The 144,179-nt window shown below is 41.6% G+C and overlaps 1 protein-coding gene across 1 annotated transcript; it reads right to left on the reverse strand.

Moving 5' to 3' along the window:
- Window positions 1-4,086: 4,086 nt before the first annotated feature.
- Window positions 4,087-62,482, reverse strand: LOC127568382 (potassium channel subfamily K member 12-like). The gene is made up of 3 exons (XM_052012055.1): window positions 62,351-62,482; window positions 60,119-61,042; window positions 4,087-5,395 (listed from the first exon to the last, which is right to left on the reverse strand). The coding sequence occupies exons 2-3, from the start codon at window positions 60,456-60,458 to the stop codon at window positions 4,497-4,499; spliced, it is 1,239 nt and encodes a 412-aa protein (XP_051868015.1). The 5' UTR covers window positions 60,459-61,042; window positions 62,351-62,482; the 3' UTR covers window positions 4,087-4,496.
- Window positions 62,483-144,179: the final 81,697 nt, after the last annotated feature.

A 144,179-nucleotide genomic window follows, 5' to 3' on the forward strand; every position in this document is an offset into this window, starting at 1 on the left:
TAATTGATCACTGCACATTATGCCCTAGAGGTAATTGAGTGATAGGATCTGGTGGGGGGGGGACGGAGTTGATGAGAATGAACAGAGTATAGGGAAAATTATTGGGATGTTGGGGTTGCCCCATGAATTGGCATGGACTCAATGGGCTGAAATGGCCTCCTTCTACATCTAATGGAAAATATGGAAAAATTATCCATCTTTCTCAGTTTCTTTCAATCCAGGTCAATCAAATTAAAAACTAGGAAGGTGATGACTCATTAGCACCTGTTTTATACTTCACTTAAAGTGAAAACAAAATTTTTCTTTTTGGCACAGTGAAAGAATCATAGACCACAAGGCATATTCATAGTGCAAGATTTTATTAATAAGCAAATTCACATTTAGGTTGAGTACATTAGGTGCTGAAGGCATGAGGTGAAATGCTCAAAATGTTTCTCTGAGGTGTTTTGAATGGCCCCTTGATTCAAGCTTATCTGCATATTTTTACTACTTATTCCAAATTGCTCACTGGCTGAGGTAAAATAATAGTGTTACACTACTGACTTGCTGCCTATAATTAGGAAAACTTGTTAATTGCTTCCGAAACTGATATATAGGCAGGTAACTAACGGGTTCCGTTTTTATAGACATCCATAAGTTGATTTTGTCCATCAGTTGGACAGTACACAAAAATCACTCGATATGGTAACCATACCTTCATAGTATTGTAATGAATGGCATCAAAAGCACACAAGATGTATAAGAAAGAACAATTACTATAAGTGGGGAGAGATGAAACCATTCTGCCATTCGTAGAATTACGTATGTCATAAGATTGAATTTGCTAATATTATGGGAGCTTGATCATATGTAGAGGTGTCCATAGGTCGGGCATTCTTAACCTGGGGATGATCTGTATGTGCAACAGTGCCATATATTCTGTTCTTCAGCTGCTGGAGATCCAATGCTTTCTTAAGTAACTGCTAAACTAAATTGTACAGGACCATGTGCTGGCCTAGAAATGCCAGCCTTGTCAGGTGAATGCTAAATTGCTTCTCCAGATCACTGGGGAGCATTTCCTTATGAGCCCACATGTCTGAGGACAGACAATGCTATATGAAGAAGAACCTCACAATGCCATATCCTCATTGACAAGTAACGGATGCAAAATGCCTGCATTTTAGTTGCTGATTCAGGCGATGATGGTTCACATACATTGTAACCCGATGACCAAAATGTTTTCTCTTCTCTGTGAAGATAATAGATGGGATATTATTAGCACCAGAGTCTCCTCCATTTGGATACTTCACTTTCACTGGTTCAACTATGAATTACTTTTACCAAATGAGTGTATCACACAGTACACAGTGAAGAATACGTGAATACATACCAGCCTAACGCCATCCATGGGCTTCCCATGCTATGCACTGAACCATGTGCTAATTATCTTTTACGCCATCTTCTTCCTAAGAGTTCTGATGCATTCATTGCCCCGTTACTCAGGACATGTTAGCCTTCAATCATAAGAATAATAAAAAATTAACTATGGCACTAAAAACAGAAATACTTAAAATACTCAGTATGTCAGACAGAACCCATGGAAAGAAAAACAGATTTAACATTTTAGATTGATAATCTTTCATTGTAATCTGAGTTTGGATCCAAGGTTATTGACCTGAATGATTAACTTTGTTTCTCTCTGTTCTGATATTGCATGATCTGCTGAATTCAAGCATTTCAATTCATCACTCAGATTTCCAACAACTGCATTATTTTGCTTCTGTATTAATAAATTAATTAATTTGACTGTCTGGGGTGTGCTTTTCTTTCATTCAGCTCTTTGAAAGGTCTTCAATTCCATATTAGAACTTGTGATTTACAGCATTACATTCATTTGTTTCATTTGAGGTATTCAATTCATTTCTTAATGAAATACACAGTAAATAATCCTTAATATGTGTCCTTCAAATGAGCATTATCAAATGGTAATTCTCTTGCTTTACCACTTTTACATTGTAGGGCCTCATCCAACTTCCATCAGGACCCTGGTGTGCCCTTTGGGCTGTGTAACCTATTAGGCTATTCCACATTTCCTACGGATACCTTCAGCTTCGGCCCAAAAGCTTTAGATTTTTTTCCAGCACATTACCACTCATCACCTTGAGGTCCTGCAATGGTTTGTCAATTTTTATTTTGCTCTTGTTTTACGGAGCTCAAGCTAAATTGACTAAATGCTCACCATTTGCACCAGTTCACTGACGGTGTGGATGCTGGAAATGGTCATGACTGGTTGTGTTTACTTTTGTCCCATTGCTGCATTCAGGTATCATGGAAATATTCGGCCAAGAAGTAGCAAAGTGCCTCAGATTCAACACTAATTGGTACTACATTGGAAATCTCAGTGTTGGAGAGTGCAGCACAGATGGTGTGGGAAATGGAAATTGGCACACTACTGAAGCAAGTGAGTCTTTCTAAGGTTATAGCTGAAACACATTGAAAGCAATGGTTTCTTCTACATAAAACATCTTAAAGGCAAGTGGAACAAAATTACATAATATTCATCCCACTTCCCTTTCTCCTCTCTACATTACTGTTTTTTTTTGCTCATGGCCTCAGTAACCTCCATGTTCTGTATTGTGTTGCATCAGCACTCAGTGTTCTATTAATTCCTCATTTCTGTCCAATCGAGAAAGTCTCTACTCAATGTTAAAACTGCTAATTGACGTTTTGGGGGTTTATTTCAAGTAGGCACAACTGGAAAAAGTCCTATTAACCAAAAGTGGTGAAACAAGGAATGAAAAACTTAACTTTAGTCCCTTGTTTAAATATCTGTGTAGGGCTAACCCACTGAACATTTCTATCTAACAATCTATATTTAATGTGAACAAAATGAATGTGAAATGGTTGTGTAGCCTGTCCAGAGATACAACAGGACAACCAGCTCTAGCAGCTTCATGGTGGTGGGAGGGCAGGAGATCAGGGGAAGAGAGATGTGGGTGGATGCAGTACTTTGGTGGACTTGAGGTACAGGATGAGCCATGATCCTATTGAATGGCAGAGCAGACTCAAAGACATATATGGCCAATTCTTGCTCATGCTTTTTATGCCCTTTGGAACAGTCTCTTCTCTACAATGCTTTGTTTGTATGAAGGGTCTACCCTAACTGGTCAGATAACTCACCGCTGGATGATGTTCCACACATTTGCATTTCAAAGTTGCAGTTTGGAGCCTAAAATGGTGTAGGATTTCAATTAACATGTTTATAAAACCTCTTGTTCAAAACAGGTGGAAGTAATGCCTGCACATTTACAAGAAATTTTCATCAGATCTGTCTTGGATATCTGAGTGGGACCAAAGTTTCTTCCCTCCTAAATTTTCCTCAGACAAGTTGCAAGTGAGCAACAATTTAAAATCACCCCAGTTATGTGTGCTCAGACATTAACAAGGTTGTCATTTGTTTTTCAAGTATTATCTGATAATACGAATTAGTGCCTTAAACATTTCTTTTTACAGAATTAAAATCCCTTTTTATTCATTAAGAGTGTGGGCATCATTGGTTATGGCAGCATTTATTACCTAACCCTGACTGACCCTGCTCTGAGAGGGTTGCTTGGCCGCCTGGTTCATGTTCCAAATGTGGTCTGCCCAATTATTCATAGATCCCTGGTGAGCTTTGTATCTGGATTGTATTTGATTTCAAGTGGTTTTTCCAAAGACAGAAAAGGACAATAGTCAATAATTTGAGATGGATGGAGAGGTGCATGAGTTTTGTTCCAGTGGAAGGGACATGATTGGATAATTATACAACTGTGGCACAGTGGAAAATCTGGTCAAAATCCAAAGTGATTGTCTAATCTATTCCATTTATCTTCCTATGAGCCCTGATTGTGTTCTTGTCCTGTTTATTGGGAATAATTTTTACTCTGCTTACTGCATACAACAAGATTTTCTACCACTTGATTTCCTAATCACTGACATAGTTAAAATTTGAACAATATATCATTTCCAATACTACCAGGGTGTTGCATACCCGCCCAATGTCAGGTTTCAAATAAAACAAGTCCAGCCCTTTTTGTGGCGTGTATTCGAAGACCAGAGACCAGAATCTACAGGCATTCAATATGTGTTGCATCTTACTTTAAATACGAAGTAGAGTTTCCTCGTCAGGCACATTTCTTTAATAATGAAAAAGTCAGATGTTGAAGATTTGGAGAACCTTGAACAAGTTGGTCCAATCTTAATCGAACTGAGAATTCTCACCTATTGGAGGGAAACATTTAATCCTTCCAGGAAATACTGCGAGCAACAAAAAGGCAATTAGTTACAGGATATACCCCATAGGTTGGGAGAGAAACTCTAAGGTAGCCTCAGACGATGGAGTGTATGTGGACTGAGATGTAATGACTCTCTCAGGGTATCATGGAGCTGCGCTGTGGTAGACACAAGGATGAGTGGCCGCTGATATACTTGTTGAATGAAGTCCGACCACCCTGATTGCTGGTGATGCCTTTCACTTATTACCTGCTTTCACTGGTTTCTGCTAACCTGTTATTCATGATGGCTAAAGCTCCCACCCCTCCTGAGAAGCCATTCTGCCTGGTGTTGACACAAACTGTCCGGGGATAACCATTGGCAGTTTCTGACAGCTGTTTCTGCAGGATGGCAAGTGACACCTTGTTGGAGGCAGTCAGGTCCTTCATGGAGATCATTTCTCCAGAAAGCCTCCTTCCCTCCGTATCACTGTCAAATGGCCCGTCTGTTTCTGCCAAGGTGTGGCTCCTGCGGATTCGAGATTGTCCTGGCGTGATCGCATTGCGGCGTCCAGTGCGCATCTTTCCCCTCCGACACCTGGGGCAGCAACTACATTCTAGTTTCTTCAGTAACCAGTTGAGGAACTGCTTGATCACAATGGAGATGACATTGAAGAGTGAATAGATGCAGCACACCCCCAGTAGTATGAATACAAAATTACCAAATCTGTACAATCCCTGATTTGTATAGGCTGCATTCTGACTGCTGACAAGATCCCCAAAACCAATAGTACTGAATGTGACAAAGCAGAAGTACAGTGAGTCGGTGTAGTTCCATCCTTCCACCGGCGTGTACATGGCAGAAGCACAGCAGGAGATTATAACGGCAGCAATCCCAAGGATCAGCATGACGTAGTAAACAGATGGCTTCCACCCAGTCAAGCTGGCCACATCCATGAGGGAAGATTGCCGGCCAATGATGGGGGGCAGCAGGCCTTTATTCTGCAGCTGCCTCTGGTAACACGCCTTCATGATGAAAGCCAGCAGGGTAATGATGCGCTCGAGAAAGAGGTTGAAAAACAGAATGGTTCCCGCGCATCCGAGGAGGCCATAAAATATCAGAAACACTTTTCCTGCCACAGTTGCTGGAGTTGTCATGCCAAAACCTAAAACAACAAAGAAACAGGGTGGAATTTATGGTTTTCTCATTCACATCTACAATCCCTTAAATAAGTAGTGCGAATCATCTCCCAGATATTCTAGCTAAGCACTTCCACAAACCAAAAAGACCGACTGGCATGCCCTGGATTTCTAATTATTTGTTTACTTACTAATGGCCTCAGTGCTAAATTAGTACAATTCAAGGAAGTACAATGCTTATATTAATTTAAGTAAATACAAACAGGCTGTTTCCCCAAACTTCTTGAAAAAAATTGTACTCCATTAGGTGTTTCCTACACTAAATGCCAAATCTGAAGCATCCACATCACAACCCTGGGAATCTCTCTGACTGCAGTCCTGCCATCACATTCACCACATGAACCAATACCATGGCACTCTCCAGTGCTTGCCACAACGTTCAAGGGTGGACACAAGAAGAGGAGGAAAAAGGAGAACAGGTTTATTAAGAAGGTTATTTAAAAGTTAATATTAAATAATAGTAATCCAACCTTCACTCTGTAGAAATTGTTATGGTCATTTGGCTCTTCATTGTAGAAAATAATTAATAATTCACAACTTCTGTGTTAAGTTAAAACTGAATTAAATTCTATGCATTCTTCTTTAGTATTTCTCACTGTTTACAAGTGTTACTGGTCCAATCAATGGCCTTTAAAAATTTCTGACAAACTTGCATAAAGATTACATTCAACCCCTTGTCTCTTTGAAAGTCTCCGGAGACTTAAAATATGTTTAAAAAGACAGTAAAGTAGTTACAGCCATAGTTTCCATTTAAATCCAATAAGCTAAATGTTGCATGCATTTGGACAATTATTTGAAATGGGATAACTTGTCTCCTCCCCAGTCTGCCTTTCAACAACAAAATTATCATCATATGATGTCTTGAATGAAGCTGATACTTGATTTTTGTGAATGAAGCTGGACATGAACATTTTTGTGTGCTGTGATGAAATTAAAGCCAATACAAACCAAATCATAAACAGTATGTGCTTTATTTTCCTAACAATGACTTCACATGGAATCTACAACAGAGAAGTAGGCCATTTGGTCCAACACTTCTCCTTAACTCCAATTATCTCTTCCCACCTCACCACCATATCCTATTCTACCTCCTGTATGAAAGCCTCCCTTTGACGAACAAATGTAAATTACTTCATACTTCTGCCACTCTTTTTGCAAGGAAATTCCTCCTAAAATACAAATTTAATTTAATTAATTTTTATCTTTGGTTAAAATGCATTTCTAACATCAATTTAAGTAATTAAATGTTAAAATTAGAGAAAATAGATATTTCAAATCTCTTTTCCCTTCCCCAGATTCTCTCTTCAGATTATCCACTCCTCATGAAGAAGGGCTTCCTGACATTGGTTTTGCCGTCTCATCCTATTTATTAATGTGAAATTATGATGAGAAATAATGCTCTACAATAAATTTATGGTTAGAATATGATAGTTTGCTTCAAGCTGCACCAATTTAAAACTTCCAACACTAATTAATCCAGGGAGACACAAACTTCCTATGACCTGCCAACAGTATAAGAAATGATTGTATAATTTACATAATAAAAATGCTCTGTACAATTTGAAGTTACAACAATTTGCATTAAACTTCAAGAATCCATAGAGTTGAGGACTGGGGAATTTTAAATTACAATAACCAGTCTGTAGAAATTTGGAATTATTGTGTATTGTGACCATGTTACTTCCTGCAGTAGCTTTGTATGCAATATTGCAGGTCAGCCTGCTTGGTAATGGTGCAACAACTCCTTGCTGGGGCCCTGGCAGAGATATTTGCATCATTATAAGCCACGGGTGAGGTACCCGGTGAATGGAGGGTGACTAATGTTGTGCCTCTATTTGAAAAGGCCTGCAAGGGCAAACAGGGAACTTCAGACCAACATGGTGGGAAAGTTGCTGCAAGGGATTCCGAGAGACAGGATCAATCTGCATTTGGAAAGGCAAGATACAAAACGCTGGAGGAAGTAAGCAGGTAAGGCAAGGACTAATTAGGGATTGTCAACATGGCTTTGTGCTTGTGAAGTCGTGTCTCATAAATTTGACTGAGCTTTTTGAAGAGGTAACCATGAGGATTGATGAAGGCTGGGCAGTAGACATTGTCTACATGGACTTTAACAAGGCTGTTGGCAAGGGCCGCATGGTGGCTGCTCCAGAAGATTAGATCACATGGGATCCAGGAAGAGAAGATCAATTGGATACAAAGTTGGCTTGGTGGTATGAGTTAGAGAGTGGTAGTGGAGAGTTGCTTTACAGATTGGAGGCCTGTGACCAGTGGTGTGTCACAGGGATCGATGCTGGGTCCCCTGTTGTTTGTCATACTTATTAATGATTTGGATGAGAATGTAAGGGGTGTGATTAGTAAGGCTGAACTTGACACCAAAATTGGTGGCATAGTGAACAGTGAAGAAGTTTGTCTAAGATGACCACAGGATCTTGGTCAACTGGGAAAACGGGCAAAGGAATGGCAGATGGAATTTAACACAGACAAGTGTGAAGTGAAGTTGGGAAGTTAAAACAAGACATACACAGTGAATGGCAGGGCCCTGGGGAGTGTTGGAGAACAAGAGATACCTAGGGGTACAAGTTCATAGTTCCCTGAAAGTAGTGACATAGGTAGACAGGGTGGTGAAGAAGTCATATGGGACTTTGCCTTCATCAGATGGGGCACTGAGTACAAGAGTTAGGACGCCATGTTACAGCGGTACAGGATGTTGGTGAGGGACTGGCATAGAAGAGGAGCTGAGGCCTGGGGCAGATCAGCCATGATCATATTGAATAGTGGGTCAAGCTTGAGGGTCCACATGGTCTATTCCTGCTCCTATTTTCTTATTTTTGTATAAATAAATCCAGCTTTGGATTTGGGAGAAATGACATGACTTGAGTGTTGTATTTCTGTGATGGGTATTAACTCCTCAATTGGATTACAGGCATCCCCGGGTTATGAACTAACGGACACCTGAACAGCAGAACTAGTTTCCTCTCTCTCTCCACTTTAAGTAATTGTTCTTTCTTGTCAGTCTGATGTGCTTTTGATGCCATTCATCACGATACTGTCGAGGTGTGGTTACCATATCAAGTGATTTTTGTGTATTTTCCTCTTTATGGACATCTATAAAACAGAACTCATTTGATACCCGGAGACAGCCTATAACATCTTGCAGTTCACAGAGCCAAAACCATAACCCATTCAACAACTACATTAGGAACCAGCTCTACAAACAGCAGACAGTAAGATGCAATGTCTCACAGTTCAAATCAATTTTCCTAGACTTCAAGGCAGACAGAAGGAAATCAGAAGAAAGCTCTTTCAAATACTTATACTTGCATGACGTTGCCCCTTTACATGGTGATATATGGTTGAGAAACAAAGGACTGCAGATGTTGGAATTGAGATGAATAAGCAACAAGATGGTGGAGGAACTCAGCAGGCCAGGCAGCATCCGTGGAGAGAAACAGACGGTCAATATTCCTGACCCAAAACGTTGGCTGTTTGTTTTTCTCCACGGGTGCTGCCTGGCCTGCTGAGTTCCTCCAGCATCTTGTTGTGATATATGGTTCATGCTTCCTGAAATGGTCCCATTTATTGAAAGTGTACAGCGTTGCTCTGGGATTAAGATGACCCTGGGTTTCTTCAGTGTTAATTATCGACATTGTCATTGATCTTGTTTTCTTTGAAGAAATCAGTGGCAGGCTTTGAATAGAGGTCAGAAAAGGTCATGAAATCATGTAACACAATCAACGAATTATGGATAGTTACAAACAGGAGTAGGTTTACCCTTTCATCACTAGGTTCTATCAGTGGAATTGCTGAACAATTTTCAGTAAACCCTTTAACTGGTTCAATGCAAGAGCTTAGTGAATCTATTGTAACAGCAGGGCCTCTTGAATTTGGAAACAACAGGATATATCTTAGATTACTGGCTCATTAAAAAGAAAAAGGTACCCCTTTCAGGACACCCAAAGGCACTTTTAAGAATAGTCACTGTTAATGTGCAGGAAACAGCACCAATTTGTGCACAGCAAGCTCCCAGAGGCAGCAGTGTTTTAATGACAAGAAAATCTGATTTTGTGCTGATCATTGAGGAGTAAGTATTCACCAAGTCACCGGGATAACCCAGAAACTCCCCTGATGTATCCCTTTGACAATGGGGAGAGTGGAAGACATTTAAAAGATGCTCAGGAACTCCCTGACACATCTCTTTGATATTAGGAAGAGAGGAAGCAAATATCCCCATGTTCTTGTGGACTAGAATTTCTGGAACTCACAGTCCTATTGCTTTCCTCATAGCTACTTATTTCTAGGATTCACTTACAAGATGACACCAATACTAGCATTTACAGCCTATTCCTAATAGTCCTTGAGAAGACCTGCTTTCAAGAACCACTGGTGATGGTGCTCATACAGTAGTGTTCGGTCAGAGGACCTTGTAGCTGGTATTCCCATGCATTTGCTCTTCTTGTACCTTTTAGACTATGGAACTTGTGGGTTTGTACAGACGGTCTCCACGTTGTGATAGGGTTCCGTTCCTGAGAACTGTTCATAACCCAAACAATTTGTATCAGAAATGAGCAAAAACAATGTGTGGGAGAGGGTCACAGAAGCAGCTGCGATGGGAGAGCGAGCAGGCACAGGAACAGCCGCCACCAGCTGGTGTCACTACCCCAGTGAGTGAGCAAATGTCTGCTCAGCGCTTCCAGCTCTGCTCGGCTCGGCCCAGCCCCTGATTGTTGCAGCTCATGGGTGGGGCTTGGGGATGTTGGTGGGTGGGTGTGAAGAGGAGGCACTTGGAAATGCCCCTTTCCCACCTGGCAGAAGATGCCTGAAACCTGACGGCAACCGGCAAATCCGTCCCCATCCATCCCGCTGGTCTCCCAAACACACATTCGTATGTACGGGCTGTCCATAAGTCAGGCATTCGTAACCTGGGGAGGACCTGTACAACACTCATGAAGTCTTTACAAATTGCTTCAGTCAAGGAGCACTGGTGGTGAATGTTTAAGCTAGTAGGTGCAATGGGTTGCCTCTTAAAGTGCCGGGCTTTATCCTGGATAGTGCCAAGGTTTCCGAGTGTTCTCACCAAGTAAGTTTCAATGAAAAATACGACCCTTGTACTGAACTGAATTTTACAGCTAGTTTTTTATCATGCATTGTGCAAACTAACTGCAGAACTAGATCACTGTCTCTCCTGCCTCTGATGTTTCTATGTGGCTGATTCTATGCTTCATCTCTTCTGACTCTCAATTTCTTTGCTTTCCTCTGCATTCTATTACTCTCCACTTTGTTCCTTCTTTCTGGGGGAGATGAATTTGGTGACCTTTTTTCAAAAGGCAGCTGTTAAAGGTTGGCTTGAATTGCTGGTAAGTATGGCCTTCAAGCAAGTCACTTCTCATCCCTTCCCCATCACTTAAATTTTTCTCCCCTCCTTTGGTCCCTAAATCTTCATGTTCCACTGGCCTTTCTCCTTCCTGCCAATCCCTCACTCCTATTTGATTTCTCCCCCTTCCTCCCACTCTCCTTGTTCCCCTATTTTATCTTGTCACTCCATCTGTCTGCCTGGCTCAGCTCTCTCTTTCTCTTCTCCCAAGGGGAGCTACCTAAAGGCCAAAGGCTTCATCAGCTTTAATGAGTTTTTTTCACATCTTTCCCTCAGAGCTTTAGTTGGCCAATATTTACCCCCTTTTAATAAAAAGGATACTATCAGGTGAAGATGAGCAAAGTATGCCTGTCATTTATCAGTCTCTCTTCACCTTTGTCTTATGGGTATTAAAAAATTAGAAACTGCTTGGAAACCCAAATAAAATTTCCTTTTAAGTTTCTTAAGTAAGATTCTTTCTTTCTTTCTTTGTGTATTAGCGCCTAGCTAAAGTGGTGACAATGGATCCAATGTGTTCTTCCTGCCAGATGTGGGAGATCTGGGAGACCTCAAGTCTCCCTGATAGCTACATCTGCAGGAGGTGCATCCGGCTGCAGCTCCTTACAGACCGTGTTACGGAACTGGAGCTGCAGCTGGATGACCTTCGGCTCCTACGGGAAAATGAGGAGGTGATAGATAAAAGCTACAGGGAGGTAGCCACACCTAAGTTGCAGGAGACAGGTAGCTGGGTGACTGTCAGGAGAGGAGAAGGGAATAGGCAGATAGTGCAGAGTACCCCTGTGGCCATTCCCCTCAATAACAGGTATACCACTTTGGATACTGTTGGGGGGGACATCCTACCAGGGGAAAGCTGCAGCAGTCAGGTTGCTGGCACTGAGTCTGGCTCTGTGGCTCGGAAGGGAAGGGGGGAGAAGAGGAGAGAAATAGTGATAGGGGACTCTATAGTCAGGGGAGCAGACAGGAGATTCTGTGGATGTGAAAGAGACTCTTGGATGGTATGTTGCCTCCTAGGTGCCAGGGTCAGGGATGTCTCAGATTGGGTCCACGGCATTCTAAAAGGGGAGGGTAGGCAGCCAGAAGTCATGGTACACATTGGTATCATCAATGTAGGTAGGAAAAGGGATGAGGTCCTGAAAAGTGAATATGGGGATCTAGGTAGGAAGCTGAAAAGTAGGACCTCAAGGGTAGTAATCTCTGGATTGCTGCCTGTGCTATGCACCAGTGAGGGTAAGAATAGGTTGATTTGGCAGATAAATGTGCGGCTGAGAAATTGGTGCAGGGGGCAGGGTTTCAGATTTGTGGATCATTGGGATCTCTTTTGGGGAAGGTATAACCTGTACAAAAGGGACGGGTTACACCTGAACTGGAGGGGGACAAATATCCTTGCGGGCAGTTTGCTAGAACTGTTGCAGAAGTTTTAAACTAGCTTGGCAGGGGGATGGGAACTTGAGGTCAGAGGATGGGGCAGTTGGTGTACAGTTTGATGCAGCGTGTGGAGAGACTGTGAGGAAGGATAGGCATTTGATTGGGCAAAATTTCAGTCAGTTGGATGGGTTGAAGGGTGTCTATTTTACTGCAAGAAGTATCAGGAACAAGGGTGTTGAACAGAGCATGGGTCAGTACATGGAACTACGATGTTGTGGCCATCACAGAGACTTGGCTGTCACAAGGGCAGGAATAGCTGCTGGATGTTCCGGGGTTTAGATGTTTCAAAAGGGACAGGGAGGGAGGAAGAAGAGGTGGGGGAGTGGCTTTGCTAATCAGGGATTGTATCACAGCTGCAGAAAGGGAAGATGTCCTGGGGGGATCGTCTACTGAGTCAGTGTAGGTGGAAGTTAGAAACAGGAAGGGAGAAATCACTTTATTGGGAGTATTCTATAGACCCCCCAAATAGCACTGAGGAACAGATCGGGAGGCAGATTTTGGAGAGGTGCAAAAATAACAGAGTTAATGTCATGGATGATTTCAACTTCCCTAATATCGATTGGCACCTCCTCAGTGCAAAAGGTTTGGATGGGGCAGAATTTGTTAAGTGTGTCCAGGCCGACTACAGGAGAGGCCATTCTGGATCTGGTACTAGGCAATGAACCTGGTCAGGTGTCAGACTCACTCGGTGGGTGAGCATTTTGGAGACAGTGACCACAACTCCCTGATCTTTACCCTTGCCTTGGAGAGGGTTAGGAACAGACAATATGGGAAAGTATTTAATTGGGGGAGGGGGAATTATGATGCCATTAGGCAGGAACTTGGGAGTGTAAATTGGGAGCAGATGTACTCAGGGAAATGCACAATGGAAAAGTGGAGGTTGTCTACAGATCACTTGCATGGGGTTCTGGATAGGCTTGTCCCACTGAGGCAGGAAGAGGATGGTAGGGTGACGGAACCATGGTTGACAAGAGATGTGGAATATCTAGTGAAGAGGAAGAAAGAAGCTTGCTTAAAGTTTAGGAAGCATGGATCAGACAGGGCTCTAGAGAGTTACAAGGTTGCCAGGAAGGAGCTTAATAATGGACTTAGGAGAGTGAGAAGGGGGCATGAGAAGGCCTTGGTGAGTCGGATTAAGGAAAACCACAAGGCGTTCTACTCGTACATGAAGAACAGGAGGATGACTTGAGTGAAGGTAGCACTAATTAGGGATGGAGGAGGAAACATGTGCCTAGAGTCGGAGAAGGTAGGGGAGATACTTAACGAATACTTTGCTTCAGTATTCACCTGTGAGAGAGACCTTGATGTTTGTGAGGACAGTGTAAAACAGGCTGATAAGCTAGAACATGTCAATGTTAAGAGGGAGGATGTGCTGGAACTTTTGAAAAACATCAGGAATGATAAGTCCTTGGGGCCGGACAGGATATATTTCAGGATACTATGGGAAGTGAGGGAAGAGATTTCTGAGCCCTTGGCAATGATCCTTGCATCCTCACTGGCCATAGGAGTAGTGCCAGATGATAGGAGGTGGCAAATGTTGTTCCTTTGTTCAAGAAAAGGAGTAGAGATAACCCTGGGAACTATAGACCAGTGAGTCTTACTTCAGTGGTGGGCAAATTATTGGAAAAGATTCTTACGGACAGGATTTATGAGCATTTGGAGAAGCATAGTCTGATTAGGGATAATCAGCATGGCTTTGTGAGGGGCAGGTCATGCCTCACAAGCCTGAGTGAATTCTTTGAGGATGTGACAAAACTCATGAGTGTAGAGCAGTGGATGTGGTGTATATGGACTTTAGTATGGCACTTGATTAGGTTCTCCATGATAAGCTCATTCAGAAGGTTGGAAGGCATGGGATCCAGGGAAACTTGGCTGTGCGGATTCGGAATTGGCTTGACCATAGAAGGCAGAGGGTGGTTGTAGACGGAGCGTATTCTGCCTGGGGGTCAGTGACCAGTGGTGTTCCGCATGGATCTATTCTCTGACCCCTGCTCTTTGTGATTATTATAAATGACTTGGATGAGGAAGTGGAAGGGTGGGTTAGTAAGTTTGCACATGACATGAAGGTTGGTGGTGTTGTGGAAGGTTGTCGAGGGTTACAATGCGACATTGATAGGATGCAAAGCTGGGCTAAGAAGTGGCTGATGGAGTTCAACCTGGAAAACTGTGAAGTGATTCATTTTGGAAGGTCAAATTTGAAGGCAGAATACAGGGTTAATGGCAGAGCAGTGTGGAGGAACAGAGGGATCTTGAGGTCCAAGTCCATAGATCCCTCAAAGTTGCTGCGCAAGTTGATAGGGTTGTTAAGAAGGCGTATGGCGTGTTGGCCTTCATTAGTTGGGGGACTGAGTTCAAGAGCTGCGAGGTAATGTTGCAGCTCTATAAAACCCTGGTTAGACCACACTTAGAATATTGTGTTAAGTTCTGGTCACCTCACTATAGGAAGGATGCGGAAGCTTTAGAAAAGGTGCAGAGGAGATTTACCAGGATGCTGCCTGGATTGGAGAGCATGTCTTATGAGGATAGGTGAAGTGAGCTAGGGCTTTTCTCTTTGGAGCGAAGGAGGATGAGAGATGACCTGATAGAGGTGTACAAGATGATAAAAGGCATAGATCGAGTGGACAGCCAGAGACTTTTTCCCAGGGTGGTAATGGCTAACACAAGGGGGTATAATTTTAAGGTGACTGGAGGAAAGTACAGGGGGGATATCAGAGGTAAGTTTTTTACACAGAGCATGCTGGGTGCATGGAATGCACTGCCAGGGGTGCTGGTAGAGGCAGATACATTAGAGACACTTAAGAGACTCTTAGGTAGGCACATGGATGATAGAAAAATGGAGGGGTATGTGGGAGAGAATGGATAGATTGATCTTAGAGTAGGTTAAAAGGTTGACGCAACATTGTGGGCCAAAGGACCTGTACTGTGCTATCATGTTCTATGTTCTATGTTCTAAAACAAAATGAAGAAAGCGGACTTTACTCAACCCATCATTCCCCCATCTTTTATATTAAAACAATTTTTAAAAGTTATTGAACATAAAATATGCAATAGGTTTGTATTCAGAACAGTGATTTCTTTTTCAATCAAATGGAGAAGCAAATTGGTTCTTATTTTTAAAAGGAAATATGATGTAAATGTTACTTCTATAAAGCTTTTGAGATTTTCCCTCTTGTTTTTTAAAACTACTTGAACATAAAATACTTTGCAGAAAGTGCTAGGAGGTAAAGAGGAATATTCCATCAGTGTAGTAAATTAGGCAAACTGTAACTACTCGGATTACATGACCAAATTTAGATTAGGTCCTTGGCCCTAGGCAGAAGGGAGTAAATCAACCAATCTTCTTGCATATACCTAGTCTTGGTTTTCTTGAAAATTGATTTAACTGCAGTGTAACAGGTTTAATGATGAATCAGGGAACTTGCCTGTGGTGCAGTCGATGGCTTAAACAGGTGGTAAGAATGCCATTTGTTAACCTAGTCAAATATCAATTTCAAGAAGTTGCATTCTGTTAAAAAATGCTGTGACGCGCTGCGAAAGTGATGAGCTGTATAGCCTCCTGTGCTTCTGCCAGCTGTCCTGAAAAGAAATGATCCCTCTCTGCCCATCCTTTTCCACAGTGCTGCTTCCAGCATCAGCACGTCTTCTTTCCACAGATCTGTTCGGTTTCAGAAAGGGCAACAAATTGCAGGACTGACATCCTATGGGGCCACTTCGATGAAGTAAAGCAGAGAAGAGATGGTGCTTTAATAAGATTGGATGCCTGCATCAGCAGTTGAAGCGGCACTTCCTGGCTCCTGGGATATGTAACAGAGGTATTCAGTATGCAGCAGGAAGGAATGACAACTATCAAAATTCCAGGCCATCACCTCCTTCATTCCACTGACTCTGTTCAATAGGAGATGGATTCTGGTTTGAGGTTTGCCTATAGCACTGTGCAGAGTGGGCAATTGCCTCCATGGTGGGCTCTAGAAATGGCTCCATTGGTCTTTGGTCCCTATAGAGCAGGGGAGTAACCAGTGATTAGGTCACTCCAATCATTTGATATCTAGAGGGAGGCCAGAGGGGGTTTCAGACACCGACTATGAATCAGAAAAACGGAAAACAACTTCTAGGTTGTAAGCCTGAGGCTGTATCACATCATTGTTTTTTTTGTTGTCTGCACAGGGCTCTTGGGAGGACCACAAATCATGCCAGAATCAGGTCACTGGAATAATTCTTTCTTCAGCCCAAGTAGATGCTGTGAGAAAGTATAAATTCAGGAGTCACAGAAGTACACTGATAATCTTTGTGCAGTCTCATCCAGCATATTAGTAAACTGGTGCAAACATGTAGGAGAATTGGGCCAAGTGCAAATATTGGCATAGCACAGGACGTAGAAGAGTACAGTACAGGTGCAGGCCCTTTGGCCTACAATGTTATGCTGTATTGAATAAGCTAATTACACTTAATTAAACTAATCCTTTCTGCCTGCACATGGTCCATATCCCTCCATTCTTTGCATATTTATGTGCCTATCTAAGAGCCTCTTAAACACCTCTATCATATCTGCCTCCACCACCACCCCTGGCAGTGCATTCCAGGCACCCACCACTCTCTGTGTAAAATACTTGTCCTTTGAACTTTCCCCGTCTCACCCTAAATGCATGTCCTCTGGTATTAGACATTTTGACCCTGGGAAAAAGATACCGGCTGTCTGCTCTATCTATGCCTCTCATAATTTTATAAACGTCTATCAGATCTCCTCTCAGTCTCTGCCGCTCCAGAGAAAACAATTCCAGTTTGCCCAAATTCTGCTTATAGCACATGCCCTCTAATCCACACTTCATCCTGGTAAACATCCTTTGCACCCTCTCCAAAGCCTCCACATCCTTCCTATAATGGAGTGACCAGAACTGAATGCAATACTCCAGATGCGCACTAACCAGAGTTTTATAAAGCTGCAACATAACCTCCTGACTCTTGAACTTAATGCCTCGACTAACAGACACAAGCATGCCAATATGCTTATTTACCACCCTATCACTGTGAGTAGCCACTTTCAGGGAACTATGGACTTGAACCCCAAGATTCCTCTGTATACCAACACTGTTAAGGGTACTGCCATTAACTGTGTACTTTCCTCATACTTGCTGGGATTAAATTCCATCTGCTATTTCTCCGCCCATATCTGTAACTGATCTATATCCCACTGAATCCTTTGGCAGTCTTCTACACTATCCACAATGCCACCGATCTTTGTGTCATCTGCAAATACTAACCCACCTATCCACATTTTCATCCAAGTCATTTATATATATCACAAACAGCAGAGGTCCAGTACGGATCCCTGCAAAACACCACTAGTCATGGACCTCCAGCCAGAATAAGACCCATTGACCACTACCCTCTATCTTCTATGGGCAAGCCAACTCTGAATCCAAACAGCCAAGTCACCGTGGATCCCATGCATCTTAATCTTCCGGACGAGCCCCCCATCAGGGACCTTGTCAAATGCCTTACTAAAATCCATGTAAATAACATCTACTGCTCCACCCTCATCTATCACCTTCATCACCTCCTCGAAAAATTCAATCAAGTTAGTAAGACATGACCTGCCCCACACAAAGCCATGCTGACTGTCCCTAATTAGGCCAGGCTTTTGCAAATGCTCATAAATCCTATCCCTAAGATTCCTCTCCAGCAACTTCCCTACCACTGACATGAGACGCACTGGTCTGTAATTCCCAGGATTATCCCTATTTTCCTTCTTGAACAAAGGAACAACATCAGCTACTTGCTAATCCTCCAGGACCTCACCTGAGGCTAGAGAGGACACAAAGATCTTGGTCAAGGCCCCAGCAATCTCAGCTCTTGCCTCTCTCATTAACTAGGGGTATATCCCATCAGGCCCTGGGGACTTATACACCTTAAAATTCTTCAGGAGACCCAACCCCACCTTTCGTTATCTCAAAATGCCCTAGCATATTAACATGCTCCACACTGACTCGCTATCCTGCATGTTATTCTCCTTGGTGAATACCGATGAGGAGTACTTATTTTGGACCTCGCCCACACCATATGCCTCCAAGCACATGTTTCCTCCTTTATCAACAAACAATCTTCTGGAAGAACTCAGCAGGTTGAGCAGCATCTATGGGAGGAAAGGAGTTGGTGTTTTAGGTCGAAACCCTGCATCAGGACCTGATCATGGACCCCGATGCAGGGTTTTGACCCGAAACGTTCCTCCAGCAGACTGTTTTTTGCTCTATATTCCAGCATCTGCAGTCTATTGTGTTCCCTCCTTTATCTTTGAGTGGTCCTACCCTATCCCAAGTTATCCTCTTGGTCTTGATGTATGTACAGAATGCCCTTGGGTCACATAAGTCACATTGTTTGCTGGAACTTGCTGGACTCCAGGTTAATGGATTATTAACTCCAAACACATGAAACTTCCCAGGGAAAGGTAACCAAAGCATCCAAGTCTGGAAGCAACACTCTTTGGCTGAAGTGGCAATACACAATCCATCTTTTTGCTTCTGTGAACTTCACCAATTGTAATGAGGTCTTGTTACACTAAACAGTGACTAATTCCAACCAAGGCTTTGTAAGTCAATCAGTTAGAAGCCTGGTTGTAATTGGTGATACCCTTAAATTGACATCATTCCTGCTGCGACACACTGATCATGCAGTGTGAGTTGAACACATGGTGTTATCTCCATCATCAAGGTACCAAGGTTTAATCCCAAATTATTAACCTCGACTACTGTGGCAGCAGAAACCTTCATGGCATCACTGGTCTTGGAGGAGTTCCTGCTTCTGATCACTATCTGGTAACACCATTAGAAAAGTACATATGTGAGAACCCAGTGTGTGAATATGATTGATTTTAGCGGTCCTACTCCTACGGTAAAGTAGCATTCTTACCTTTATATTATAGTTTATGCAGGAAGATTATCACTAAAAACAGGAGAAGAAACACTGGGTGGGAGTGGGAGGGTAAAAGAATTATAATGTGGATAAAAGTTCAGACCAGTCCATTTGAAATATTATGCAAATCCTGTTTCGGGATACAACTTGATTATTTAAAAAAATCCTTTTCCCTCCTCACTCTCTCATCCCACACCCAACTAAACCAGAAAATAAAATTAGACCTTCCAATTCACTTGTGAATGGCTTGGCTTCATCAGTATTTTCTGTATTCAGTGTCAACCTGTGCTATAAATCAGTGAGACTAATCAAGTTTCAGTTATTCCTTCAGGCCATCTCAAAGTTTTTTTGATGCTTATCAATAAAAAATATTCTCTGCGTAATTTTATAATGGAAAGCTACCATCATCATAACAATGCATTAAAGTCACTTTATTAAAGTTATATATTATCATCCAATGGCAGGCACTTATAATTGTCACTTTACAATAACTGATTTATGTCTGTGAAACAACGCTTCAAGCATTTTGCACAGATGTGAATCTTTAGTATCCTTGTTAATGTATGTGTTTCATTATACTCTTTAATATTGTGATCTTTTTCAAATATATTTGGAAACTAAAAGCCTGACAATAGATAAGCAATGTTAAGAAAACAGTTCATTAAGTGTGGGACCCAAAATAGCTAGCAAATATGGAGGTCAGTGGCAGGTCAAAGAAGCAAGTCCCTTCTCCCAGTGGTGTCTCAGGAGCACTTGGCTGAGGCAATGTCAATGAGTGATCCCAGAAAAACCTCAAAGGCAAGCCACATTGCAGTCAGTTGTGGTGTAGGCAGCTATACCCCAGCTTAGAGGGGGAGCAATTGAGGGTGGGAAATCAGCTTCAGTGTTAAGGTTAAAGCGCAGTGGGGACCTGCCCTACCCTAACCTGCAGGTATATCAACATTCCACCTGTTGCACACAAGCAGGGGCTTTCTTCGTTTCTCCAACGGCTTTGCAGAGGTGTAATGTTGCTCTATTTTCCCAGTTTGAGATTTTAGATTACTTTGCATATAAGATGGTAACAATGAAGCTCACTTCACACTTCCTTTCACCTTACAACAATCCACCCTCCACTCTGGTGCTATTCATCACTCAACACCCTTGTTAATGCTGTTATATTTCAACAGTGTGCTCCCACAATCCACGGCAGTGTTCTTCACCCTCTTTCCCCATTAGTTCATCCAGCACCTTCTGCTTTATATTACGTCTGCACTTTTCTGCCACTCCTGTCAGTTCATGCTCTTCTCCTCCCTTTGCATCAGATGGAGCTGGGAGATGAGGTGGGCAGAGATAGGGTAGGCTGGGATCAAGGGCAAGCGTGTACTAGGCAGGGTCCAAGTGAGAGACAGGATCGAGGTGAGTGGAGGTACTGGGATCAGTAATGAGGGATGGATTGTGATCAGTAACGAGGGATGGATTGGGATCAGTAATGAGGGATGAATTGGGTTCAGTAATGAGGGATGAATTGTGATCAGTAATGAGGGATGCACTGGGATCAGTAACGAGGGATGGATTGGGATCAGTAACGAGGGATGGATTGGGATCAGTAACGAGGGATGGATTGGGATCAGTAATGAGGGATGAATTGGGATCAGTAATGAGGGATGGATTGTGATCAGTAATGAGGGATGGATTGGGATCAGTAATGAGGAATGAATTGGGATCAGTAACGAGGGATGGATTGTGATCAGTAATGAGGGATGAATTGGGTTCAGTAATGAGGGATGAATTGTGATCAGTAATGAGGGATGGATTGGGATCAGTAATGAGGAATGAATTGGGATCAGTAACGAGGGATGGATTGTGATCAGTAATGAGGAATGAATTGGGATCAGTAACGAGGGATGGATTGGGATCAGTAATGGGGGATGGATTGGGATCAGTATCGAGGGACGGATTGGGATCAGTAGCGAGGAATATACATGGCAACAGTGGTGGGGGATATAGTACAGATTCTCATCCTGTGAGTCCAAAATGTTAATATTGAAAACAAAACATGGAGCTTTTGTGTGTACAATTTGGACAGGGATGGATGACAATGTGGATTCTGGATTGCGTTCAATTTCCTTTGGCAAGGACTGGTTAAGGGAGCAAATTTACTTTCTGGCATTGCCTGCTCAGTCTCCCGCTGGAGGTTTCATTGTTTAGTCAGTGTCATCAGCACTTTGAGAGGAAGCCAAGAGTGGCATTAACAAATTGATTCACAGCAACCAACAGCTCAGCAATGTCGTGCCTCATATGCACCAGTTCAGTCCACTTCCTGCACTCACATAAATCTATTAACAGGTACAATTGGGACTTCTCACAGCCAGTTACCTCACTGTTTATTTAATGCAAAAAAACTGCAACTATATATCATTATGTGCTTAGACTTTCTAAAAAGGGATTCAGAAGAGAAAGGACGAAGCTGTGATAAATAAATAAATCAACCGACAAACACTAATTAGAAAAGTGTGAATTAGAATTGGCCGTTCAAGTGTTGGCTGAGCATGCAAGGTGGCCATTTGCTAATATACTGAGTGCCAATATAAATCAGGTGAAGATTTATATATAATAGCTAAAACAAGTTATATCTGAGAATGGTAATGCCAAAATTAAAAAAATATAAGCAAAATGTTGTATTTTTTAGTATGTTTTTTGCTTTTGTGGTAGTGTGTTATAACATTTTTCAGGATCAGTTAAGAGAAACATTCCCAAAACTGGCTAGTCTAAAATTCCCTCGCAACAATTGTTAAGTGTTAAGTTTAAAGAAGTAATTGTTTACACTATATGATTGTTGTGTAATCATAAACTTGCATTTATAAGGTACCTTTAGTGCTTCACCAACAGAACCAGGGAAAGAAATAGTTAAAGGAGGAGAGATTAAGAGTTACTGAAAGTCTAGCTAAAGCAAGGTTTGTCTGAGAAGGCTTTTAAAGAGATGGGAGAAGAAGGAAAAAGATGGAGCTGATTTAATTTGAAAATTCTATTCAAGGTGCTTGTGAACACTTCGAACAGGAAATGCAACGATTGCCATCTTGGAAAGCAATTTGCATGCATGCATTTTATGCCTGCCAGCAGCGTCAGGAGCAAGGAGACTGTAATGCCAATCAATGAACAGTGCTGATTCAATACCAGCAGTTTTGAACGTTATGCTTCAGCTCAACTACTCCTAACCTCGTACAGACGAACACTCAACTCATGAAAGGCCCTGTCCCCATTCCACCTGTGTTAATGAAATTATCACAGTCTGATTGGGGGATATTTGCTGCATTATTTCTTCTAGTTGCTGGCGCAACTCTCCATGATTCTGGAACTTTCCTACGATTTTCTAAATTTTGAATATACTACACGGAACTGCCCGGTTGATGCTGAAGTAGGTTCACTGACTACCAATCCTCTTCACTAGAGAGGTTGTGACTGAAATCTGTCAATTGCTGCAACCTTCAAGCAAGGCAAAGGCTGCACCGCCTATGGATTACAAAGGGAGTACGAACATACGTGCCTCTGGCTACATCCAGACTGTTGCTGAAGACATAAGCTTTGCCTTGCAGTTTGCTGCAGGTACCCTGCTGCATTAGGGAGGTCACTGAGGCTCTCCATGCTTCACCTCTTTCTGTCTTACCAGGGGAAGCGAGCACAAGGATTTGCTCAGATTGTGGCTTTGCAAGATGTGTGTCTCATTCATGTGAACTCTGCCATTTTCCAAGACCAAAATGGATTCTGCTCTCTCAATGTCCAGCAACCACCGGCAGCATGTTATATAAATGAATGCCTGTTATCTCGGTAGTAGTCATGATTCCTTCATTCAGCGTCAGTCTGCTGCACTTGACACAGCACAGGATCAAAAAATAGGCTAATGGATGATAACATGGGGCAGGCACGGGAGTGTAGCTGTTAGCGTAACACTATTACAGTGCCAGCGACCTGGGTTCAATTCCGGCCACTGTCTGTAAGGAGTTTGTATGTTCTCCCCATGCCTGCGTGGGTTTCCTCTGGGTGCTCCGGTTTCTCACACATTCCAAAGACGTACAGGTGTACAGGTTAGGAAGTTGTGGGCATGCTATGTTGACACCACAAGCGTGGCGACACTTGCGGGCTGCCCCCAGAACACCCTACACAAAAGATGTATTTCACTGTGTGTTTCGATGTACATGTGTCTAATAAAGATATCTTATCTTATCTTATAAAGGTTATGAACTTGCAACATAACTCATGAGCCCCATCTGGAACATGCGCAAACATGTACAGTGGTGTCACTGGTGGCACAACGGAAGGCAGAACTCCAGACAAATAAAAAACAAAGGATAGGGATGGGGGCCTGGGGAACGTAAAGTTAGAGGGAGTCACAAAGTCATAGAGACATACAATATGTAAGCAGGATCTTTGGCCCATCGAGTCTGTGCTGACCATCAACCACCCATTTACACTTGTCCTACATTAATCCCATTTTTTATCCTTCTCACATTCCCCCCAGATTCTGCCACTTACCTACACACGAGGAGCAATTCACAGTGGCCAATTACCCGTCAAACCCGCACATCTTTGGGATATAGGAGGAAACCAGAGCACCTAGTGAAAATGCACACAGTCACAGTAAGCAGGTGCAAACTCCACACAGGCAGCACCCAAAGTCAGGACTGAACCCGGGTCTCTGATGGTGTGAGATAGTAGCTCTACTAGCTGTGCCACTGTGCCATCCAGGTAACAGAGGTATGTTGGTTAAAAGGCCTAAGGCAGTGTAAATAGTATGGAAAATTATTAATGTGAGGTGACAGCCCAGCTAACATCTCTTCTAAATGATATTCCTATTGCCGGGTATTTGACTTCTCAGGAAGGAACTGCACCCTTTCAGAAGCATTTAGAACTGTTTTTGATCCTTGGGTGCAGCCTCTGTGGAGTTTGCAATTCACTTGTGGCTGTTTGGGTTTCCTCCAGTGGCTCCAATTTCCTCCCACACCATTAAGACTTGCTCATAGGTTGCTTGGCCACTATAAATTAAACATTAGGAATATAGCAGGAAGAATCAAATAGGAATTGACGGGCATTTGTGAGAGAGAATAAGTTTCAGGGTTTACAGGCAAATAAGGTATGGGGAATGGGACTGATGGGATTGCTCAGCTGGGAACCTGCCAGAACCTGACAGCTGAATTACCTCCTGAGCTGTTATATTAATGATCTGGAAGAGAATGCAGGTGGCATGATTAGTAAGTTTGCAGATAGCACCAAAATTGTTGGTATAGTTGACAGTGGAAAAGGTTGTCTAAGATCACAACAGGATCTGGATCAACTGGGAAAGTTGGCAAAGGAATGGCAGATGGAATTTAATTTAGACGTGTGAAGTGATGCATTTTGGGAAGTTAAACAAGGCCAGGACTTGCACAGTGAATGACAGGGCCCTGGGGAGTGTTATTGAACAGAAGGACATAGTACGTAGTTCCGTGAAAGTGGCAACACAGGTAGACGGGGTGGTGAAGCTGTATGGAATGCTTGCCTTCATCAGCCGAGACATTGAATATGGGAGATGAGATGTCACGTTACCATTGTACAAGTCATTGGTTCGGCCACACTTGGAATAATGTGTGCAGTTCTGGTTGCCATACTATGGGAAGGATGTGATTAAGCTGGAAAGGGTGCAGAAAAGATTCACAAGGATGTTGCCAGGACTGGAGGGCTTGAGTTATAAGGAGAAATAGGATAGGCTGGGACTGATGGCTGGGACTGATTTCCCTGGAGTAAAGGAGGCAATAGGGTGACCTTATAGAAGTTTATAAAATCATGAGGGACGTAGATAAGGTGGATGGTCTTTTTCCCAGGATTGGGGAGTCTAAATCTAGACAGCATTGGTTTAAGGTGATAGGGGAAGGATTTGAAGGGGATCTGAGGGGCAAGTTTTTCACACAGAGGGTGGTGGATAAATGAAACAAGCTGCCAAAGGAGGTGATATTGGCATATACAATTAAACACTTAAAAGACACTTGGACAGGTACATGGATAGGAAAGGTTTAGAGGGATATAGGCCATATGAAGGCATACGTGATTTGGCAACTTGGTTGGCATGGACTAGTTGGGCCAAAGGGCTTGGTCCTGTGCTGTATAACACTATGAATCTATATCCTCATGAGAAGAAATTGTTCCTAATCTTTGCAATGGAAATATATTGTTTCCCAATGTAATGGCACTGACTCTGTAGCAGTTTGCTTCATGGAGTACAACATATCTTGAAAGTCACTTTGTTGGACAGATCCTTTATATGCTCATATCAAATTAACTTCCATTATATTTTAGCAAATCTATCAATATGTGGAATTTATATGTGATAAGACCTCAGTTAAAATTGCAGAGAGAGACATTAGGATGGTTTAGATGTTCATAATTATAGCATATGAACATATGAGCACTGGGCAAAAATCTCTTGAATCATCCAACTATGAAAATACATCACAATGCATATATTCTCTGCCCCACCCAAAAGCAGATAATCTCTCGGGACAGGTGAGAAAGCCCAGATTAAAAACAGTGGTCAATTTGGGGTAAAAGTATAAGGGAAATTCCTCTCAATCAAGGCAATCTAAACTAATTCATATGATCCTTCCATTTACCTTGGCCTGAAATACGGCCAGCTCTCAAATGAAAAAAGAAATCAGCATTTCAGCATTGACTTCATGGTCTGGCAGTTATTTCCAGGGGGAAATTATTCTCCGGGAAAAGAACCATTTACCATCTACTTTCATTGAACTCAGCCATGACCTCATACAAATTAATATTCTGGTCCTCCTTAATTAATTTCACTGGAACGCATTATCAACTGGAACACAATTTTTGAGAATATCCACTCATAATTGAATAAATGTCAGTCAGATTATCCCCAAATCTATGCTGCTCTAAACTGAAGAGCCAAAACCTATAGGCTGTCTTGAAAATTAGGATGCCTTATAATTGGTCTGGTAACTATCACCTTTGCACTTTTCACAGTTTTAATATTACGCACTACGTGAGGACACTAAAGCAGGATGTAGTATTCCAAACAGAGCTTTTATCAAAGACCTGTGAAAGGATATAATAGTATTCCCTGCCTTATAATCACTGTGAATACACCGCAATGTCCTCTTCACTTTACTCTTGGCTCCATAGGTTACTCATCTGCCCTTAGAGAATCACAACAGAATGTTCAGATTTCTCTTTTCCCACCTGCTCACTGAACTGGGCATTAATCCGTGCAATATGAATTGCACTACACTTTTCCAAATTAAACATCATTTATCAGTCATAAGCCTAATTTCTGCATGTCAGCTTCTCTCTGAAATCATTGGACATCATCTACAACCTTAACACCTGCTGACCTCAGCATTATTTGCAGAGATGTCCCCAAAGTATACCTAGAATCATACAGCAATACAGCACGGAAACCGGCCTTTCAGCCTAACTCGTCCATGCCAACAAGGGGCCCACATAAACTGCATTTGGCCTGTATACTTCTAAACCTTTCCTATCCATATACTTACCCAAATGTCTTTAAAATAGGAAAGGGGCAGGACTTTTAGTTCAGATAATGGTGCACATGTGTATATGTTTGGATGGCAGGAACTAAAGAGAAGGAATCAATTACAGACCAAGTTAATGATATGCTATTAATACTCTCTGAATCGAACAACAGCAGGGAGCTCTCTGTTGCTGTCAACTATTGTTGAATCAATTTGCACTAAAAGAGATAATTAACTTAGACTTGATCACATATCTGAGAATGTTGTCAGGATATCCTTTGATCAACCTGGAATAAACTATTCTTGGAAAAAACATGAATTTTGCAGTAAAATTCCAATTTCCTTCTACAACTAATCTATTGAGGAGGTGCCAAAGGCATATTCCATTCAGTGTATGTACATTGTTCTCAGACTCTAAGGAATTGAGAATGCTTTGATTCTGATGCTCTAGTGTAGCTACCTTCTGGAATAAGAAATAATTATTTTGACAAACTGTATGGAGATGATAACCGGCTAAAAACTCAAAACAAATCTAACTGACAGCCAGCTGAGCTAGTTTCATGTTGAATGTGCCATGCTTACTCTCTGGGGTTGTGAGTGGATAGGCACACCCCAGCCCTGCTTGTGGTGATTTTCATCATTAAAAGATACAAATGGCATAGAGCTACTGAAAAGGCATGAAACTTCATCTTTCAATTTTCTGGAGGCATTTCTTTATTTTTGCATGTTTCCTCTTTCTAAAATGTTGCTCCAAATTTCTCTGCCTATCTTGAAAGTAAATGGAAGGCTTTTGAACATACTTTTCCTTCTTGCTATAATCTGCTCATTTGAACAAAAAAAATCATGAGGTTCAGGACCATAACCACAGCAGGGCAGGATTGGGTCTCTGCCCCAATCCCTGCCTGATACTTGCATCTCCCTGCATGCAGATATAGCTGAACTAATTCAGTTTTCTTTCCCTATGAAGCAATTGCTGTGTTGCAGCAGCTGTTTCACAATGGTGAGCATGTCTCATGACGAAGACTTCCTCTGACTAATATCCGTAGCAATGGCAAAATTAATCTGCAATCACAACACCAGTTGTTTGTTGACATCAAAATCTCCTGCACAACTTCCACTGACAGGTAATTTTTCAACCCTCTCAGACCCAACATTACTCCATTCTCTACCTGCCCCATCATGACAAAAACATCTTCTTGACAGCAAACTTTCATATACTTCAAGTCATGGGCAATGCTGGTTGGGACAGCATTAATTGAACATCCCTAATTATCCCAAACAAAGTGGCTTGTTGGGTCATTTCAGTGGGAAACAAAGCCTCAACCAATTTCCTGTGGGGCTGGAGTCATTTATAGACCAGATTATGCAAGGATGGCAAATTTCTTAAGGACATTGGTAAACCAGATGTGTTTTAATAACAATCTGATTGTTTCATGGTCACAGTTACTGAAACTAGCTTTTTATTCAGATTCATTTAATTACCTAAATTTAAATTACATAGCTACCCTGGAGGATGGGAGCACATGTTCCTGGATTAATAGTCCAGCCCTCTGGATACTTTGGTTATTTGGTCACTATGTTGTCGTCACCTTTGCTGGTTCCTGTGTGTCACTTTATCTTAGATCTTCCTGTCACTTCCTGCTGAAATGACCGACTGGTTCTATGGGATAAGAGATTTGTGCATGGAGCAGTGGGGCTGGAGTTAATAATTGAACACATACATTAATAAAACCCTGTATATAATCTACGTAAGCAGCTGAATCCCCGTACAGCCTTTATTGCTTGATTGTTTCCATTCTGTAGAAGGATGCTGCCTGGATTGGAGAGCATGTCTTATGAGGATAGGTCGAGTGAGCTAGAGCTTTTCTCTTTGGAGAGAAGGTGGATGAGAGGTAACTTGATAGAGGTGTACGAAATGATACGAGGCACAGATCGAGTGGACAGTCAGAGACTTTTTCCCAGGGCAAAAATGGCTAACGCGAGGGGGCATAATTATAAGGTGATTGGAGGAAGGTATAAGTGGGATGTCAGAGGTAAGTATTTTACATAGAGAGTGGTGGGTGCGTGGAACGCACTGCCAGCAGAGGTGGTGTAGGCAGATACATGAGGGACATTTAAGAGACTCTTAGATAGCCACACGAATGATAGAAAAATGGAGGGCTATGTGGGAGGAAAGGGTTGGATAGATCTTAGAGCAGGATAAAATGTCGGCACAACATCGTGGGCCGAAGGGCCTGTACTGTGCTGTAATGTTCTATGTTCTATGTAATAGGAGAATAGTGCATGGCTCTTTCATCTCATCAGAGGGGCAACACTCAAATGGTTGGAGTCATACCTTGAATAAAGGAAGATGGTTGTGGTTGGCTGTTGGAGGACAATCACCTCAGTCCCAGGACACCACGGCAGGAGTTCCTCGGGTTGATGTCCTGGACCCAACCATCTTCAGCTGCTTCATCAATGAAAAGGTCAGAAGAGTGGACGTTCACCGATGATTCCATTTCATTCAAGTTCATTCACAACTCCTCAGCGAAAGAAGTAGCCCATACCTGCAGCTAGGTAATATTCAGATATTGGCTGATAAGTGGCAAGTGCCATTAATGCCACTAAAATGCTGGGCAATAACTACCTTCAGTAAGACAAAGATTAACCACCTATCCTTGAATTTGATAGTATTATCATCTCCAAGTCCCTCACCATCAATATCCCGAGAGTCACCACTCACCAGAAGCTCAACTCAACCAGCCACACAGATACTGTGGCCACAACAGCAGGTCAGAGGCTGGGTATCCTGCAGTGAATAACTGAGCCCCCAATACCCCAAAGCCTTTCCACCATCCACAAGGCGCAAATCAGGAGCATGATGGAACACTCTCTACTTGCTCAGATGAAGGTAGCTTCAAAAACTCTCAAGAAGCTCAACACCATCCAGGACAAAGCAGTTCACTTTACCGGCACCCCATAACCACTCAAACTGTTCATTCCCTCCAGTACTGTTGCACAGAGGCTGCAGTGTGTGCCAACTACAAAATGCATCATGGTTACTTGCCCAGGCTACTACAATGGTACCTTCTTAATCTGTGACCTCAACCACTGAGAAGGACATGGGCAGGAGGTACATGGGAATATCACCACCTGCAGGTTTCTGTCCAAGACACACGTCTTCCAGATTTGGAATTATATTGCTGTTTCTTCATTGTGGCTGGATCTAAATCCTGGAAATCCCTCCCCAACAGCGATGTGAGAGCATCTTCACCAGAAAGACCTCAGCAGTCATGGTGGCACTTCACCACCCTTTTGAGGGCAGTAAGGGATGGGTAATAAGTGCTAGTCTTATCAGCGATTCTCAGATCCCAGAAACTGAAAAAAATAAAGGAATTAAATTCTCAGATGAGTTTGCTGCATGACTAAACAAAATGATTATTATACTTGTAGAGCACATGAGTCCTGAGCAGCAGCTCAGTCCAAAAGGCAGCAAGGCAGGGCTGTATCCTAGAACGACAAAGTTAAAGAGATACCCTTGGTGGTTGAAAACTGAAAACTTGCAAAGGCTTGTGTTGAACTTAAGCAACAGCTGTGCCTTGTGTACCTTGGCCTAGTTTGCAAACCCAGGAGACTCAAAACTGCTGTAGCCCTGGCTCTCACTTATGTATAAGCAAATAGTTCCAGTGGAGAACTGACAGACATTTTATGGGAAGGCTCCACAAGCATGACTGGACTTGATGGAAGCCATCAGAAGGCACCCAGTCAAAACATTTCCTTCTCTGCTTATGTAAATTCAACAAAAGTGGTGAAGTAATTTGCTCACTTGGACAGGTGTGGAATATAATTACTACTATAAACATTCTTGAAGTATTTGACTCTTAAAATCCTTCAAGAGCAACAAAATGCCCTAAACTTCATTACCAACCCTTAAGTCAGTGAAGAAACATCAGTGAGGACAAACATTTGTAAATGCCACGGCCTCCAAGATTGAATTTCAGTTTGTGACTCACCTCCAACTGTCTTGTACTGAAGTAATGTGTTGAATCAATGCAAGGCCATCCTGCCTTTACTTGCACAGGAACATGGTTTGTGGGTGCAGTGATTAAAGTCTAGTAACCCAGAGGTCTGGACTAACCATCCAGGTAGATGAAATCAGATGTCTGCATGGGAGCTGTGAAATTTATATTCTATTAACAATATTCAATTTTTAAAAATTAGCCCTGGTAATAACAACGGTCTGGCTCACCATGTCCTTTAAAATACCTAATGGTAAGGTCGTTCTTATCTGGTCTGGCCTAAGTATGACTCCAAGTCAGCAGTAATAAGATTGATTCTGAAATGGCCGAGCAAGCCATCAGTTTTACCTTAACCGCTATCTTAAAGCAGAAAAAGAATAAACAAAATGGAACACTCAGCATCAACCTTCCCACCAAATTTAGAAGCATCAAAGTTGCTCCAAGTCTGATCAACTTTGCAAAGTCATCCTCATGATCATTTGGAGCCTAATGTCTAACTAGGAGAGCTGTCCCACATACGAGTCAAGCAACAGCCTGACTTAATGACATGTCAGACTTGCAGGTAATGTGCCAGATTCCACCATCATGATCCTTGGATACGTCCTGAACCACTGACAGGACGGACCCACCAGACGAGGTGGCACAATGGTGTACAGGAAGAAGAACCTAGTCCTGAGAACACTCAATGTTCTCTCATTTTCAACACGTCAAACACAGGCAAGGAAACTATATCCTGATGACCACTTAATGTCCTCCATCAAATGATGAATCAGTGCTCCTCCTTTGTGAACAGCAGTGAAAGTAGCAAAGCACAGAATGTACTCAGGATGGGGGGACTTCAATGTCCATTACTGTTAATGGCTTGATTGCACCATCACTGGATTGAGGTGGTTTGCTGTAGGTGGGGAATGAACCAAAACAAGGGATAGACTTTGAACTCGTCCTTACTAACCTTCCTGTGGTAAATGCATCTGTCCATGACAGAACTACTAGAGGTCACTACTGCACAGTACTTGTGAAGACAAAGTATCACCTTCACATCGAGAACACCATCCATTGTACTGTGTGATACTACGATAGTTTAAAATGGAATAGATTCAGAACAGATCTGGGAGCTCGAAACTGATATCTATGAGGTGCGATGGAAGATTAGCAGCAACAGAAGTGTAAGCCTTCTCAATCTGTAACCTCATGGCCTGGTGTATCCCTCACTCTACCATTACTATCAAACCAGGGGTCAAACCTGGTTCTGTGAGCACTGCAGAAGGGCACGCTGGGAGCAATTCTACTATGCTTCCCAGAATGCCATTCGCCTTGGTGTTGAATTATGAAGAAGAATATCATGGCCTGGATTGCACTGAGGGTGCAGGTAGTTCAGTCAGTGCCAGCATGTTGCCTGTCTGCACACTGTCTTATAAACTCACGAAACAGGTTGGAGTTCGGCATAGCCAACTTTCTGCCCAGTCCCTGGACTCAGCATGGAGTCCTGGGCACACTATAAGCTGCTGCATCAAGGAACAGATACACCAGCCACAGCTGGCATATCTAGCTCAGCCCATTCATTTAAATGTATTAATTCTGTAAATGCTTTGTTTAATTTTACCATTATTAATACTGATGTTTTTAATTAATTTATATAGCTTACATTTGGTTTCAAATTAATTTATTATTTTTTAAATGTTTAAATGTTTTTTGATGGTTTCTAATCATCTCTGACATCTGATCAGTAGAGACATTTGGAAGTAAAGGGAAAGGCCTGTCGACAGCTGTCAGGGTGGACCAGGGGCGAAGCACTAGCTTCCACTACCTGTCACTAAGTTGCCACTTGTGGCCCGCTCTGCCTCACGGAGTGAACGCGGCAACAAGAGCAGGAGAACGTGGGGAGAACTGCAAAAGGTTAGTGCCACTGCGGGTGTCCCTTGAGTGGTGATTGTGAGGTATGGACTGCCGGCTGGTGTGATCTGGCCTTGTGTCGAAGCACTCTGTACAAATAAAGATAGATGGCAGTCAAATAGTGACTGCATTATATTACCCTGCAACCCATCCTTTAGTTCTTCTACTTGTGAAGATTATACTTGGCCTGTAATGCCATGGGAAATTGACTGGTAGACATTTAATGCAATAAATATTTAGGGAGGGGTACAGTGAAATTCTAAAATACATCATCATTAAAAAGGAGGTACTGGATGTCTTAATGGGCTTAAATCTCAAGGGCCTGAGAAGATGCATTTCAGACTGCCCTGGTAGGCAAGGGAGGAGTTTGCTGGGGCCCTGAAAGAGATCTTTAAAACTTCACTGGCCACAGGTGAGATGCCGAATGACTGGAGAACAGCAAATAATTATTCAAGAAGGGCAGCAGGGACAAACCAGTTAACTATAAGCCTGTAAGTCTAATGTTAATGGTAAGAAAGTTATTAGAAAAATTGTGTGGGACTTAATTAATTTACACTTAGAAAGACAGGGTTGTGTCAGGGGAAGATCATGTCTGACCAATTTGATACAATTTTTCAAAGATATAATAAAATGCATTGTTGAGGGCAGTGCAGTTGATGTGGACTTCAATAAGACTTTTGACAAGATATCACATGGAAAATTTTTCCAAGAGGCTAGAGCCCTAGGTGGCAAACTGAATCAATGAAATGCTTGGTAAGAGGAGGCAGAAGGTGATGTGGGAAGGTTGTTTTTGCATTTAGAAGCCTGTGATTGGTGGTGTAGCATCGAGATCGGTGTTGGGACCTTACTGTTTATATTTAACAATTTGAGTTTGAATGTAGGACAAATGACTAGAAAGTTTGCAAATGACATGAAAATTGTTGGTGTTGTTGATAGTGAGGAGGGTAGTCTCAGGCTACAGGTTTAGATTGATGAGATGGTATGATGGGCAAAGTAATGACAGATGGAATTTAATCCTAAGAAGTTTGAGTTGATGCACTTTGGGAGGACTGATAAGGCTGGTACAAATACAATGAACATTAGGGCCCTAGGGGGTATTGAGGAACAGAGGGAGCTTGGTGTACAAGTACAAGGATGATGGCAGTGCAGGTAGGCAGGGTGGTGAAAAAGGCATACAGGATACCTGCCTTCATTAGCTAGGGCATGGAATATAAGAGCAGGGATATTGTGGTACAACATTATAAAACAATGGTTCAGCCATAACTGGAATACCATGTGTAGTTCTGGTCAACACCCTATGGGAGGGAAATGATTGCACTGGAGAGGATGCAGAGGAGATTCACCAGGATGTTGCCTGGGATGGAGCTTTTCAGTTAAGAGGAGAGACTGGATAGGCTGGGTTTGTTTTCACTGGAGCAGAAAGGGGACCTGATAACAAAATTATGAGGGGCATAGACAGGGTAAACAGTAAGAAACTTTACCCAGTAGCAAGATGTGTCTAAAGCTAACGTTTAGGATAAGGGATAAGAGGTTTAGAGGGGATCTGAGGAGGGATTTTTTTTTCACCCATAGGGTGGTTGGAATCTGGAATGCTCTGCCTGAGAAGGTGACGGGAGGCAGGTATTCTCACCATGTTTAAGTATCTAAACCAGCACCTCTGTCACCAAGACACAGAAGGCTATAGTTCATGTACCAGTCAATGGGATTGGTATAGATGGGTAGTTGATGGTCAGCATGGACATGATGGGCTGAAGGGTCTGTTTTTGTTCTGAATGACTCTATGATTTTTGACTAAATAGATCGGCTAATTTACTACCTGAAGAATTTACAAGTCTCACCACTCATGACTTTACTGAAATGTGGAATGGAAGGTGTAGTGCTTGAATCTGATGGCATCTGCAATGTGATGAGGATTTCTTTGGGGCCTTCTTTATAACTTAGTACAAAATAGTCACAAATTCATATGGAATTATTTTGCTCTATGGAGGAAAACTGCTGGGTGATCTTAGTCAGACTGACTTATTATTGCATTTTAAAACAAATGAAAATGTCATTGGAGGTCTACTTGTCTCTCCTCAACGATCAGACCAAAGTCCATGAGAACAGGCCACAGGCTGATTCTTTGAAGATAAACACAATTACCTCCAGACACAGATAAAGGATCATTAAAAGGAGAAAAATGTTGAAACCTTTCACCTACTCTATTATTACCTGTTATTTTAAAAGCAAAGCAGATTCTGGTCTATCAATGGTAATATAACAATTTCTTGGTTTTCTAAATAACATAAATAATGTCAGCCCAGATTATGATGACGCTATTTCCACATTATAGCAATCTGCTCTAATCTTGATATACTGCTCTTCTTAGGCTTATGTTAGGCTGACTGGCCTGGAATTACTTGATCAATCCTTTTCTCACTTATTAAATAGCAGTACCACGTCAGCAGTCTTTCAGTCCTCTGGCACCATATCTATGGCCAAAAGTGATTTGAAAATTGTCAGGTTTATAGGCAGGGATGCAGGGATACATCCTCATCTGGATGTGGTGACTTATTCACTTTTAAAGAAATTAGTTCCTTTAAAATCCCCCCCCCCTCTCTCTCACTCTCTCTCTCCCACCCCCCCCCTACCCCCCCCCCCATATCTAAATGTTTCACTCTTCCTAACCACCTGCACCACTCTCTGTGAAGACAAATCGAAGATGTTCTTGTAGACCACTCTCATGTCTTTGGCTTCTCTTTTTGGTTTTTAATAGATTCTACTTTTTCCTTTGTTATCCTCTTTCCCTTCATGTATTTATAGAATAGCTTAAGGTTTTCATTCATTTTTACCTGGTACTATTTTTTCATGCAGTCTATTTGTCTTCCTAATTTTCTTTTCAACTACACCTTTTCCCTTTCAGTATTCTGTCTTCCATAATTCCCCTTCAATGTCATAGAATCACTGTGGAATTTACATACTTAACAAACTTGCAAGCAAATTCCTTTAAGATGCATTCATTTCCCTTTTCTAAATGCCATGAAAGGAAGTTGCCTAGACCATGTTATATAAAAAAATTTAACTTATTTGTATTTCTATCCATTATTGTTATTTGTGGAACACAGATAAAGTAGTCAATAATAAACTGATATTTTCCCCTCCAAAATCACCCGCTGAAAACTCCAGGCTATCATACATTTAATATGATTTCATTATGACAGCTTCATTTCCCATTTGACTTTCCTTATACAGCAACATCATCATCATCACCAACAACAACAACTTCCATTTGTTCAGCAGCTTTAAATTTGTAGGTAATCAGGTAAAAACTGACACCAGCCCAAGGATTGAGATACCAGTGTGGGTATTCAAAAGCTTCATCAAAGAGTAGGATTCCAAGGAAGGGCATAAAGGCGGGGATGAGGAGTGTTAGGGAAGGAATTTCAAAACAGAGCCCAAATGGCTGAAGGCACTATTAAAAGCAGTCTGATGAAGGAAAAAAGGAGATGGACAAGAGGCCAGTGGGATTCTGAGTACTCATATGATTGTAAAGCAGATGAGGTTATGGTGAGAAATGAGGCTGTGGGATGATTTGAATTTGAGGGGAGTTGTTTTACTGTTGAAGAATTTCTAGACTGTGTGCAAGCCCTGAGGTGACAGGTAAATGTGAATCCCTCTGCAATTTAAAACCAACATGTTTTCTCTTTTTCCCAGTTCCGATGAATGGTCTTTGTCCTGAAACATTAACTCAGTTTCTTTTTCCCTAGATGCTGCCCAACCGGCTGAGTGTTACAGCATTTCCTGTTTCCATTATAGCTATTGATAATCTCTTATCTACAGGGGATGGGAGAGCATTGAATTACTTGAGTGTGGAAGTAAAATGGGACAAATGAGGATTCTAGCAGCACTGAGCTGCTGCTAGAGCGAAATATTACAGAGATGGCAGTTTTTGCCTTATTATCCACATGTGAAGTAGCTGTTCCAGTACAGCTACAACACTGGCATCTACCCAACAATATGGGAAATTGCCCAGGTTATGTCTTGTCCACAAGGAATAGGACAAATCCAACCTGGCCAATTACCAGCCCATTAGTCCACTTTTGATCATCAGCAAAGTGATTGAAGAGATAATCAACAGTATTAATAATCTGTAGAAACAACCTGCTCACAGAACATCAGTTTGGGTGCCACCAAAGTCCCTCAGCTCCTGACCTCATTACAGCCTTTGTTCAAACATGGACAAAAGAGCTGAACTCCAGATGTGAAGTGAGAGTAATTGTCCTTGATATCAAGGCAGCATTTGATTCAGAAGGACCTCCCTACATAAGTTCCTCAGCATAGTGTCCTAGGCCCAAGCATCTTCAGCTGCTTCATCAATGACTTTCTTTCAAATTGCTCTCCAAGCCACACACCATCCTGACTGGGGAAAATATTGTCATTCCTTCACTATTGCTGGGTCAAGATTCTGGAACTCTCTCCCTGAAGGCATTGTGGGTATACCCATTCCTCAAGGACTGCAGTGATTCAAGAGGACAGCTCACTACCACCTTCTCAAGGGCAAAGGGATGGGCAATTAAATGCTGACTCAGCCTGTGAGACCCTCATCTCTTAAATGAATCTATAAAAAAGGATATTTTACTATGTTAAAGCTGCTACGTAAATTAGTCATTATTGTTGAATGATGATGATTATGTATAAGTCAACTGAGAATGAAACTGTGGGGTTGGTATGCTGAAGGTTCCATCAGTCTGATTTAACTGTATATATTGGATAATGAACGGAAAGCAAAGACAATGGCTAACAACACGAGGGGTTGGGCGAGTTAGTGGTGAGGCCAAGCTGCCCTTGTCAGAGTGCATTTGACCCCGTATTTTCACATAATCTTGCCAAGAAACCACAGTAGAGTGATGTCAGAATGATACAAGACTTCAAGGTAAAAAGAGAAGATTTTGAAGAAGATAATGACGGTATAGGTAAAATATGCCAATGTAAAAAAACCTAAAGAATTTCAGGAAGTATTTGCTTGCCTGTTGTAACGTTTCCTCCTTTGGTTAAATGCCAGTTTTTAAAAATTATTATGGCTCTGTGAAGTGTTATGGCTTGTTTCTCCAGGTGTTTTTATTGTATAAAATGGGAGTTGTTGCTTGTATCTGTATCTGTATTTATCCCTATCTTGAATCTGTATCTGTATCTTGAAACTAGTTCTTAATCAGATAACTATCCAATTCTTTTGTAAGAAAATTAATTAAGATCATGATAATTAGTAAAGATATAGTTAGCAAATCACCTGTTCCACAGAGAGATAAGATTTCTATTAATCTTCTTTCAAGATTATTAATCCTGCTTTTGCCTTCTAGTTCTGCAATCAGTGCTTAAGTCAAGCATTCAGACCATCCATCTCTGTATTTTAAAGCTCTCTCTGTCTTGGCTCCCGAGGTCAAATTCAGTATTATTCCCTCATAACTGAACGTTGCAGCATCCATAATCATCTCTGTCACTCCTGTCTGTAACTCACCCCAATGCATCAAAATTGTTTTGAAGGGGGAAAAAAAGCATTTAAGTAATAAATGGTCAAAAGTGGAAGGCAATGTCACAATAAATTGTTTGTATCTTTGCCTTAACTTGGAGATATGAGATTAGTGAGTATATGTTCTGTCAGGAAGCATTGAAATCCAACCTAGAAGAACCCACCATTCTGCTGAAGGGCCTCAGACCTGAAACATTAACACTGTTTCTCTTTCCACAGATGCTGCTTGACCTGCTGAGTATTTCCATTTTCTGTTTTTTTTTCCTACAAGAACCTAACAGCAAAGTTAGCTTATGGCAAGTATCACAAGCAAGCAAATGAATGTAAAATATATGCTTTCCTTATTTAAGGTGAGATTTAAAAGACATACGTTATGAGTTATGATCAGTACTGAAAGCTTATTATTTTGGTCTGTCTATGCTTGCCTTCTCAGCAGATCCATCAATCCCTATTTGGTTCTTTTGCCCATTTTATAATGACCCAAATCTTGCTTGATGAAAATGGGGAATATTGCAACATGTTACTAATGCACAGATTGCAGTTTAAACTGATTGATGCCATCACCGTTTATTTCACATAAATAACAATTCACTGGACAAGTACATAGATAGGAAAGATTTGGAGAGATATGGGCCAAACACAGGCAAATGGGACTAGCATGGATGGGCATCTTGGTCGGCGTGGACAAGTTGGGCCGGATGGCCTGTTTCCATGCTGTATTACTGTGACTCTATGATGACACTCTCAACTTCCCCATTATTCCCAAAATTTTCAAATCCTACACATTAATTAAAGTCACTGTGTGAAATAACTTTGAGGTGATTAATTATTAATATAATTGTAAGCGCCTCAAAATGGATTTATTTAGCTATTACCTCCCTCCTGTACCTAGTTATTTTTTTGAGGATACAAAAGTTAATTTTATTTCTTGCTTTCTCTTTTGACCTTGTTTCCTCTTCCTCTCTATTTCTCTTGCTAGTTCTCTGTCATTCCTCTTTTTATTTCCTCATTTCTTAAATTTCACTGGTAATTTTCCATTAACTAAGATCCCAACTTCCCCATTATCAGTCTAATTTTCAGCAATTTGCAAAAATAGTTTGAGTTATTGGTGCATGAAAAGCCAATGAAAATAAGACGCCTCACCCTGTCCCTAATCCCAACTCCCCACCACAAAATTTGGGCTCTTATTAGCTTGAGCAGTCATCCCTCGTAAATTCATTATGGCTTTGGAGCACTTTATCCTGTCTTTGATTCTTGCTCCCAACTTAATCATTTTTAACATGATATTTTTCAACTTTTGTACAACATGATTTTGCTCTTGGTGGCATTGAGCTTTATTTACTTCAAGCTACCAAGGTAATTATTTATTGATCTGTGATCTTTCCAAATTACTTCTACTGTCAGAGACTCATAGTTATACAGGCCCTCTAGTTTTAGACTCCCCTACCCTGGGAAAAAGACCATCCACCTTATCTATGCCCATATGATTTTATAAACCTCTATAAGATCACCCCTCAGCCTCAATTTGCACAGGGGAAATCAGCCCCAGCCTATCCTGTCGTGCCTCATAACTCAAGTCCCGGCAGCATTCCCATGGATCTTTTCTGCACCCTCTCTAGGTTAATCACACATTTCCTGTAGTATGGCGACTAGTACTGCACACAATATTCCAGGTGCAGTCTCACCAATGTCTTGTGCAGCTGTAACATGACTCCCAACTCTTGAACTCAGTGTGCCGTCTGATGAAGGCAAGCGTGCCATGTGCCTTCTTCACCACTTTGTCCATCTGTGTCACCATTTTCAAGGAACTATGTACTTATACTCCTAGGTCTCTCTGTTCTGTAATACTCTCTGGGGCCATGTCATTCATTGTGTTTGTCCTGCCCTGGTTTAACTTTGAAAGATGTATCACTTCGCACTTGTCCAAATTAAATTCTATCTGCCACTCCTTTGCCCACTTTCTCAGTTGATCTAGAACTTGTTATAACCTGAGACAACCTTCTTCACTCTCCACCAGCCACCAATTTTGGTGTCATCGGCAGACTTACTAATCATGCCACCTTCATTTTCATCCAAATTGCTATCATATATGACAAACAACAAGGGATCCAGCACTAATCCCTGCAGTACACCACTGATCATAGGCCTCCATTCTGAAAAACACAACTACCATCCCCTGATTCTTTCCACCAAGCCAGGTTTGTATCCAACTGGCTAGCTTACTCTGGATTCCATGTGATCTCACATTCTGGACAGCCTACTTTGCGGGACCCTGTCAAAGGCCTTGCTAAAGTCCATGTGGACAACATTTACCACCCTGCCTTCGTCAATCCTCATGGTCACCTCTTCAAAAAACTCAATCAAATTCATGAGACATGATTTCACAAGCACAAAGCCATGCACAGGCTGGCAGGTTTCCTAATTCTGCTAGCCTTGCTTTTCATGCTAACAGGAATATGTCGGCCCTGAACTCTCCCTATCTCATTTGTAAAAGCTTCCCACTTGCCAGACATCCCTTTACCTGCTCATAGCCTTTCCCAGTCAAAGTTTGCAAGTTCTGGTCTAATGCCATCAAAATTAGCCTTCCCCTAATTTAGGACTTTAACTTGTGGACCAGTCATATCTTTTTCCATAACTAATTTACAACTAATAGAATTATTGCCACTGTATATGCAGAATTATGATATTGTATGTGATGCATAATTTCTGTGAGCACACATCCCATTACAATATGTGAACTGTAATTCTCAAGTGAATATTATATAGCCAGTATGGCTTTACAAATATTAGTTTCTGTGTATTCTTTGTATTCTTGTTGTAAGAAAATAGTAACATTAAAAAGTGCTTTGTTTTTTTTTACTGAAAATGAAGTAAATTCTTCCTATAAAATATATAATTTTATGGTTAGGAATCTGGTGCACAAAACTACACCATCAATAGGGAACTATGTGCATTCATACTAATCATTTATACAATAAAAAGGTCAAGACACTTATTAGTTTATTAACCTCATCTTGCTGAGACACAATGTAGGCTTGGATAGTGTTCAAGAAATACAAAATGTAATGTTTGGTTGTTGCATTTATATGTAATTGGTGTTAGGTGAATCTGCCAGATGTTGTAATTGGCCCTCTTTAGAAAAAGGTTAATCTAAAGTCCTTTCACAGCAAATTCAGGTCTCCAAGCCAAATCCCATCAGGTCCCATTCACAATGCTGTACTGAGCTGGACAGGGGTATCTGCTGTGCCCAGTACAATATTGGAAAGTGGGGAGAAGAGCTCAAAACGATGGGAAATTTGGTTATTAATGCCTTCCCAGTAACTCTGCTACAATGGGACAGATTGAACTTGTACCAAACTGGTCACAAGTGGGGTTCCACCGAATTATTTTTGGAGTGGAGAACTGGTAACACCAGATTCCCTGTCACATCCTGCCCTCGCCAGTTACTATCTTCAGGCCCTTTGTTACAGGCCTCACGGAAATACTAATGTACTGTCTTGAATTCAGAATATAGAACACACTCAGCAGAATGTAGGATATACAGCACACTCAGCAGAATGAGTTTTGCTAAGTGGCACCTACGTTTGCCTATTGTGCAAGTTTAATATGAAGGCAAGGATGTAATGCTGAGGATTTATAAGGCATTGGTCAAAACACATTTGGAGTATTGTGAGCAGTTTTGGGCCCCATATTGAAGGAAGGATGTGCTGACATTGGAGAGGGTCCAGAGGAGGTTTATGAGAATGATCCCAGGGATGAAAGGGTTAACATATAAGGAGTGTTTGATGACTCTGGGCCTGTACTCCCTGGAGTTTAGATGGATGAGGGGAGGATCTCATTGAAACCTACCAAATATTGAAAGGACTAGATAGAGTGGACGTGGAGAGGATGTTTCCATTAGTAGGAGTTTTGGACCAGAGGGCACAGCCTCAGAATAAAAGGACACCCCCTTGGAACAGAGATGAGGAGGAATTTCTTTAGCCAGAGGGTGGAGAATCTGTGGCATTCATTGCCACACACGGCTGTGGAGGCCAATTCATTGGGTATATTTAAAGTGAGGGTTGATAGGTTCTTAATTAGTAAGGCCGTCAAAGGTTAGAGGGAGAAGGCAGGAGAATGGGTTGAGAGGGAAAAATAAATCAGCCACGATCGAATGGTGGAGCAGACACGATGGGCCAAATGGCCTAATTCTGCTCCTATGTCTTACGGTCTTAGTCCACGTAATTATTTTCATATTTATTTACAAGAATTGTGGGCATTTCTGGCAAAGCCGCATTCATTGTCTAACTGCACTTGAGAAGAGGTGGTGAACTGACTTCTTGAACCACAGTGGCATGGGTGAAGGCATCGCAGTTTCACAATTTTGAACCAGCCACTTGTGAAAATTATTGGTTTATTTATATACATAATATATATTTATATATTTATCATATATAAGTATATCACTTTTTTACCAGCAGAGCTGCTAAAGTTACCCTATTCCACTGGGGTGAGGCATGCTCCAGATATTTTTAATATGGTCTTCTGCTGCAGTTAATGGGCCAGGAATCAGGACAGCATTTCAAATCTATTCTAGTGGGTCAGCTTTAAGGAGTGTGGTTCTCTTAGTATAAACTGTCTTTCATAATTTCTTAATTTACACTGGCCATGATGCAATATGACAGGGAGGGGGAGGTTTGTTTTCTGCTGCTATTCCCATTGATACATTGCTGCAAGAAGTTTGCCCACATTGTGATCCAGATGCCATGGCGGCTGTTCTTCAGAGCAATCTAATGATTATTTTCTGTATATAAGCACTCCCACTAAGTATATCCAAGTACAGAGTTGAATGGTCATTTTTCAGCTCTGTGAACAGTTCATATTATTTAATACCAATAAGAGAGAGATTTAAGGAAATATTTCCATGGCAACTTCCACCAGCAGTGTAGCTAATAAACAGCAAGAAATCAAAACTTCACTCCATATCTCCATGGCACCAGGCATTAGTATTCGAATCGTTGTACTCTATGGGATAGCTCATTTCAACAACATTAAAAAATCTATCTGGTTTGAATTCTCAAAGGTGAAATATGATAGTCTCAGTGAAATACTCAACTCCAGCCCCAACATGAGAAGAGGAAAAAAAATGACAAAAGAATAGAGAATCCAGCGACAGTAATTCATGCACTTTCTTTATTACAGCAATCCATTCAAAAACAGTTACCCAGTGGGTGTGTGGCAGTAACCCCAGGGATACACTTAATGTTGTGGGCCTGAACTTTCCTATCCATACCTCCCCTCTGCTTTCACCTCCACCTTCTAATTCATTGGGGTGGGTGGCATTGGAGAGGGGAATAAACTGGCTTCTCCAACTTTATCCAAATACCTATTCATAATTTTTTTACAGCAAAATCCCGAATATTTTCAAAGCATTTAAATACAAGAGGTATTAAAGCCATCAATTAAGTGACTTCCAGAGTGTGGAGGATGGTGATGGTGCTAAAGTGTTACCATGTAGGCTCACTTTCCAACAGGAGTCACTGGAAGTTAATTCGAATCCTTCTAACCTTTCCCTCCTTAACCAAGTGCACAAATGATGAGTGTGATATTCCCAGACACCACTATGCATGTGATCACCAAACTTAGCAAAGAGATTGAATGCAGAACCTCTCTGACTTTTTAGGGAAGCCAACTCTCCATTTTTAAGCCTTCTGATATTAAATTTCAAAATGTGTTTTTAATTATTTTTCAGGATCTGGGTGTCACTGGCATGGCCAGCACTTATTGCCTAAGTCTTATTATCCTCAAGAATACGATAGTGAGCCTTCACCCTGAACCTCTGCATTCCTCCTGATGAAGGTTTTCGTTCAGTTTTGTTGGATAGGGAGTGCCAGGATTTAGGCTAATGAAAGTATGATGGTATACCTATTCTGCTAGTTACTACTTGATTTCCCTTTCATAAATCCATGTTTACTCTGCTTAATTCTATTAATTTCCAAGTGCCCTGTTCTCACATTATTGGTAATAGATTCCAGTATTTTCCTTACTTCTGCTGCCAGTCTAATTGGCCTATAGTTCCCTCTTTTCTCTCTCCCTCCTTTCAGAGATAGTGGGGTCACATTTGTCACCTTCCAATCAATTCCAAGTGGGATTTAATGGAAACCATTCTTGATGTTCTTGTACATAGATCATAAACATCAATATTCTCAAATTGACTACCATAAGAACACAAGAGCATAAGAAATAGCAGGAGTAGGCCATTTGGCCTGTCAAGCCTGCTCCGCCATTCAATAAGATCATGGCTGATCTGTCCATGGACTCAATTCCACCTACCTGCCTTTTCCCCATAACCCTTAATTCTTCTACTATGCAAAAATCTATCTGTTTCTTAAATATATTTAATGAGGTAGCCTCCACTGCTTCCCTGGGCAGAGAATTCCACAGAATCACTACTCTCTGGGAAAAGCAGTTTCTCCTCATCTCCATCCTAAGTCTCTTCCCCTGAATCTTGAGGCTATGTCCCCTAGTTCTAGCATGGGGCTCTGGATAGGTTTGTCCCATTGAGGCAAGGTAAGGATGGTAGAGTGAAGGAACCGTGGTTGACTCGAAATGTAGAATATCTTGTCAAGAGGAAGAAAGAAGCTTACCTGATGTTTAGAAAGCATGGATCAAACGGGGCTCTGGAGAGTTACAAGGTAGCCAGGAGGGAGCTTAAGAATGAACTTAGGAGAGTTAGAAGGGGGCATGAGAGAGTAGGATCAAGGAAAACCCCAAGACATTCTACACGTATGTGAAGAATGAGAGGACGACTAGAGTGAGGGTAGGACCGATCAAGGATAAAAGAGGAGACGTGTGCTTGGAGTTGGAAGAGGTAGGGGAGGTCCTTAATGAATACTTTGCTTCAGTATTCACCAGAGATAGAGACCTTGACATTTGTGAGGATGGAGTACGACAGCCCAATACGCTAGGGCATGTCAATGTGAGGAAAGAGGATGTGATGGAACTATTGAAAAACATTAGGATAGATAAGTCACCGGGGCCAGACGGGATATAACCAAGGTTATTACGGGAAGCTAGAGAAGAAATTGCTGCGCCTTTGGCAATGATCTTTGTGTCCTCACTGGCCACAGGAGTAGTGCCAGATGATTGGAGGGTGGCAAATGTTATTCCTTTGTTTAAGAAAGAGAGTAGGGATAACCCTGGGAATTACAGGCCAGTGAGTCTTACTTCAGTGGTGAGCAAATTACTGGAGAAGATTCTTAGAGACAGGAGTCATGGGCATTTAGAGAAGAATAGGCTGATTAGGGGCAGTCAGCATGGCTTTGTGAGGGGCAGGTCCTGCCTCACAAGCCTGATTGAATTCTTTGAGGATATGACAAAGCACATTGATGAAGGTAGAGCAGTGGATGTGGCGTTTGATAAGGTTCCTCATGGAAGGCTTATTCAGAAAGTCAGGAGGCATGGGATCCAGGGAAACGGCTGTGTGGATTCAGAATTGGCTCGCCCATAGAAGACAAAGGGTGGTAGTAGATGGAGCGTATTCTGCCTGGAGGTCAGTGATCACTGGTGTTCTGCAGGGATCTGTTCTGGGACTGCTGCTCTTTGTGATTTTCATAAGTTACTTGGATGAGGAGGTGGAAGGGTGGGTTAGTAAGTTTGCTGATGATATGAAGGTTGGTAGTGTTGTGGAATGTGTAGAAGGTTGCTCTAGATTACAACAGGATATTGATAGAATGCAAAGCTGGGCTGAGAGGTGGCAGATGGAGTTCAACCCAGATGTGTGAAGTGATACACTTCAGGAGATTGAATTTGAAGGCAGAATACAAAGTTAATGGCAGGACTCTTTGCAGTGTGGAGGAACAGAGGGATCTTGGGGTCCACATCCATAGATCCCTCAAGGTTGCCACGCAGGTTGATAGGGTTGTTAAGAAGGCGAATGGAGTGTTGGCCTTCTTTAGTCAGGGTATTGAGTTCAAGAGCCGCGAGGCGATACTGCAGCTCTGTAGAACTCTGGTCAGACCACACTTGGAGTATTGTGTTCAGTGCTGGTTGCCTCATTATAGAAAGGATATGGAAGCTTTAGAGAGGGTGCAGAGGAGATTTACTAGGTGTTGCCTGGATTGGAGACCATGTCTTATGAGGATAGGTTGAGCGAGCTAGAGCTTTTCTCTTTGTAGAGAAGGAGGATGAGAGGGGACTTGATAGAGTCGATGTGAGAGGGAAGGGTTAGATAGATCTTAGAGCAGGATAAAATGTCGGCACAACATTGTGGGCTGAAGGGCCTGTACTGCGCTGTAGTGTTCTATGTTCTATGTTCTAGTCTCACCTACCAGTGGAAACAACCTTCCTGCCTCTATCTTGTCTCTCCCTTTCATAATTTTATATGTTTCTATAAGATACCCTTTCATTCTTCTGAATTCCAGCGAGTATAGTCCCAGGCCACTCAATCTTTCCTCATAGGCTAACCCCCTCATCTCCGGAATCAGCCTGGTGAACCTCCTCTGCACCGCTTCCAAAGCCAGTGTATCCTTCCTAAAGTAAGGAGACCAGAACTGCACGCAGTACTCCAGGTGCGGCCTCACCAGTACCCTGTATAGTTGCAGCATAACCTCCCTGCTCTTAAATTCAATCCCTCTAGCAATGAAGGCCAACATTCCATTTGCCTTCTTGATAACCTGTTGCACCTACAAACCAACCTTTTGTGATTCATGCACAAGCACTCCCAAGTCCCTCTGCACAACAGCATGCTGCAATCTTTCACCATTTAAATAATATTTTGATCTATTTTTCCTTCCAAAGTGGATGACCTCACATTTACCAACATTTACTCCATCTGCCAGACCCTTGCCCACTCACTTAACTTATCTATATCTCTCTGCAGACTCTCCACATCCTCTGCACAATTTGCTTTTCCACTCAATTTAGTGTCATCAGCAAACTTCTTCCAAGTCGTTAATGTATATCATGAACAGTTGCAGGCCCAGCACGGATCCCTGCGGCACCCCACTCACCACTGATTGCCAACTAGAGAAACACCCATTTATCCCAACTCTCTGCCTTCTATTGGTTAACCAATCCTCTATCCATGCTAATACGTTACCCCCAACTCCATGCATCCTTATCTTATGGATACAGTAAGTCATTTATGCAGCACCTTATCGAACGCCTTCTGGAAATCCAAGGATACAACATCCACCTGTTCCCCTCTATCCACTATCTAATGCTGTTTTGAATGTACCATCAGCACATGGTTCAAGAAGACCTGCCAAAGCCTTCTCAGGATTTGGAGAGAAAGGCACCAATGTAACACCATTGCCCAAATCCTGAAATCAAATTTTAAAAAACCACAGATTTATAATCTTTACTGAAAACTCAAGTAAAATTCCCAACAAACCCATTAAATGGTGCAGAAAAGGGTGCAGAAAATATTCACAGGGGTATTGCCTGGACTGCAGGGCTTGGGTTACAAGGAGAGATTGGATAGGCCGGGACAGTTTTCCCTGGAGTGAAGGAGGCTAAGGCGTGGCAATGTCGAGATTTATAAAATTATGAGGGGCAAAGGTAGGGTAGATGTCTTTTTCCCAGAGCAGGGGGGTCTACAACTAGAGGGCATAGGTTAAGGATGAGATGGGATCGATTGAAAAGATGTTAAACAGTGGTAAGTATGATCCACGAAGGTGCAGTTAAGGGAGGGGGAGGTGGAGAATGCCTTTAATTTGCTGTAACTTGCATATTATTAGCCCAAGAAACTTTCACTGTGTATCCACTAGTGATACCAGGAAGATTCTTGAATGCGAGTGGAAAATCCTTCCCACATCTTCTCACTTTACCACTTGGATGCACGTTTTTAGCAAATGCTAGTGACTGACAGCAGCTTCACTGTAGCTGAAAGATTTGTCACTTGTGATTTTACCAGTGAACTTGTTCCGTTTCATACATTCTTTGGTTGGCTTATATTTCTATCACATACATACAACAGAAACTGAAGCATCCAGAAGGAAAAATAAGGACATATTAATTCGGGAAGGAATTGGCTACTTTGCCCTTTTGGCTTGCTCTACCATGCAGTATCATTGTCACTGATCTGATCTGTGACCACATCTCTGTGTTCACAACCCCACAGTAACCTTTCACCCCCTTGTTCATCAAGTACATATCTACCTCTGTCTTAAAAATATTGAAAGACCCTTGTTCTTCCACCCTTTGAGAATGAGAACTCCAAAGGCTCACTCAGAGAGAGAATTTTGCTTCATCTTAAATTATTTTGAAATGGTGACCCTAGGCTCTAGGTTCTCTCACAAGAGGAAACACCCTCTCCACATCCACCCTGTTAAGACCCTTCAGAATTTTACATGCTTCAATCTACTCCCATCTCATTCTTCTGAACTCCAGCAGGTACATGTCTAGCCTGTCCAATCAAAAGACAACTCACCCATTCTAGGTATTGGAGAGTGAACTTTCTCTCGACTCCTTCCAATGCATTAAACTCCTTCCTTAAATAAGGGAACCAATACTATAAACAGTATTCCAAATATTATTTTCCAGTCTAATGGAACCTTCCTGGAATCAAATGAATTTTGGAAAATTAAAACCAACACATCAAATATCTCACTATCCATTAGGACCCAGAGGCTTGTCAGCCTACTGATCCACTCAGTACCACCTGGTGACTAATTTTCCTGAATTCCTCCCACTCTCTCAATTCCCAATTTAAAACGATTTCTGGAATGTTACTTTCATCCTCTATATTAATGAATTATGAAAAATACTATATAATTAATCTGCCAGCTCCCTGTTTTCCATTATTAATTGCTCACATTTGCTCTCTATGGGACCAGTGCTCACTATGTTACTTATTAAATATATCTACAGAAACTCTTACAATCTGTTTATATATTTCTGGCTGGCTTTATCTTAGTTTTTATTCATTTGTTGCTTTTTTTTTTAACATTCCACCCAATCTTCTGGCCTGTCTTGTCTTCTTCTTTAAGTTTGATCCTGGTTGTCTGATGGTGGCCCTCGAAGGACTAAGTCATAACTTGGCTTTTGTCCAGGCACTTTTCAATCTATTATTTACCACCCTTTAATAAGTCTTTTACAATACTGGCACAAGTTAAACTTGATCTTTAACTGTTAAAATGAGCACCAGATCTAAAGTGTCAGCTAATGGTAAAGGTACTGGAGACCAAACTACTCTGGAAGCTATTTCTAATCTGGATAGAAAGTTTGACCGGAGCTTTGCCAAATTGAAGTCCATTTTAAAGGACTTTGAAGACAAACAAAATACTCTTATCCAGGAAAATGCCAAACAAATGCAACTAATTGCTGAACTCGACCAAGCTGGTAAGCAGAGAGATGCCAAACTCCATTCACTCGAAAAAGCCTTAATTATGACCAAGCAAAACCTGGAAAAGCAACAATAGAGGATCATCGACCTGGAAGGATGCAGCAGGAGGAAAAATTTAAGAATCGTCAATTTTCCAGAGAACACTGAGACTGGTAACCCTACAGAATTCTTTTCTAAACTTTTGGTTGATGTGTTTGGTTCTGAAATGTTCCCTGTTCAGCCCATTCTGGATAGGGCTCACAGAGCATTGAGATCCCAACCTGCTCCGGATCAAAAACCTTGGCCAGTAATACTGAGATTCCACTATGTCAACGTCAAGGAACTCTTGATTTGTACCACTCATGGACGTGGAATGATTCAATTTAAACAATGGAAGTTTTGAATAGTTGAAGATTACACCCCAGAAGTTATGAAAGAAAGGCTGACCTACAAATCAATTATGGTTCATCTCTATCAAAGCAATTATCATCCTGCATTATTATTCCCAGCAAGGTCGAGGATTACATTACCTGATAAATCTCGCAAGTGGTTTAAATCCGTCCAAGAGGTTGAGGAATTTCTTTTGAACTAGCCTTTAATTTTAGAAGCTAAGAAATGTGGAAGAGACACAGTGTTTTTCCTTTGATTTACTACCTACTTGCTTTATTATCCAATTAATCTTTAGATTTAAACCTTTCTTTTTCCTTCTTTTAATATTTTTAATGTTTTGCTTTAATAATAATTAAGAATTTAACAAAATGACTGATCATTTGCTTTCTTTTCGAAATAATTATTAAACTGTATTTTTTAAATGTCGACTATTAACGCCCTTTGGCTCTGTTTCAATCTCACAACTATGTTGTTAGTTTGATATCTTTGTTTGGATTATGTTGTTCACCTTTAGACAAAACATGCATGGTTTATATAATTTTCAATTTGGACTATTGCCACCAATAGAACTGAGGTTAGTTCAATTAGAGGGTAGCTTTCTGGCTGCTATTGGCCAGTTTTCAGGCTGTTGGGGAGTGGGGTGGGGCTGTATTTAGGTTTTTTTTCTTCTGGGCTAAACTACAATTTTTTCTAAATTGTCGTCATTTCCGTTTCCTCTTTGAACACATAAGACTCGCATAATACCAAGATTAACCCTTTACATACCATATGTTTTTTAATCTGTTAAAATGGATAAGACCATTAATTTTATTTCATGGAATGTTAACGGTTTAAACAATCCGGTTAAGTGCAAGATTTTTTTTATGCTGTCACCTCTTTTCTTTACAATATTTTTATTAAATCCATGAAAAAAAATACAGAGTACATGCGTCAACAAAGAAAGTAAAAATACTACTGAATACATTGTGTTAAATCATACTTAGGATCACAATACTCTAAATCAATAATCACATATAGTAGTTAGTTAATAAAGGAAGAAAAAAATTGAAATATTTTATTACAAAAAAAAATCTACCCCCACTACTAAAACCTGAAGCTGTTAGATAGAAGAAACAGCAAGGAAAAACCTTAAAAAATGTAACAGTGTCAGCCAATATCTGCATTTTAGTCCCCAAATCAGAGATTTTGAAAATAATTCAAAAAGGGTCCCCACAGGGTTTGAAAGTCTAGATTAGATTCAAAAACTGAACAGCGAATCTTCTCTAGATTCAAATATGACATAACATCCCGTAATCATTGAACATGCGTAGGCGGAGTAGCTTCCTTCCATTTAAGCAATACTGCTCTCCTGGCAATAAGAGAAATAAAAGCCAGAATATGTAAATCAGAAGCCTTCAAAGTTATATCTTTTCCTCCAACAAGCAAGAAGATTTTTAAAGCTTTTCATAGATTAAATGCTCAGATTATTTTTGTTCAGGAGACTCACATCAGGAAGGAAGATAATCAACGTCTTTTTCAATTTTGGAGGGGTCAACAGTTCCATTCAAATTCACAAGCAAAGGTGAAAGGAGTTTCTATTTTTATAGACTCCTCAATTTTGTTTGTCCATCATGGGACAATATCAGACCCAAATGGTAGATTTTTATTAATTACTGGTCTACTTCATAATAAAAAAGTTGTTATGGTTAATGCTTATGCACCCAATATAGATCACCCTGAATGTCTTAAACATTTGTTTGCATTTTTTCCTAATTTAAATGAATACACTGTGATTATGGGTGGAGATTTTAACTGCTGTCTAAACCTTTCGATGGATAGATCTGTGTCAAATCCTGCACTTCCAAACAAATCCACTGTCTTTATTAATTCCTTCTCAGTTGAATCCAGAATTTTAGATGTTTGGAGATTTCTTACACCCATATGATAAAGAATTTTCATTCTTTTCTCATGTATACCATAATTACTCGAGGATAGATTGTTTTTTTATTGATGCTAGACTAGCTCCACTTACTATGGACTGTAAATACGATGCAATTGCCATTTCTGATCATGCACCATTGAGTTTATCAATTAAATTACCAGATGTATCCTTTGATGTCAGACAATGGCGATTTAACCCTTCTCTATTACAAGACTTAGATTTCGTCCAGTTTATTAAAGAGCAGATTTCATTTTTCTTTTTAACTAATTTTACTGAAGAAACCTCCAGTGGGATAATATGGAATACTTTTAAAGCATATATCTGTGGTCAAATTATTTCATATTCCGCTGGATTGAGAAAACTAACTAATAACAAAATACATATATTAGCTGACAAGATTAAAGAAATCAATAAAAAATATTCTGATACTCCTAATCTGGAGCTTTTTAAAAAGAGAACAGAACTCCAATTACAACATAGTTTATTATTAACATCTTAATTGAAAATCTACTACTTAAAAACAGGTCAATTTTATATACATGGTGACAAATCAGGTAAATTATTGGCCAACCAATTGAAAGCTACTATATCTAAACGTCTGATTAATAAAATTTGTAAACCAGATGGTACCTACATGACAGATCAGGTTCAAATTAACAAATCCTTTCAAGAATTTTATTCTTCTTTATACCAATCAGAATCCCCTGAGGGTCCTACATTAATGCATGGATTTTTAAGAGAGATGAAGATTCCCCAATTATCTTTAAATGGATGTTCTACATTAGATGCTCCTATTTCGGAGGAAGAAATAAAGTAATATCTTCAATGAACTCTGGTAAAGCACCCGGCCCTGACGGATACACAGCTGAATTTTTTAAATCCTTTTCTGATATTCTTGTTCCTTGGTTAGCCAAAATTTTTAAAGATGCTCTATCAGTAAGTAAACTACCACAATCTTTCTATGAAGCAACTATTTCTTTAATTCTTAAAAAGGATAAAGATCCCACTGATTGTACATCTTATAGACCTATTTCTTTATTAAATGTAGATTCAAAAATATTTTCCAAAATATTGGCCTTTAGATTGGAAAAGGTTCTTCCACAAATTATCTCTGAAGACCAGACAGGATTTATTCAGAATCGTTATTTACATTTTAATATTAGGAGATTAATGAATATTATATATACCCCTTCATCCCAAATTCCAGAATGTGTTGCTTCACTAGATGCTGAAAAGGCGTTTAACAGAGTCGAATGGGACTATCTATTCACTACACTTCAAAAATTTAATTTTAGCACTAAATTTATATCTGCGATTAAAATGATTTACTATACACCTATGGCTTCAATACCTACTAATAATCAAAGATCTCCTTTGTTTAGGCTTTTTCGAGGTACTGGACAAGGTTGCCCATTAAGCCCTTTATTATTTGATATTGCTTTAGAACCCTTGGCTATTGTATTCCGGGACTCTTCAAATATATGTGGCATTACTCGTGGACGGAAGATTCATAAGATATCTCTTTATGCAGATGACCTGTTACTTTATATTTCTAATCCGGAGGAATCTATCCCTGCAGTACTATCATTACTAGATCAGTTTAGTACCAATTTATATTTATACCAAATTATACCAATTTATACCAAACCCCAATTTATAGCCAATTACCTTTTAGATTGGTAACTGACTATTTTATGTATTTAGATGTTAAGATTACCAAGAAACATAAAGACTTATTTAAAGCTAATCTATTGCCTTTAATTGACCATGTTAAACAATTATTTACTAAATGGTCCCTTGTCTTTATCATTGGTAGGCCGAATTAATGCGGTTAAGATGAATATTTTACCAAAATTTTTATATTTATTTCAAGCAATTCCAACTTTCGTCCCGAAATCTTTTTTTGACACTATTGATTCTAAAATCTTTTCATATATTTGGCAGAATAAAAATTCAAGATTAAGTAAGAAATATTTACGAAAACTGATAAAGGATGGTGGTATGGCCCTGCCTAACTTTAGATTATATTATTGGGCAATTAATATCAGAGATTTAATTTTTTGGATACAAGATTCAGATGTAATTCAATGCCCCAAATGGGTACACCTTGAGCACCAATCAGTACTTGAATTTTCATTAGTTTCTATTTTAGGAGCTTCACTCCCTTTTGCACTTACCAAATTAAGTAAACATATGATTAACCCAATTGTTAAACATACAATACCAATATGGTTTCAATTTCGTAAATTTTTCGGATTGGATACATTTAACCTGTCAAGTCCCATTCAATCTAATTTTTTTCTTTCATCCATCCAGAGTTGACTCAGCTTTTTCCATATGGAAAAGGAAGGGAATAGTATGTTTTCGTGATTTATTCATTGATAACTGTTTTTCATCTTTTGAACAATTGTCTAATAAATACAACTTGCCTAGATCACACTTTTTTCAATATTTGCAGATTAGAAACTTTTTAAAAGCTACTATACCCTCTTTTCCGACACCTTACAAAACTGAAATTATGGAAAAAATTGTAGGTCTTAACCCTTATCAGAAGGGCTTGATAGCAATAATCTATGATTTAATTATGAAAATATGTCCAGAATCACTGGACAAAATTAAGAATGAATGGGAAAGTGAACTCCAGACACCTTTACCTGCAGAGACTTGGAAGAAAATTCTTCATTTAGTTAATACATCTTCAATGTGTGCCAGACATTCTTTGATACGGTTTAAGGTAGTTCACAGGACCCATATGTCAAAAGATAAACTAGCTCGTTTTTATCAACATATAAATCCTATATGTGACAGATGTAAATCGAATGTGGCTTCTTTGACACATATGTTTTGGTCCTGTCCTCTTTTGGAAAAATATTGGAAAGACATTTTTAACATTATTTCAAATGTATTGAAGATTGATTTACAACCTCACCATATCACTGCAATTTTTGGATTACCAAGATAGAGTCTGGCCATTTATCTGCTTCCGCTAACTGTCTGATTGCCTTTGTTACATTAATGGCCAAATGATCCATTTTGCTTAAATGGAAGGATCCAATACCTCCTACTACTTTTCAATGGTTCTCTCAAACTATATCATGTTTAAACTTGGAAAAAATTAGGAGTGGTACTGTTGATCCTTTGCTTAAATTTGAAGATATTTGGAGTCCATTTATTCAATATTTTCACATGATATAGATCCCCTTTCAATAACTTTCCAACTTAGAGGAACAGAGTTGACGACATAATATTGCTCTGTTTCTACTGAGAAATTTTAGTACAGTCTTTTTTTTTGTTTGTTTTTGTTTGTTTTTGTCTTGAAATTTTTCTGTTTAGCTTAGTTTGGTTTGATATATTGTTTATAATTTTTCTTATTGATTTGGGTTTTTTTCCTCTTTTTTTTATTTATATAATAAATCTTTTTCTTTCCTTTCTTTTATATTATATTCATTTACTGAGAGATCGTTGGATCTACAGATTTTTTTATATTTTATTGTTCTTTATGATTATCTATGCTATGATTGTTCTCCTGATCTCTGTATTACATGTACAAACATTGATGTTATATATTAATCTGTATTAATTTGAAAACTAATAAAAAGATTGAAAAAGTAAAAAGTTTGATCCTATCTTTAACTTTCTGAGCTAATCACGTGTTGGAAATCTGGAATTTTTATTTCTCATTGGCATCTGTCTAATCTGAATATTCTGAAAGATTTCCTTAAATGTTTGCCACTGCATCTCGACCGATCAATCCCTTAGCCTAATTTGCTAATACATTTCAGCTATCTCTGCTTTCATGCCCTTGTAATTGCAGTTACTTTAGATATTAGTCTTGGACCCATCTTCTCCTTCCTCAAAATGAATGCAAAATTCAATCAGATTATGATCACCGGTACATACAGATGCCTTCATGATCAGGTCAGTAATTAATCCTACCTCATTAGACAATACCAGATCTATTATACCTTGCTCTCTGTTTGGTGCTAAAGAATTATCCTAAAAACATTCTTCTGGGCTACCTTTGCCCATCTGATTTTTGCAGAGTATATGCAGGTTAAAATTCCTCCTGATAAGTGCTGTAACTTTCTGACAAGCTCCCATTATTTCTTCATTTATACTCTGTCCTACTGTGTGGTTACTGTTAGGGAGCCTCTACACCACTCCCACAAGTGACTTCTTGTCTAGAGAATTGAGGGTTACGTGAAATTGACACAGAAGAGATGTTGAGGCCTGAAGCAGATTGGGTGGCTTGGCAGGTTTGAGGGGCCAGGTGGCCTGCTCCTGCTCCTGTCTACTTGTGTTCTTGCTTGTGTGCTTATTCTTTCTCATTTCCACCCAAACCACTGGCTTTCAGAACTGAAGTCATCAGTCTAAATAGAAGGATCCTCTCTAGAGTCAATATGGGTGGAAGTTAGGAATAAGAAAGGGGCAGTTACCCTCCTGGGAGTATTCTATAGGCCCCCCAGTAGCAGTAGGGATACTGAGGAGCAGATTGGGAGGCAGTTTTTGGAGAGATGCGAAAATAACAGGGTTATTATAATGGGAGACTTCAACTATCCAAATATTGATTGGCACCTACTTAGTGCCAAAGGTTTAGACGGGGCGCAGTTTGTTAAGTGTGTCCAGGATGGATTCCTGACGCAGTATGTTGACAGGCCGACGAGGGAATGCTATATTAGATCTAGTTTTAGGTAATGAACCAGGTCAGGTGACAGATCTATCGGTGGGTGAGCATTTGGGGGACAGTGACCATTGCTCCATAACCTTTAGAATTGTCATGCACAGGGACAGGAGCAAAGAGGACGGGAAGATATTTAATTGGGGGAAGGAGAATTATGAGGCTATAAGGCGAGAACTTGGGAGGGTAAATTGGGGTGATATTTTTGAAGGGAAATGTACTGTGGAGATGTGGTCGATGTTCGGGGATCTTTTGCAGGATGTTAGGGATAAATTTGTCTCAGTGAGGCAGAGGAGGAACGGTAGGGTGAAGGAACCATGGGTGACGAGAGAGGTGGAACAACTAGTTAGGAAGAAGAGGGCAGCATACATAAGGTGTAAGCAGCAAGGATCGGACAGGGCTCATGAGGAATATAGAGTAGCAAGGAAGGAACTTAAGAAAGGGCTGAGGAGAGCGAGTAGGGTTAAGGAGAATCCCAAGGCTTTTTTCTTGTACGTAAAGAGCAGAAGGATGGCTAGGGTAAAGGTAGGTCTGATTAAAGACAAAGGTGGGAGGATGTGCCTGGAAGCTGTAGAAATGGGTGAGGTTCTCAATGAATTCTTCTCTTCAGTATTCACCAAGGAGAGGGTTCTTGATGATGCTGAGAACGGTGTAGGTGAGGGTTATGTTCTAGAGTATGTAGATATTAAGAGAGAGGATGTGTTGGAGTTGTTAGAAAATATTAGGACAGCTAAGTCCCTGGGGCCTGACAGAATATTCCCCAGGCTGCTTCGTGAGGCAAGGGAGGAGATTGCTGAACTGTTGGTTAGGATCTTTGAGTCCTTGTTGTCAACGGGGATGGTACCAGAGGATTGGAGGGTGGTGAATGTTGTCCCCTTATTCAAAAAAGGTAGTAGGGATAGTCCAGGGAATTACAGACCAGTGAGCCTTACGTCTGTGGTGGGCAAGCTGTTGGAAAGGATTCTAAGAGATAGGATCTATGAGCATTTGGAGAAACAAGGACTGATTAGGGACAGCCAGCATGGCTTTGTGAAGGGAAGATCTTGCCTCACAAGCCTGATAGAGGTCTTTGAGGAGGTGACCAGGAAGATTGATGAGGGTAGTGCAGTGGATGTGGTCTACATGGATTTTAGTAAGGCGTTTGATAAGGTTCCACATGGTAGGCTTCTTCAGAAGGTCAGAGGCCAAGGGATCCGGGAAAGCTTGGCTGTGTGGATTCAAAATTGGCTTGCCTGTAGAAAGTAGAGGGTTGTGGTGGAGGGAGTGCATTCGGATTGGAGGGCTGTGACTAGTGGTGTCTTGCAGGGATCGCTTCTGGGACCTCTACTTTTTGTGATATTTATTAACGACCTAGATGAGGGGGTGGAAGGCTGGGTTAGCAAGTTTGCAGATGACATAAAGATTGGCGGTGTTGTGGATAGTGTGGAGGGCTGTAGAAGCTTGCAGAGGGATATTGATAGGATGCAGAGCTGGGCTGACAAGTGGCAGATGGAGTTCAATCCAGAGAAGTGTGAGGTAGTACACTTTGGAAGGACAAACTCCAAGGTGGAGTAAAAGGTAAATGGCAGGATTCTGGGCAGTGTAGAGGAGCAGAGGGATCTGGGGGTTCATATCCACAGATCACTGAAAGTTGCCTCGCAGGTGGATAGGGTAGTTAAGAGAGCTTATGGGATGTTAGCTTTCATAAATCGTGGGATTGAGTTTAAGAGCCGCGAAGTGATGATGCAGCTTTACAAAACTCTGGTTAGGCCACACTTAGAATACTGTGTCCAGTTCTGGTTGCCTCATTATGGGAAGGATTTGGAGGCATTGGAAAGGATGCAGAAGAGATTTACCAACATGCTGCCTGGATTAGAGAGTATGGATTATGAGGAGAGACTAAAGGAGCTAGGGCTTTACTCATTGGAGAGGAGGAGGAGGATGAGGGGAGACATGATAGAGGTATACAAGATATTGAGAGGAATAGATAGACAGCCAGTGCCTCTTTCCCAAGGCGCCAATGCTCAAAACAAGAGGACATGGCTTTAAGGTGTTGGGTGGGGTGATGTCAGAGGGAGGTTTTTCACCCAGAGAGTGGTTGGTGCATGGAATATGCTGCCTGGGGTGGTGGTAGAGGCGGATAAATTGGACAAGTTCAAGAGATTGTTAGATAAGCATATGGAGGAATTTAAGTTAGAGGGATATGTGGGAGGAAGGGGTTAGATAATCTTAGGTGTGGTTTGAAGGGCGGCACAACATGGTGGGCCGAAGGGCCTGTATGGTGCCCTATTGTTCTATGGTTCTATGGTAAATTGAACCAAGAACACTAATAATTAACAAAGCCACTCTTCCACCTTTTCCTAGCTTCCTGACCTCCCTATATGCCGCACACCTTCAATATTCCTGAGCTGTTGCCATGACATATTTATTTATGTCTATCTGCAATCTATTCATCTGTTGTATTCCAACTGCTAAGGGAACTCAGACACAAAACCTTTAGTTTTGCCCTTTTATTATTGTAACCTCCAGCATTTTCTATTGATTCATTCTCTCTATCCCTTCCCGTCAGAGCCTTCATCATTTCTTATCCCTTTCTCCCTAGCCTTGCTTCTACACCCTGATTTATCTCACCTTGCCCCCGTGATTTAGTTTAAAACCCTCTCTTGCTTCTGAATGATGCAGCTTGGTGGAAAGCTGGTCCCAGCATGGTTCAGGTATAGTCCCCAGCTCCTACTTTCCCTGGTACTGGTGCCAGATCTCCACAAACTGGAGCCCACTGCGACATATAATATCTAATCAACAAATCTGAATGAAACACTTGGTGACATTCCATTCACTTTGTTATTTTTTCATGGACCTGTTCCAAACAGTGGAAATGAGCAGTTGGTGAGTTTGCTTTTGCCCAAATAACTACTCGCATCCATTTCTATGGTACATAACACTTCAATCCACAAGCACTTTCAATCACACACGCATAAGGATTCTTTTGCACTCTGCATCATATATATTCCAGACACAAGCAAATCGTTTGGAAGACCTGACCTAGGCAGATATGGGCTCCGCCATCAGGCACCAAACGCAAAGAATCCACAAATGTCTTCGTGCATTGGGTTCCAAAGGATGTCCGGCACACAAACGGGCCGCTCGGCCCATCCAGCCTACGCTGACATTTGCGCTGAGCTGGAAGCACCTCCCCGCTTTCTTCATTTAACCCATTTGGAACACCCCTTTGTCCCCTCCACTCCAACATGCGTTTACAGCTTCCCCTGAAGGGCATTTCTACTATTCACCCTCACCCCTCCCCCGTGCTCCACATTCTCACCACTCTGCCAGTAAAGAAGCTTCTTCTGAAACCCCCTTTTGGATCTCTCGGTGAACTCGCGGAGGCATCGATGATCACTATTTGTGCTCTTTCCCACAAATGGGAAAAATCTGCATCCGCACCATCAACACCCTTTACAATTTTACCCTCCCCCACCTCCCTCCTTTCTTAAAAGACACAGTTTATCCACTCACGCGTTTAAATGTCACGACTATTCCTCCTCAGAAGGTTGAAGCAGATGCAGATAGTGCAACTTCCACTCGGGAGCTCACACCCCGACACCTTTCCCACCGGAGCCCACGGTTAGAGGGACACAAGTATTGAAGGGTCGCATTGGAATTAGGACACTGATATCCTGACACTTTGATTCACTCATCCTCTGACCCCACGCCATGCTCAGACCCAGACCCTGAGGATCTGCCCCAACCTCCCCCTCCAACTCACTGGTCACTCCTCACTCACCCTCGCTCGGGGCTGGGAGGGAGTTCCTTACCGATGGTGGATACCACGGTGCCCACGAAGTAAAAGGCTCCGGTGAAGTCCCACCTGGGTCTCAGGGTGTCGGCGTGGATCCCCGCGGCGATGGCCGCCTCGTAGTCACGCAGGAAGGCGCTCAGCTCGCCGCCGGCGATGTCGAACTTGTCGGCAAAGTTGCGCAGGGTCCGGTTCCACCTGGCCCGAGCCTCCAGCTCGGTCGGCCGCTCGATGGCCGAGAAGACGGCGGCGCCGCACAGCAGGTAAGCCACGATGAGCAGGGCGAGCAGCACGAAGCGCCCGTTGTCTTCGTTGAGGTGCAGGAGAGCGCAGCCCCGGGCGCCGGCGCTGCCCATCATCCGCCGATTCGCAGCCCCGGCGCACTCCCTCTGCCAGGGGCAGCCGGCGCCCGAGCACTCATCAACCCAACTTCCAGGGGTGGGGTGGGGTGGTGGGGAGGTCTCGCCCCAGCCCCGTTCCCTGCCACCAGCCGGTCCCTCCCTGCACCACCCCGCTCAGGCCACCTGGAAGGACGGGAGGACTTCAGCCACAACACTTTCCCAACATTTCCTCTCGGCTCCACTGTGCGGGATTTACCTACGTGTGAAATTTCGGGCTGCGGTATCCGCGCTCCCACACCGGTCTTGGGCGGGCAGTTGCCGGGAGCAGTTGGTTTCCAAAGCCCACCGTTAGAGTCAGGTTGATTTATAAATCTCTCGATCTTGTTCCCCCCGTCTCTCTCTCTGCTTCCCCCGCAAGGAGACAGTTGTCGCTAGTCCGGAAACAGTCTTTTTGCTTAGCGAAGTGTCATATCCCCAGTCTCGAAGTCAGGCTGGTCCGAAGGCAGCAGGTTGGGACACGTTGTACGGGTGCGGGGCGCTGCCTCTCTCGGAGACCACGTGAAGCCATTCCCATGTGTATCTCCTTCGGGAATGTGATTACCCTGAGAGAGGAGGAGGAGGAGAGAGAGAGAGAGAGAGAGAGAAGTGAAGGAAACTCCCTCTCCAACACCAACACCAAGCTTCACTTAAGCACCATGGACGGAGCTCCCACTTGGAGCCGCGATTCGGCCTTCGGCCTTTCAGCACCACCCTGATCTCGCCCAAGCGATCACTCCCTCTAACACTTCGGAAGAAGTGACCCCCCCCCTCCGCCCCCCATCCCTCCAAGAGCCCGATCGCCCCTTGCTGCTGATGCCCCGACCCACCTGGTCCTGAGCGGCCGCACGCCCATGGCAGCCAGCACTGCGTATCTCTGGGACTCCTGAGCGCTCTCTCGGCAGCCCACCGCGCATCGGGCATGAGTGTGGACGAATTCACTCAGCATCGCGCACACCACAAAGTGCCATTCCTTGCCTTTAGGGCGTTTTCTATTCCGAACGTATGATCAAGCAATAAAACTTACATTCCTCTGAGGCTGGATTGCAAAGATCGGTAACGAATACTATCGGGGGGAGGGGGGTGGTGGGGGGGGGGTAAAGTTGAGAGCTCACAGCGGCCATCTGGTCAACAGTTTCTTCAGGGTGAGTATACAGCATGAAAGTCACAGTAAATTACTTTCCGCATTGTATATAGATTTGCGTCAATGTTAATTTGTTTTGAATTTCCTGCAAAGCTCTCCTTCCTCTCGCTTCCTTTTACACCAGTATAAGGCCAAGGAACAAAAATCCCACATTTTCTTCCCCCTCTATTTCAATGAATAAAGTCAAACCCCGAGTGGGTTATTTGTGATTCAACACTGAATGGCTCTATTAAATATTAACTCGGAAAGGAACGTGATGCTGCGGCTTCACTGAACAGCGTTGTCCGGGAGACTCTTGCCTTTTTTTAAATACAAGAGGTCGTCAGTCGGTGACAGCGGGGGGACACGAGGCGGGAATTAGCCGGAGAACCGACAACCAAATTTTATCCACCAAAAAAAACTCCAACCAAGAGAGCCATATTAAAATCCTACAACAGTCCTGCATTATTTCCCGTGTTGAAATTCATAGTTCAACACTAGGCTCATATCTTAACGTTAAACTGAGAGATCAAGAGGGCAGGAAGGATATTTTCATCTACCCTGGGACTCTCAAAGGGCTTGTAGGGGCCAACCGAGTGTTCGGGGGAGAGTGGAGTTTTTTTTATGCTCAGGAACTCGGTACGTACAGAATGTCATCGACAGCTTCGAATCAAATCCCAATTAGTATCACAAAATCCATCATGTAACCGCGTTTACTTTTTATATCTGGAGAGGGGGATTCAGGTCTTACCCAATGTTGTCGTTCCGTAGAGCAGTTAAGGCCGAGAAGGTAGCATAGGACATATTCACATCACTGCCCGGATTATTCCCGCCTTCTAACCAGTCGAACGGAGATCAGCTCAAGGCTCTGGGTGGAGGGAATAGTCTGCTGGCTTCGGTGGAGGCTATTCGATTCCTTGTGGAATGATTTCATACGATGTTCCTCTGGTCTATCATCGCAACTCTGTGAAGGGTTTCACGCAGTTCAAGTTGTAGCGATACTGATTGAAACTCATGACAATAAATTTAAAACGAATGCGGACCTTAATGCAAAATAATCACCTCTCTGACAAACTGTTTCCGCAGAGCTTCCAGTCCAGGCATTTCATTTCTAAATGCTGGTTTTGTCGTTTGCTTCGTCTCGCAGACGAGCTGCGGCCTCTGCATTGAATTTATTGCTGTTCATTGCAGTCTGAGTTAACTTATACAACGAGCTCCCCTCTTCGCGCTCCACACCCCCCAAGGTAAAGTGGAAAAAATCTCCCAGCGGCTTCTATCTAAATGTGCACAAGATCCGAGCAGCGGCTGCTTAGAATTTGAATGGACTCCGTGTAAGTTTCAAGATCTCTTGAGACGTTTCGGAAATGTCTCAGGCTTTTAAAATCAGGTCCAGCAGCGGGAGAGTTGCTCTCATGCTCACAAAGGCGTGTCACGACAATGTTTCACATCAATCCCCAAACCTGGTCCACAGGACAACACTGGTGTCAATGCCAGGAAGCGTGAGGCGTCCGATGTTTACACTACACTGCCCGGAAATGGATGGAATTACTTCTCAGATGATCATTATTGATACCTTAGATGAGACAGGTCAATGGGCATAAACACACTTGACACAACAGTAGTTCGTAAAAGACCGGCCAACTGGACAGTGGCCTTTTATTCCCCAACAAGTCGGCCCCAGTGCAATGGTACTCTGGAGATCCTTTCCATGGTCTCATTGGCTTTAATACACCGATCGTTTAAAGTTTGAGCAACCAATGCTAACATTAATCGATTCGCCGTCAGTAATTATTCTGTTTGTCTTAAAGTGATATCTTATAAAACGGAAATATCAACCCAAAAGCAAAATACTGCCAATGCGGGAAACCTGAAATTAATTCAGGAAATGCCGGAGATGTTCAGCAGGTCAGTGTAGCGCCTGCGGAGAGAGAAACCGATCTTTGATCAGGAATGGGAAAAGTGAGATCTGGGGCAAGGTTTGTTGCAGACGGGGCGGAGGGCAGACTGTGACAGGATGGGGGCCCGAGGAGACTACATCACCCAAGGGTTCGCGCTGCCGACAGCCAAAGGGTGGCAAAACCATGTCTGATGGAGGTGAATAAAATCCGAAATAGCAGAAAAGGAGAGGAAAATGAAAAGCTGGGAACATTAGCCCAGAATGGCTGACTACCTGAAAGTTCTGAATTGAGTTCTGAAGAGTGTAATGTGCCATCGGAAGGTAAGATGTTGTTCCCTGAGCTTACCTTGTTGAGTTTTGTTGGAACAGCATTGGGGGTGAAAGGCAGAACGGTCATAGTGCCTATGCAATTGAGAATTAAAGTGACAGGGGACTGGAAGCTCAGGGTCACTCCTGCGCACTGAATGGGGATGCTCTGCAAAGTGGTCACTCAATCTGCATTTGAATTCCCTACTGCTGAGTACTGTGAGCACTGACTGGATCTGGAACAAGACCTAGTGAATTGCTGTTTCATCTGGGACGAGTATTTTGGTCCCTGGGCAATGGGAAGGGAAGAGGTACAAGACAGATAGTGCATCCTCTGCAGCTGCAGGGGTCGTTGCTGTGAGAATGGGAATGAGCAGAGTGAACCAATGTGTCAGTGAGGGTACAATCCTTGAAAGGGAAGGGGGAGATGGGGAGCCTCACATTGTATGGGGCTGCAAATTACAGAGGGTGATCCATTAAATGTGGAGGCTGGTTGTGTGGGGGGGTGGGGTGGGGGGGGGGGAAGGTGCAGATAAAGGGAACCTGATTCTTGCTCTCAGTGGAAGGAAGGGTTGAGGGCAGATGCGCAAGAAATGGGGCAGGTGGGATTGAGAAGCCAGGCAACTGCAGTAGAAGATGAAGGAAGACATCTTGGAAACAGTGGTTTGGAAGTTTACATTGGCAAGCAGATAGAAAAAGAAACATTGAAAAATAGGAGTAGGAGAAGGCCCTTCAGCCCTTCGAGCCTGCTTTGCCATTCAATGTGATTATGACTGTTTCTCTATTTCAAAACCATATTCCTGCTCTTCCCAAAAGTCAATGATACCTTTTGTGTCTAGAAATATGTGCATCTCCTTCTTAAATACATTCAGTTACCCAGCTTTCATAATCTTCTATGGTAGAGAATTCCATAGAGTTCACTCGTCCTATTAGTGAAGAAATTTCTCTTCATCTCAGTCATAAATGCCTTGTATTCTGAAATTGTGACCTCTGAGTCTGGACCCATCAGCCAGGGAAAACATCATCCCAGCGACCAGCTCATCGAGACTTGTCAGACTTCTGTGCATTTCAATAAGATTGCCCTACATTCATCTAAACGCGAGTGAATACAGGCCCTATCAACTCAATCTCTCCTCAAACAACTTTTCTTCCATCTCAGGACTTGGTCTGATGGACCATTGCTGCACTTCCTCGAAGGCAGAATATCCTCTGTTGGATAAGGAGACCAAAACTGCATGCACTCCTTCAGATGTGTTTCCACCATGGACTACATTATTGTGGAAATACATAATTGCTCCTGTACTCAAAACATTTTGCAATGAAGATCAGCATACCATTTGCCTTCTTGACTGCTTGCTGCACCTGCATGCTTGGTTTCAGTGACTGGTATAGAAGGAAACCTAGATTCCTTTGTACATCAACATCACCCATCATTTATCATCATTTAAGTAAAACATGGTCTTTCTGCTTTTCCTACCAAAGTGAATGACTTCACGGTCATGTTATACTGCATCTCCCATATATTTGCCAACTCACACAACTTGTCTAAATTGCCTTGATGCCTCTTTGCATCCATTTGATAACTTACAATCCAACCACATTTCATGTCTTCCACAAATTTATACACATTACCTGTTTCCTCATCCAAACCACTGAAATAGATTGTGAATATCTGGGGCTCCAAGCACTGATCCCCGCTAGTCCCTGTCTGCCACTCTGAAAAATTCTCATTTCCTTCCGGTTTGTTTCCTTTCAAGCAGGTTTCAAAGGAGAAGTTGAGAATGAGTTCAGCCGGGCAAAGGAGAGTGGTTGTGCAAAGGGATTGGGTGGGCCTCTATTCAAAGGAAATAGTGCAGGCCCTCTAGCCATCCTGGTGAGGGATGGAGGTGTAGAGGGCATTGCCATCCATGAACATGTTGTCCTGTCAAGCATAAAGATATCTATTTCCAATACAGACCAGTAGATCCTTACTATTATGCTTTGGGTTTGATGAGCAACACTATGACTGACATAAAGAGCTACACAACTGACTGATAATGTGATCTTGGGACCAAAATGAAACACATTCAGCCAGGAGATGGAAAACAGCTGCACTGGACATGTTCAGCCTGGCCTCACACCAACTTAGAATAACATTCTGAACACTCAGCATGCTCCAGTGAAGCTGTGATATGACACCATCGCAGGTCTTGGTTCCAACAGCCCAGCTCATACTGACATAGAGGAATCAAAAGGGGATGATTAAATCATGAACTTAATTCCTATTCCAGAAATACAATCTCCTGAATCGTGTTAGTTTTGTGACTTATAGCTTTTGTATAATATATCCTACAAAAACCTTGTGCTCTACCCTAGCTTTCCTCTACTTTTTAATTTCCAGACTTCTCACAGGAACCTGGTTTACTTGTGAGGTTATTGTGACTTTTTTTATTCTTTTGCCTTAATTACTCACTACTTGTTAGATTTGCTTTAGGCGTTAAACCATCTGAATCCTACTGTACGTTATGGTTCCATCCTGAATGCTGAGATTTTAACAGTGCTCTTTAGCACAGTCCATCTAATTAAGCTGAAAGTTAGATTTGTATTTTCTTTGTGGTTTTGCTGTTAGATCCACAAAATAAATCTTTGGAGTGAACACAGATTGCATTTTTATTGACAGTTTTATACACAGCAATTTCAAACAGCTTAATTTAGGAGGCAAGGAGATGTAAAAGTGTGAGCAATCTACATACAGTCTTAGGTCCGGCAATGTACATTCCACAGAGACGCCAACCAATCTTTCTGTAGTTTGCAATCTGAATGTCACAAAGTTGCACACAAACGCAAACTGTGTTTAATAGTGAAAGGTCAGACAGCATCTGTGAAAAGAGGAGGAGTTAATGTTTCAAGTTTGAGAATCTTCGTCAAAACTATTGAAGGATCTTGGACCTGCAACATTAACTCTGTGTTTCTCTTTTCACAGATGTTGCCTGACCTGCTGAGTGTTTCTAGCATATTCTGTATAATTTTTACTTAAGATTTCCAGTGTCAACATCTCAGAGGATCTATCTTGGGCCTAACACATTGATGCAATCACAAAGAAGGCACGCCAGTGGGTCTACTTCATTAGAAGTTTGAGGAGATCTGGTATGTCACCAAAGACTCTTGCAAATTCTGACTGGTTCCATCACTGCCTGGTATGGAGATTCCAATGTGCAGGATCGAAAAAGGCTGCTGAGGGTTTATGTCTTTATGTCTTGCACTGTACTGTTGCCACAAAACAACAAATTTAATGACATATGTCAATGATAATAAACCTGATTCTGATTTTAATTTAATACTGGAAGGTTATTGCTCTCCCTCAGCACTCAAACTCAAATGTCTATCAGTTAGTTTTCAGCTTGCAAGTCCACCATTTTCCATTGTCCTAGCCCATGAGTCCATCCTTCCCCATTACCACTATATTTTTGTAATGGTGCTTCCCTTGGTGGCCAGGGAGGTTGTGTGACTAATTGGTGTTTTCCATTTGTAGGAGTCAGTGAGCTACTTTGGCTGTCTTTGAAAATCTCCAGGAACTGAATTGACTCTGTCTCCATGTAATGGATCAATAGATTACACATAAGTTACTGTATCATACTGGACAGGACTCTTCATCCTTGTCATATTTAAAGCCACTTGGGGGGGGGGGGGTGTAGGATGTTCATTTTCTTGTGAGTGAGCAGACACATTTATTCCTAATTAAACCATAGTCCAACAGGTGGATACTTGCTCAATATGTCTAGCAATCACTGTGAGGAAAGAGCCCTGTTACCCAAAGTGCTTTTCTCGTGATTTTCAGACATCTTAAGAGGCAGCAAAGTTGTGCAGAATGGCTCTCTCCATGTGAATTCTCTACCACATTGAGACCAGACAGGGGAACCCATCGGATGCTTTGTAGCTGCTTGCTGAGGTATCCAGAGAGAAATCTCAACAGTGCTTACAACTGAGTTCTGTTGCAGACAGGGACATCACATTTGTCCACTTGTGGGAAGGAGAAATGTAGGAACCACAGAATAGCTCTTATTTCAAGGTTCCCAATTGAATGACACACTGAATTGGATGACACATACCTAATAACCCCTCATTAGTTTACCACGTGGAATACCCTTCTTGGCTCATGGTCTTTAAACCAATTCTGCACTGGAACAATTCCAAACTATCTCTAGTGATCAGTGTATTTCCCTACATTCCAAGTCGTTCTATGTATTCGTCTGTACTCAGCTATATTCTGTAATGGACAAGTTTGGGGGATTATTAGAGAGTTCTCCAAAAGTCGACATTCAAAAAGCACAGAGCACTCAAAGTTTAGGCAGTCCAACCATGCCTTCAGTCAGCCTGGATGCTAAACAATATCTTCAGGAAACATATAGGCGCCTAAAAATTGGACCCATTCCCGCACTTTTAATGCACAAATCTTACATATAAACGTTCTTTTGGTCATATGTTTATCCAACAGCAACTGCTTACAATTGAAATTTTGCCCAATGATCAAGTGGACTCTGCACTTCTGGGCTCGACCACTCTAGCGCGACTGATATTTTCAGTATTATATGCTTGTGATTACGTTAATATTGTGAGGGACGCCACCTCTGTCTCACTGATGGAAACTGGGGCCAATAATGTGTACCCTACGACCTTCGTTCTTAATTCCCGATAAAACAAGGAGCAAAGCCCTCAGCAACTGGATGACGAAACGTGAATTAAAGGGCTCCAACTGGGACATCGATGTGCTGACTGCATTTGCCTGCCTGAGGTTTTAATGGTCTGCATATTTCACACCTGGTTGCCGGGTTTCACTGTAGTTATTATAGCTATGTAGAGCAGAGTCCAACGTTGCGATCCCTGCAGTGAAGAACTCATGCTTCGCGTGAGCTTCAGACCACTCGCGGTTCAGGACTTGGAACTGCACTAGTGATCGCAGGGGGTTTGAGTTGGGGTGTCTGTCCACTTTCAGAAACATGAGTAGCGCAGAACCGCTCGCTGCATATGGGTAGTGTGGGCCCACACACTGAGGACAACGTGCCCCACCTCCCCATGTTTCCCTCACCTTCATGTTAGCCTTTTACACTTCAGTGCTGTGGCCGCCAAAGAGAAAGTTCTTTAAGGTTGTGACCCACTTCCCGTGACCCCTGACAGCAACGCTGCACCACCGGCGATCTCTTCTGGGAGCTCGTGTTTTAATGCCGCCTTCAGAGTGAAACAAGAACACACTAACAGTTTTTTTTATTGGTACATTTTTGCTGCTTTTTGGCATCCTCTGAATGGACACAAACGCTAATCGCAGCAACCATTTAGCGCACTGAATAAGGGTTTCCAGGCTAAAGTACCGCTGAGCATAGGTAACAAATAAAAACTGTCCCATGCCACAACACAGACTACCCCCGTACAGAACCATGAGCGAGCAACTTATACTGTTGAAAGATTTTGGGGTTCAGATATTATTAACTAAATGCTCTCATTAAAGTTGTTTAGCACCTTTCATTACAACATTAAATGGGAGCACAATTCAAAGTGTCATTCAGAAACATCTCAAAGTTTCACATTTGTTTGGGCAAAAGATTGCAATTGGTTTAAATACCGACTTGCCTATTAGACTACAAACCAAAACTCCAATTGACTTAAGTGAATGATTCAAATATCACGAAAGCTACTAACGAGGAAGAGAAGTTCTTTTCAGTCCACCAGCATTAAGTGGAACACCAAGCAATTAAATGCTCATTATTTCACACTGAAAGCTGAGTAGTTAAATCAATTAACCAATTCTTTCATCTTAGTTTCAGCTACAGCCTTTCCCCTCAGAACCCCAAATATTACACTTATAATAAGATGATAAAATATTATTCTAAACACTATGATTAAATTTAACTGTATGTCGCAAGCTGTTGGCCTTTGCTTGTGTGCAAGTCTCCTAGAATCTGAGTTGGAAATTTGAACTGGCCTGGGGTGATGGGGATTTCCAGCTTCTGTCACACAATCAGTGTTGTGGGAAGGAATAACTTGTCACTTGTTACTCTGGTCCTTTGTTCCGGCAGTGTTTGATGTATAAAGCTAGATGGAAAATTTACAGGTAACAATTATGCAGTGGGTGCTGGAAAGATCAAAAATTCTCAACTTGAACGTTTTCTGCTGCACAATCTGAGCCAACCTCATTTCTTGCTTTTCAAAACATGTAACACTCAGTAAAGACAACTCTGCTAGGTCTAGAGGGGAATGGTTACCAGCGGCTTTGATAATTATCTCAAACACTACAGTTAGATATGCTCCTGCTCTAGCCAATAGGTCACTGTAGCAATGATGGTGAGAGAAAAGAACACAATCCCTCTGTACATTTGCCTCTTACAAAAGGCAAATGATGCTCCGGCCTTTTAACAGCTTGATCCAACTGATTTGCTTACCTCATGGCAAAAAAAACAGATGCTGTAAATCCAAAATTCAGGAACAGAATTTACTGAAAATACTCAGTAGGTCAGGTAGTATCTGTGGAGAGGGAAATGGAGTTAGTGTTTAAGGTAAATGACCTTTCATCAGTGACCAAACTTGCCTGTTTAAAGGGATCAACAATTATTTGCCAGTACAGGTTTTGACCCTGCTGTCCAGTTGTGCTATGCTGTACTTGCCAAATTGAGTATTCAGTGCACATTTTTAAGTTACTTCACATTGGAGCATCAGTTGAGCAATGCGTGGGGATAGTTTGCTTTAATCCTTTATAAGTGTTGTGTGCATAGGTCATGTTATTGAAAGTCAAATTAGAGCAACACATGCCATAAAGCTCACATTGCATTTCACAATTGATTTTGTGCTACAATTCAACACACATACTATGTGATTGGATTTCTATGTCCATATTTGCATCAGTGAGTTACATGTTCGTTTTGCTTTGGGTTAGTCATGTGATATATTACTTGGGTATATTTGCTGCATTACATTAATCGCTAAATCATACATAGGGTCTGAAAACAAGGCAAGCATGAAAAAATAAAACACTCCTGGTACTGTACTGGCTCTGTGCAACATTTTGGAATGTCCATGAATATGAATTAATTTTGAGAAAGTGTTATTTTCATGGTTCATGACTACTTTCATTCTATACTTATTTTCCAAACTACTCAGATGCACAGGGTGCGAATCTATAATGAGGATCTCAGTTGGTGAGGTTACTCATTTATATCAGGGATTTTTCTTTTCTCTGGTAATTAAAAGAAATAAGTGATAGCTAATTGACAACCATATTGTTATGTGGCAATTAGGGCAAAATCTCAGTTTAAATTTATCCCATGCAGAGAGGAAGTACTCCGCCTGAGACTGCAAGAAATGCAGAGAGTTGTGGACACAACTCAGCACGTAACAGAAACCACCCTCCCCTCCATGGACTCTGTCTACACTTCTCACCACCTTGGTAAAACAGTCAACATAATCAAAGACCTCACCCACCCTGAACATTTTCTCTTCTTCCCCCCTCCCATCTGGCAGAAGACACAAAAGCTTGAAAGCACGTACCACCAGGCTCAAGGACAGCTTTCTATCCTGCTATTATAAGACTATTGAACAGTTCCCTGGTACGATAAGGTGGACACTTGACCTCACAATCTACCTCGTTATGGCCTTGCACGTTATTGTCTGTTTGCACTCCACTTTCTCTGTAACTGTAACACGTTATTCTGCATTCTGTTATTGTTTTCCCTTGTACTACCTCAATGAACTGTTGTAATGAGATGATCTGTATGGATGGCATGCAAACCAAAGTTTTTCACTGTATCGTGGTACCTGTGTCAATAATAAACCAATTTACCAATTTTAGTATCAAGTAAATTTAACACAATTAAACATTAAAAGTAGAACTTTGAACTTTGGCAAGGTGGAATGGAAATGAAATTCAGGTGAGATATGGCTGGCTACCACTATGTCTGGCTATGCCAGTCATCAGAAGACCTTGATCATCCAATGTTGGTTACAGGCTACACTGTCAAAAAATTGTGATGAGTGGAAAACAAAAGCAAAACATATAAAGATAAAATACACAAGTTTCCATTTTGTTTTGGTTTCTATGTGCAGAGTAGGTTGGAGATCTGAAAGGCACAGAGAATCCATAAAGTTCTGCATCCTATGAGACCTAAGATAACAATCCAGCTCAGAGAAATGAGATAAAAGTCTCCTTGTTTTGCTGAGTATAAAGTTTTTCGATAAAATGGATTTGCAGTTCTTGTACATCTAAAATGTTTTGCAGTTTGGTACTAATCTGATAATTGCATTCATACATTTCTTACTTAAAACATGTCTTCAAGGCTGCCTGGTGATGCGGTGAGTCATGATAATACTCCCTGCCAAAGAGAGGTAGAACATTGGCATGATTTGCTGCACAAAGAACCAACATAGGAAATGGATGGCAGCAACTTATTTAGTAGGAGCCATTTAACTATTAAAAGAACAGCATTAGTTAGAATGCTCTTTAAGGTTTGATGCCCTGCCTGTTCTGTTAGTGAGGGAGAGATAATGACAAAAGGGACAAGGGGAAAGAATCTAAAACTTAAAACAAAAGTAATTTTAAAATGTCTGTTGGTGACTCTAATATCAAAATACCAATGTGATTCTATCTCAGCTGTTATGTTAGATACAATAAATTGGGAATTAACAAAAGAACTCTAGAGGTGGGCACAAAAGGCTGCTGTATTATTCAGGAGTCATATCTTTTATTAGTTACATGTACATCAAAACACACAGTGAAATGCATATTTTGTGTAGAGTGTTCTGGGGGCAGCCCGCAAGTGTCGCCATGCTTCCGGTGCCAACATAACATGCCCACAACTTCCGAACCCGTACATCTTTGGAATGTGGGAGGAAACTGGAGCACCCAGAAGAAACCCGTGCAGAACGTACAAACGGGGAGAACGTACAAACTCCTTACGGGCAGTGGCTGGAATTGAACCCAGGTCGCTGGCGCTGTAATAGCGTTACGCTAACCACTACACTATGATGTGCCATACAGTCAGATATACACTTTAAGGCTAGTTAATGATAAATTACAGAAAATGAATTCAAACATATAACTAACTTCATAAATAAGAAGGCTTATTATGTATCCTAAAAATGAAACAGAAGGTCTCCTATAATCTAAATCATAAGAGGCTGTACACCATTGTGAAGAGCACAAGGCGCGATGTAAAATCAGTCTTGGATTTTTTTTCTATTCATTTACAAGATCTGGGGATCATTGGCAAGGCCAGCCCACCCCTAATTTTTCTTCAGAAGGTGGTGAAGAGCCACCTTCGTGAACTGCTGCAGTCCTTCTGGTACTTCCACAGTACTGTTGGAATTTTGACCCAGCGACAATAAAGACCTGGCGATATATTACCAGTCAGGACGGTGCACGAATTGGAGGGTAACCCACAGGTGATGGTGTTCCCATATCCCTGCTGTCCTTGCCCTTCTTGGTGGCAGAGGCTGTGGGTTTGGGAGGTGCTGTAACTGCCCAGGATGGTAAACAATGCAGCCATTGTGCACCGGTGTAGGAAGAAATGAATTTTTGGGCGTCAGTCAAGTAGGCTCATTGTCATGAGTGATGTCAAGCTTCTTGAGAAATGTTGGAGCTGCATCCATCCAGGCAAATGGAGAGAATTCCATCATGCTGATTTGTAAATGGTGGAAAGGCCTTGGTGTGTTAGGAGGTGAGTCTACATGTTCATTTTCTGGAATCAATTAAGATAAATATGTTTAATTTTTTCAAGTGTTTTCTAATGCTATGTGTTTCAATTTTTTAAAAGTTATTTTCATTTTTTGATGGTGTGATTAATAATTTATAGTTTTGCAATGTTTTGGATGTTTAGAATGTTAAGACCACTGGCTAAACTTGCAGGCAGGGCTGATTGAAGCTTGCACCATAACACCAGCTCTGACCAACATGGCTTCTCTAACAGGTCAGGGTAAGCATTGTTCAACTAAAGAGATGTATGCCCTATCTAAAGGAACTATAATTTTATTTTGGTGAATATCTTGCACTGAAAACTTAACTACGTGCTTGATGGCTTTGCTGGATGCCTTACCACCACCACCAGAAGCTCTTGAAATACGTGATGGATTTTTTTCAAAAATCTACTTTCATAAAAATTGCAAATGTATATAATACAGAACATTCAACTCAACATTTTAAGCACAAGGTATATTATTCTAATTTCTCAGAGTTAGCATGACATCAATTTTCATTTACATACATCCCTTGAGCAAATGTTACAGAAAATTGGAGGCTATTCAAGACGTCTTAGCAGCTTGGAACAGAAGATGGAACAAGTCCATGTAGCAACACATACCCATGATAAGGGTAGAAGCTTGTGATGTTTACTCCAGTTGGACAGACTGGCTGAAAAGGGGGATGAATAAAGATGATATCAGTGGTAACTTAACCCTGAGAAGGCAAGAAGCTGGTGGATCATACGAACAATACAAAACAGTATTATGAAAAATCACCAGAGAGTGCAAGTTTTATGAAAGAAATTGTCAGAGGCAGAACTGTGTTGGGAATTAGACTAGAGGGTGCAAGGAAGATTGCTTCAAAATACTAATCTGATGAAATTTATCATGCAGCAGAGAGCATGGAGACTCAACTTAGTATGTCAACAGGATAGAATGTGTGTGCAGTACGTAAAGGCAAGGAAATCTTGAGCAATGGGAGAAAAAAAAGCTGCAAGCTAAGGCTAAAGAAACCCCAAGGACACAAGAGCGTTAGAACTGTGGGAAGAAAATGAGAAGTGGCTTCTGTTCTTGGTAAATTAGACAACAAGTGCAGAAAGTGCAATTTATTTTGCAAAAGTGCTATGAACAAAAGTTATCTGCTCATAAAATGGACAGTCAAAACAATTCGTAAGATTCGAGGAATAACAGCTTTTGTTGTCAGTGAGTTCAGCATTTATGATTTGGATGATGAGCAGCATATTACAGTGAGAATAAGGGAATTACCTGAGATTTGAAATAGACCCAGAGGCCTGATTTAATGTAATTCTGCTTCACTTATACAAGGTGGCAACTGAAGGTTTTGAACCTGCAAACATGCTTAAATTTGTGCTTATAGCTTATGGTGAAGCTCATCTTACTGTTAGAGGACATAGAACTGCTTGTTCAGCGTGGTAACTATAAATGTAAGTTGGACTGCAAGCTTGTGGACAGTTAATTACTGGTCAGAAAGACACGTTTGAGCTTTAAGTATAATGATGTAATTAGTAGAACATTTGCTGAAGTCATGATGACTTGTTTGTGAAATGACTATAAGTTTGTAACCATTGACTGCTTAAGGCAGAGATATTCTTAGGTGTTCAGTAACGGAATTGGACAGTTTAAAAGAGATTACTAAATCAGCCTGATGAAACAGTAGATCTGGTGCAACACAATTCGTCATAGGGTGCGAGTGTCTTTAAAAGATAAACTGAAAGATAAACAATGTGGTCTGGTTAGACAAGATACTGCGACTTTTGTATCAACATGGCTGCTTGGATCAGTTCAGTGCTAGCAATATCCAGGAAGCATGGATCACAGTATCACTGCTGAGATCCCAAAGATTTGAATAATGCTATTAAAAAAAAGAGCATGATTCACTAATAGAAGATACAGCTACATGCTTATATAATGCTAAAGTTTTTACAATCCGAAATGAGTTTTGGCATGAGTTTAGAGGAACAGTTTTATTTGGCTACTTGTCATTTACTTTTTTAAACGTTTTGCAGGATGTAGATGCCCTTTGGGATCTGTTGTGTGCCAGAAGTTTTCCAAAGAAAAATGCAGGAGTTGGGGGAGGACTTAAGGGAATAGAAATCATTTTTGATGATGTTGGACTTCTCAAAGACACTGACATTGGTTCATTTATCCTTCTAGTCACTTGGAGGATACTGTGAGACAGCGTTGGTGGTATCTTTATAGTGTCTGGAGGCACATGCTATAGCTTAGATCAGGTTTTAGAAATATATAGGGGGGCAGGGATTACTGCTGCCCAGTAGACCATGTGTACCAGTGTTAAGAATTTGATCTTCAAAACCCATTTCCTTAGTCAGCTAAAGGCTGTGCAGTTGCATTGAAGGTGAAGATGAATTTGGGTGTCTCTGTGAGTGGTGCTTGCTGTCTTCTTGGTTTAAAATAGTTACTCAATTTTAGTTTAAATAGAAGTCAAATTTTCTTCTGTAGCAATTCTCAATTATGCTTTAAATGAAAAAGAAATCGAAACCATTCAGGAAGCTCTCACTGGTGATCTGCAGAACCAGTGGATCAGTTGAGCATGGGCAATTCATCACTTCTGGGAATTTCTGGACCAGTTCAGACTGCTGGCATTGGGATGTAGCCAGATTATATATAACTGTTAAAGGGATCAGAATATAAATTTGGTAATAGATCTCACCTATAATAAAGACATGCACACAGAATAAAGAAGCAACTTTGGTTGTAGAATTGTTTGAAATAGGTACAGTGCTGCCACTTACATTGATTCATTACAAACCCTGACTTATTGTCATAAGCCCATTTCAGTCATAATTCAAAAAATTATTAACTGGCTTTTTCTTATTTGCCTGGTCTCTGTGTATTTCTATTGTCCTGGCTAAAGATGAATATTGGTTGGGATACACAACTCTTATCAAGCAACTGGTACAATTGAGGCAGTTTCTTTTATTTAAATTTCTTTCCTTGATTTTGACCTTTGTTTTACATGTACTGTGTTTCTGAACACACCACTTCACAAACTGGCCATTCATGTCAAATAATGTGCCCTTACCATTATTTCTGTATCAACTCACAATATTACATTTGCAAGCAATGGGAATGATCATGAATGGTAATATTTTACCAATACCTTCCAATTAAAAACAAGTTCTTCAACACGGCACTGAGTTACTGACAACAGTGGGAAGCTTTAAACTCTAGGAAGATAAGAGAAATGGGCTTCTTTCAGATTGGAGAAGAGAAAGAGCTGGAAAATTGGGCAGAACAATAGCAGATGGAACTTAAAGAGAAACTTTTAAGGGATGGGACTTAATCCTGATAAGTGTGAGATGAAGCATTTGGGAAGTTGAATAGTGGTAGATCGTATAAATGGTAGGGAACTATGGAATGTTGATGAACTTGGGGCACAACTAAAAGTGGGAACACAAGTTGATAGGGTGGTGAAGGAGACATATGGCATGCTTGCCTTCATAGGTCAGGGCATAGAAATATAAGAGTTGAGATGTCATGTTGCAACTTTACAGAACACTGGTTCAGCCACACTTGTGTGCAGTCCTAGTTGCCACACTATAGGAAGGATGTGATTGCACTGGAGAGGGTGCAGAGGAGATTCACCAGGATGTTGACTGGATTGGAGGATTTCAGTTATAAAGAGAGATTGTATAGGCTGGGTTTGTCTTCCCTGGAGCAAAGGAAGCTAAAGGGTGAACTGATGGAGGTATACAAGTCCTCCATTATGTAGCCACATGGCTCCCTCAGATGATGCATCCTTTTCACATCACCAGCTATGTTAAATCTAGCTCATCTCTAAGCTATGCAGTGTGACTCACATTAGAGTCAATGTGGAGGACTGACAGAATGGTTGCATAAATTCACCCATTTCTCCTCCTGAACATTGCCTAATGATCCTTGCTGCAAATTTACTTGGCGTGGATGTCGTGTAAAAACACTAATGCCTAACTTTATGTACTGAGAATGCTCACATGTATGAGTTCTCTTAGGGCTGCAGTTCCTATGGAAATGTCCCCCAGTGTAAATCTCCCTTGACCATCCCTATAGGAGGAAGAAAATGTGGATATTTTGTGAATTACAGTAAATTTTTATTACAATAATGTAGGATGTGATGTAAGATCCGATTTATAAAATTATTTCATAGCTAATTTGTGATCAAGGATATGGTTCCTGGATGCCCAATGACCTTGTTACTTTGTCAAGCATTTCTGTAAGCATCCTCTGAAACAATTACTGAATCGTTTGTCTTAGTGTTGCACATTTTTAAAGCTATTGAAATTGTCAAGGAATGCAAACTGCTATGCAAATTGGAGCCATGTGGTTTTTAATCAAAGCAAAATGTCTAGCCTCTTTTGCCATTATTTAAATGGTTACAGCCTTATTTAATACAATCTCTTTGATATCAATAATCTTCAGTCATCATCCAAATGTATATTTTTGCTCAAAGTTCCCATCTGCATCCATCAGATTGTATGGCCTCTGCGCAAGTCAAATCCATTACTTTAATGATGCAATGGCTGAATGAATACAGTTCTTCACAGTGAGAATGAAATTCCTGACTCTCTCAATTTTTTCAAAATCACGAACTTCAGAATTATTCCATGGAAGAGTAGTGTATAAATATTTAATGTGTTCATTTTGGAGTTCCCTTTTATTATTTTAGTAACTTTTTTTAAGAAGGAGCCTAACACCCATGTCTTCTCTCCTAGTGTAAAATTAAGGGGATGGAATCAGCCACCAGCTTTACACAGTGCCCAGTTTCATTTCTATTGAGGTCATGTGCAACTTGAGTTAAATTGGTCCCCTTCCACTTGCATCCATTTCAAGCAAGGTTCAACAATAGGAGATTGGGACTGGTGCTTTTACCCTTAAGCCCTAATTTGAATATGTATAACATCCTTAAGGAAAAAGAACCTTAAGGCATTTCACATAAAGTGAATGGGCATTAAACAATGGCTGTAGAAAAATTAGGGGAGATCACAACATTCAAAGTCAAGCACTAGTTTCGGGCACAGTTGTTGTCAGACAACCAAGGTGAAGGCTTTGGGATGAGAATTGCTGAGTACCTGCTCTTGATAAATGAAAGTTATGATATAGATCTAATCGATCCAACCTCCCCTCATGCATCACTGTTGTTATCCCAGGAATCTGTCTAGTAAACCTTCATGGCACTCCCTCCATGGACAGAAATTCTTCCTCAGATAAGGAGACCAAAACTGCACATCTGCCGTCCTTTGTTTCTCACACAAGACTAGAGGACTGATCTCACCAAGGCCCTGTACAGCTGCAATAGGACACTCTTGTTCCTATACTCAAATCCTTTTGCAATGAAGGCCAATATGTTAATATAGGGAATACAAACACATGTGTGTTGACAATCCACAAATGTTGACTCAAAGGAGCATTTTCTAAATTAATTCTGCAGCGTTGATGACATGACCACCATTTCTTGCCTAGTCCTGGTTGCCCAGTCAAAGTAGGCTTTCTAGTCAAACCAATGCAGTCTATATGATGAAGACCCACACAAGGGTAGGGTATTCCAGGATTGTGATCTGGTGACAATGAAGGAACAGGTTTATATTTCCAATCCAGCTTGGTGCTGTCTTGTACCTGCTGCTCTTGTCCATCTTTGTTTGAATGACAATTATTTTAGTGGATCAGAAAAATGTGTAAATAGAGTGTACAAACAAACACTGTTAAATACACATTAGGACACACCACACCCGGTGGTACATACTTTCAGGCTTTTCTATATTCTGCCCGATGGGGGGGGGGGGGGGGGGGGGGGGAGGGGAAGAAGAGAGAATGTCCGGGGTGGGTGGGGTCCTTGATTATGTTGGCCGTTTTTCCAAGTTAGTGAGAAGGCGACTAGTGGACAGACAGACACAAAAACGTATCTTCATTCATCACAGACACAAGGAAATACAGTTTGAGAGACGCTCATGAGGCATATAGTTGGGGTTGCGATCTTCCAGGATTACTCCAGAGACCCCAAAAATTAAAGTTGTATTTTTAACACCCTGACTTTTACTAATAAAAAAAAATCAGGAATGGTAAATGAAAGCTGTTGATAAGTGATGAAGTAATGGAGAGGACACTTGCACTCTGGCAACGATGATGCTATATGTGTTCGGTAACCAATGCTCAGAATGCTGTGATAGGGCAGTCGGAGGTGGGAGGTCATATGATGACATCTCCAGGAATATGTTCAACCAGAATCATCAGCCTCACAAACAGCATTCACAAGAGAACAAAATTAGGGCAGCTTACCAAAATGGAACCACAACCAAAGCTGAATTGCCCAATTGTTTCATTACTCTCTTCAGAGGAGGCTTCAGCTGAGCTGATGAAAGGTCATTGACATGAAACATTAACTCTGTTTCTTTTTCCACAGACACTACCTGATCTGCTGAGTATTACTAGTATTTTTGGCAGCATTTTCTCTGGCATTGTTTTTATCTTAGCTGTTGTGCTGAGTCTCACAGTTTGAACTGGCTCCTTTCCACTGCAGATCGCAACCTGCTCAATAACTTGGAGAACTGCATGAATCAGATCCTTATTATGATACAGAATACTTTGAAAGCAGGGCCAGACTAACTTCTTCCCCTGTGTATTTATTGCAAGTAAAGTTCTGCATAAACATTTGAAATAACGAATGAAAATACAGCTAAAGCCCAACAATTCTGACAAGTTCTCTACCTAGACCGAGGTTGGCTTCAGGAATTCAAGCTGATGTTACTCCTTAAATTTATACAATGAATAGCTGCATCTGTAGTTTTTCTTTTGCTTTTTAATATCTGAAAACAGCACTGTTGTATCCAAAAGCGCAGCTCTTTAATTTTAACTAAAGTTAGAAAATAAATTATTTAAAGTAATCTGATTTAGAATGATCCGAATTTGATGCTATCTGTAGATCTGTAACATTCAGACATAAGTGGATATTGGACCTACCTATTTAACGTTAAAAAAAATCTGTTCAAATGCTGGAAAAGGGGTCTTGTTGAGAATTAACTGAATTTATGAACCTTACTCACCTGAAATGATTCCTGTCAAACCATGATTATTAGCAGAGTTGGGTTTTTTTAATGAAGTAAGCCTACACTCAGCAAAACTATAAGCAGAGCTTGGTGAGATCAGGATTCAAGATAAAGGAGAGAGAATGCATTGCAGTTATCAGTCAGAGGACAGATTTCATGACTGGTTAATAGCTTTGCTTGGTAAACAGGAATGTAGAAATTTGGCCTACCTGTTTAGTTTTGGGCACTTGGTAGGGGATGGGATACGAGATGACTGAAGATTGAGTGGCTGCTAGCATAATTGACATGGTGACAGGGTCAAGGATTAGAGGATGAGGGTTGGGAGTATATTTGCAAGGTACCCTTTCCAGGTGTGGGCACTGCATGTCCAGTTTACACCCTCTCCAATATGGCAAAGCCACTCAGCAGGCTATATATGTAAAGGCCAATGTAACCAATAAGAATTGTGTGTGACAACCCTAACCCACTTAGAAACAAAAAAAAATTGGAGCAGCAGTAGGTCATTCAGCCCTTCGAGCTTGCTCTTCCATTCAGTATGATCATGACTGACTGCCTATTTCAATACTATATTTATGCATTCTCTCCAGGCCCTTTGATGACTTTGCATGTACAAATCTTCCTATTTCCTTCTTAAATATATTTAGTGACCTGTCCTCTACAGCCTTTTGTCATAGAGAATTCCACAGGTTCACCACCCTTGTGTGCAGAAATTTCTTGCTCTGTTCTATATCTCTTGCCCTGTATCCTGAGACTGATCCCATGTTCCAGACACCCCAGCTGGGAGAAACTTCTTCCCCACAAACAATCAATCCGTCCAGCTTCTCTGAATTTTGTAAGTTTCAATTAATCCCCTCTCATTCTTCCAATGAGAAGGTGGGAGGAGGCAAGGGGTGGAACAAAGACTAATCTGATCTTGACTGTCCTATTACTTCACCCAATCAGAGAAGTTCCCTTTGTTCCAGATCCTCCCCACCCCCCGCCCCCCCAGCCATCCCTGACTTTTTCCTACTACCAAGACTATCTTGCTTCTTTCTTTCCTGGTTCTGACAAAGGGTTGCAGGCCTGAAACATTACTCATTACTGTTTCTCTTTCCACAAGTGCTGCATGACCTGAGATTTTCTACCATTTTCTGTTTTTATTTCAGATTTCCAGCATCTTCAGGTTTTTTTTGCTATTTGATATATAATTATTGTAGTTCCAGTATTTGTTCATGAAATGTTAGTCACTCCCTATCTACAGTCATGATTTTTAATGAAACTCTCCAACTTATCATAGCCAATTCACATCTCATGCCTTCATCGTTCCCTTTGTTTTAATTTAGGACCCTGGTTTCAGTTTGAAAGAATTCTTCTTCTAAGACAAAATTATCATGTTAGGATCACTCTTCCCTAATGAACCTGACACAAATTAATTAATTAATTAATTTTTAACTAATCCTTTCTCACTGCACAATACTCAATTTAGGGTAGTTTGTTCATAATATATGTGGTTTTATGAACTGCTCAACATAGTTCATAAAACCATCCCATAGAAGAGAATCCTTCCCTCATTATATTATTGCTGTTTTTAGTTTTACCAGTCTACATGTGGATTAAAATCACCCATAATTACAGTAATACCTTTGCTACTCACCTCTTTGATTTCCCAGTTGCTGCCACCTCTTACATTACCATTAATGTTTAAAGGCCTGTAGACAACTTCCACCAATGCCTGCCATCCTTTGGTGCTTTTTAACTCCGATCAGACAGATTTCACATCTTCGTTCTCCGAACAAATAACCTTTCTTATTATTAAACTGACTTCATTTTTTTTAAACAATGCCACCTCACCTCCTCTTTTTCTTTGCTTGTTGCTCCTAAATATTGATATTGTTAGATAGTCAGCTCCCAGTCTTGGTCATCCTGCAGCCATGCCTCCATAACAGCAATCACATCGTATCTGTTTACGCCTATTTACACAGTTAATCCGTCAACCCTGTTATGAATGTATAGCACATTTAGACACAGAACCTTTAGACTTAACTTTTTTTTTAGCTTTTTCAGATATCTTAATATTTTCATTTTGCACTGGACATATTTGTGCGTCATAATCTGCAACGACCTATTTGTCTTTTTGCCAGTTTTTTCCCCCTATTTGTTAATGCACTCTTATTTGAATAATTTTCCCCGTCTTGGCAAAATCTGATTATCCTTATACCATTTTCCTGCTCTGCATCTTTTTTGTTCCTCTCTTTTAACTTTCCATTTCAATTGTTCAAGTAACACTGGGTGTTCTCTACTTACAGCATTTAAGTGAGCCTTAATGACTTTATTTATAGTCTTATGTCCTTGAGACTGCATTTAGAAAAGCAGAGCCATAAAATCACCTGTATATAATGGGCAAGTGGGGTTGCTATTGGCCGTGTTAAATGTGAAAAACCTGATTAAAATGACAGTGGGAAGAATAATTGGTGAAAGAAGCTACTTTGACTGCCTTTCATTGAAACTTCATTCCCTTGCCACTGATTTGATCCCCCATCCAAGCCACTGCCTTGCTGAACCAGACTAGTTGTAATCCCGTTCCATGTGTGCCTGAGCTTCTTGTGAGCCTATGTCCCCATCACAAGGATTATCTTCTTCCTCTTTGATAATATCACCCATGCTTATCCCTCTCCTCATCTTTTGTAATCTTCTCCAGGCATGTAAATATCGAAGTCTCACCTCTTGCTAATTCCCTGTAGCCACATAGGCCACATGGTACAAAATTTCCTTCTTAAATCCCGTTACAGTCTCATTTTCCTCTTCTATTTTGAGGCCTTCCTTAAGGCTCAACTCTTTGGCCTAGTTACCCCTTTTAATCCCATATCTGACTCAGGATTTAATTTTGAGACACAAGAGATCCTGCAGATGCTGGAGGAACTCAGGTCAGGCAGATCCTATGGAGAGAAATAAACAGTCGATGTTTTGGGTTGAGACCCTTTATCAGGACTGGAAAGGAAGAGGGCAGAAGCCAGAATGTGGGGGGAGGAGCACATGCAGGCAGGTGATCGGTGAGTTCAGGTGATAGGCAAGTCCAGGTGAGGGGGGAAGGTAGGCGAGTGGGGGAGATGTAAGAAGCTGAGAGGTGATAGGTAGAAGAGGCAAAGGGCTGAAGGAGGAGGAATCCGGTAGGAGAGATCATTGGACCACGGAATAAAGGGAAGGAAATGGGGAATAGATGGGCAGGTCATGAGGGCAGAGGAGGGTGAAAGAGAAGAGGGGAGGGGGCCACAGAAATGAAGGAAGATGGGTGGGAGGGAAGGAAGGAGAAAAAAGGGGGAAATGGGGAGTGGTTACCGGAAATTAGAGAAATCGTTGTTGAGACCATCAGATTGGAGACTACCAAGACAGAATATGAGGTGTTGTTTCTCCAGCTTGTGTCTGGCCTCAACATGGCAGTAGAGGAGGCCATGGATAGACATGTCAGTTTGGGAGTGGGATGTGAAATTGAAGTGGTTGGCCACCGGGAGATCCTTGCTTCTGCGGCAGACAGAGCAAAGGTGCTCGACAAAGCGGTCACCTAATCTGCGTTGGGTCTCAGCTCTGGATCACTGCGCCAACAAGAATATGTATGTCAGGATGCTATTCATTGGCTACTGCTCAGCCTTCAATACCATAACACCAAACAAGTTCATCTCTAAACTCCTGGACCTTGGTCTTGGGACCTCCATTTGCAATTGACTTCTCAACTTCCTGACCAGCAGACCTCAGTCATTTAGAATTGATCATAACATTTCATCCACCCTGAACCTCAACACTGGTGCTCCCTAGGGTTGTGTCAGTCCCCTGCTCTACTCCCTATATACCCATGACTCTGTGGCCAGATGCAGCACCAACTCGATCTTAACATTCACTGATGATACCACATCAACAACGATGATGAGACAGAGTACAGGAAAGAGATCAGAACAACAACCTAGCCGTTAACGCCAGCAATATAAATGAGTTGGTTGTTGACCCAAGGAAGCAGGAGGTGAACACAGCCCTGTCCTCTTCAACAGAGCTACTGTGGAGATGGTTGACAGCTTCAAGATCCTAGGCATCCATATCACCAGCAACCACACTTGGCTCCTCCACAGTGATGCAGTGATCAAGAAAGGACATCAGTGTTCTTACTTTCTTAGGCATCTGTGAAGATTCAGTTTGTCCACGAGAATTCTCTCAAGCTTCTATAGATGCACTATAGAAAGCATCCTGACTGGTTACATCTTAGCCTGGTATGGCAACTGCTTTGAACTGACAGATCCTGTAGAGAGAGGTAAACATAGCACAGTCCATCACAGACTCATCACTTCCTTCCATCCAGTCCACCTTCATGGTGAGTTGCTTCAGGAAGGCTAGTAGTATTGTCAAGGATGTCTGCCACCCTGGCCATTCCCTTTTCCCTGTTCTATCTTCTGAGAGAAGATACAGGAGCTTGAAAGCCCAGACGTCCAGTCTTAAGAACAATTTCTTCTCCACTGTTACCAGATTTCTGAACGAATCACCTATTTCACATCCTCTTCCTGGTGGTGTCGCCATGTTCTTGGACTCTTAATTCTATCTCTCTCAGTTTTCCATTATTGTCACTTTAGCATTTCTTTTTGCACTACAACATTGAGGCTTTACATTCTGGGACATCAGAGATGTCCTCCTTTTTCAGTAACCGGGATTTCCCTTCCACCACCATCAATGCTGCCCTTACCCATATCTCCTCCACTTCCTACACATCTGCCCTCACCTCCTCCCCCACCGACATAACGGGGACAGGGGTCCCCTTGTCCTCACCTACCAACCCACATGCCTCTGTATCCAACACATCATTCTCCGCAACTTCCGCCACCTCCAACGGGATCCTACCACCAGGCACATCTTCCCTTCACCTCCTCTCTCCACTTTCCGTAGGGACCGTGCTCTCCGTGACTCCCTTGTCCACTTGTCCCTTGACAGTCTCCAACTGATGGCCTCAACATCGATTTCTCTAACTTCTGGTAACTCCACCCCTTCTTTTTCTTCTCTCCCTCCCCTCCCCCCCAACTCCTTTGTCTTCCATTATTCCTATGGCTCCCTTCCCCCACCTTGATGACCTGCCCATCTCCTGTCCTCCCCTCCCCCATCCTTTATTCCATGGTCCACTGCTCCCTCCGACCGGATTCCTTCTTCTTCAGCCCTTTGCCTCTTCTACCTATCACCTCTCAGCTTATTACATCTTCTCCCCTCCCCCACCCACCTACCTTCCCCCTCTCACCTGGACTCACACCCTGCCTGCATGTGCTCCTCCCCCTCCCCCCACCTTCTTATTCTAGCTTCTGCCCTCTTCCTTTCCCGATGAAGCATCTTGGCCTGAAACGTCGACTGTTTGTTTCCCTCCATGGATGCTGCCTGACCTGCTGAGTTCCTCCAGCACATTTTTTGTGTATTGCTCCAGATTCCAGCATCTGCAGAATTTGTGTCAACATTTGCACCATTGTACTGTTTTGTGCTCATCATTGTATTTATTATAACCATGTATACTGTTTACTCTGTGAGCTTTGAGCAGGCAAGGAATTTCATGGCATCCTGATGTATAGGGTAATAAACTATTCTGAATTTATTCAAAAGCATGAGCATATGCATTAAGCTCCTCAGTCAAGGAGTGTTTGAAAAAAAAGGACCTACTGGTACTTACTTAAAAATTGAATGTAGTACACCTGTTTTTACAGCTGAGGTGGCTCATATGATGCCGGATGGGATCTTCCTCACAAAGGAGCTTTACTGCCCCTTAATGGGTAAAATAATGTACCCTATCAGAGAAGTTCACTCTGTTCCACCCACTGCCCAACCCAACATTCTGTTAACTTTTTTGTCTCGCTTTCTCAGTTCTGATGAAGAGTCTCGGACCTGAAATGTTAATTGTTTCTCTTTCCATTGTTGCTGTCTGGCCTGTTGAGTTTCTCCAAATCTTTGTGTTTTTATTATGGGATCTTCCTCTGTAGTTCCTTTATCCATTTTCCCTTGACTACCTGGTAATGGAAGGGGACCAGAATTAATACCATGTATGGTATTTTAGAAAAACATTTCAGACTTTGACTTTGACATCTTGAATGAAGAAAAATGTCCCAAGCCACCTCCCAATAATATAATAAAAATATCAATTCTAAGCCAAACAGTGGGAGGTGGACACAAACTTTGTCAAAGATAAATAATCTCAGGAAGGCTTTTAAAGGTGGAGAATCAGGCAACAAACTTGAAGGTTTAGGGAAGGAATCAGGGCAGAATGAATTTGAAGACACTCTTGTCAATGATGCACAATAGGGAAAAGTTGGCAGGACAGCAGGCACTGTGGCAGAGGGCTAGCAGAGCAGGACAAGTTTACAGTGGGACTTCAACCCCAAACCATTCTGCCATAGGACCCTTATCATACTACGAGGGGCCTGTTGCCTGCATTTGATGGACACTTTAGGCACAAGGCATTAGGCAACTTTTAAAATGAACCCAACAGAATTGTCAGTGTTAAAAGGGCAGTATGGGTTCCAGTCGTACTGACTACTGATATCATTCCTTAAAAGCAGGCAATGGCACTCTAAATACAGTCATTGTTATTAACCTCAACACAGATTTGAATGTCATGGACACGGAGAGGGTGGGGCTACAGTTTCTAATATTACAACAGTGAATACACTGTGAAAACACTTTACTGACCATGTAAAGAGTCAGGATGTTCTGTGAATATAATGGTGCCATATGAACACATTCATTCTTCATATTTTGATTTACATAGCAAGATCTCACAAACAGCTAGTTAGTTAAGAAAATGCTATTGTCAATATTATGTAAGACTATCTGAAGTAAGAGAACATAGTTCTTAAGAAACTGATGTGGAGTAGCCATATACACAATGTGGCTACAAGAGCAGGTCAGAGGCTAGGAATCCTGAGGTGAGTAACTTACCTCCTAGCTCTGCAAAGACTCAAGTCATCCACAAGGCTCAAGTCAGGAGCATATAGAACACTCTCCACTTGCCTGGATGAGTGTAGCTTTAACACTCAAGAAGTTTGACGTCATACAAAACATAGCAGCTCGCTTGATAGGCACCCCATCCACAACCATTCACTCACTCCACCACCGATGTACAGTAGCAGCGGTTGGTACCATCTACGGGATTCACTGTAACATCTCACCAAGTCGTCTCAAACAGCACCTTCCAAACCAACAGCCTCTATCAGCTGGAAGAACAAGAGCAGCAAAAGCATGGGAACACCACCAGCTGGAAGTTGCCCTGCAAGCCACACACCATCCTGACTTGGAAATATATTGCCATTCCTTCACTGCTGCTGGGTAAAAATCCTGGAACTCCCTCCCTAACAGCGTTGTGGGTACACCCACACTTCAAGGACTGCGGTAGTTCAAGAAGGCAGCTCACCACCACCTTCTCAAGGGAAACAAGAGATGGGCAATTAAATGCTGGCTCAGTCTACGAGGACCATATCCCTTGAATGAATAAAAAAAAGTCATTAAAGAATGTACATATGTGTGAAAAGGGAGCAGGAAAAGGTCATTTAGCCACATGAACTTGTTTGGCCAGTCAATAAAATCATGGCTGGTTTGATCATTAGAGTGAACTCCACTTGCCTGCCTGGTTGCCTTATCCATTGATTTCCTTATCCATTGATTTTCTTTTAGTCTTAAAATCTATCCACATCAGCCTTTAATGTTGTTAATGATTCATCCCCCACAGCTCTCTGGTATGAGAATTTCAAAGATTTACAACCCTTTGGGAAAATAAATTCTTCCTCATTTTGTCTTAAATGAGTAACCTTTTATTATAAGTGTGTGCCTTTGGGCTCTAGATTCCCCCACCAGGGAAGCATCCTCACAACTTCTCCTCTGTCAAACCTCTCAGAATACCATGTGTTTTTGTTAGGTCACATCTCAGGCTTCTAAACTTTAGAGGATTTAGACCTAATCTACTAACCCACGAATCAACCTGGTGAACCTTCCCTGCACTGCCAAGCCTCCAAGTATATCCTTCTTTAAAAAAAGGAGACAACATGCGAGAACAGTATTCCAAGTATACTCTCACCAAAGCCCTGTACAATTGAAGCTAGACATCCTTATTTTTGTTGCCCATCTCATTCATCATAGAGGCTAACTTTCCATTTGTATCCTCAGTTACTTGCTGTCCCTGCATGTTAATGCCGTGTTTCATAAAAAAACATAAGAAAATATGATCAGTAGTGGCCACTGCACACACAAGCCAGCCCCACCATTAATAGGATTATGGTTGCTCTGCTCTACGCCGCATCTCTTCTGTGCCAGTTCCACATAGTCTTCAATTCCCTGAACTCTCAACAGTCTATCTACTTCCTCTTTAAATATCCCCATGATCTACCTTCCTCAAGCTTCTGGAATTCTCTATCTCAGAGATTCACTGCCCTCTTTCAAAGTTCTTATTCACATCATTTATAAATGACTGCCCCTTAACCTTGTAACTATGTCCCCTCATTCGAGATTCGCCCACTGTGGGAAATGTCTTGCCATCCACCTTGCTTGGCACCCTCAGGATCTTATATGTTTCATCAAGATCATCCCTCATTCTTCTAAACTCCAAAGAAGATAGATTTAATTTCTTTAGTCACATACAGGACAATCCAGATTCCTCTAAATAGTAGCATCCTGTCTCAGTATTAGACAATATCTGCTTTTCCTACAGAATTGGTTTACCTCACATACCCCAACTGCCTCCTTTGTGCATCGATATCACTTCATAACTTGTTTATTTACAGCCTCTTCATAAATTGCCTCCCCAGCCATTTATATATCACAACACACTTGGATACAATACACTTTGTCACTTCGTCTAAACTATTAGTATAGACTGTAAATAGCCGAGGCCCCAGTACTGATCCATGTGGCATCCCATTAGTAATAGCTTGTCAATCTGAAAATGCCCATTCGTCCCTACTGTCTGTTTTCAATCAATTAACAAATTCTCTTTCCAATTTAATGTATTACCCTCAATACCAAGAGATCATTATAAAGACATTGCTCAATAAAGCAGCTGGTGAATACTCAGCAAATATGACAATGATTTTGAAAGTCGCCTTGGTAACCTGAGTGAAAATGAGAGACAGAAGAAAAGTGGGAAGCCCTGTGGAAGTCAGTGCAACTAACGACAATGAAGTGATCACGAAAATTCATTCTGACTCCGTCACCTACTGAGCTCCAGAGACAGGTGGTAAGGTTCAGCTTATGTTATCTCATGTAGGTATTTATCTTTACTGAAACCTCTCCTTATAACACTTTCTGTCTGTTTCATTTTTAGAAACAAATCTAAGATTTTCTACATATTCTTTGCAATTTATGCCATAACACATTTTGAAATTACAATTGTTATGATATACAAAAACATTAAGAAACAAAATAGGTTCATCAATCCTTCTGGCACAGTAAGCTGCCAATTACATATCAAAATAGACTTAATTCAGATACAAACAGGAAATAAATTGATCCACTGAGGGAGATAAGACATGTTAGAAGTTTATCAATAGTGGCATTTTGATTTCAAGAAATAACAATCCAATTGGAAGGGTTGTTTGGTATCATGAGAATATAAAATACTCATTTTCAGAAGTTTAATCTTCTTGGACCCTGATGACAGATGGCAGTTTGAGGAGTCAATCAGGAAAGTGATACTTAAATAGAGCGAGAAAAACTCAGTATGTTCTGCCAATGAAACATCACTTACCTCATTACATTTAACAAGGTGGCAAGAGAACTGAATGAAGATGGCACCAGCACTCGGAACAATGTTATTTTTTTCATATAGATTGATTGATTGCTTCATCAATCACCGTGCAAAAGGAACATTATATTTTAAAAATATAAAGGAACATTATATTTTAAGAATACAGTAAAGAAAGCAGCATATTACATTTCAGCCTGAAATGCATGTGAGGTAGAAAGAAAAGTTACAATGTAGAGTAGGCTGATTTGCTCATCTCTATTTCTGACACCTCACCAGACCCACAACCTCTAAGATCTGAGCCGTTCCAATTCTGACCTTTTATACACCTTGATTTATTCCTTTCACCAACACCACCAGCCATGCTTTTATCTACTCGGATATGGAATTCCCCTCCTTTTCTCACTAACTTTCATTCTCTTAAGATGAGCCTTAAAATCTGCTTGCTTAACTAAGCTTTAGGTCTCACTGTGCTCACAGGCTGATTCATGCTGATGGCTCCATAGAGCACTGAGTACCCGCATCAATGCCTTTTGAATTCCTGTATCAGCACATGGAACATGCAAAGGTGCTTCTGATCTCTCATTCTGTCCTTAGACTTGCTATTGAATGCATGGACATTCCATAACTTAATGAGTTGAGGAGCTGGATACAATTTATATCTGAACACTCAGCCTCATGCCAGCCATAGCATGGAATATCTGGCATAGCCTAATCATTCAAACACAGTTGCTGACCTTCATTAACATGGTGAGTTTAACTAAATATTTTAGTTTTCCTTATTTTGATACATATTTACACTTTAATTAAGTTATCCTTATTTTTTAAACATATTATTGAAATCAATATTACCTGTTTTTGAATGTCTTTGACTCTCAGTCTCATAGAAATGAAGCCTTGAGATTTTGGGAGTCAAGGTGGCAGTGAAGAGTTGCTGTCTGTAATGCCATATTGCAGAGTGGCTTGGTTTTGTTGGATAATCCTATCAGGTACTTTGACATCTTTTACTACATTGAAGGCAAGATATAAATCCAAGTTGATGTTAATGCCCTCATACTTAAGCAAGTTCTTCATCAAAAGTATAAGTTTCCTAGTTCAAAAGGCCTGTGGAAAATGGTATCAGGTGGGAATTTTAACTGTGCTGCCTATTCATTCTGGTGGGGCTTGAAATGGCACCAAGCTATTCCTATTGCATTTGGGCAGTGTTCCTGCCATCTGCAATTTTTACTGCTGAATTTAGGAATCTGAAGGAAGCCGGTCAGGAAGGACTTTGTCAATACAGTGGCAACGCTGATGGAAATCGAGCTAGAGAAGAACCAGGGAAGTTTTAATTTTTCACATGTTGGTGTCAGTCCCTCAAGGTCAGACATGGCTGCTGGACTGCCCAGTTAAAATGACACCGAGGAGAGGAACAGTTGCAGAAACTGTACACCACAATGCAGATTAATCGAGTCCAATCCTTTCCCGCCTTGAAGTGGCGGAGCTGCACTTGGGCCACGGTCCCCAAGTTGCGGCTCCCTATCTGTCGCACTTTGGGATCTCCTGTCCTTTTTTTCCTCTGGCATTGTGAAAAGCCTGGCTACGTTACTTCAGCGAGCTCCTCCCAGCTGAAGTTGCTCGGCCCGTGTTCCCCTGAGACATTGCTCCACACCTGCCGACCCGGATCCATGCATTTACCAATTGTGAAGCCTTGGACCAGACCTTCAGTCCAAGGGGGAGCTCTCCAGATTGATCTAGCATCCAAGGACGTGAACTCCAGGTCATCCCTGGGTTTGCTCACCATTCTTTTCTCTCTCACTGCAGGTGAAAGACTCCCGCCGGACAATTTGCCCGCGGCATTTAACCAGGCAGCACTCCAGCCACCCTGCAACTCAGCGAGGTCCCCGAGCAGCGGGAAGCTGGAGGGGGGGGGCCTTCCAGTTGCGGCAAGTATTCGGTAAGTGCGGGAAAATTGCACGTAAGTGTTTTGTGGCTTGTGTTAAAGAAACGTGGGTTTAGGACAATGGCGTCAAATTGGGTGGTTCAACCCAAAAAGCACAGCCGAAAAGGTCAATGTTCGGGTAAACTTTGCCTGATGGAATTATCATGTCCACTTGGCATCAGATTGGTACATTGCATCTTCTGGGCAGTCTTGGAAACTACCCACATTCTTCAAGAGAGTTCCTTAAGAGAGCAGTGACATCAGGCATGCATTGTCTGATTGCAATAGATGGTGGAACCATAACATCCAGGGGGTTGAGACAATAAATGTTTGCCGGCATGGAATATTTGAGCCTCTTGTACATGCATAAGTTGACTGTGGGCAGAACATTATCCCACCTGCCAGCCCAGGAACCATGCGCAAGCTCCCAATGGTGGAATTGAACACCTGTAAACTGGAGCTTCTCAAAACCTTCTTCACTTGTACTATTTTATACAAGGCTTACTTGCCCATCACCTCGGTGCTCGTTGAACTAGATTAGTTCCCCTGTTAAGCAGTGCATCAGTTTTAAACGTGTCACTTTTTTTCTCAGATCCCTTCAAGACTCCTGCTTTTCTCTCCCTGTAATCTCCTCCAGACTACAGTTCTCTGAGATCGCTATGCTCCTCCAATTCTAGACAGCTGAGCATTCCTGAATGTGATTACTCCATTGGTAGCTATGGCTGCTGTTGCCCTAAACTCTGCAATTTGCTTCCCCCCCCCATCTCTATCTTTTTCCAATTTTAAGTTACTCCTTTAAGTTTATCTTTAACATTTTGTCATATATCCTATCAGCATCAATTTTTATATTATTGGCTAAAGCACCCTGGGATATTATGCGAGACTGGAATTGCTATGTAAATGGAAGATGTTAATGATATTATTGTAGCTGCTTGCACTTTGATGGATCTCTGGATAAATTGAATGCAAATGTTTTCATGTGTGCAGATGTTGCTAACAATGATTGATTTATTAAAAATGTATAAATGATATTAAGATCCAACCCTAACTTTCTGCAACATTTATGGACTTTAGTAAAGCTTTTGACAAGGTCGCTGATGGTGGGCTGATCCAGAAGATGAAGGCACATGGGATCCATGGAAACTAGGTAGATTAATTCAAAATTAGCTTGGCCAAAGAAGATGGAGTGTACTGGTGGAGGGGTGTTATTCTGACTAGACATCTGTCACCAGTGATGTTCCACAGGGTTCAGTGCTGGGATCTTTGTTGTTTGTGATATATATAAATGCTTTGGACAAAAATGTAGGTGGGCTGATTAGTAAGCACGGCAGGCATGGTAGTGTAGTGGTTAGTGTAACGCTATTACAGTGCCAGCAACCCGGGTTCAATTCCCGCTGCTGTCTGTAAGGAGTTTGTACGTTCTCCTGTGTCTGCATGGGTTTCCTCTGGGTGCTCAGGTTTCCTCCCACATTCCAAAGACATACGGGTTAGGAAGTTGTGGGCATGCTATGCTGGTGCCGGAAGTGTGGCAACACTTGAGAGCTGCCCCCAGAACACTCTACACAAAAGGTGCATTTCACTGTGTGTTTCGATGTACATGTGACTAATAAAGAAAGCTTGTCTTATAAGTTTGCAGATGATACAAAAAATAGGGGCATTGTGGAGAGTAAGGAAGCTTGTCAAAGGATTCAGCCAGAGAAAGACCAGTTAGAAATGTGGGCAGAGAAATGGCAGATGGAGTTTAGTCCAGAGACGCAAGAAATTGCAGATGCTGGAATCTGGAGCAACAAACAATCTGCTGGAGGAACTCAGTGGGTTGAGCAGCATCTGCGGGAGGAAAGGAACTGTGAATGTTTTGGGTCAAAAGCCTGCGTCAAGACTGAGAGGGAAGATAGCTAGTATAAAGAGGAGAGGGGAGCGGTGAGATGGGGCCTGTGGGTGATTGGTAGACCAAGAAGAGGTGAAGGATGACAGGCAGATAGCACCAGGTAGGGGAGGGGGAGGGGTGGATTTGGGGAACAGAGGCAGGTGTATGATAAGTGGAGGCAAACGAAAGAAAGGGCAGGTGGAGCTAGGTAGGGGGAGGGCAGGGTGAAGGTGGAGACAGCTAGGAGGGTGATAAACAGGAACACAAAGACTACCAGTACTGAAATCTGCTAAGTAAGAAAGGGGGTAATGGGAGCTGTTAGGATGGAGGTGAAGGGCAGATGGAATCAGAATCAGCTGGGGGAGGGGGCAGAGCTGGAGGGTGAAATGTGGTAGGAGGATGGAACCAGGAGGGGGAGGAGAGTAAATAGGGCTGATGGGGAGCTGGAGGGGGTATAGAGGTGGTGGGAGAAACACACTGGAGGTGAGGGTTACCTTAAACTGGAAGATTAGTGTTCATACTATTGGGTTGCAGACTACCCAGATGTTGTTCCTTTAGTTTGCATTGGGCCTCACCCTGGCAGTGGAGAAAGCTGAGGATGGATAGGTCACTGTGGGAATGGGAATGGGAAGGGGAATTGGAATGGTATGTAACTGGGACTTTAATCTGGACAAGTGTGAGGTCTTGTGCTTTGGGAGGTCAAATGTAAGAGGAAAGTATACAGTATATGGCAGGGCCCTTAGGAGCATTGATGTGCAGAAAGATCTTGGGGTGCAAGTCCAAAGCTCCCTGAAAGTGGCAACATAAATAGATAGGGTGGTAAAGAAGACGTATGGCATACTTGCCTTCATCGGTCAAGGTGCTGCGTATAACAGTCAGGAAGTCGTGTTGCAGCTGTATAAAACTTTGGTTGGGCCACATTTGGAGTACTGTGTGCGGTTCTGGTCACTGCATTACAGGAAGGATGTGGAGGCTGTGGAGAGAGTGCAGAAGAGGTTCACCACGATTAGAGAGTGTCAGCAATAAGGAGAGGTTGGACAAATTTGGATTGTTTTCTCTGGAACGTTGCAGAATGAGGGGTGATCTGAAAGAAGTATATAAAATTATGAGAGGCACAGATAGGGTTGATAGTCAGAGTCTTTTTCCCAGGGTGGAAGTGTCAAATACTAAAGGACGTAGCTTTAAGATGAGAAAGGAAAAGTTTAAAGGAAATTTATGAGGCAAGTTTTTTTTTTACACAGAAACTGGTAGGTGCCTGGAACACATTACCAGGGGAAGTGATGGAAGCAGATAGGATAGCACTGTTGAAGGGGCATTTGGATAGTTACATGAACAGGCAGGGAATGGAGGGATTAGTTTAAATTGGCATCACGTTCAGCATGGACATCGTGGGCCAAAGGGTCTGTTCCTGTGCTGTACTGTTCTACGTTCTAACACAATTAATGGATAAGTAATATGCAAACCAGCCAGTTTTTAAAGGTAAATAGGATTTCCAAAGCCAAAATGTGTTTATGCAAAGTAAACAAAGGAACAGTGTTAACCAGCCATTAATGTCTACACATTCGCAATTTGTGCCATGCCTCTTAATCCTCTTAACTGGTGGTTTTAACATGAGGAATGGTATCTATGGTTAATGTTCCAGTTTATTAGAAAGATTTGGCCCAATATGTATATGTCTGAGTAATAATAAAAAGGCAGAAAAGTTTTGATACGTAGACCCTTTCTATTTTATACATCTGTTACAGTAATCACTACGGAAATTATTAGATAAGCTATATATACTATGAAGGTAGAATGCTGAATGAATGACCCCACAAGCTTTTGCATAACTAGTGCCAGCCGTGCCAGCTGTTAATAAGCCTCTCTCCATGACTAGTGGAATAGCTTTATTTGTATTGGAATGGAAATGATAAGCAACACAATCGTGTTGCTTCCTTCATGATGGCTGATTTGCAATGTGAGTAAAAATGTTGAAACAACATATTTGCCCAAGTGGAACAGCCTGTGACTAAAGGTCTTTTAAGCTCAGTAAATCTCCCTAATTTAGATTGCAGTCCATTGCCTTTTGTTTTTGTTGCAGTTTTTATGCTTGTAATACAATCACTGGTTTTAGCACTCCTAAATCTTTGGCAATTCAACTTATTAATAACAATTACTTTTAAAAACAGTGAGGCTCACCCTCTTAATTAACATTGCAATTATGGAGAATCACTATTAACTTCTAGCATCCTTTTGTTAATTTTATTCTTTCATCATTTTATTTCTGAAAGTGCATTTCACTATTGAGTGCAATGAACTGGCAGGCATTGTGGCATAGACTCTAGTCTTTCATCCCCACCATTTGCGTTCAGGTCCAGCGCAATAAAAAAGTTTTCTCGGTCTGCTGGCTGCATCTTCTGCAAAATGCCTTTGGGCAGCTTCCATCCATTTCCTAACATGCACATTTAAGTGCCCCTCTGTCCATTCCGTCATCCTCTTTTACTTTTTCTGACTGCTGTCTGTCTGCCTTTCCTCCCCTAAGCTTGTTTTGAAGACTTTGGCCTAATACTACGGAAAGATAGGTAGAGATTGTGAGAGCAAGGAGCCAGCACATCCTTCCTTAGATATGGGCCCCAACACTGCTCACAATACTCCAAATGTGGTCTGACTAACATCTTATAAAGCCTCAGCATTACATCTTAGTGTTTATGTTCTAGTCCTCTTGAAGTAAATGCTAACGTTGCATTTGCCTTCCTTACTACTGACTCAACCTGCAAGTTAACCTTCAGGGAATTCTGCACTAGGACTCCCAAGTCCCTTTGCACCTCCGATTTCTGAATTTGCTCCCCATTTAGAAAATAGTCTAAAGTCTAGCGATCCTGTAGTTCAAGTGTGTGGGTGATAGGCAGATGGAATCAGATGGGGGAGGGGAACAAAACTGAATAACAAGGGGCTGGGGGGGGGGGTGTTGGTTGTAAAAAAAAAGGGTGAGAACCTGGGTGCAACAGAAAGAGAGAGAAAGGAACACAGAGGGTTCAGGTTATCTGAAACTGGAAAATTCAATGTTCACACCATTGGGTTGTAAACTACCCAGTCGGAATACGAGGTGTTGTTCTTCTAGTTTGCGTTTGGCCTTGCATTGGCAGTGGAGAAGGCTGAGTGCAGACAGGTTGGTGTGGGAATGGAGAGGGGAGTTGAAATGGCAGGCAGCCAGAAGTTCCAGATGCCCATTGTGGACAAAGTGCAGCTGCTCTGCAAAAGGGTCACCCAGCCTACGCCTGGTCTCACTGACATAGAGAAGACCACCAAATGTAGGAGATGAGATTGGAAGAGGTACATGTGACTCTTTGCCTGACCTGGAAAGGCTGTTTAGGTCCCTGGATGGGGAGGTGGTGTAGGGACAGGTGTTGAACTTTCCCCTGTAATGGTAGGAAGTGTGAGGGAATGCGGAGTGGTGGGTAGAGAGGGATGAGTGAACCACAGAGTCACGGAGGGAGTGGTCCCTGCATAAGGCAGTAAGGGGTGGGGAGGGGAAGGTGTTGCTGGTGATGGGATCCCATTGCAATGTGTGGAAATGACGAAGGATGATGTGCTGGATGTGGAACCTAGTGGGGTGAAAGGTGAGGATCAAGGGAGCTCTATCTCTGTTCTGTCTTGGGGAGGGGAGTGCGAGAACAGGTCCGGAAAATGGAGGAAATGGTTATGAGGGCTCCATGGCTCCATCAACCACAGTGGGGGAAGCACATTTCCTGAAAAAGAACATTTCAGATGTCCTGGAATAGAAGGCCTCATCTTGAGAACAAATGCGGCAGAGATGGAGAAACTGAGAGAAAGGGATGGCATCCATACAAGAGAGCAGGTGGGAAAAGGTGTTGTTGAGGTAGCTGTGAGATTCTGTGGGTTTGTTATAAATGTCAGTAGATGATTTGTCTCCTGAGATGGAGACAGTGAGATCAAGAAAAAGGAGAGAGGTGTCAGAATGGTCCAAGAAGTGCATTTGAGGGCAGGGTGGAAGTTAGTAACAAAGTTGATAACATTGACGAGTTCAGCACCAATGTAATTGTTGATGTAGCAGGAAAAAAACTTGAGGAGTGGTGTCCTTTTACTTCCCCTGCATATACATTGTTTATCGGAGAGGTCCAGGCAGGATGTGGTGCCCCTGAAGATTCTGCTGCATAGGCTCTTCACTGGGGCATTTCTTTGTTTCCTGCCCAAGGTCTCTCTCACCAGCCCCTCACCCCCCCACCCCCCAATTAACTCTGAGTGGCCAACAGTGGCCATAACAAAGCCTCCAGCAGTGTCACTGCTGAGTTGAACGAGTGTCTCAGAAGCTAAGTGCTGGAGAGAATGCTGCCTGTTGTTGCACATTGTGTGGACTTCAGAAGGTATGGGACTATCCTTCTGTCACTTACAGTCTGGTTACCCTGGTGTAAGGATAATGTTCCTTTAAATAGCAAAATAAGCAACAGGAGTAATCTGGTCCTAGTGCCACTGATATTGTTCTACATCCACCACAGTGTGAAGCTTTCTGCACCAATTTATGTCAGTGTTGGGGAAATGTGTGCTACACAAGTAATTGCTGATTTGGTGCAAGTTTAACTCCAGGAAAACCTGAATATACCATTGAAGTGCTGAGTCCAATTTTGCATCTGCTGTGATTTCACCTGAATGTGTTTTATGTAAAGACAAAAATGGACTGTAGGATATCCACTTTCCAGGATATGGAGTTCAGAACAAAGTAAATCTGAAAATGCACATGAGGAAGAAAACATAGTTAATCCTTTGTTTTCAATCCTTCATCAGTTCTGTTTACAAAGTGGTCTGCAAAAACTAAAAGTAGACTTATTTTAAGTGGAAAGGTTGAATTGCTTTTAAATTGTCCTTGATTTCAAACTGACAATTTTTCTAGAAGCTGAACAGCTAGACTCCAGATAAGAATTAGACCTATTTTGCACAGCCTTGTGATGGATGTGATAGCTTTAAATGAGTTGCAGCAGACTGAATCTGCATGGACAGTGATTTTATCCAAAGCAATTAATTGTAGTGGGTTATAGTTTTTTATATAGCTCAACAAACACCACTTATTGGCATGTTGAAGCTTCATTAAGCAGATTCAGTGTCAATTCTAAATATTATTGGAAAGATGTGGTGAATATGTATCCTTGGCTTGGAGCTTTGTGCTGAGAGAACACTTTAGAGAAAAGTCCTTGTTGGCATCCTCACATCATGGAATTAATCTTAATGGAAATACAGGACACAATATTGGTATTATGGTACTCTACAGAAATGCCTGTAGGATCTGAACTATAAGGTGTAAATCTGTAACAGTTGGCAGTGCAAAAATGGGCTGTGGATTACATGGTGAATGATTCACTGCTTGTTTCTCCAAAACTGTTCCATCATCTATAAGTCATGAAATGAGAGTGTGATAGAATGTGCTGCACTTGCCTGAGTGACTGCAGATCCAGTAACTCAACAAATTCATGTCCTGAATGTTCACTGTCTTCATCAGTTCTGCACTCTGGCTGCAGAATGGGACAACTACAAAATGCACTCGAACCACTTGCCAAGGTTTCATTGATAGCATTCCCCAACCTATGACGTATTGCTTAGAAGGACAAGGATAGTAAATGCATGAAAACAGAATCACCTGCAAATTCCTTTCCAAGCTGACAACGATCCTGACTTGTAAGTATAGCTCCCTTACTTGATAGAGACTGTGTCTAAATGCTGGAACTCACTAGCCATTTCTATAGAGTACCATAATACCAATATTGTGACCTGTGTTTCTATTAAGATTAATTCCATGATGTGAGGATGTCAATAAGGAGTTCTCCCTAAAGTGTTCTCCCAGCACAAAGCTCTGAGCCAAGGATACATATTCACCACATCTTTCCAATAAGATGAGCTTCTACACGACTGCTTTGAGTCAGAGGACTGGTCCATGTTCAAAGACTCAGCTGCCAGCCTAGATGAGTATGTCACCACCATCACGGACCATCAGCAAGTGTGTTGAGGACTGTGTACTGAAGGGGACAATACAGGTGTTCCCAAACCGGAAACCATGGATGAACCCGGAGATCCACTCCTTACTGAAGTCGAGGACTGCTGCATTCAAATGAGGTGACCTTGACCTTTACAAGAAATCGAGATACAACTTCTGGAAAGCTATCAGGAATGCCAAGAGATAATACCAGTTCAAAATAGAGTCCCAGACCAGCCATCTGTTGTGGCAGGGCTTACATGCTATAACGGGCTACAAAACGAAGTCGGCAGCATAGCGCATCCCTTCCTGATGAGCTTAACGCATTCTAGGTGCATTTTGAACAGAAGTGGAGTGGATTGTCACCACCCACCCTAACAGACTCCAATACAACTGAATCCGTGGTCACCGTCGAGGACATGAGATCAGTTTTCCGGAGAGTGAACCCACGGAAAGCATCTGGCCAGGATGGTGTCCCTGGCCGTGTGCTCAGATTTTGTGCTGATCAGCTGGTGGGGGTATTTGCAGACATATTTAACCTCTCCCTGCTTCAATCTGAGGTTCCCACCTTTTTAAAGAAGACCACTATCATCCCGATACCTAAGAAAGACAAAGTAACATGCCTTAATGACTACCGACCAGTGGCTCTGGTATCCACCATTGTGAAGTGCTTCGAGAGGCTGGTCATGGCACACATTAACTCCAGTCTCTCAGACAACCTTGACCCACTGCAATTTGCCTACCGCCAAAACAGGTCTACAGTGGACACCATCTCTTTGGCCCTACACTCATCTCTGGAGCATCAGGACAGTAAAGACACCTACATTAGACTATTGTTTATTAATTACAGCTCCGCATTCAATACAATAATTCCAAGCAAACTCATCACCATACTCCGAGACCTGCGATTCAACACCTCCCTCTGCAACCGGATCTTGACTTTCTGACCAACAGACCACAATCAGTGAGGATAGGCAGCAGCACCTCCAGCATGATTATTCTCAACACTGGTGCCTCACAAGGCTGCGTCCTCAGTCCTCTACTCTACTCCTTATATGCTCATGACTGTGTGGCCAGATTCTGCTCTAACTCCATCTACAAGTTTGCAGGTGATACCACCATAGTAGGCCGTATCTCAAATAATGATGAGTCAGAGTACAGGAAGGAGATAGAGAGCTTAGTGACATGGTGTTGTTACAATAACCCTTTCCTCAACGTCAGCAAAACAAAAAGCTGGTCATTGACTTCAGGAAAGGGGGCAGTGTACATGCACCTGTCTAAATCAATGGTGCTGAGGTCGAGAAGGTTGAGAGCTTCAAGTTCCTTGGAGTAAACATCACCAATAGCCTGTCCTGATCCAACCACGTAGATGCCACGGCCAAGAAAGCTCACCAGCACCTCTGCTTCCTCAGGAGGCTAAAGAAATTCGGTTTGTCCCCTTTGACACTCACCAATTTTTATCGATGCACCATAGAAAGCATCCTATCTGGATGCATCATAGCTTGGTATGGCAACTGCTCTGCCTGGGACTACAAGGAACTGCAGAGAGTTGTGGACACAGCCCAGCACATCACGGAAACCAGCCTCCCCTCCATGGACTCTCGCTTTACCTCTTGCTGCCTTGGTGAAGCACCCAGCGTAATCAAAGACCCCACCCACCCGGGTCATTATCTCTTCTCCCTTCTCCCATTAGGCAGGTGATACAGGAGCTTGAGGGCACATACCACCAGGATCAAGGACAGCTTTTATCCCGCTGTGGTAAGACTACTGAACGGTTCCATAGTAGGATAAGGTGGACTCTTGACCTCACAATCTACCTCGTTATGACCTTGCACCTTATTGTCTACCTGCAATGCACTTCACTCTGTATTCTGTTATTGTTTTTGCCTTGTACTACCTCAATGCACTGTATAATGAATTGATCTGTATGACCGGTATGCAAGACAAGTTTTTCACTGTACCTCAGTACAAGTGACAATAATATACCAATGCCACTCTGGCTGCAGAATGGGACAACTTCAAAATGCACTCGAACCACTTGTTAATTGATAGCATTCCCCAACCTATGACTTGTATTGCCTAGAAGTACAAGGATAGTAAATGCAGGGAAACAGAATCACCTGCAAATTCCTTTCCAAGCTGACAACGGTCCTGACTTGTAAGTATAGCTCCCTTCCTTGATAGAGACTGTGTCTAAATGCTGGAACTCACTAGCCAGCAGAATACAACAAATATCTTCAGCACAAGAGATGGAAGGCAACTCACCACTACCTTTTTCATGGGAAGTTAGGTATCAGTGATTTTAAAAACTGGCTGTGTTAGTGACACCCATATTGTATGGAAGAATGAAGAAATGGGCAATAGTGAATTAACAACTGGATAGAAATTGAAAGCAGTTCCCATCCACATACTGCTTAATCTCTCTTGATGCCCAGTGTGTACCTGTTACTAATATGGAAGTGAACAAACCTCCTCCAATTCTAGAAATCTAGTTAAGGTTATTAACAAGCATCCCAGTTGGCACATCTAAGCACTTTTGTCAGATTATGCCCAAAGATCTTCCAGCGCATGTTTTCAAATCAAAATGAGTGGATTTTTTTTAATCAAGTGAATTATATTTGTGAAGTTCTTTGCAAGTATAATCATCAAAAGGCTAGTTAAAACTGGATATGAAACTTAGCCCTTTTATTTGATGGGAATCTGATATTATACATCTTTGTCACTTTTTTTTTACCCATTACACACACATCCAAATGATGGTCAGACAGATCATATTGATTAATAGCCATGCTCAGTGTATTTAAACCTGGATGATTAATATGCTCCTTTGTAACACTGAACATATATTTCAGTAAAGGAAAAGAATTCTTCTACTGTACAGCTCAACACCAGTTGTTTTGATGTCGGAGTGTTTGTCTCTGAAGGTTTCTGCCCAGTCTCTGTCTGTTAGCTTTTCAGGGAACTGCCAAAGTCACATCCAAAGAGATAGGTAGACCATGCTGGAAACATACTGACAGGAGGAAAAGAGAAAGAGAAAGGGACATAGCCTCGAGGTTCAGGGGAGTAGATTAAGGAAGGAGATGAGGAGGAACTGCTTTTCGGAGAGAGTAGTGAATCTGTGGAATTCTCTGCCCAAGGAAGCAGTAGAGGCTACCTGATTAAATATATTTAAGGCTCAGTTAGATAGATTTTTGCATTGTAGGGGAATTAAGGATTATGGGGAAAAGGCAGGTAGGTGGAGCTGAGTCCACAGCCTGAGCAGCCATGATTTATTGAATGGCGGAGCAGGCTCGACGGGGCCAGATGGCCTACTCCTTGTTCTATTTGTTATGTTCTTAAGAGAAAAATTAGTCTAACAGAAAGAGAGGGAGAGGTAGGGAGAATGGAAATAATGGAGATCTTAAAATATAATGCTTATTTTTGGTGCTAAGGATCTGAGGAAATTAATGCACAAGTGATTGACTCCAACAATGGCACTACCTGCCTAACTTCTCAGTCAGTCTAACCCTGTCAGTCCCCCTAACCCTGTCTCTCAATAAACAGGAAGTCTCCCCCTGTTTTGAGTAATGCCTAAAGTGGTTACCGCACACTGGGGACACATAGGTGGGTGTTCCAAATGATTAGTAAATAATGAGGCTTGCACAGTGGAGCAGCTCAAATCTCTTTTCTCACCCAGGAGAGACCCAGCATAAAAGTGAGGGTCTGTAGCAGAATCAATGCAAAGGTCAAAATCGAGGATAACTGATCCAGCAGTGGCACACTTGCAGTTGCACTAGTCATGTACAGAAGTACGTTTACAAACTTTCATATCTGAACTAATACTAGCAAATAATTTTATTTCCTCATTTGTTTGGCTGGCTGGTTGTTCCATAATTCTTTACAATTTTGTGTCCAGTGGAATCTTCAGCTCTCAATTTGTTCCCATGCAGTTTCTAATCCAGCTGTATTCCCCTTCAGTGTCATGTCTCCAAATGACCGTTCTCTCCTCTTTCACACTTTTCCCCCTTTCTACATCCAGAAATCCAACTCCATAATTTCTGTGTCTAAATTTGAAGGTGAATAAAATGTCTAAAACTTGTCAGTACTTCATCTTTTTGGAAGAAATAACTTTGTCATCACTGCAGGTGCCACCTCATTTCTTTTCTTCAGTTATTTAAGTTGCATAACAGTAATTCCATTAAAGAGAAGGCAGTCTGGCTAAGCTGGTGTGAGCAATTCGTAATTGAGCACTGCACCCCAGTAGAAGAAAGGAAATTATTGTTACAATGCGCTATCATTTTTATGCCTTTCTGTTCAGTATGTCACTCACAGTTTCCATAAAATGGAAATATCCAGCATCTCCTTTAAAAAAAATCTGCTTTAATCTAATGTCAAAATCATACCCAAAGCTAGCTGTAATAGTACTCCTTCCTGAGGTAATAGCATGTAATTTCCATTAATTAATAGTAAATTAATTGTAGACAATTGTAGTATTTGAATTACATTCTTCAATTAAGGTATTAATTTATTTATATTTGTGGCTGGATTAATGTTATAAGAGCATATTCTGTGCTTAATATTACAAACATTTCACTGTAGCCTCATGTAAGGAGCGGGCCGGAAGGATTTACTTTAGTAGTTCCAGAGATGAAGGCTTTCAGCTACAGACTAGTATGAAGAAGCTGTGCTTCTTCTCCTTGGAACAAAAATTGTTCAGAGATTCAGTAAGAGGTCTGCAGTATAATGACTGATTGAAATAAGATAAGTAGAGAGAAGATGTTCCCTAAAACAAATGGTTCACGGACCTTGGGCCATAGACTTAAAATTTTGAGTAAAATGTACAAAGCTATGAGGAAATTTTTTACTTTAAGCACAGAGTATTTAGGATCTGAAATTCATTGCCTGTGATGTCATTTAATCCAGAATCAATCAGTATCTTAAAAAGGGAAATATTTGACAGACAATTATTTGCAGGATTTTGAGAAAAGAGAAGATGGGACTGATAGGATTGCTCTGCTAGGGGTCAGAAGAGACTCAATTGGCTGAATGACCAGCTTCTGTGCCTTAACAATTCCTATGCACCACATTAACTTTTTAGAATAGATTTTAACTTTGAAGTGCACTAGCAGCATGTCCATTCCAGCAGTGGAGAGACCCAGCACAAACGGTTTGCCAGATGCCCTTCCTGATGCAGTTGGTTACATTCATGCCACTGGAAAATTGGGGCACCCACTCTATTACACATTAAAGCCATGGAAGTGGAGAGATTCTCTGGAGATGGCTCAGAATTTTGGTGACACAAATTATTATGGGGCTTGAACAACCAATCCTGCTCCTCTGGCTAAATAGAAGTAATGGGTATTAACTCTGGTGATGAAAATTAGGGTTCTGTGCATTAAAATTAGAATTCCTTACACATTTAAATGCTCCCAAATTACATAAAATGATGCTCTTCTAGAATTTCAGAAGACTTTTGCAAAATTTTAACATTCCACCGAAACAAGAAGCAGCATGTAAAGGTATAAAAATTTCTAAAACCCTACCTCTTCCGTGAACTCATCCAGTTCTAGCTTGAACAGAGATACAATGGGGAGGTGACTTGGTTATTTCAGTATTGCTGCATAATGAAGTAGCTAAATGGAGGTAACAGGCACTCAAAGTACCTTCGCTTACCTGCTCGACCATAGGCCAATGCATTGCATCTAGTATGTGGGTAAAGAGAGTAGGTGTGCCACTTGATGTAACATTTTGCATGCCAATGTGTTGGTGCGCTTCTCACTTTCAGCCTACACCATTGGCTGACAAAACTGCAAAAAGGGGAACCAAATGATTAAGTCAGCCCTTGTCAGTACAGGGTCTCTCCATCATTAAGTCCTCTGATATAACTCCATGTGGTGAAACGTAGAAACTGGGACTCACGCGGCCCCAGGCTGCTGCTTCGGAGGAACTTGGAGAGGACCCAGATGACGCCTGCAAAACAACTGAGATTGACATGGAATTTGGCAGCTTCAGTGTCAACATTGGCAAGTCTTACCTCTTGTGAGGAGGCTGACAGTGGATCACTATAAGGAAAGCATGTTTATCTGACAGGGACAAATTCAAAGGAAATGTATAAGCAAGAAGTCAGCTTTGCAGTGAGGAACCTACTGCTCTCAGTGACAGAGCCCTGAAAATGGCTCATAATGTGTTTTTTTTTCTTTATCCACTTCTCCAAGCCAAACAGGGCCAATTAACTTTATAGTGCCTTTGCTTTAACACTGCTCCACCACAGAAACAAAAGATCAGTTCTAGAAGGAGTTTGACTCTACTCTCAGAGAAATCTGTAGGACAGAACATCTTTAGCTGCTGTGGGACTTCAATGAAAGGTGCGGACAGGCTATGGGGCATGACCCCCTGCCTCAAACTTCATCATGAAAATGGACAGAGACTTCTTGGACTTGTTGCTATCATGAACCATTAAAACATTGTTCTGAAACCATTTTAGAACAAATCATGCCTTAAAGTGTTCTGGAGGCAACCAAACTCAGGACATCAGCACTAGATGAAATTAGTCATTACTAGCATTCTCAACACATCATCCTAAACTTTTCTATGCGGAGGGGAAAGGTCGTTTTCAGATCAGTGTCAGCTGTGTTGCCAACTCAGATAATAGCCAGCAATTCCTTGTTTCCATTGAATGTGTTCTCTGATAGTCCCTTGCAGAGTTCGGAAATGAGTTGGAATACAATTTGAAACCATTTATAGTGTTGCACTGTCAATGTATGAGAGCCAAGAAGAGAAACTGCTGACTGAATTGAGGCCAACATCCATATAATGGAATCTCTCATTGAAACAAAGCAATTTGCCCTTATCAACTCTGACTGCATTAACATTTGCTCAGAATCCAAAAGACTGCAAGGTGCTGTGCCGACATCTAGCGGGTTCATCTGTATCCGAGATTCCAGTTGTCCTCTGATACATGGAATACTAGAGGCGTGTACAATGTGACTGAAAAGGCAATGGGGTCATACAAGATGTATGACAATTGGAGCAGGAGCAGGTCACCTGGCCTTTCAGTATGATCATGGCTCATCTGCCCCAGCCTTCCTCTCCTCTGCTAGTTCCACATAGTCCCCAACCAAACCTCATTCTTCTAAACTCCAAAGAATCAGGTCTAACTTGTTTAGCCATTTGTGATAGGACAACCCTCTCACCTCAGGAATTAGCTTAGTGAATCTCTTTTGGACTGCTTCCAATGCTAGTACTATTGTTTCTTAAATAAGGGGACCAAACTATACAGAGTACTCCAGGTGTTATCTCACCAATACCATCTACTTATTGTAACAATGCTTTATTTTTAAACTACTTATTCCTGGTAATAAAAAACGATTTGCCTTTTGTCATCTAAACAACTTGCTGTGCTTGCATGCTAACTTTTTTTACTTAACGCACAAGAACGTCTAGATTGCTGCAACATTCCAGACATTTGCTGTCTCTTTCCATGTAGTCTGCCTTTTGATTTCGCCTTCTTAAGTGCACAACCTCACACTTTCCTACATCAAACTCCATTTACTATGTTTTTGCTTGCTCACTCAACCTATCTTTATACCCAGCAAAGAAAACGGCTCCATTGAAATTAAAGACAGAAGGGGTCATCACCGATGGTAATGAATAAATGGAAACATGGGTGAAACACAATCCCAAGTTGTAGTCCAATCTATCATCACTGATAAGACTCTAGACTCAATTAAGAGTCTGCCTATTATGGAAGAGCTAGTGCCAAACCTACAGCGGGGGAACTAATCCAGTGATCGAATGGCTTGCCATGAGCAGAGCTCCAAATAATGGTGTAATTTCACCTGACTTCATTGGCATGAGAAGTCAGGGCTGCTGCAGCATCTATTCATTGTATCGGTTGAAGGAAGGAGACTGTGCCCCTCTATATTGGAAAGATCATGACCTCGTTTAAGAATAATTTGAAGTATTTGCCTGTGTTGCCCTGGTCAGAGTGCAGGTCCTGGTTGAGCATGTTACTCCAAATCCCAGAGCGGTTTTAGAACTGGAAGATCTATAAGCAGTATAGTTTCTCAGTTCAACAGTTGCAGGAGAAATGCCATGATCAACAAAGATCATTGTATGTTGCCTCTCAAGCAATTAGATTGTGTGAACAGAGGTGAAGGTACTTGGCTGTTCTCTGAAGCTGCTCAGTATGTTCCGTCTTTTCTGGACAACTGGAGGAGTAAGGTCAGCGACAACAGGGCAACATCAGAACCCTCCAGAATCTGCAAAAGAATTGAGCAGGGTTGCATTCTTATTGCAATGCTCTGGCATATTCTCACTGATGCTGCCATATGCTTTCAGGCAATGCACACTGAACTGACGGAAAGGTGATTGGCTTTGCTCACCTGAGAGCCAAGGCAAAAGTGCAGGTTTTCTTCAGTGAGTTGTTCACACCAATGATATTTTACAAGCATCCCACACCAAGGAACACCCCCAGAGGCTAATGGACAGACTCTCTCATCTTCCGTGAGAATTTTAATGTATAACCGGAGGTTGTTGACATATTTTGCGTACCTGGGCTTAGTGTTTGCTAGTAATCTGTCCTTTGCTGAAATCAACAACTGCATTGCAAAAGCTGCAGCTATTATGTCTGAACAGAGAAAGAGAGTGTAGAGCAACAGCAACTGAGAGAGAACACCAGACCAGGAGTGTACCAGACCTGTGTTGGTACATTTTTCTACAGCAGACAGGCCTAGATAAAAGTATGCAAGGGATGAGAAAAGGCCTAAATTTCCACCTTTGCTCCCTCAGATGTATCCTAGACAGCTGGAACATGCCCTGTCTGCCTGTACTTTACTAAGCTAATGACGTTTCTAGTAGATCGTTAATGTTTGTTGGACCCCTAACCATTCCAATCTTTTCCTTCCCTATCCAAGGTTAAGACCCTCTGAAAGGACAGGTTTCATTCAAAGCAATTGTCTTCATCCTGCATTCCCCTACTTATCTCAAAATTGTCCAGCTAGCTGTTTGCTAATGTGACCATGAAAAAGAGTCTAAAGAGACAAATCTTATACACCCTGTCAGTTTAGCAAACTCCTCAACCGCAGCAGCAAATAACTTGTATCACAACGAATCAAATATTGAAGGGCCATGAGAATAATTTTTAACACTTTAACTTTTCAAAATGAAATCAAACAGCTTTAATTGTATGAGATTAAACCAAATTGAAACCCTATGTATACATGTACACAGTTAGGAACTTTTACAATCTTGTTGTTGAGGATACAAAGGTTATTTTAAGACATCATTTTTATGATTCAGTGATCTCACTACTTTTAATTGTTCATGGTGCAGTTTTGCACTGATCTTTCTAACCAATACTTCATTTGTCTCAGTCATAATATTGATTTTTTGTATTTAATCTGTTCCACGCAGGTCCAGCAACAACTTCATCTGCCAACCAATCTTTGATGGATGTTCCCTGGTGTGAAATGTGCTAAAGCATTATAGTCTTACCTCTACCTCCCATGGTCCACCTGCAATCTATTAATGAACCAATCTCACTCTTGTTTAAGCGCTACATGAGCCCAATCTTCATAATGATGATCACACATTTCCTAAGGAACTACCATGCTGTTAAAACAATTCCAACTAGTAAAATTTCATATAACACATTTGGGCAGTCATATTTGAGGCATACAGAGGGCAGCACAGTGGCACAGCAGGTGGTGTTGCTTCCTCACAGCTCCAGCAATCCAGGTTCAACCCTGACTTCTGGTGCTGTCTGTGCAGAGTTTGGACATTCTTCCTACGTCGGTGTAGGTTTCCCCAAGGTGTGCTATGGCATCCTCCTACATTCCAGATATGTGCTGGTTAGTAGGTTAATTGGCTACAGAAAATTACCCCTGGCGTAGATGGATGATAGGAGAATCAGGGAAAGCTAACAAGTATATGAGAGAGGAGCTGGGGGAATGGGATCGATGGGGTTGTTCTGTGAGCTGGCATGGACTTGATGGGCTGAGTGGACTACTATGATGTAATGAAATATGAATATCAAGGAATGATCTGGTGCCAGTGAGACCAGAAATAGAAAGATAGTACAGTTTAATGCATGGCTAAAGAGCTGGTGTAGGAAGGAGGCCTTCAGATACGTGGATTATTGGGATCTTTTCCAGGGAATGTGGCACCTGCACAAGAAGGATGAGTTGCACCTAAACTGGAGGGGCACTAATATCCTTGCAGGGAGGTTTGCTAGTGCTACTTGGGAGGGTCTACACTAGTGTGGCAAGGGATTGGGAACTGGAGCAGTAGGCCAGCAAGTGAGTGATTGAGGAGGAGGTAGAAGTTAAGTCAAGTAAGTCTGACAGGAAAATCAGATAGAACCATGACAACCAGGAATGATGGTTAACATTTATTTTAATACAGGGAATATAATGGGTAAGGCAGATGAGTTTAAAGCCTGGATTAGTCCATGGAAGTACAATATTGCAACTGCTACAAAAGCTAGGTTAAAGAAGGGCAGGACTGGCCTCTCAACATTCGAGGATGCAGATATTTCAGATGTGACAGAGAGAGAGATGTAAAGGAGGTGGGGGAGTTGAATTACTGATTAGGGAGAATGTCACTGCTGCACTAAGAGAAGACATCTTGGAGGACTCATCCAGTGAGGCCATGTGGGCAGAATTTAGGAATAAGAAAGATGCAACCACAATGATGGAGTTATACTATAGGCCCCCTAATAACCAATGGGAACTAGTGGAACGGATATGCAGGCAGGTCATGGAAAGATGTAAAAATAACAGGGTTATTGTAGTGGATGATTTTAACTTCTCCAATATCAATTGGGACTCCCTTAGTGTCGGTGCTTAGATGGGGCAGAATTTGTTTGGTGCATCAGGAGGGTTTCGTAAAACAATATGTTGATTGTCCAACTAGGGAAAGGGCCGTAGTGGATTGGGGAATGAGCCTGGCCAAGTGATCAAAATTTCAGTGGCGAAGCATGTTGGGAAAAGTGACCATAATTCTGCAAGTTCTAAAATAGTTATGGATAAGGATAAGATTGGTCCTCAGATGAAATTGCTAAATTAGGGGAAGGCTAATTACAACAATATTAGGCAAGAACTGAAGTAAGTAGATTGGGAACAGTTGTTTGAGGGTACATCCACATTTAACATGTGGGAGTCTTTTAAAGGTCAGTTGATTAGGATTCAGGACCAGCATGTTCCTCTGAGGATGAAAGGTGTGGATGGCAAGGTTCAGGAATCTTGGATGATAAGAAATAATGTAAGTTTAGTCAAAAATATTTAGGAAGATTAACGTTCAGGAAGCTGAAATCTGAAAAGGAAGCAGGAAAGAACTTAAACAAAAAAATAGGAGGGCTAAAAGGGGCCATGAAATGTCCATGGCGAGTAGAATTAAGAAGAATCCCAAGGCATTTTATATGTGCTGTATATTAGGAGTAAGAGGGTAGCTAGGGAATGGGTAGGTCCACTCAAGGACAAAGAAGGGGATTTATGTGTGAGGCCAGAGAAAGTGAGTACTTTGCATCAGTATTCACAAAGGAGAAGGGCATGGATCATGGTGAGATTAGGGAGGGGTATGGTGATATTCTAGGGCAGAGGTTTTCAACTTGTGGTCCACGGACCCCTGGGGGTCCACGGCGGGTTGCCAGGGGGTCCGCAAGCAAGCCAAGAAAAAAATGGAAAAGCGACCTGTTACAAAGACGTAGCTTACTTGCTTGCTCCAGTTTTCCACTATTTAGAAAATCGGCCATATCTATTCTATCTGTTATGGGCGACAATCTTAGAGACTTAGATGGTGTTCCCTTCTGGTAAGCTGCCACTTAATATTTGATCTGTGTAGTCAGTAGTGTTCACTACTCACTAGTATTCTGTTGTGTATTGTAGTGTTAGCGAGACTGAGTGATGTTAGTGTGCCTTAATAATATTGCTTACTTACCATACATTTATGCCACAGTGACGTCACTGTTAAACGAAAAGTGCGCAAGCGTGTAAATTTTAGATTAGCTTTGATAATTTTGTTTATCGGTAATAGTAATTAAACTGTCCAGTGTGTATTGCTGAGTATGGAGAAGTTTCTGAAGAGAAAAGCTGACCAGAAACTGGAAGATTCCGATGACGAAGGGGATAAGGGTGACCGAAAGAGAAAACAATGCTAGTACGATCCAGAATACATTTCATATGGCTTCATCGCAGTGGGGACAAATGCAGACCAACGTCTCTGTGTTGTGTGTTTTCAAACACTGTCCAACGATGCAATGAAACCAGTGAAATTGAAGTGCCATTTAACAACAGTGCATCCAGATATTGCCAGTAAGCCGAAGGAATATTTTGAGCGGCAAAAGGAGCTGTACCTCAAGCAGAAAGGCAAAATGACAGCCTGCGCCACTGTAAATGAGAAGGCTTTTCGCGCATCATATTTGGTAGCATTACGAATAGCACGTTCCAGAAAGCCTCTCACAATTGGAGAAGAGCTTATACTGCCTGCAGCAGTAGATATGTGCAAAGTTGTACTGGGAAAAGAATCCAGTCAAAAACTGAAAGCCATTCCACTGTCCGATAACACAGTAAGCAGAAGAATTGGCGATATGGCGGAAGATATACAGAGCCAGCTGATAGCACGTCTTCAGCAAGTCAGATTTGCGATTCAGCTCAATGAAAGTACTGATGTTGCCAGTGCTGCGCAGTTGTTGGTTTATGTTCGATATTGCTGGGAAGGAGAGGCTTTGGAAGGCTTCTTGTTTTGCAAGGCGCTCCCAGGGCATACAACCGGTGAAGAACTTTTCCGTGTGCTTGACACTTTTTTTTGCACGATCAGCATTCGCGTGGACACAGTGTATTGGAGTATGCACGGATGGTGCTGCTGCAATGACGGGACGGAAGTCGGGTCTAGTCGCATGAGTGAAAGAAGTAGCTCCACATGTAGCAGCAACCCACTGCATGATTCACCGTGAGGCTTTGGCTGCAAAGGATATGGATGAAAATCTTGCAGATGTGTTTTCCACGTGCATTAAAGTCGTTAACTTTATCAAAGCCAGGCTGCTCAATCATCGTTTGTTTGAAAACATATGGTGTGAAATGGAAGCCGAGCATAAGCATTTGTTGCTACATACAGAAGTCAGATGGCTGTCACGAGGCCGCGGTGTGCAGCGTGTATATGAATTGCGAGATGAACTGCTCATTTTTCTAAATGAGCATAACGGATCATTGGCACAGTTCTTGACAGATGAGACATGGGTTGCCAGATTAGCTTATCTTGCAGATATTTTCAACATTTTGAACAGTTTATATCTATCATTGCAAGGACCTGGTTCTGAAAACGCATGACAAAATCAAAAAACTCCGTATCTGGAAGGGAAGATGCAAGCAAGGCATCTATGATATGTTTCCGTTGCTGGCTGACTTTCTGACAGTGAACGAGACTAAGACAGAGGCCATTGCGAGCACCATTTTGAACTATGTTCAACAGTTGTCACATTATTTCCTTGAGTATTTCGACGACGATGACACAAGCATGTTTGATTGGATTCGAAATCCGTTTGAATGCATGCTTACTGATTTAACTGGACATGAACAAGAAGAATTGGCTGAACTGTCATCTGACAGGACTTTGCGCTTGCAGTTCAACCAAATATTACTGTTGTCGTTCTGGATAGCATGTTCCCAGGAGTATCCACTGCTGTCCGGCAAAGCCATCAATGTTCTGTTACCATTTGCAACCACTTACTTGTGCGAAATAGCATTTTCTGCAGTCACTACCATGAAAACCAAATACAGATCAAGACTGAATATTGAGGATGACATGCGCGTATGTTTGTCACACATACCACCATGTTTGGACAAACTCTGCTGTGCAAAACAGGCACAACCTTCACATTGAACTGAACACTGAAAGACACCGCTGATAATTATCGGTGATTGAAAAAGTCACTATTTCAATAGGGCTTATGTGCAGTAATTTAAGTGTTATATGCATGAATTATCGATTGTTTGATTTTGTGGGCTTTGGGGGTCTGCCATCTAACAAGGACATGTTCTGGGGGGCCGCAGCATGAAAAAGGTTGAAAACCACTGTTCTAGGGCATGTCAATATTAAGAAGGAGAAGATGTTGTGTATCTTGGAAAAACACTAAGGTGTATAAATCCCCAGGGCCTGATGGGATCTATCCCAGGATACTGAGGGAAGCAAGGGAGGAGATTGTTGGGACCTTGACAGAGATCTTTGTATCTTCCTTACCCATGGGCAAGGTGCCAGAAGACTGGAGGATAGCCACTGTTGTTCTTTGCTTAAGAAGGGCAATAGGGATAAACCTGAAAATCATAGGCCGGTGAGTCGTACTTCAATGATAGGGAAATTATTGGAGCAGATTCTTGGGGACAGGATTGACTTGTATTTGGAAAAGCTTGGACTTATTAAGGAAAGTCAGCATGTCTTTGTGTGGGGGAGGTTCTGACCCAAAAATTTGATTGAGTTTTTTGTTGAAGTGATGAATATGATTGATGAGGATAGGGTAGGGTATATTGTCTACCTTGACTTTAGTAAAGCATTTGGCAAAGTCCTTCATGTTAGGCTGGTCCAGAAGATTAAGTCACATGGGATTCATGGTGAGTTGGTAAATTGGATACAAAATTGGCTTGGTTATAGAAGGCAGGGAGTAGTGGTAGAGGTTTTTTTTGGCAAAAGATGTTAATCAGGTGTTGCTATTAAATCCCACAGGATTGTAGGGAAAAGTGAATTTCTTTTCCAGGATTCCAACCTCAAACTAGCCACCTCCCACTTTTCTCCTGCCATAGAGCCAGTGTTGGTGTCTATAACCTGCCAGTACTGTATATAAAATGGGGAACAAGCAGCAAATGTGATCTGTTGCCAAGGGCATATTTGTATCATAAGTTCTGAGAATTCACAAATTAAATGTCAATCTGTTTCCAATTATTGATTTAAAGACTGCCTGTCAAGCTCCATGTAAGATTGATTTTCCTGAGTGTACCCAGTGCCAACACCAGTTGTCTCAGGGTGACAATTGTGTCCTGATGCTGAGTCTCAACCTGAAACGTTGAGTAACATCTTTTGCTTCCACAGACGCTGCTTGGCCTGCTGAGTTTTTCCAGTGTTCTGTTTTTTGTCTCAGGATGAACCAATCACGCAGTGTAGGCCTCTTCTATATATGTGCAAAGGAGCCAACACCTTTTTCAGGTGAGAAACCTTCTTCACAACTTTTTAGCCTTTGCCTATAATGTGGGCAATGCGCTTCCAGCTTGTAATCAGCACGTGCCTTCTGCAGCCAGCTCAGCTTCCTAAATGGAACTATGCATGTTGGTGCATGATACCGTGGAAATGTTATCCCTGGTGCTCTGATCAGCATCATAACAACAGATTATTTTGTTCTTATCAGATTTCAGTTTATAGGAGCTTGAAAACTGTATTACACTACAATAGTGAATACAGTTCCAAAATACTGTGAAAGGTATTTGGTTTGCTTGCTTTCATAGGCCAAGGCATCGAGTACAAGAGTTGGGATGCCACATTGGTTAGATCACACTTAGATATTGTGTACAGTTCTGGTTAGCACACTACGGGCATGATGTGGCAGCAAAAGAGAGAGTGCAGAAGAGATTCACCAGGATGTTGCAATTATAAGGAGTGATTGGATAGGCTGGAACATAAGAGGCTGACAGGTGACCTGTCATTATAATTATAAACCTCAATAAGGTCATAGATAGGATAGATAGAATCTTTTTCCCGGGCAGGGGAGTCCAGAACCAGGAGGCACAAGTTTAAGGTGAGAGGGGAGAAATTTAAAAGAGATCTGAAGGGCAAGTTTTTCACACAGAGGATGGTGAATATCTGGAACAAGTCACCAGAAGAGGTGGTTGAGGCAGATATTATTACAATGTTTAAAAGATGTTTGGACAGGTACTTGGATAGGAAAGGCGAAGAACGATACAAGTCTAATGAGAGCAAATATGATTAGCTTAGATAGACATCATGGTTGTTATGGATGGGATGGGCTGAAAGGGCCTGATTCTGTGCTGTACGTTTCTATGATTCTACTTAAACCCCTTTGGGACATCCTGAAAGAGATGTGAATGACAGTATAAAAATGCAAGGCCTTTTTTTTGGTGAATTAATGCAATAGTCTAAAAGCCCTCAAATATAACAATGTTCCCTAAACCTTACTACTTGATCTCCTAATAAGCATTTTAATTTGATAGCCTTTTGTGCTAATTGCTTGAGTAGTAGTAGACTTTCCCTATTTGCTCTGACTAAATTCTTGCATAATTTCCACCATGTATTGAAGATGGACTCTTGAGCTCACAATCTACCTCGTTATGGCCTTGCGCTTTATTATCTGCACTTTCTCTCTAACTGTAACACTTTATTCTGCAGTCTGTTATTGTTTTCCCTTGTACTGCCTCAATGCACTGGTGTAATGAAATGATCTGTATGGATGGCATGTGAAACAGTTTTTTGCTGTACCTCAGTACGTGTGACAATAATAAAATAATTTACCAATTTCTGTAACTCTTCCAACAAAACATTATGTCCAGCTACTGCATTCACTCTATTCTATTAATCAGTCTCATTTTCAGAAAGCTGCAAGAGCTTTCTCAGCTGAACCTTGAGCCTTAACAAATCCACACTCATTTTCCTTGACTAACTCACACACTTCTATATTCTCATTAATTTTATGTAAAATTATAGATTCCACAATTGCAAATTGTGGAATCCATAATTTGACATAAAATTAAACTCAGTGCTTGCTAACCTAAACATGCTACTGCGTCACTAGGATGAGTATTGGTGAGGAAAGGCAGAAAAATGATCAGGCCAGGCTACACTGCTCAGCCTCTCCTCAGCCATACCTTGCTTGGCTGCTTCTTGTCGGCGTGTTACTTGGCCTCTTTCCAATGATGTATTGCTGAGCCACCCCTCAGTAATCTGCTGCATATTCCCTCCTTGCTGAAGAGCTGCTCCACTTTTCCATCAGTTATTGTTCTCAGTCTAATGCCAGAACACTGGGGAATGGGTCTGTGTTGCTCAAAGTGTCACTGGACACTCAATTATGTTTTGGCCAACTTGTCAGTTTTGGTGCAAATATATTTAAGATTTTCTTGGGATAGCTGAAAATTCCTGTTATAAAACTTGGAACACTGTAATTTCCAGATGCCTCACTTGTGCCCCTCCATTCTCCACAACATCCAGGTATTGGTACGGGTTCATTATTGTCACATGTACCGAGATACAGTAAAAAGTTTTTGTTTGCGTGCCATCCAGATGGATCAACCTTGATCTATTCACCCATTCTCTCACTTCTAGTTTTGGTGTTCCCACTTCAGCAAAACTCTCTGCCATCCTCTTTTATTCTTCTGTATTTGTCTCGCATCTTTACTTCCCCAAATGTGAGGAATGCAAGCATCGGTGTATCTGAGGCACAGTTGATCCAGCCTCCATTGCCAGGTCCAGTTGGAGCACATCAAACTCTTCTGGGCCTGACTTTCCTCTGCTATGGATATCCATTACACTAGAACCATCTGGTTGATAAACATAGCACCAGAGTCCCTCTCTGTGTTGTAAAACATGCCAGTCAACAGTAGGAGGCAGTAACAGTAACTAATTTGCACAACTGAGCAGTGGGCTATAAGATAGCTCTGGAGCTTTAATCACAACACCAGTTTATACAGGGTAAAAACTAGGGGTAGCACCGACCAGCCACCTCACCCCATCCCAAGCTGGTGCTGCATTTGCTGGCATTCTGGTTTTCAACTCCTTTTAAGGTGAACTTCTATAGGTAACATTGTTGGAAAATAGAAGGGACAAACATATTTGAAGTTTGCTTGAGCATTTCTAATATCCTAAAAGTAATTGATCGTTGTTCTTTTTCACCATTGTATTAAATACCTGAGCGCAAAGAGCAATGGCAACATATTTTAATCAATTGTTCCATTTATGACAAACCAAAGTCAATTCCGTCAGATCACTGAAAGCTTATTCATAACCTGCTGGTGTAGACAAATATCATTTTCACATCATCATCATAAACAGGGCATCTCATCAGGCTACAGCACTTAAAAGTAATTCATTCACAAGCTCTTGTTTATTATGTTCTGCTAAGCCAATTTGTCCTTACTGCTGGAGTTTGCAAAAGCATTTCTGCAGTCCATAATTCATGGACCAAGTCTTGTTTGTCATAGAGTTGTATGTCTGTGACCAGTTGTAAAAGATCAGAAATCTTGACCTTTTACTGAACTTAGTAACCTTCTTTAAGCATTCACTTATTTATTTATTCACAGGTGTGGACACCCCTGACAAATCCAGAATTTACTATGCATCCATAGTTGCCCCATTTACAGGGTGACTTGCCAGTTAATTTCAATTAAGAGTAAACTTTGCTGCTGTGGGCCTGGAGTCACCTATAGGTACAAATGTGCAAAATTTCCCTCACTATAAGACAACAGTGAACTAGATGGATTTTTAAATCAATCTAGCAGTTTCATGGTCGCCATTACTGATATATCCATTCCAGATTTATTTGATTCCTTGAATTTAATTCCAAATCAGTAGTCAAGGACTTTTGATACTTGTCCAGAATTTTCAGTCCTATACGACCACTTCCCTACATGAAATAACTTTATATACATTGGAACTGAATCATTTCTAATTGTAATTCCTGATAGTACATATTACTTTAGAAATAAATGTTAAAAATTGACATATTTCTATTCATGATTCAGGTTTACATTATGGAAATTTCAATGTCTTATTAGGCAGAAAATGGATAGCAGTTTGAACCTGTACTGATGCTCATTTTTATACCTTAGCTAGATAATGCATCATGCTATAGCTGATAAGCACTGCTAGCCACTGAGGAAATTTGAAAAAGATCTCATAATATTCAACAGCAATCTAGATGGATTTTTAAATCAATCTAGTAGTTTCATGGTCACCATTACTGATATTTCCATTCCAGATTTATTTGATTCCTTGAATTTAATTCCAAATCAGTAGTCAAGGACTTTTGATACTTGTCCAGAATTTTCTGTCCTATACGACAACTTCCCTACATGAGTATGTATTATGAGGAAAGACTAAGGGAGCTAGGGCTTTACTCTTTGGAGAGAAGGAGGATGAGAGGAGACACGATAGAGGTGTACGAAATATTAAGAGGGATAGATACAGCTAGCGCCTCTTTCCCAGGGCACCAATGCTCAAAACAAGAGGGCATGGTTTTAAAGTAATGGGTGGGAAGTTCAAGGGAGATATCAGTTTTTTTACCCAGAGAGTGGTTGGGGCATGGAATGCGCTGCGTAGGGCGGTGGTGGAGGCAGATACATTGGTCAAATTCAAGAGATTACTAGGTAGGCATATGGAGGAATTTAAAATAGAGAGATATGTGAGAGGAAGGGGTTAGATAGTCTTAGGCGAGGTTTAAAGGTCGGCACAACATTGCAGGCTGAAGGGCCTGTATTGTGCTATACTGTTCTATGTTCTATAATATTCCTGCTCTCCAGTTCTCTGACCACTCTACCTCACTGCACATATTACCGAGTACTGGGACAAGAAATCAGCCACAAATCTGTAGCTTTCCTGGATGCAAGTTACTCAGAAACCCAAAAACCATGGCAAAAGGGTGGAGCACAATTTGACAATATCCTTCCAAGTTTGTGCAGAAATGTTGCACCTGTTCAGGTTTTATTATCTGATACTGTGAAGCATCACAAAAGTTGTTATTGGGAGCTCTAATTAGTCCTTGACTAGAATTATGCAAAACTGTTAGAATGAAACATTGGATTTTTTAAAGAGGTACCAAAATACATTTCTGCAAGACATATCATGATAGTACAGAGAGCTGTTGTGGATTGCTGTGGGGAGCCTGACCATGGATGCCTATTACAATTCCCTATACTCTTTACTGGGGTTCATGGGAAAAAGGCAGGTTCCATAACCTGACCTACCTCTCCTATGAACTTTATGTGGGTATGGGATATCTTTGCCAGGTACCTGGCAATTTCTTCCCTAGCTTCCCACATTGTCCTGGGATACACTTGGTCAAGCCCAGGGGATTTACCCACCTTAATATTCTTAATGACTGCCAGCACCTCCTCTTTTGTAATGTAGATGTGTTTCAAGACGTCACTGTTCGTTTCTCTTAATCCCTTAGCTTTGTAGATGACTTTGTAGGCTTTCTGATGTGATGTGTACTATGCAACATTCCAGTATCACAGTTTGGAATCCATTTAGCTCTTTACTTACAACTAAAATAGAACAAATATATTAGGAAAATTGGCTGACTATATTTCCTATCAATCATCCTCCAGATGAAAACTAAGGCATTAAAATAAGATGAAGTTCATAAAATCAGGGATGCTTACAGCACAGAAGGATGCCTTTTGGCCTATCATGGCTGTGCTGGCTCTTTGAAGTAGTGATCCAATTAGCCCTACTCCATAACTTCTCAGAGCACGGTCTTATTTTTCTTTTCAAGTATTTATCCATTTCCTTTTTGAAAGAAGCTATTAAATTTGCTTTCACTGTGTATTCAATATAAATACCACATGATCTTTCAAAACAAAATCTCATAATACAGTGTTACATTTGTTTTGCAGAGAGACTGAGATTGACAGTCCAGGATTCTTCTGGAGACCTCTCTTGTGAATACAATAGTCCCAAACCTCCAGACAAGTTTTTGCCTCTCTGTCAATGTTCTGACATTAGGTTCTTCCCAGAGTATAGTGGGGGAGTACCAACTTCATGCTGTTTCTCAGTGTAACCTCTGGGGAAATCTGCTTTCTGAACTTACATTAGGTTGGACCTGCTGCAGGTTTAGATGCCATTTATTTCAAAGGAAAGGAACAGTTGCAAGGGAGAGAGGTAAGATTCAGATAATTTCATAATTCACTGACCTGGCTTAAATGTACTTTGTTAATAAGTTAAATTGTTTTATTGTGTTTTCTGATGTTCTAATTATTATTGAAACATTTATCTTTAATTTTTTTAAATGTTTTGTTTTGTTTATTTTTGAATTAATTTATGAAATCAGAGCAGGAATAAGCCAAATGGTCCCTCCAGCTTCCTTCACTGTCCTTTGGGTCTCGTCTAATTTAGTAGCGCATGTTACCCACATCCCTCGACTCCCCAATAGATTAAATACCTTCTACCTCGGCCTTGAATATATTTAATAATTCAGCTTCCACAACTCTCTGGACAGAGAATTCTAAAGATGCCCAAGCCTCTTATTAGAGAGGAAATTCCTTCTGATTTTCGCATCCTTGAATGGATGATTTCTAATTCTAAAACCATGCCCCTGGTTCCAGATTCCCTCATGAAAAGGAATTCAACCCTGTTAAGCCACTTCAAGAATTTTATATATTTCAGGAAGATTATCTCTTATTGTTCCAAATTCTAATATGTATAAATCCAATTTGTTCAACTTTTCCTCATAAGCCAATCCCTTTATCACAGGGATAGTTAAGCAGGGATATAGTGGCAATTAGTGGCAATTTTGAAGTTTTACCAAGGAGACCAAAACTGTATGCTTAACTCCAGCTGGGGTCTCACTAATGTCCTGTACAATTTTAGCAAGACTTCCCTACTTCTGTTTATAATAAAGGCCAATATTCCTTATGCCTTCTAGTTACTTGGTGTAGCTGCCTGCTAAGGTTTTGTGTTTCATGAGCAAGAACACACAGATACCTGTATATTTCCAGCTCTCTATACTTTCCTTCCATTTAAACAATATTCTCCTTTTTTAAGTTCTTTCTAACAAAGGGAATATTGTCTTTGCTGGAGTGTCAGATGATGAGAAGCGACCAGATAGAAATATGTAAGATTATGAGAGGCATGGATAGGGTAGATAGAGCTTTTTTTCCCCAGGGTGGAAATGCCAAATACTTGAGGGCATAGCTTTAAGACAGGGAGGGAAGTTTAAAGGGCATTTATGAGCCAGGCTTTTTTTACACAGAATGGTGCATGCCTGGAACATGCTGCCAGTGGAAGTTGGTGGAAGCAGATATGATAGCAATGTTTAAGAAGCATTTAGACAGACACATGAACAAACAGGGAATAGAGGGATATGGACCTTGTGCAGGCAGATGGGATTAGTTTAGATTAGCATCATGGTTGGTGCAAATATCGTGGGCTGAAGGGCCTGTTCCTGTGCTATATTGTTCTATGTACTTATGTACTAAAATGTAGCTTCTGTTAGGAGACTTCAATATGTTGTTCTTCTAAGTCGAGATCATTCCTCTTTTCTGTACTAATCTCATCCTTTATTAACAGAATTAGCCATCCTTCTTGTCTTTACTGCCTATGTTTACAAAATGCCAGCTCAGAGACCTTTGCAGACATTCAGAGTCATTGGGTGAGGCTTGGCCAGCCGTCAAAGCATTTCTGGCATGGGACTTACTATTTTTGGCAAAGAGGTACCTGTAGCTTCTCCAGTCAGGATCCAGCTTCAGTTACAGCTCACAGTGGACAGCAAACACAGGTTGCAAATCGCGCACCAAGGAATATTACTGCTGGTCCTTCTATTGATTACCTTGAATTAGTGTCTTCTGGTTACCAACCTATCTATCAGTAGAAATAATGTTCCCTCAGCGCCATTTCTCTCTGGTTAACCATTCTCTCTGGTTAAAGGAATGGAAATGCTGAACCTGGACCATTTCTAACATGGTACAGGTTCAAAGGACAATTTCCCAATGGAAACTGCAGGAAAATGGCACTCTGCCATTCAACTCTGTGAGAAATAAAATCCTTTCTGATTCTGAGATCCTCCATTTACCCTGCTTAGCATTCATAAAGTTGAGTTCATCGAAGTTCATCCACCTTTATTACTCTGCTTGCTGACCTATATTGGCTCCTGATTTAGTTCAGTTTGAAAATTCCCATTTTCACTTTCAAATCACTCACTTGTCAGTGAACTCCTGCCTTTTGGTCCTCTGAGATCTCTGTGCATCTCCCATTCCAGCCTCCTTCATATCTCTGATTTCAGCACCTTCAGTTGCCTGGGTCTAACCTCTGGAATTCTCTCTGTACACCTCACTGCCTCTCCATTCCTCTTTTGCAAGATTACCCCTCCATCTTTGATTAAACATTTGATCATCTTTCATAACATTGCCTTACGTTTTGTTTTGTTCAGTCCTTTTGCACTCTGTGAAATCCCTTTGGGATGCTTTATCATGGACACCAGACATTAGCAACCACTTGCTGCTAATGAGTGCGATGCAACTAAATGAGCAAAGGCTTTGGGAAGACAATTATTCACTCAATAGTATTGAGTACAACAGGTGTGGGTAGACTCTCCTGCCTATTTGATATTCATTTGAACTAATAGTTGATAATTTACTACTGATTTGTTCAGAATTGAATTTTCTAAATAATCTGAGATTAATTTAGGCTGTGTAAAATGGTTGGCCTAGAAATTCTATTGTGTAGCACACTGTTTCTACTCATTGAATAGAAATTTTATAAAAGCCCAGACGTTGAATGGGACAGGATACTCTATTTGCTGGGAACTAGATGGGGTCCTCTATGTGCATATGTACAGAGGCTGGGAGGAATGGGTGGTGATATCTATGTAATATTGTTGGTATATGCACAAAATAGAATAGAACACACAAGCCTTGCTCACTGAAGGTTTGAGGCCTGCTTTGACATTCTCTGATGGGTATGTCTGTATTTGGGCTCCTGCCAGAGACTATTGAGTATTCATCCTCTTCCAGCTAGATACTTTTTAAAAATGTCCTTTGTTTCTAATTCCCAGTCTCCCTCACTGCCAGTGTCTTCAAACCTTCTTGATTGTCTCCCTGATTGTCTGCCATCATGTCCAATTGCCTCTAAAGCAGAATTCCTTCCCACCCACCCCCTGCTGTCACTCTCTCCATGATTCACTCATCCCCACCGTGGTCCTCCACCCATTGTGATGGTTCCACCTGCTTCCCCCCTATTCACAGTCCAGTCCGCAGCTCCATTCCCCCTCCTTCCACATTGACAGGAGATCACATACAAAAGGGCTTTATGTAATTTTACACAGTACTAATGTGCACTACATCTTGAACCTGTAGGGGATGGAATATCACTGGCGATCTTGCATAATGGTGGCAGGACTCTTCCCTCATCTCCCATTCCAGTACTACCCTAATGTGTGTTTTTGGTGCACAACAAGTTCCAGGCTGTCAATTTTCATCTACCTCCTAGCCATTAGTGACATTGTCTAAAATCACATGTGCATCCATATATGCATAGTAGAGGACACCAGATCTACTTCATGACCGTGACCCTCCGTTGACTATAAATTGCTTGACTATACCTCTTATAATCTTATATACCTCTATCAGGTTACCCCTCATCCTCCTTCATTCCAGGGAAAACAAACCCAGCCTACATATGTAATTTCCCTTATTTAAGTTGAGGACGCGGGTTTTGGAATGGGGTGTTCACCTTCAGCTTCTGAATTTCTATCATTTTGTGGTCACCAGAATACTTATTAGTCCTACTTGATTACTCATAACCAAATCAAAAATGGCCTGATCTAAGGTAGGTTCTGCAGCAAGAAACCATCCCTGGCGCATCCCACAAATTCCTCTTCTATAGTACCTTCAATCAGTATTCAGATTAAAATCACCCATGATAATTGCAATTCCCTTCTTACATGCTTTTGATATGCCCCATCTGTGCTTTATCCTATAAAGCAACAATACTTTGGGGGCTGTACACTACTCCCATCCATGTCTTCTTTCCCTGTTGTTCATTAGTTTCACCCAAAACATATTCCACATCACTATCCATTGCATTTATATCACTACTCATCATTTCATGGATACCTTCCTTGATTAACAATGCAACCCCACCTCCTTTCCCTTCTTGTTTATTCTTTTGGAACATTGAATAACCTGGAATATTGAGCTCCCAGTCTGGTCACCTTGCAACTATGTCTTTGTAAGAGCTATTAGATCAAAATGCATTCAAATAAAGATCTTTTTCACTCTTTATTTAATCTGGATTCACTTTCTGCCTCACACTTTTGCTATATTTTCTGCCTCTTCCTGCCATGCTGTGATTTTTATTCTCCCCTTCACTATCCTGTGCACTCTTTTTTTTGTTTGTTAATCTCCCTATCACTAGAACCTTTCCCTCCTCTAATTACTTTTAAGACCTGGCTATAACTCTGTTTAGGCAACCTAATCCCAGCATGGTTTAGATGAAGCTCATCCCAACAGAACAGCTCTCTCCTCCCCTGATACTGGTGTCAGTGCCCAAGAATTGGTACTCAAGAATAGGTACAGTGAAAAACTTGTCTTGAATACCGTTCATACAGGTCAATTCATTACACAGTGCATCGAGATAGTACATGGTAAAACAATAACAGAATGCAGAATAAAGTGTAACAGCTACAGAGAAAGTGCAGTACAGGTAGACAGTAAGGTGCAAGGTCATAACGAGGTAGATTGTGAGGTCAAAAGACCATTTTATTGTACTAGGGAACCGTTCAATAGCCTTATAACAGCGGGATAGAAACTGTCCTTGAGCCTGGTGGTACGTGTGTTCAGGCTTTTGTATCTTCTGCCTGATGGGAGAGGGGAGAAAAGAGAATGTCCAGGGTGTATGGGGTCTTTGATTATGCTGGCTGCTTTACCCAGGTAGTGAGAAGTGTAGACAGAATCCATGGAGGGGAGGCTGATTTCCATGATGTGCTGAGCTGCAGTTTCTCACAGTCACAGGCAGAACAGTTGCCATACCAGGCCGTGATACTTCTGGATAGGATGCTTTCTGTGGTGCATCGATAAAAATTGGTGATGGTCAAAGGGGACATGCCAAATATCTTCTGCCTCCTGAGGAAGTAGAGGCGCTGGTGTACTTTCTTGGCCATGGCATCTGTATGGTTGGACCAGGACAGGCTATTGGCGATGTTTACTCCAAGGAACTTGAAGCTCTCAACCCTCTTGATCTCAGCACCATTGATGTAGACAGGAGCATGTGCACTGCCCCCTTTCCTGAAGTCAATGACCAGCTCTTTTATTTTGCTGACATTGAGCGAAAGGTTGTTTTCACGAAGCTCTCTATCTCCTTCCTGTACTCCGACTCATTGTTATTTGAGATACAGCCCACTACAGTGGTATCATCTGCAAACTTGTAGATGGAGTTAGAGTAGAATCTGGCCATACAGTCGTGAGTGTATAGGGAGTAGAGTAAGGGGCTGAGCGCGCAGCCTTGTGGGGCACCAGTATTGAGAATAATTGTGCCGGGGGTGTTGCTGCCTATCTTTACTGATTGCGGTCTAATGGTCAGGAAGTCAAGGATCCAGTTGCAAAAGGAGGTGTTGAGTCCTAGGTCTTAGAGATTGGTGATGAGTTGTCTTGGAATTATAGTATTGAAAGCAGAGCAGTAGTCAATAAACAATATTCTAACGTAGGTATCTTTATTGTCCAGATGCTCCAGAGCTGAGTGCAGGGCCAGGGAGATGGCGTCCACTGTAGACCTGTTTCAGCAGTAGGTGAATTGCAGTGGGTCGAGGTTGTCTGGGAGACTAGAGTTAATGCGTGCCATGACCAGCCTCTCCAAGCACTTCATGCTTCATTTCTCTAATCTTATTTGCCTTCTGTTAATTTCACATGGGTCAACTAATCCAAATATGATCACTTTTGTGGTTCTGCTTTCAATTTTGCCCCACGCTGTTCATAATTCCTCAGCAGAGCCTGCTTCCTAGTCTAACCTATGTTGTTAGTGCCTAAGTGGAGCCTTTCTGCGCACTACAATTTCTCCGTCCAGAAGAGATCAGGACAGCAGGTCAGGTGGCATTTGTGGAGAGAGGAACAAAGTTGTCATTTCAATTTACTATCCTATAATCAGTACAGCAAAGTGATAAAATAAGTATGTTTTACATTAAAGAGAGATGGAGAAGATAGAAGAAAGGGAACGTCTGTGATAGAATGGATAGGGATAAGACTGGACCTCAGGGTGGGTGTGGTGGGGAGAGTGCTGAATTGGAGAAGGCTAATTACTACAATATTAGCAGCTGTTATTGGGTGAATCCATATCTGACATGTGGGAGTCATTTAAAGACCAGCTGGTCAGAATTCAGCACCGACGTGTTCCTGTGAGGAAGGAAGACAAGGATGGCGAGGTTCGGGAACCTTGGATGATGTGAGGTCTTGTAAATTTAGGCAAAAAGAAGAAGGAAGCATATGTAAGGTTTAGAAAACTGAAATCGGACAGGGTCTTTGAGGAATATAAAGGAACCAGGAGAGAATTTAAACAGGGAATCAGGAGGGCTAAATACATTTGATGAATAAAATTAAAGAGAATCCCAAAGCATTTTGTGCATACATTAAATAAAAGAAGGTAATGAGAGAGAGGGTTGGACCACTCAAGGACAAAGGTATTGGTTTATTATTGTCACTTGTACCGAGGTACAGTGAAAAACTTGCCTTGCATACTGTTCATACAGATCAATTCATTACTCAGTGCATTGAGGTAGTACAGAGTAAAAACAATAACAGAATACAGAGTAAAGTGTCACAGCTACAGGGGAAGTGCATTCCTGGTAGACAATAAGGTGCAAGGTCATAACAAGGTAGATTGTGAGGTCAAGAGTCAATCTCATTGTATAAGGGAACCGTTCAATAGTCTTATCACAGTGGGATAGAAGCTGTCCTTGAGCCTGGTGGTATGTGCCCTCAGGCTCCTGTGTCTTCTGCCTGATGGGAGAGGGGAGAAAAGAGAATGACCCGGGGTGGGTGGTGTCCTTGATTATGCTGGTTGCTTCACCAAGGCAGCAAGAGGTATTATAGACAGAGTCCATGCAGGGGAGGCTGGTTTCCATGATGTGCTGGGCTGTGTCCACAATTCTCTGCAGTTTCTTGCGGTGCCGGGCAGAGCAGTTGCCATACCAAGCCATGATGCATCTAGATAGGATGCTTTCTATGGTGCATCAATTAAAGTTGGTGAATGTCAAAGGGAACATGCCAAATTTCTTTAGTGTCCTGATGAAGTAGAGGCGCTGTTGAGCTTTCTTGGCTGTGGCGTCTACGTGGATGGACCAGGACAGGCTATTGGTGATGTTTACTCCAAGGAACTTGAAGCTCTCAACCCTCTCGACCTCAGCACCATTAATGTAGACAGGTGCATGTACACCGCCCCTTTTGTGAAGTCAATGACCAGCTCTTTTGTTTTGCTGACATTGAGGGAAAGGTTGTTGTCATGACACCATGTCACTAAGCTCTTTATCTCCTTCCTGTACTCCCACTCATTGTTATTTGAAATACGGCCTATGATGGTGGTATCATCTGCAAACTTGTAGATGGAGTTAGAGCAGAATCTGGCCATGCAATCATGAGTGTATAGGGAGTAGAGTAGAGGGCTGAGGACACAGCCTTGTGGGGCACCAGTGTTCAGAATAATTGTGCTGGAGGAGTTGCTGCCCCTCCTCACTGATTGCGGTCTGTTGGTCAGAAAGTCAAGGATCCAATCACAGAGGGAGGTGTTGAGTCCCAGGTCTTGGAGTTTGGTGATGGGTTTGCTTGGAATCATAGTATTGAAGGCGGAGCTGTAGTCAATAAACAATAGTCTAACGTAGGTGTCTTTACTGTCCAGATGCTCCAGAGCTGAGTGTCGGGCCAGGGAGATGGCATCCACTCTAGATCTGTTTCGGCAGTAGAGGGAATTTATGCCTGGAGCCAGAGGAAATGGTACTAAATAAGTACTTTTCTTCAGTATTCAGCAAGGAGAAAGAAATGGAGGAAGCGAGATCAGGGAGGGGTATGCTGATATTCTAGGGTTTGTTGATATTAAAAAGCAGGAAGCGTTGAGGCTCTTGAAGAACACTAAGGAGGATAAGTCCACAGGGCCTGATGGTAATTTAGATTTGGAATTGGCTTGCCCATAGAAGACAGAGGGCCGTGGTGAAAGGGTGTTATTCTGGCTGGAGGTCCATAACTAGTGGTGTTCCGCAGTGATCAGTGTTGGGACCTCTGTTTGTGAGATATATAAGTGATTTGGATGAAAATTAGATGGGTGGGTTTATAAGTTAGTAGACGACACAAAGATCAGTGTTGTGGACAGTGAAGAAGGTTGTCAAAAGATACAGCAGCATACAGATCAGTTGCAGATATGGGCGGAGAAATTGCAGGTGCAATTTAATCTGGTCAAGTCTGATGTGTTGCACTTTAGGAGATTAAATACAAGAGGAAACTATGCAGCTGGCATGTCCCTTTTGACCCTCACCAACTTTTATAGATGTGCCACAGAAAGCATCCTATCCGGATGCATCACAGTTTAGTATGGCAACTGCTTTGGCTGGGACCACAAGAACCATAGAACCGTAGAACCATACAGCACAAAACAGGCCCTTCGGCCCACCATGTTGTGCCGTCCATCGAACCACCCTCACACTATCTAACCCTTTCCTCCCGCATATCCCTCTATCTCACATTCCTCCATATGCCTATCCAACAAACTCTTGAACCTGTTCAATGTATCTGCCTCCACCACCACCCCAGGCAGTGCATTCCATGCACCAACCACTCTCTGAGTGAAAAACCTCCCCCTGACATCTCCCCTGAACCTCCCACCCATAACCTTAAAGCCATGCCCTCTCGTCTTGAGCATTGGTGCCCTGGGAAGGAGGCGCTGGCTGTCTACTCTATCTATTCCTCTCAATATTTTGTATACCTCTATCATGTCTCCTCTCATCCTCCTCCTTTCCAGTGAATAAAGCCCTAGCACCTTAAGCCTGTGCTCATATTCCATACACTGTAATCCAGGCAGCATCCTGGTCAATCTCCTCTGCACCCTCTCCAATGCCTCCACATCCTTCCTATAATGCGGCGACCAAAACTGAACACAGTACTCTAAGTGTGGTCTAACTAGAGTTTTGTAAAGCTGCATCATCACTTTGCGGCTCTTAAACTCAATCCCACAATTTATGAAAGCTAACATCCCATAGGCCTTCTTAACTGCTCTATCCACCTGTGAGACAACTTTCAGTGAACTGTGAATATGAACCCCCAGATCCCTCTGCTCCTCTACACTGCTAAGTACCTTGCCATTTACCCTGTACTCTGCCCTGAAGTTTGTCCTTTCAAAGTGTACCACCTCACACTTTTCCAGATTGAACTCCATCTGCCACTTGTCAGCCCAGCTCTGCATCCTATCAATATCCCTCTGTAAGTTCCAACAGCCCTCCACACTATCCACAACACCGCCAATCTTAGCGTCGTCTGCAGACTTACTAACCCAGCCTTCCACCCCCTCATCTAAGTCATCTATAAATATCACAAAAAGTAGAGGTCCCAGAACCGATCCCTGCGGGACACCACTAGTCACTGCCCTCCAATCCGAGGGCACTCCTTCCACCACAACCCTCTGCTTTCTACAGGCAAGCCAATTCCTAATCCACACAGCCAAGCTTCCCTGGATCCCTTGGCCTCTGACCTTCTGAAGAAGCCTACCATGAGGAACCTTATCAAACGCCTTACTAAAATCCATATAGACGACATCCACCGCACTACCCTCATCAATCTTCCTCGTCACCTCCTCAAAGAACTCTATCAGGCTTGTGAGGCAAGATCTTCCCTTCACAAAGCCATGCTGACTGTCCCTAATTTCAGTATTTTTTAATTCATGTTCAATTTAAGGGAGTGAATGTCAATGTTTTTTTAAAAAGCTGCATAGATTAATACGTGTCATATAATCAGTAAGCATTATTTGGATTGGAACCTTGTTTGAAGATAGATTTTTGTATTAATAGGGTCACTTATCACTTGACAAATTGTGCTGTTGTTCAGTATTATTAGCTGAAAAGCCTGTAATATCTTGTAGAGTTATGAAAGAAATTGACAAAACTAGTCCAGTCTCTTTATTCATAGTGACTGTGTTGAAATTCAAGGGAACACAGATTTAAATCGAGGAAATTGGAAGTGAGGAGGAAATGTGGAAGAATTTCTTGAATCAAATGTAAAAAAAAGGGAATAAGAAAAACAAACCTATGGGACTACATCAGGAAAAATGGGACTAATCTAGATTGCTTAATAGAGAGCTGGCATGGCCTCATTTCGTGACTTAGACTCTGAGATGATTGACACATGTATCAAAAATTCAGAATTGGTCTGTTCATACTTCCCAGGTCAGTTGTTAATATGATTTCCACTGACTGTGTTGACATAGTAGTTCTCAGTTCAGGCAGAGAGAGGAATAGTTAATTTGGTCTTATTTCCCTTTGGTTCATCAGGACACTGTCCAGAGTTCTTGATCCTCATCACTACTTAGCATTGCCTATCAGATGTTGCATGTTGGATTGGTGCAGATTGTAGATCTACGATTTATTTGAATATTCCAGTTACTCCCCTTTCAAGACCATTGCATCAACAAAGGTTCTTGCTATTAGATGCCAGGGGGTACTGATGAAACCAGGAGAAGCTTAACAGTTTTGTAGAGGAGGGGTGAAAACAGGTGTGAATATTTTTTTCAATACTGCAGCTGTATCTATCAATATTGAAGCAGATCTGTCCAAATACTTGCCCAGACAATTTGCAGTGGGCTGGAAGAATTGAAAATTACAGCTGAATATGTAAATCTCTATCACCATAGGAACAAGCCCCAAGATGATTAGCTGACCCTGAAACATTTATGGAAAATGTCTAACCATTGATTGTGTACAGATTTCACATTAGGAGCAGATTCAGTCAGAAACTGAAAGTTAACGATTAGTTTAAACCTTTAGCCAATTCCAGTTAGAGTTTTCATGCAGATAACAATTTATCTCTTTAAGATGTATCTGTTTTTTTCTTTCCTATTTTCAATGTTCTGATTCTGTTGAATTCCACCTAACACAGACTGCACCACGAGAAATGGTGGTTGTGTCAGTATTGCCCATGTCCCAGAATTAACTTTTTAAAATCCTGGATTTTACTAATGGTTTAATATTGGAAAGTGAAATTATAGATAATTACTGAAAATGGCCTATTGGGTTATATATGGAAAGAATTAGGTACATTGAATTAGGTGACGTATGAATAAATATTCTCTCCCAAATTCTCGCCTTATCTCTTGAAATGTTAATTTTGGCTTGGTTTCATGACCCATGTTAATCAAAACCATCTGGTTGAACCTGGTGATTTGAGATAGATGTTAACATGCTTGGGAGGACTTTGTGCTGATATTAGATGCCCAAAATATTAGGCTTTCTGTTGCTCAGAATTATTGTGATGCTGTTAAATATATGAGAAAACAAATAGGAAATGTTTTTTTAAAAAAGGACTTTTATTTTAATGGGAGGACTTAGAGGAAAATGTCATGATCAAGCACAGAAGGACGCAGAATATTCTGGTTTATGAGGAAAGAATAACGTGACCATTCGTTGTCAGTGCATGGAAAACGTTGTGCTAAGCTTGGAGATTTTTGTAAACAGCTGGATGACAGGAGGCTTGGGTCTGAGAAGACAGGTAACCACAAGTACAGATATATGGAGCTGGTTCACATAGAAGTTAATTAATACTGCATTGATTTACTCTTTTGCAATTAAGTTTGATGAGTGCATGATTATGAAAGAGATTGATGGTGAGAGCCTCAGATTGATCATGTATTCCAGTCTTGCCTGAGCTGAAGAATGCCATTTACAAAAGGAGCAGGGTGCATGTGAACTCTGTTGGGTCAATACTGTAATGTTTCACTTGATTGCCTTTTGGGACCAGGGAAACAATGGGCAGAATTTTAAACAGGCAGATTTGGCTCAATTGGATACAAAATGTGAAAACTCCCACCCACCTCTGGAAGGGAGGGCTCTGGGCACTTCTCTTCTTTAAATATTTAATGAAGCTATGTGTCTTAGATTAACATTGGACGTTGGGAAATCTAATAGTTTAAGGCAGGCATGGACTGCTGGATAGAAGATGGATTATGACTTCTGCCCCTTTCCCTGCATCCTTCCCGCCAAGATGATCTGTTAATTTGTCCACTAATTTGCAACCCCCCTCCCCCCACCACTGTATAGTACTCTTCCAATGGCCTCCATGGTAAGTAATCTTCTTCTGGTTCCACCCACTCCACCACCAGCATACTCACATTCATCTTCCCCATAAAAACTGAAGGTAGAAAGTTAAAATACATTATATAAGATAAAAAAAATCTCCTATATCAATACAAATGGCCATTCAGTGCCTAAGACCCCTTCCTTCCAATTGGAGCAGTAAATGTTACATTTTTGTGAACTTTTGACAAACCTATTAACTCTTAATCCAGTCTCCTGGGCTCGTGGCAAATACTTTTGCCTGAAGCTGCCGATGTTGGGACTGATGATGTCAATTGAACTCCAACAGCATTTCATCTTCCCTGTAGAAACTGAAGTCTGAAAGAAGAGTTAAGGGTAATAGGATTTGAAAGACTTGGAAAAGTAAGGTTTTTTTTTCATTTATTTTCCTATGTGGAGCAAGGAGAATCCGGAGTGCTCCTACTGGGCCCACCAGGAAAGTCTGAGCATCATGTTTAGCTCTTGTGAGATCCCCTTAGAACTCAGTTTCCTACTCCTAGCTGGAGTCATCAGCTAACCATGGGACAAGCAATTTTCATTTGATAAGTCCACTTTTATGCTGGTTTGGATAAGAAGTAACATGGTAATAAAGTCCAGTCATGGCATGCTACTGTGGGTCGATGGGATACTGATTGATTCTCACATGACCTATCCAGCATGCATATCCCCATATGCTGCAGGCACTGAGACCAAACATACATATGTTCTAGTTGATCCCAGAACTTAATAGGTACCCAATCTTGCAGCTGCCAATTTGTACTGCTCTCATCTACCCCAGGTATTTCTAGTAAAGCACTAGAAATGGATATTTAATTGGTCCTTCCCCTTCTCAGAGCTACACAGTACCTATCTAGGTTTCCAGGTTGAAATCACGTTGGGCACCACTAATGTGTTATTGCAAGAATCAGATGGGTGATGTGTTCTGGTTTGTCAATGGGAATTACTCATGCCTCAGGTTTTGAGTTGCGTCTGAGACTGTATGAATGGGCAGACTTAGGGTCCACTCTGCTGCTCTAACACTGATGGATCAGTCCTTTAGGAGCTTCAGGCCATTGTGGTATAAATTATTGTGCAATGTAGAGAGAAAGTTTTTATATGGGCAAATATCAATGCAAGTACAGAGTGAATTTTGTGACGGTAGTAACCGAGTGTTTGAATTTATTAATTACTATTGGGTATATGCTTGTATTGTGCATTATCTGAAGGAATTCAATTCAAACTACCTTGTATTCCTTCGTAGAACACAATAATTGTGGAATGTAAGAGGACAATGAAGTCTGTAGATCTAAAATAGCATGGTTTTCTTCTCAAAACTGTATAACATGAAGAACTAAAATCAATCCTTTTATAAAAAGATTGAATTGTTACATAAAAATAAATTAACATATGAAATTAAGAACACAAGTTTAGTGCTTATAAATCTATAGACCAGAAATGACTGTTAAGACTTAGATGGGTAAATAAGTTAAGATATCATCTTCTAATAAGTCAGTAGGCCACATCATGGCAGATGGACCTCAACATGAGTGGATATGAGGTTTTAGACTGAAGGAAAATAGATGAGAATATTTTCAAAGTTGTAAGAAGCAGCAAAGAGATTTCAGTACGTATGTGCAAGAATCAATAAAAGCCAGTTGCCAGATACAAAACTTAATTTAAAAGCTTGATCAATGTTGGCCCTTATCTCAAGGGGAGTAGAATATAGTGTGAAAAGGAATATTGCGTTAAGATCCAGTTAAACCTCATCTGGAATGTTGAATTCTTGCCTCCACGGAGAATACATTGGCCATGGAAAGTCTGCAATGCAGATTCACCAGAATGGTATTGAGGCTAATGGATTTAAATTATGAAAACAGCTTCCAAAGGTGAAACTTGTGTTCCTTTGAATATAAAATTATGGGGTGACGTAACAAATGTGTTTTGAATAATTAAAGGATTTGTTAGGCTAGATAAAGAGAAACTATTTCTTCTGTAAAGTGTCTAGACAGCTTCTGAGACAGTAGTGTCAGGCAGTTCAGGGGTGATGTTGGCGAGCCTAGGGTTGCTGCGAAGATAAATTGTTGATTAGGTAATTTATTTGACAACTTCTTAGCCCCACAGCAACCCAGGCCTCACCCTGTCAGAGATATTCCATCTATCCTATTCATCCCTCTGACACTTTCTCTGCAACTTAAAACTAACTTATTTTCTGTTTTCCAATTCTGACAAAGAGGCTTCAATCTGAAATGTTATCTGACCTCTTGACCACTGACCCCTAAGTTGTCAGACTGTTTGCCTGTCATCCAGTATTGGATGAACAAAAGTTTCCTCTAATTAATCATCGGAAATGTTACGGACTCGGTGAAAGTCCCTTTAAGATAGAGTGTGTGTGTGTGTGTGTGTGTGTGTGTGTGTGTGTGTGTGTGTGTGTGTGTGTGTGTGTGTGTGTGTGTGTGTGTGTGTGTGTGTGTGTGTGTGGCGTGCTTACGTCAACAGAAGATAAAGGACATAATGTCATTGTTGAAGAGGTCAGTCGAAGGGAGAGGGAGAGAGAAGGGAGAGAGACACCAGCCTGCTAGTGTTCTCTATCGATGGATGAGAAACAATAACTGTGTCTGCCACTGAAATCCATGTATGGAAATTGGAAGTAATCCGGTGGAGTTCACTTTGTTGCTGACCTGTAGAAGGAAACAGGTATTTGTGTGTGGACGACCATGATTCGGATGCTTTTCGGGGTGAGGAAGTCACTACCGAGTAAACACTGAAGTGTCGTTTGGGTTCCATCGTGGAACATCTGGACTTCGTAATTACTCTCTCTATGTTTCTCTACATCTACGTCTTATCTTCAGACAACGGTGGTTGTTGAAGAAGCCCCTTGCTCATGTTTCACCTTATGGCTTGCGGAACTGAACTTTAAGAACCATTCCTGAACTTGGAGTTTGGGACTTTGCCACACACACACGAAGAGTTTAGTTTTAGGGGTTAACGTTCAAGGTTTAACATTTTTGAATTCTAACATACTAACATTTTTACTTTTATTTTACGTATTATCATAAGTAGTAATTAATAAAATAGTTTTTAACACTGAATCATGCTCAGTGTGTTTCTTTTGTTGCTGGTTCGTGACAAAATTGGGGGCTGGTCCGGGATAGTTCCCAAGGTTAACGAGATTCGTCCGGCATCCAACCCAAAGATTAACAAGTGTCGTCTGGGATCGTTCCCCAGATTGACGAGATTCATTCGAGATTCAATGCAAAGGTTTTTAAGGGAGGTCTGAAATTCTTTTTAATTGGCTTATGTGTGTGGAAACCAGCAGCAATGGATATTAAGGCATTTTTGGAGTCACCAACCCTAAAGGGATTGGAGGTGGCGAAAAAGGATGATTTGATAAAGATTGCTACAAAGCTAAACCTTACAGAAGTAAAGCAGTCTATGAGAAAAGCAGTTATTCATAGAATGATAGTTGACTATTATTTGGAGAAGGAAGTGTTTGAGTTGAGTGAGGTAGTTGAGTTTCCTGAGAGTAAACCAGTGATTTCTGATGTGACTTCTCAACCAGTGGAGTTGGAGGATCTGGAGGAGGAAGAATTAGAACAGTTAGAAGAGTTTTCTGGGAGTGAGTCAGAGATTCCTGTTAGACAGGTGCAGATAGCAAAGATGGAGTTAGAACAAACACGACTGAAGTTCGAGTTGGGACAAAAAAAGATAGAGGCTGAACAAGAGCAAACCCAGTTAAAGATAGAGGCCGAACAAAAGAAATTAGAGGCTGAACAAGAGCTAACTCGGATGAAGTTAGAGGCTGAACGGGAACGGGAACTAATTCGGTTAAAGTTTGAGGCAGAGGAGAAGGAAAAACAGAGGCAGCATGAGTTAAAAATGAAGCGAAAGAGTTTGGAATCTGATTCTGATGATGGGTTTTTAGCCAGCAGGGAGGTTCGATTAGTCCCTCCTTTTGAGGAAGATCAGGTTGATCAGTATTTCCAACATTTTGAAAAGGTTGCTGTGAGTTCAAACTGGCCAAAGGAAGGATAGGCTCTTATGTTACAGAGTGTGAGTAAAGGTAAAGCTCAAAAAGCTTATTCTGCTTTGTCTGTTGAGGATGCAGCTGATTATACTAAGGTAAAACAAGCTGTGTTAAAAGCCTATGAATTGGTACCTGAAGCTTATCGACAAAAATTTAGAGACTTGACGAAATCTGCAGATCAAACTTATATGGAATTTGCCAATGGAAAGAGAATATGTTTTGAACGATGGTGCATGGCTAAAAATGTAGATGGGGATTTTGATAAAGTGAAAGAATTGATATTAATAGAAGACTTTAAAAGATGTGTTCCAGCTGAATTAACAACATATTTAAATGAAAAGGAGGTGGAAACTTTACAAGAAACTGCTAGGTTGGCAGATGATTATGCTTTAACCCATAAATCCAAATGGGGACAACCTAAAACCTTTCAAAAGAGTTATAGGGACAATCCAAGTAAACCGGAGATTAAATTGGGAGGTAATCAAAAAGGGAAGGATGAAAAGAAGCCAGGGCTGGAGACGCCTGTTGAGCTTACTTGTTATTACTGTAAGAAACCTGGCCATGTGATATCTAATTGTGCCCTTTTGAAAAAAAAGGAAGGAAGCTGTGCCCAATGCTTGCTTTCAGGCAATTAAAAATCAAAAAGGTTTAGGAGATGCTGTTAAAGATCAGTCCTTGCAAGAGGTAAAAGCGGAAAAGTTGGAGGAGGTGAGAAAGGAATTCCGTTCTTATGTATCAGAGGGTTTTGTTTCACTGAATGATGAGTCAACCCAGGTGCCAGTGAAAATTCTTAGAGTTACTGGGGCTTGTCAATCTCTCTTGTTGGACAGTGTTTTAAATTTTGGTGAAGAAACTGACACTGGTGAGGTAAATCTAGTGCGAGGCGTTACAGGTGACACCATGTCTGTCCCTTTGCATAAGGTGATTTTAAAGTCAAAGTTCGTAGAAGGACCTGTCGAGATAGGGATAAGACCTAGTTTGCCAGTGGAAGGAGTTTCTTTGTTATTGGGAAATGACCTTGCGGATGGAGAAGTTGTCCCTGTGGTACGGTTAATGACCAAACCAAGGATTGATGAGTCTGAGAATGATCCAGATGTTTACCCATCGTGCGGTGACTCGAGCTAGAGCTAAAGAATTAGCCAAGGTCGACAGTCCTGTGCAGCCTGATGTTGTTCCCTGTGACAGTCCTAAACAGGAAGAACATTATGATGCCTTATCTGAGACTTTTCTGTCTTCAATGGAGGATCAACATCCTTATAGTGAGCCTGAATTTAAAGATTTGTCTTTGTCGAGGAAGGAATTTATGGTGGAACAGACAAAGGACCCTGAGTTGACAGAATTGAAAGAAAAAGCACTCTCATGTGAGGAGATTGAAAAAGTGCCAATTGGATATTATGTCAAAAATGGAGTGTTAATGAGGAAATGGAGACCTCCTCATGTCCCTGTTAATGAGGAATGGGAAGTTATTCATCAGGTTGTTGTTCCAAAAATTTATAGGAATGAGATTTTAAATTTGGCCCATTGTATGCCTTTAGGTGGCCATTTTGGTGTGAATAAAACTGTAGGGAAGATCTTGAAACAATTCTATTGGCCTGGTTTGAGAAAGGATGTGGTGATGTTTTGTCGAACCTGTCACACATGTCAGATGGTAGGTAAACCAAATCAAAAACCCCCTGTGGCTCTGTTGAAACCAATTCCTGCTTTTGGTGAACCCTTTTCGAAGGTGATTGTGGACTGTGTTGGCCCATTACCAAAGTCTAAGACTGGAAATCAGTATTTGTTAACCATCGTGTGTGCCACTTCTAGATTTCCAGAGGCAATACCCCTTAGAAATATTAAGGCCAAGACGGTGTCAAAGGCTCTTTTAAAATTTTTTACCTTGTTTGGTTTGCCAAAAGAAATCCAATCTGATCAAGGTAGTAATTTTATGTCAAATTTTTTTCAACAACTCGTCTATGAGCTGGGAGCAAAGCAGATTGTATCATCTGCATATCACCCAGAATCTCAAGGAGCTCTGGAGAGATTTCATTCTACTCTCAAAAATATGCTGAAGACTTATTGCTTTGAAAACACAAAGGATTGGGACGAAGGTGTTCATTTACTTTTGTTTGCCATTAGAGAATCAATCCAAGAGTCATTAGGATTTAGTCCGTTTGAGCTTGTATTTGGACATAGGGTGTGAGGACCTTTGGAGTTGTTAAGAGAGCAATGGGTTAATGAAGAAGTGCACTTGAGTCTGTTGGACTATGTCCAAAAATTTAAAACTCGGTTGGAGAGAGCCTGCCAGCTAGCGAGAGAGAATTTGAAAACCAGCCAGTTAAGAATGAAGACATGTTTCGATAGACGTGCTCGGCCTAGGACATTTGCAGTGGGACAAAAGGTGTTGGTATTTTTCCCTAGCCAAAATAATCCATTGCAATCTCATTTTTCTGGACCCTATGTTATTGAATCTCGAGTGACTGATTTAACATATATAATCAAAACACCAGAGAGACGCAAGAAAACACAACTCTGTCATGTAAACATGCTAAAGCCTTATTATGAGAGGGATTCAGTTGTGGCCTTGGTGGGTGATGTGAAGGTTGTTTCTAGAATGCCTGATGTTGATGTTGAGGAAGGCCAATTTAGACCAAATATTATTCCATCGAAACTAAAAAACCAAAATATCCTGGAGAACCTTGAAACGAAGTTGGACCATTTACAAGTTTCACAAAAACAACAGATGAGAGAATTAACTTTAAAATTTAAAAATCTGTTCCCAGATGTTCCAAACAGAACATCGATAATTACCCATGATGCTGATGTTGGGGATGCAAAACCAATCAAACAACACCCATATCGAATGAATGTGGAAAAAAGTAAACTTGTTGATCAGGAGATAAAATACATGTTGGAAAATGATATTATTAGACCTTCTACTTCAAACTGGAGTTCGCCCCGTGTTATTGTACCTAAACCTGATGGAACTGTTAGATTTTGCACAGATTACAGGAAAGTGAATGCTGTAACAAAGTCAGATGCTTACCCTATTCCTAGGGTGGATGATTGCATAGATAGAGTGGGAAAGGCAAAATTTCTTACAAAGATTGACCTATTAAAAGGGTACTGGTGTGTTCCATTAACAGATAGAGGAAGGGAGATTTCTGCCTTTGTAACCCCTTCTGGATTGTATGAATACAATGTTTTGCCATTTGGAATGAAAAATGCTCCGGCAACATTTCAAAGAATGATTAATTCGGTGATTCATGGGTTAAAACATACAGATGCCTACATTGACGACTTAGTGACTGGGAATGATTCATGGGAGGATCACATCTCTGCGTTAGAAAGGTTGTTTGAAAGACTTTCCGAAGCTAACCTTACAGTTAACTTGGCTAAAAGTGAATTTGGCCATGCCACTGTGACGTATCTTGGTTATGTTGTTGGTCAAGGCAAGCAAGCTCCTGTTCAGGCAAAAGTTCAGGCAATATCTGAGTTCCCTATTCCCACAGGTACGAGGACTGTTAGAAGATTTTTGGGAATGGTTGGATATTATCGAAAATTTTGTAAAAATTTTGCTGATATTGCTCTTCCCTTAACTAATCTTCTGAAGAAGGGAGTAAAGTTTGTTTGGACAGATTCTTGTCAAGAAGCATTTGAGAAGCTGAAAGCCATTTTATGCTACCATCCTGTGCTCAAAACACCTGACTTTGAAAAGCCATTTTCATTAGCAGTAGATGCCAGTGATGAAGCTGCAGGAGCTGTGTTGTTGCAGAAGGGTGACCTTGATGATATTGACCATCCTGTAGCTTACTTTTCAAAGAAATTTAATGAGCACCAAAAGAATTATTCCACCATAGAGAAAGAATTACTGTCGCTTGTTTTAGCCTTGCAACATTTCAGTGTGTATGTTTGCACCGCTCAGAAACCATTGACTGTGTATACAGATCATAACCCATTGGTGTTTCTGAGCTGAGTCAAAAACAAGAACAGAAGGCTGTTAAACTGGAGTTTAATTTTGCAAGAGTTTGATCTCCTGATAACTCACATTAAAGGCAAAGATAACGTGATTGCTGATTGTCTTTCCCGATGTTAAATGGGAAGCATGTATCTGTACTAATCTGATATTCTGTAGTTGTGTAGCATGATAATTATTAACATTACAAACTGTATGCGCGGTTAAAATTCTTTTTAGGTGGGAGGTGTTACGGACTCGGTGAAAGTCCCTTTAAGATTGTGTTTGTGTGTGTGTGTGTGTGTGTGGCGTGCTTACGTCAACAGAAGATAAAGGACATAATGTCGTTGTTGAAGAGGTCAGTCGAAGGGAGAGAGAGAGAGAAGGGAGAGAGACACCAGCCTGCTAGTGTTCTCTATCGATGGATGAGAAACAATAACTGTGTCTGCCACTGAAATCCATGTATGGAAATTGGAAGTAATCCGGTGGAGTTCACTTTGTTGCTGACCTGTAGAAGGAAACAGGTATTTGTGTGTGGACGACCACGATTCGGATGCTTTTCGGGGTGAGGAAGTCACTACCGAGTAAACACTGAAGTGTCGTTTGGGTTCCATCGTGGAACATCTGGACTTCGTAATTACTCTCTCTATGTTTCTCTACATCTACGTCTTATCTTCAGACAACGGTGGTTGTTGAAGAAGCCCTTGCTCATGTTTCACCTTATGGCTTGCGGAACTGAACTTTAAGAACCATTCCTGAACTTGGAGTTTGGGACTTTGCCACACACACACGAAGAGTTTAGTTTTAGGGGTTAACGTTCAAGGTTTAACATTTTTGAATTCTAACATACTAACATTTTTACTTTTATTTTACGTATTATCATAAGTAGTAATTAATAAAATAGTTTTTAACACTGAATCATGCTCAGTGTGTTTCTTTTGTTGCTGGTTCGTGACAGAAAGAACAAATCCATTGCCCTGTTTAAAAACTCCATTCCCTTGATGCCAACGTTATCTTTCATCCTGGCTACTAAAGCAGGCTGTTCTTTACCTGGGTGTTGTATTGATCTGCAGCTGAGTTTCAGATGTCTTGTGTTTGCCAGATTATCTATGTCCACCTTCATAAAATCACCCAACTTTCTCCCCAACTTGGCTCATCTGCTGCTGAAGTACTGATACATGTTCTTGTTCACTGCTGACATGACGGTTCCAACAGATCTTTGGCTGGCTTCCTTTGTTCTACTCTCTGAAAACTTGAGGTCATTCAGAACTCTTCTGCCTCTGTCCTCTTTCTCATTGCCCCATTTGCCCATTCATTAGCAGCCCCACACTGGCTGTCAGTCAGCCAGTACAACAGTTTTAAAGTTCTCACTCTTGTTTTCAAATCCCTCCGTGATCTCTGTAATCTTATCCCATCCTACAACCCTATGAGGTGTCTGCACTCCTCCACTTATGGCCTCCTATTCATTCATTAATTAAATCACTCCACCACTTGCAGCCTTCAGTTGCAAATGCCCCTAAGCTATAAAATTTTCTCCCTAAATCACTCTACATTTCTATTTCCCCTTTGTTTATTAGATGTCCTTTAAAACCTCTTCAGCCAAATGTCTGGTCACTTTCTCTAATATCTTCTCACATGGCTCAATGAGTAATTTTGTTTAAGAGTGTAGTATTTTAGAATATATTACTACTTTACAGTTGCTATGTAAATGGAAATTATTTTGTTAAGCCAGTTTAAATTTTTCCCTAACATTTCAACAATTGTTTTAGTTATACTGCATCCATTTTGTATATTCCAACTGCCAACAAAACCTGTTTTCAGACTTGATGGAAAACATGGGATAATGGAGTCAGGTCAGACTCTGACTTGCCATCTTGCAGACTTGTAGCATACCAGAGCATATGATTTCCCCTCAATGATAGTCTGTAACTACAGAATATTTCTTAACTTTGCAATAGAGTATTGTACAAAAAATTGCACTATGGGGCAAAGTATGAACAACATTATCTGAAAGAAAATGGGGCAAGGTTAATAAGTGTTATTGAGCTTAACTTTAAAACTAACTGGTTGCCTTGTTACGTTTGTATAAAAGTACCATCAGAACAGCATAATGCAGAGATTTTAAGAGAACACAGTGTAGTTATTGTATTGTCTTTGCGAAAGCATTGAGACAGTGTATATATACAGGGCTAGTGGTTTATTTGCTAGGCAGAACACAAACTATGTACATAGTGAGACTTTAAGCTGCTGACACAGATTGAATGTTAAAGAGTGTCTATGACATCGTTAAATTGCATTTCTGCACATATTAACACTTGCTGTTTGCAGACCTAGGCTCTATGCACAGCTCAATTCAGCCACACACAAAGGTAGCCATAGGATGAAGCCACATTGGGTTCGTTTTCCTCTCTTTCTCTGGAGATCTGTATATCATACCTCAGCAGATATGATCCATTTGTCTGTGTTTACAATTATTATCACTGCAGCTAGTCTGTTGCAATTCAAAGATGGAGCAATGTATCTACGTTGGTGAGAGCATGGATGACGTTATCCTTTCGTTTGTGTACTAGCAAAGGGTCAGTGAGTAAAGCTGCCTCTAAGTAGTGTGCTGATAACTCCTATGTCAGACTCCCTCTATAGGAAAGAAATGTAAACATTTTAGCACATACCCGGAATACCAGTTACCCATGTAGATGGCACTATTAATGTTGATTTCAATGTACAATCTGCGGTGGCAACTTTATAAACTGGTCATTGATATTGAACATCAATTGATCTACCTGGCAACAGCCTGATGTAAAAGCCCAGGAGCTTGGTGCAATGAAAGGTGGGGAAGGAAGGGGGTGGGGGTGGGTCGTGAAGGGGGAAGTGGTAAGGTGGGGTGGCCATAGATTGTGAGCTCTGTGATGTTGGAAGTTGCACAGCTTCTCCTGCCAATATATTGATTCAAAGCTATTGAATTTTCAACTCCGGGCCCTTGCTAGAGAGTGCAACTCTTTGAAAATCCCTGAAGGTAGCAGCACAGGTAGAAAAGGTGATTAAGAAGGCATACAGGATAATTGGGCATGGAAATTAAGAGCAGGGAGATTGTGTACATCAGCTGGAGTATTGTGTGTAGTTCTGGTCACCACACTGTAGCAAGGGAGGCAGTCACTCCTAAGAGCTACAGGGAGGCAATCACTCCTAAGCTGCAGGAGGCAGGTAGCTGGGT

Source organism: Pristis pectinata, chromosome 3 (genome assembly GCF_009764475.1).
Source record: "Pristis pectinata isolate sPriPec2 chromosome 3, sPriPec2.1.pri, whole genome shotgun sequence".
NCBI classification, from domain to species: Eukaryota; Metazoa; Chordata; class Chondrichthyes; order Rhinopristiformes; family Pristidae; genus Pristis; species Pristis pectinata.

Excerpts from the sequence above, each read along its gene's own strand:
- LOC127568382 (XM_052012055.1), bottom strand. The coding sequence starts at position 60,458 with ATGATGGGCAGCGCCGGCGCCCGGGGCTGCGCTCTCCTGCACCTCAAC. Across the intron at positions 5,396-60,118 it reads CACCGTGGTATCCACCATCG|GTTTTGGCATGACAACTCCA; the intron begins GTAAGGAACTCC and ends TTGTTGTTTTAG.